The sequence below is a fragment of the Kogia breviceps genome, chromosome 4 (assembly GCF_026419965.1).
Source record: "Kogia breviceps isolate mKogBre1 chromosome 4, mKogBre1 haplotype 1, whole genome shotgun sequence".
In the NCBI taxonomy this organism is placed as follows: Eukaryota; Metazoa; Chordata; class Mammalia; order Artiodactyla; family Physeteridae; genus Kogia; species Kogia breviceps.
Window position 1 is genome coordinate 101,702,221 of NC_081313.1, and position 144,179 is coordinate 101,846,399.

General features: G+C 36.9%; 1 protein-coding gene and 1 pseudogene across 10 annotated transcripts; one reads left to right on the top strand and one right to left on the bottom strand.

The window, feature by feature from the left end:
• Positions 1-302: 302 nt before the first annotated feature.
• On the bottom strand, positions 303-85,794 carry CEP120 (centrosomal protein 120). Of its 10 annotated transcripts, none has more exons than XM_067031486.1 (21): positions 85,434-85,794; positions 84,877-84,957; positions 81,093-81,249; positions 78,855-78,969; positions 75,648-75,789; positions 65,338-65,486; positions 51,619-51,816; positions 49,750-49,977; positions 48,565-48,781; positions 46,947-47,112; positions 43,472-43,621; positions 42,544-42,726; positions 40,654-40,750; positions 40,397-40,549; positions 39,749-39,838; positions 36,238-36,330; positions 35,019-35,180; positions 31,006-31,128; positions 23,516-23,614; positions 6,193-6,338; positions 303-2,166 (listed from the first exon to the last, which is right to left on the bottom strand). In XM_067031486.1, exons 2-21 carry the CDS (start codon positions 84,923-84,925, stop codon positions 1,932-1,934), a joined length of 2,952 nt encoding a protein of 983 aa, XP_066887587.1. In that variant the 5' UTR covers positions 84,926-84,957; positions 85,434-85,794; the 3' UTR covers positions 303-1,931. The 10 variants fall into 10 exon arrangements, with proteins under 10 accessions (XP_066887587.1, XP_058919483.1, XP_066887588.1 ...); XM_059063500.2 differs by having other exon boundaries at positions 84,877-84,954; positions 85,434-85,786; XM_067031487.1 differs by having other exon boundaries at positions 84,877-84,954; positions 85,387-85,436.
• A 12,898-nt stretch (positions 85,795-98,692) lies between these two features.
• On the top strand, positions 98,693-99,610 carry LOC131755718 (tubulin alpha-1B chain-like; annotated as a pseudogene).
• The last annotated feature ends 44,569 nt before the right edge of the window (positions 99,611-144,179 follow it).

Below are 144,179 nucleotides of genomic sequence, written 5' to 3' on the forward strand. Positions count from 1 at the left end.
TCATTCACTCATCTCTCTACTATGATCATAACTCAACTCCCAGGCACCGATGATAATTTAGTAAGAGCAATCAGTATAAATACAGTAAATGCCACTTACAAATGAAATGTCTGTTGCTACAGGACCACAAAAAGATGTTAAAATTTCAGACTCTCCCAATCAATTTTAGAACATATAAAATTATCTATCTGCAATGTAAGCACTTAAAAACCAAAAATACAAAGTAACTTGATACAGGAAGTGCCAAGCACTTGCCCAATCCGTTTAACAAAAAAGTAACAGACTGCTCAGAAACTCAAAGATGCATACAAGTATCATTTTTATTTGATAAAATACATAGCCAAAAGATTACTTTAGAGAAGGCAAACCACACATCCATTTTAGAAACGTCCTTTTTGTTTCTTTAAATCTAAGGCCCCCTCTAGTGTTTGAAAACAGTCACATGCAGCACACAGTGCAATTGAAGGCACAGTCACAATATTTACCCAAGACCTTCTCAAATAAAAAGAATACTTCTGTTCCATTCATGTGGCACAAAAATCAATGAGAGAAAATGTGTAGCCATAATTAATACTTAACTTTCTTGCTTTAATTCACATATTCATTATTCTCTCAGTAATTTCTCTATTTACTCTTGGGTTGTTTTCAGATTAATACTAGTTAACAAGGGGGGAGGAAAAAACATATAAAGCATGTAGGGACTTTAATTTCCCAAACAAGAAATATACCACCTTGAAAACAACAGAAAATTTAGTGTCACCAAATAGCCTATTCTGCTTTTGTGGAAGTCATCAGTAAATAGTATATATTTCCTAAAGTATATACTTAAAATTTATTATATTTGGGAATAAGAAATTTTAAACTACATATATTTCATAGCTCACCTAATCTGTGAATTTGCTAATCAAACCTTTTTAGTACCCTGTAAAAGGAGGTGGAAAGTGTTGCTTTGAGGGCAAATGTTGGCTCTGAAGAATACAATGTAAAGGAATTCTTAAAAATTAATACTGACATGGCACTACATAAATCCAATGACTTAATCTCATGTTCTTTTGTAAAAGACTGATTAAACTCAGGGGGAGTCAAAAATAGTAGGTTTTCACTCTACTTTCTTAGCTGAAGCATTTCTGTGTCTGTTTCCATGTTTTATTACAGAGGGTTTACATTAACAACTAGTATTACTATTACTGGAAAATGAAATCTCTATTTTCAACAAAAGAAAACAATGCACTCTTGAGCAGGAGACTGACAGAGAAAACTTACTAAGCTATTACTTCATATTCTTAAAAGTTAAGAGTATACTAAAAATTTGAAAATTCAATAGCTGTTGAAACAAGTTTAATCTGTATTAACTTTATTTAAATAAATGACTAATTTGTCACTCAATAGATCACAAATGGCTTCTCTGCACTGATCCTGCTTTCTGTTTTTGAACTTGTCACCTGCAAATGTTACAAGTTAAAAAAGACAGCTCATCTAAAATGAATTAAATAAAACTAGTTGCATTTACAAGTGGTTTCAACTTTTAAGATACCTCTATTCAAATGAACAGGATAGCATTTTTAAAGTGCAGAATATACTCTTTTGGCTCAACATAAAAAATTATGTAACTGGAAATTACTACAGTCATTTCTCTGAGAACAAATTTAGTGAAAAGCTGTTCTGAAAGTTAGCCATGAAATTATAAATTATGAGAAACACTGAAAAGTCATTAAAAATGAGAATATAAAATGCAATTACAAATAAACCAGAGTGGGAGAGGCAGCATAAAGTAAATAAAATCGAATAAATACTATACAATAACATACAAAATTTTGCTTATAAAAAACTGAAAATTGTATTGTAAAACATCCATTTTCCCTTCTTTTGAGGGCTTTACTATTAAATTAAAATTTAGACCTGGAGTCTCTGTAAAGATTTTCCAAATGTTATTAATTACTGGCATTGTTTTTTGCCAAAATCTCTCCAATCTGTCGGTCAAGTTCACTTATTATTCGATCCTCATGATTATACACACCCGTCCTCATCAAAGTATCCCTTTCTTCTATGAGGCGAGTCAAATAATCATCCAAACCTTCTTCCAATGCACTGCCATGTGGGCCATCCATTTTTCCACTCGCAATCTCTCTGGAATCCTGGTACTGTTTTTGTTCTTGTTGCCTTAACCTGAGAAGTCAAGAACACTCTAGCAAGCAACAAACACTCTTTTGGTTTTCGGTTAACAACACCACTTAAAAACAAAATGATTTAGTGGTAAAATACACTTTTAGTAATATTTTCAGGAAGAAAACAAAAATCACTTGGTTGGCCAGAGTCCACACTTAAAAAGACAGTTTTAAAAACAATACTTGTTTTTCTAATTATAAAATACATGAAAACTGTAGAAATTTGGGGAATGTGTAGAAAAGAAAACCATCACAATCTTAACCAGAGATAACCAATCTGAGTGATAATTTTCTGCATTCTCAATTAAAAAAGGTATCACTTATTAATATAATGAATATCTTCCTATATCATTGATCTTTACAGGTTGTTATTAAACCTTTGTTTTTTGAACATAAAATTTTCTAAATTCATCCCACAAATATTTACTCTTACTAAACAGTGCTAGGTTTGGGGGATACTGCAGTTGAATCAAGAAGAAAAGTTCCTGTTATTATGGAACTTATATTACTAAATATTCATAGAAAGTGATATTCTATAGATGTGAATGCCTGGTTCAAAGGGCATGTACATTTTAAGAGTTTGTATGGATAGCTTCAAGTTATATTCATGATGATCTTATCTAAGAGATGAAGAAAGGGGAGCAGGTGCCAGCCTGGGATTTGGGTCTTTACAATGGAATATCATCAATCACTTTACCTTGAAAATGGGGAGTATACTTGGCATTACTATCACTTAGTAAGCATACTAAGTTTGGACACAGAGTAGGTTTTAATTTAATTTGGAATCTACAACTAAGACATAACTTTATACTCTATGTAACTGGCTACTAAAATATTTAATTTGCAACTACTCCTAACCTTTGTCTTTATAAATAAGATGATAAAAAAGCAGTTGAGTCTAAGCCCCAGCTTCTAGATGGTCTTCATAGTAAGTAAGCCAATGAGAACCAAATCCACTTCTCAAATTACACAAGGCGTGGCGGGGAGAGGGAGGAAGAGCCTGGGAGGAGAGTCCTGCCCTGACAGACAAGGAGCACTGGGCCCCGGAAAGGGTGCAGGATCACTGGGAGTGTACGGTTTTGTTTGTTCATATACCTCTCTGAAACCTGAACTGACTCCTAAGATCCCTCACAAAAGATCAAGAAACTCAGGTATACAATCAAAAAAGGACACCAAATACCTCTAACTGTTCTAAGAAAAAAACCCTAAATAGTGAGGGCCCTGTGCTTTGGGACTGGGGTGGAGATCAAGTGATTAATGGGACACTAGTAAAACTGAGCAACACATGGGGATGAGTAAGAGATTTCTGAATAGTTGTTTCCCCTACTCTACCTCTTACGGCTCTCTTGGAGGAAGAGGTCCTCTTGGGAGATTAATGACACACAGTGCCAAACTATGTACCAGGAAGTTCAACCATTTCCCTGTTCATCTGTTTATGCATGAAGGACAAATGAAATTTTTACACAACTGAGAGATTATCCCTATCAAGCCTTTACTAAAATGCAATCAACATTCATGATCACAACAGGATTTTAGAACCCTGTGGCTGAAGAAGTCCATAAAGTTATGAAAGGAAGCTTTACTTCCCTGACAAACACTACGTATGGACTCCACTCACCCAGCTTCGTATCACTAGGAACCTACTGCTTTTAGAATTGCTCTGTTAGAGAGTTCCTTCTTATATTGAACTCAGTATGCGCCTTTATACTTTCCAATAACTGGCTATGGTTCTGTTCAAGAGGAAATCCTACTGAATTATTTTTAACATGGTAGCCCTCCAGATATCTGAAGAGAGCTTTCTAATACTTTGCCCAAGACTTCTCTACAAATTAATATTCCTCACTCCCCTAACCACTTTTTGGTCACATTCCTTTGGCAGCTCTCTAGGTAGCTGATTTCCCTTAAAGTCTGTTGCACACTGGTAAGAACAACCCAGAGGTGGTTTCACCACAGTGTGTATTGAACACTCCTTCTATGAATGTCCCGAACTGCACTGGCTCTTTGGCAGCCAAGTCACATTGTTAGTAGTAGTCACTTAAAGCCTCCTAGGCTTCCTCACATCAACTGTTTTATTATGTCTTGCCCATCACTTGAGATTTTTCTTATAATTTATACAGAGAACTCTACTTTTGTTTCTAATGTAATCTTGTTGGTTTCAATTCTCCATAAATCTTAATTTATTAAGACATTAATAATAAGTTTTAATTTTATATGACCTATCGGCAAATAGCTATCTTCATTTAAACCACCAAAACAGTGCTTAGCAAACAGTAGGTGCTTAATATGTATTTGCTAAACTAAAACAAATTGTTATATATAATAGCAAAATTTTGCAAGGCAAAGGACATGTTAAAATTAATTTGTAACATCTTCCAAACCTATGACATAGTAGATACCAAATAAATATGTGCTGAATAAAAAGAGTAATAGTGTGAATTGAGCCCTGTAGCATGCATTATAGACCTTGACCTTTTCCAACTGATATTTATACATTAATATTCTAAATGCAGTGGTGTAATTCAGCTCCAAACCCACCTAATATAGTGACTGAATTTTCCCCATTTATATAGGGATATATCATGGGATATTCTGTCAAATGTATGTCCTATGTACACATTGTGTCCTCCCAAAATTCATATGTTAAAGCCGCAGCCCACAAAGGTATCTGGAGATGGAACCTTTGGGAGATGATTAGGCTTAGATGAGATCATGAGTGTGTGTGTGTGTGTGTGTGTGTGTGTGTGTGTGTGTGTGTGTGTGTGTGTTTGTGACGATGATGAGATTTATGCACTTATTAGAAGAGACAGTAGAGCTTGTGAGGACACAGCAGTAAGGCAGCTGTCTAACAAGTCAGGAAGAGTCCTCACCAGAAACTAACCATGCTGGCACTTTGATCTTGAACTTTTAGCCTCCAGAACTGTGAGAAAATAAATTTCTGTTGTTTAAGCCACCCAATCTATGGTATTTTGTTATGCCAGCCTGAGCTAAGACAGTATGCTTCGCTGCAACAAAAATACTAGTCTCTTGCTAAACTAAGTTAGAAAGTCTTCCTGTACACTCCCCTCAAAAAGAGTAATTTGTTCTAATACTGCTTCCTAATGATTACTTTTCTAACATGAAATACTTGAAATTGTAACTAAGATGAACATGACACTATAGAGATGCCCATTGTTGCAGAGCAAAAAATACAACCTCTGGGGGCTTCCCTGGTGGCGCAGTGGTTGAGAGTCCTGCTGCCAATGCAGGGTACACGGGTTCGTGCCCCAGTCCGGGAAGATCCCACATGCCGCGGAGCGGCTGGGCCCGTGAGCCATGGCTGCTGAGCCTGCGCGTCTGGAGCCTGTGCTCCGCCAACAGGAGAGGCCACAACAGTGAGAGGCCCACGTACCACAAAAAAAAAAAAAAAACCAAACAAAACCAAACAAAAAAACAACAACCTCTGGAATCAGATATGAACTCTGGCTCCCTGAGTTACTAGCTGTGTGACCTTGGAAAGGGTACTTAAATCTCTTTAATCCTTGGTTTCTTCATCTTGAAACGGGGATAATATCTTCCTCAAAAAGTTGCTTCGAGGATTAAAAAAAGTGGACATAGGCATATAAGGCATTTAAAATAGCTGCTGACACACAGGGCAATAATTAAGAGCTATATTCTGTATTACTTACATTAATAATATAACCATATTTGAAATTTCTTATACTTTATATAATTAAAAATTCAGTATAATCAATTACCTTGAAATAGTAGCAATAATCCTAAAATAATCACAGAGGAATAAAATTTAAAGTACTAATGCTATGAGTGGAAACAAAAAAGCTAAATACGGCTACGTTCATGGCAAAAAAATGTTAAAAGTAATGGTCTTTGGCAAAGATTTTCTATCGTATAACTCAGCTACATTTTATATATGATGTACTTTATTTTTGAAAGACCTGATGTACTTTCCCTAGACCAATGACTAAATAAAAAGTCCTATTTGAACTTTTGTTTCTGTGTGGAAAAAAAAGTAATTTTTTAGCTATTATACCTGTTCAGTTCATTTCTTATGTCCAACAATTCTTGTCTCTCAGTGTTTACTGTATCTTTTTCCTCAGCAGCCAAGTAACGTAGTCTCATCTGTTCCAACTCTTCTTGCTGTTTTTTAAGACGAGCCATTTGACTTTCTTGCTCCCGCTTGAAAGAAACAAGCCAGATTTCTAATGTTAGGAATAAATATATTTATATGACTTTGACTTATGATTATAATCCTCTTTGACAGCACCCATGATAGAGCCACACACTGCAGATTCTTTCTATTATCTAGAAAGCCCAGGTTCTCTTTACAAACTTTTCTGTGATTTCCCTTCTTGTTACAAGCCATAACCACCATGGCCGAATCAGTGATTGAGGTTAGCTAAATATCATAAGATCTAATAGTAGTTAGAGGCAAGAAAGAGTCTGCTGTTAATACAATGAGTTGCCACAGGACCAATGGTAAGAGTAGTATTTAAGAAATGGTTAATTATACAAAATTATCTAAGAAATTACAATTATATAAAGGAATGATAAACTATACAAATTAATTATACAGAGGTACCAAGAAAGATTCAATAACTGTCCCTGTACTAGTAACTCGGCTCCTACCTCAAGAAATAATATGCCTTTCCACTCTTTTCTCGAGGCTTACGTAGAAATGTATGCACATGATAAAATTTCTTTTATATAAATGTGTGACATTCCACACAATGGATATTCCATGATTTAGTCAACCACTCTCTCAATAACAGACATTTTGGAATGCTGCAGTAAGACATCCTGTCATCTAACATAGTTAGCTCATGAATCTTTCTACATATTTCCTTAGGGACCACAAGTGCTTTTCTTTCTTTAGGACAGAACCCCTAAATGGGAAAGCTTGGATCAAGGGTAACATCATCTCTTTTAAAAAAGAAGCATTTACTGAATAATAACAAAACTACCAAATCATAAAGGTGCACTTTGGTCAAATTTTACAAAGTGAACTACTCACATAACCACCATCCAGAACAAGAAACAGGAGATTATCATAACCCCAGAAGCCCCTCTGTGTTCCCGCCCAAGTCACTGACCACTCATTCTTCACCAAAGATAGGACTAATTTCTAACACCATGAGTAAGTTTTCACCGCTTTGAACTCTGTGTACATGGAACTGTATAGTGTAAGTTTATGTCTGGCTTCTTTCGCTCAACATTTTTTCAGATCCGTTCGTATTATGTGTAGTTGATGATTCACATTACTACATAGCATTCTATTGGATGAATATACAGTCTTTTCATTCCACTGCCGAGGGACATTTGCGTTAGTTTCCAGTTTTGTATTATAAAGCTGATGTGAACATTATTGTACATTCACGGACTTTTGTATGCATTTCTACTGAGTATATATATACCTGCGATTCAAACTGCTGGGTCCTTGGGTATAAGAATTTCAATATCAGTAAACATGGTCTGTTTTTTATTTTTTATTTATTTATTTTTTTTTTTTTGCTGTATGCGGGCCTCTCACTGCTGTGGCCTCTCCCGTTGCGGAGCACAGGCTCCGGACGCGCAGGCCCAGCGGCCATGGCTCACGGGCTTAGTTGCTCCGCGGCATGTGGGATCTTCCCGGACCAGGGCACGAACCCGTGACCCCTGCATCGGCAGGCGGATTCTCAACCACTGCGCCACCAGGGAAGCCCCATGGTCTGTTTTTTAAAGTAATAGTACTAATTTACACCCCATGTAAGCATTCCAGTGCTCTATATTCTTGCCAAAACTGGGTAATGTCAGTTTTTTCTTTTTTTTTTTCATTTAAACCATTCTGATAACTTATGTAGTGGTATCTTAATTTTATTTTGCATTTTTTCAAATACTAATGAGGTTGAACGTGTTTTAATATTTTTAAGGGCATTCTTATTCTGTAAAGTTCCTGTTCAACCATTTGGCCCTTTGCTCTACTTGGCAGTCCATCCTTCCTTATTGATATGTGTGTGGTTCTTTACATATACTGGATAAATCCTTTGTCAATTATTTAAATTGTAAATATTTTCCACTAGTCTTTGTGCCTTTTACTTTAATGGTGTTTTTTACTTAATTCTAATATGGTCCAAATTTATCTTTTTGTCTGCCTCAGTTTTTTGTTTTTAATTTTTATTTATTTATTTGGTTGCATGGGGTCTTAGTTGTGGCATGCATGTGGGATCTAGTTCCCTGACGTGGGATCTAGTTCCCTGACCAGGGATCGAACCCTGGCCCCCTGCAATGGTAGCGTGGGGTCTTATCCACTGTGCCACCAGGGAAGTCCCTACGTGCCTGTTTTGAAGACACTACTTCACATTACCCTCTTGAAGCTTCATTTATCAAAAATTCATATGCAATTGGTTTTGTGTATGGTGAGATCAAGTTTCTTCTTCTCCGCATATAGAGCTCCAATTGACTTAGCAACATTTACTGGAAAACAACTTTTTCCCCCACTGGTTGGCAGTGTCACCTGTTATACATCACCTCTGTCTTTTTATGTATGAGTTGTTTCTGGATTCTCTATCGTTCCATTAAACTTCACTGTCTTAATTACTGTAACTTTTGTAACAATAACTCTGGATATTTGATAGTATGTCTTCTGTCTTCAAAATTCTTTTAGTTATTCTTGACTTCTGTATTTTCATATAGATATCAATTTCTAGGGTTGAAAAAAAAAGGCCTGCTGGAACTGCTTATGATTATGCTGAATCTACAAATCAATTTGGCCAAAACCATTATCTTTACAATATTAATTCTTCAAACAGTGAACATAGTTTACCTCTCCAATTATTCAGGTCTTCTTTCATTTTGTTTAACAGTATTTTATACTTCTCTATATACTGAGTAGCATCTTTCTTTGAATGTGCAGCTAGGAGTTTCAAGCTTTTAAATGCTACTGCAAATGGCAGAGTTTTAAAATTTCTGTTCTCTGTCTCTGGTATAGAGAATTAAAATTGATATTTACATACTCATTTTGTTTCCAGCAAACTTGCTAATAAACTCATTTAGGTCATCTGTAGATACTTTCTGGTTTTCCATGTACATAACAACTGTCATCTGCAAATGACAACAGTTTTATTTTTTCCTTTCCAGATGACAGACCCTTTCTCTCGGCCTGTTAAACTGGATAGAACCTCTAGTACAATATTAAGAAATGATAATAGAGGGCATTTTTCTCTCATTCCTGATCTCAGAGGAAAACCTTTAAGAAATATTTTTTGGTAGGTTTTATTAGATTAAGAAATTTCCCCTACATTCTTAGTTTGCTAAGAATTGTTACTATGAATGGGTACTGATTTTTTCTGCATTTTTGATAGGAGCATTTAATTTCTTCTCCTTTTTTTTTTCTTTCATAAATTTATTTATTTTTGGCTGCGTGCAGGCTTTCTTTAGTTGTGGTGAGTGGGCTTCTCATTGCAGTAGCTTCTCTGAGTTTCATAGCTTGGGCTCTAGGCACACGGGCTTCAGTAGTTGCAGCACATGGGCTCAGTAGTTGTGGCACACGGGCTAAGCTGCTCTGCGGCATGTGGGATCTTCCCGGACCAGGGATCAAACCCACGTTCCCTGCATTGGCAGGCGGATTCTCAACCACTGCGCCACCAGGAAAGTCCTTCTTTATTTTTAAGGGGGTAAATAGTCAACTTCCCCTTTGTTTAATATATAAACTTAGTTGTGATGCTTACAAGTTTTATATCTATGTTCATGAGATTGGCCAATTAATTCTCTTATAATGTCCTTGTCAGATTTTAGGATCAAGATAATGCTGGTCTCATTGTTTTAAAAAGTGAGAAGTATTCTCTCTTCATAGTTTCTGGGACAGTTTGTGTAAGATTAGTGTTAGTTCTTTCTAAAATGTTTACTAAAATTGAAACGTGAAGCCATTTAGGTCTGGAGTCTTCTTTTGGTGAAGGTTTTTCATTATATATTAAATTTCTCTAATAGCTATATGACTACTTCTATTATCTGTTTCTTTCTGTATTGGTTTTGTGAGTTCTGTGTCTCATATTCACATAAAAATTTCATACCATTCTCTTATCTCCTTAAATGTCTGTGGATCTGTAGCCCTGTCCCATTTTTTTTTTAAACCTTGATATTGGGAGTTACTGCCTATTGTTTTGGTCCTTGAACACTCTTTGTCAACTTGTTGATGTTGCTGTACATTTTCCCCATATTTCATCAATTTTTACTCATTTTGATTATTTCCTTCCTAATTTCCTATTTGCTTATTGACTGTTAGAAAGGGATATTTAGAGAATAGATTTCATGCTTTTCTTACTGATATTTTTCAAGTGAACCCGAGGCTATAAATCTCCTTAAGCACAATTTTCATTAAAGCTCATGTCTTGACATGTTTTAATTATTTAGTTCAAAACATTTTCTAATTTCATTTGTGGTCTCCAATTTAGCCATGGGTTATAAGAAGTGTACTATTTCAATCATGGGGGATACTTATTATCTTATTACAAATTTCTAGCTTAATCACATTGTGCTCAGAGAACGTATTCTGAATTACAATCCTCTGAAATTTGTTTAGAATTGCTGTTCAATTCAGCATATGAGCAATTTAGCTAAATGTTCCAGTGCACTAGAAAATGATGTGTATCCTGGGACTTTTTTGATGAAGTATTCTACATATAACAATGGTTAGGTCATCTAAATCTTCTAAATCTTATTATCCATTGTTGGTTTGCCCTATCAGTTCCCAGGAGAGTTATGGTAAAATCTACCATTATTACGCATTTGTTCATTTCTCCTTTTAGTTCTATTAATTTTTGCTTTATATAAATTTGTGGCTGTTACCATGAACACTCAATGTAGAACTGTTGTCAACTTCTAGGTGACTGACACTTTTATGATTATGAAAACTCTTAATCTACAGGAATGCCTCTTGTTCTAGAGTCTAAGCTCTGTGGGTTATTAATGTAACATACAATTTCCCCTCTTTTAAAATTCAACCATTTTGTACTCTTATAGCTAAAGCGTCCCTGTATTTAAGTCACATACTGTTTTTTTTAAAATTCAGGTTTCAGTTGAATACATCTTTAATAATGGTGTTCAGTCCATTTATATTTAAAGAAATGGGTGATATATATGGGTTTAAATCTTTACATATTACTATTTTCTACTTCTTCCATCTATTTTAGGTTCTGCTTCTCTCCTTTTGTCCTTTTTTAGGTTAATCTAATATTTTATGTCATTCTATTTTTCCCTTCTATCAGCTTATTTTTACTCTTCCTTTACATAGAAATTAGGACCTTTACAACTTCACAGACAAAGCAACATACTTTAAACATTTTAACTCTATTTATCCCTTCATATCTTTTGTACTATTATTTGCCATGAATTTTAATTCTCTATATATTTTAAACTGACCAAATACTGTGATTATTGTTTTCTCCCAATTTTTGTTAGTCTGAAAGTCTTACGTCACTTTCAACAATGAAGTACATTTTCACTGGATACTGAATTTAGGTGGGCCATTACTTCCTTTCAGTACTTTAAGGATGTTACTCCACTGTTTTATGAATTTCTTTACTACTGCTGAAAGTTCATCTGTTAATCTCATTGTTGCTCCTGTGAAGGAAACATTTCCTTCTTCATCCATGGCTTTAAATATTTTCTTTGCTTTGGGGCTATTTTTTTAAAAATTAATATTTATTGGAGTACAGTTGATTTACAATGTTGTTAGTTTCTGCTCTACAGCAAAGTGAATCAGTTATACATATACATATATCCACTCTTTTTTAGATTCTTTTCCCATATAGGTCATTATAAAATACTGAGTAGACTTCCCTGTGCTATACAGTAGGTTCTTATTTGTTAACTGTTTTATATATAGTAGTGTGTATATGTCAATCCCAAACTTCTAACTTACCCCTCCTTCCCCCTTTCCCCTGGTAACCATAAGTTTGTTTTCTATAACTGTGACTCTATTTCTGTTTTGTAAATAAGTTCATTTATACCATTTTTTTAGATTCTGCATGGAAGTGATACCATATGATCTTTTTCTTTTTCTGACTTACTTCACTCAGTATGACAATCTCCAAGTCCATTCATGTTGCTGCAAATGGCATTATTTCATTCTTTTTTATGGCTGAGTAATATTCCACTGTACATATGTACCATATTCTTTTTTATCCTTTCCTCTCAACGGATATTTAGGTTGCTTCCATGTCCTGACTATTGTAAACAGTGCTGCAATGAACACTTGGTGCATGTATCTTTTTGAATTATGGTTTTCTCCGGATATATACCCAAGAGTGGGATTGCTGGATCACACGGTAGCTGTTTTTTTAAGTAACCTCCATACTGTTTTCCATAGTGGTTGTACCAATTTACATTGAAACCAACAGTGTAGGAGAGTTCCCTTTTCTCTACACCCTCTCCAGCATTTATCATTTGTAGACCTTTTTATGATGGCCACTCTGACCAGTGTGAGGTGATACCTCATTGTAGTTTTGCCTTGCATTTCTCTAATAACTAGTGATGTTGAGCCTCTTTTCATGTACTTTTTGGCCATGTGTATGTCTTCCTTGGAGAACTGTCTATTCAGATCTTCTGCCCAGTTTTTGATTGGGTTGTTTGTTTTTTTCATATTGAGCTGCATGAGCTGTTCGTATATCTTGGAGATTAATCCCTTGTCAGTAGCTTCGTTTGTAAATAGTTTCTCCCATTCTAAGGGCTGTCTTTTTGTCTTGTTTATGGTTTCCTTTGCTGTGCAAAAGCTTTTAAGTTTCATTAGGTCCCATTTGTTTATTTTTGTTTTCATTTTCATTACTCTGGGTGGTGGATCCAAAAAGATATTGCTGCGATTTATGTCAGAGAGTTTCTGCCTATGTTTTCCTCTAAGAGTTTTATAGTGTCCGGTCTTACATTAAGGTGTTTAATCCATTTTGAGTTTATTTTTGTGTAAGGTGTTAGAGAATGTTCTAATTTAATACTTTTATATGCAGCTGCCCAGTTTTCCCAGCACCTCTTACTGAAGTGGCTGTCTTTTCTCCATTATATATTCTTGCCTCCTTTGTAATAGATTGGGTGACCATGGGTGCATGGGTTTATCTCTGGACTTTCTATCCTGTTCCATTGATCTAGATTTCCATCTTTGTGCCAGTACCATATTGTTTTGATGACTGTAGCTTTGTAGTATAGTCTGAAGTCAGGGAATCTGATTCCCCCAGCTCCTTTTTTCTTTCTCAAGATTGCTTTGGCTATTTGGGGTCTTTTGTGTTTCTGCAGAAATTGTAAATTTTTTGGTTCTAATTTGGTGAAAAATGCTATCGGTAATTTGATAGGGGTTGCACTGAATCTGTAGATTGTCTTGGGTAGTACAGTCATTTTGACAATACTGATTCTTCCAATCCAAGAACGTGGTATATCTTTCCATCTCTTTGTGTCATCTTTGATTTCTTTCATCTGTATCTTATAGTTTTCTGAGTACAGGTCTTTTGCCTCCTTAGGTAGGTTTATTCCTGGGTATTTTATTCTTTTTGATGCAGTGGTAAATGGGATTGTTTCCTTAATTTCTCTTCTGATCTTTCGTTGTTAGTGTATAGGAATGCAAGAGATTTCTGTGTATTAATTTTGTATCCTGCAACTTTACCAAATTCATTAACAAGCTCTAGTAGTTTGATTATTTTAAATTATTTATAAAAGAGACCCAGTAGAGTTCTCTAGCTCTTCTATTATGTGAAGACAGTGTAAAGATGGCCATTTATGAACTGGGAAGTGGGCCCTCTCCAGACACAGGACTTGACCATGTGTACACTTTGATTTCAGACTTCCAGCCTTCAGAAATGTGAGAAACAAATTTCTTTTGTTTATAAGCCATCTAGTCTGCTATTTGGTTACAGCAGCCCAAACAGACTAAGACAGGGGTCTGTGGCTACACAAAAAGTAGTCAGTCTCATATACCCAATTCTGTATGTCACTTATGTTCTTTGTTGTATTTTCCATCCTTTTTTCTGTTCCAGTTTGGATACTTTTTAATTGGCTTATCTTAAGTTCACATATCCTTGGTTCTGCTGTTAATTCATCTACTGAATCTTACAACTCATTTGTGATACTTCTCAGCTCCAGAATGAATGTCTATATGACTGAAAAGGTTCCACCTCTCTAACACATTTCTCCATCATATCACCTATTTTCTACTAGTTATCTCTAACTTTGTGTCTGGTGATTCCAAAATCTGTTGATTTATTTATGTTGAGCAAAAGACAATAAGACATTCCATATGCAAGTCTAATAAACAAATGAAAAGATGCTCAAAGTCAATAATCAGGGAATTGAAAATTTAAGCCACACAGTGATATGATTTCAGACCCACCAAACTGGAAAAAATTAATACATCTGATAACAGCCAAGTGTTAGACATGGTGTGAAGAATAACAACAATTATACACCATTCTTGGGAACTGCAGATTCGTACAACCACTTTGGAAAGTAATTTCACAACATTTAGTGAAGCAGAGGAAATGAGTCAACCCTATGACCAGAAGTTCTACTTTTAGATATAAACACTAGAGAAAAATTTTAATGTATAAATGTATAAAATTTTTCACTGTTGTCTTATGAGAAAACTTAGAATATTCATGTTTAAGATTTGTAAAGCAATAAAATAAACTTTAGCTACTGCATCAAAATAGCTAAATTTTGAATCACACAAGGTAGTCACAGAAGAATGATTCAAAGAGAATATTTCCATGTATATAAAGTTTAAAAACATACAAAAGTAAACTGTTGTTCACCGATATTTTTAATACCTTATAAGTTTATAAAGAAAAGCAAAGGAATAGTAAATACCAAATTCAGCTAAGTAGTTTACCTGCGGAGAGGATGCAGGTTAGAAAAGGCTCAAGGAGCACTGATAGTGCTGTGTCTTACACTAGAAGGTGGGGGTTGAAGTGCATAACAATCTTCTTTTGCCCCCTCTTTGGAATGTATGATATATTTCATTTAAAGAGTAATTATTAAAAAATAAAGGAAGGAAAAGAAATCCAGACAAGGATACACCAAATTGTTATCTCTGGCTGAGGAGGTGATAAAGGTTACCAGTGACTATTATTTTTCTATGTTATGATGCTGCAAAATTTGGATTTCTTTTACACTAAGCAAATATAATTGCAAACAGGAAAAAAAATGGTCAATTATTTAATTTTAGGTTATTTTGTAAAACTGTAACTTTATAAAAATTGAAACATTTTAATTCTAAAACATAAGAAAAGCCTTTAAATGCCTTGAATTTTTAATCAAGTATACATCATTAATAATAATCACACATGCACACACAAAAATTAGAGGTTAGAGGAAGAAATCCTCTCTGCTGCCAGGTGCTCTGGGTTAAAGGCTCCTCAATCAAGTGAGTATAATCTTTATTTTGCCTTGGCTGCCTATAAATCCAGAGAGGAGATGTAAACATGCATACACTAGACTAAACAACGGCTAAAACGTGGCCACTACTTACTCTCCCACTCACACATACCATGTAAGTCTGTGGGAAAAAACTTACAGCTAAACTAAGGAACTCAAGTCAAGTTTTCTGAAAATAACCCAGAGCTGACAAGTCAGTAGGAGGGCCTGGATGGTTTCAAGACACAGTTTTTAACCAAGACTTGGACCTCCAACTGTTTTCTTAAACAAAGATTTACATCCCATCCTTGGCTAAATTACTTGTAAATTAATCAAATTAATTACTCTGAGTGGATAAGCAGGAGGCTGGACAAGATAGTGCTGATGTCAGCCAATGAAGTCTGTGTTGTTTTAACTAAATATATCAGCTTAGTTTTAAACAGATCTACTGTGCACAAATATGGTAAGGGACTCACATCCTACCCAAAATCTTAGTTCTGTTTCCTGTCCTGTGAACAAACATACCTAGTTTTAATGTATCAGACATGATAAAAATGTTAAATTTCCCAGAACAACAAATTCATACCTTTTAACAATGATTCATTTATTTTTAAAGAGTAGTGGCTGTTATTCTTCCTCCATAACTATATTCTAATGCGTCAAGAAATGTTTTAAAATAAATATGGTACTTAGAACACACTAAAGTAACAATCTTAACTTGGAGATGGGAAAAAAAGAAACTAAATTACCCCTTAAATGTCTAACAACCAAAACTCTTTAAAGTCAGTGTTATACATCATACCAAAGATAGCAAATCCAGACTGTATGGATATAGTTTCCTTGTCTTCTAAGTTAGGACCCATTTTATGTTACACTTATTTATATTTTACAGCTGTTGCCTACCCACTTACCCAAGAACAAAAAAGTTTACAACATGGAAACACAGGCTTTTATGCTTGTGAATCAGAAGAAAAGATTTTTTTCCAAATAATTGGAAGATTATGATTTTTTAAATTCACAAATTGAATACACTGGGTCACCTCTGAGTAATGGAAATCTCTGTTTAAACATTCTTTTGGCAATAGGCACAGAGCATTAGGTCTTATTTCCAAGCTTTACCAGCTGGGTTTTGTCATTAACATTTATTAACAATCTGAGATATGGCTTTCGCCGTCTAATCCGTACTACACAAATGTTTTGTATGGCCCTCCAGAGAATTTTGCTGTGACAAATTACTGGCAGAGATTATAGCCCCGTGGCTATTCACCAGAGGCAATGTAAAATTAACATGGTACTAATCCAATTTAAACAAGAAGTTGCACAAACAATCCTCTGAACAAAAGCAGATAGAGGATTCCAATTTTATATTCAAATACAATGTGTTTTTAATAAAAAGCTTTAGAAAAAAATTGAAGTAACTTTCACACATATAAATTGTGCCTACTTGATGAAGGTATTAATTTTAATCTTCCAAAAACAGTGGCAGAACACAATTCACTATGGTAATCGCAAGGTCTATTAAATTTCTTCTTAAAGTGTTGCATCTCAAATGTGGTCTGTAGAACATCAGTGATTCCTAGTGACCCTGAAATATGTTTACAGTGTTGTTTCTAAAGCAGAAAGTCTGTGGGATAAGGAATAGAAGTGGTCTGCAATGAAGATTACTGCACTCAAAGAATGAGACTATTTTCTTTCATGAAGTAGAAGTCTGGAGTTGAACCAGGAATTTAACACTATGTTTTCTTTTCTTCTTAATTCACTTACAGTAACTTAAAAGAGGCATCTGAACTTTTGTGATATCCTCTGTTATTAGGCACAAATAGTTAAAATTACTTTGCCAATGCTTTTTAGGCAAGAGGGTAGAAAACACTTAGGAAAAAAGGGTAAATAGAAAACAATGAATTAAGGGAAAAATCCAGAAGATAGCAAAAGTGTATGAGAATGCATATCTTAGGAAGGAGGGGTGCTTGGGTGGCAGCCTTTTAAACTGAAACTTTTTTAAAGAGTCTCAGTCCATGAACTGAGGTGTTTTTGTTCAGTAGAATATTTTCTTACATTTGAAAAACCACCTCAAACAGTGAAAACAATGTCATCTGTCAACATACACATATGAACATAACTTAAAAATCAATTTACTCCAAGTAATAAATTTTTGCATGGATATTTCTTAATAAGAAACATAACAATTATAATGAAATTATGCTCTGATAATTAATCACTCATTTCTCCAGAAGAAATGCGCTATCAACAGCTCACAGGCTTCCATCTTTTCATTACTAATTTTGATAATGCCTTGTAATTAATTACCATTGCATTAGTCTCTTATCCTTCATAAGCTGCATAAATTTCTTCAGTGGTAGGTACTGTCTTCCACTTCCTCCCAATCTACTCTCCATTTTAAAACTTGAAATGATTTCATATCTAATATTGATACTATTTTTTTAAATGTTTATCTTATATTGGAGTATAGTTGATTTACAATGTTGTGTTAGTTTCAGGTGTACAACTGATTCAGTTATACATATACATATGTCCATTCTTTTTCAAATTCTTTTCCCATTTAGGTTGTTACATAATATTGAGTAGAGTTCCCTGTGCTATACAATCCTGTGCTTATATTCTTGTTGATCATCTATTTTATATATAGTAGTGTGTATAAGTCAATCCCAAACTCCTACTTTATCCCTCCCCCCAACATTTCCCTTTTGGTAATCATAAGTTTGTTTTCTATGTCTGTGTCATCTGTTTCTGTTTTGTAAATAAGTGCATTTGTATCATTTTTTTTTAAGATTCCACATATAAGTGATATATGGTATCTGTCTTTCTCTGACTTACTTCACATAGTATGATAATCTTTAGGTCCATCCATGTTGCTGCAAATAGCATTGTTTCATTCTTTTTTTTGGCTGAGTAATATTCCATTGTACATATGTACCACATCTTCTTTACCCTTTCCTCTGTCAATGGACACTTAGGTTGCTTCCATGTCCTGGTTATTGTAAATAGTGCTGCAATGAACACTCGGTGCATGTATCTTTTTGAATTCTGGTTTTCTCCAGATATATGCCCAGGAGTGGGATTGCTGGATCATATGGTAGCTCCATTTTTAGTTTTTTTAAGGAATCTCCATACTGTTTTCCATAATGCCTGTGCCGATTTACATTCCCACCAACAGTGTAGGGTTCCCTTTTCTCCACACCCTCTCCAGCATTTACTATTTGTAGACTTTTTGATGATGGCCATTCTGACCAGTATGACGTGCTATCTCACTGTAGCTTTGATCTGCATTTCTCTAATAACTAGTGATGCTGAGCCTCTTTTCATGTACTTTTTGGCTAGCTGTATGTCTTCACTGGAGAACTATTTAGATCTTCTGCCCATTTTCTGATTGGGTTGTTTGTTTTTTTCATAGTGAGCTGCATGAGCTGTTTGTAAATTCTGGAGATTAATCCCCTGTCGGGTGCTTTGTTTGCAAATATTTTCTCTCATTCTGTAGGCTGTCTTTTCATTTTGTTTATGGCTTCCTTTGCTGTGCAAAAGCTTTAAAGTTTGATAAGGTCCCATTTGTTTATTTTTCTTTTCATTTTCATTACTCTAGGAGGTGGATCCAAAAAGATAGTGCTGTGATTTATGTCAGAGTGTTCTGCCTATGTTTTCCTCTAAGAGTTTTACAGTACCTGGTCTTACATTTAGGTGTTTAATCCATTTTGAGTTTATTTTTGTGTATGGTATTAAGGAGTGTTCTAATTTTATTCTTTTACATGTAGCTGTCCAGTTTTCCCAGCACCACTTATCGAAGAGACTGTCTTTTCTCCACTGTTATTCTTGCTTCCTCTGTCACAGATTAGGTGACCATGGGTGCCTGGGTTTACCTCTGGGCTTTCTATCCTGTTCCTTTGATCTATATTTCCGTCTTTGTGCCAATACAGTACTTTTTAAAAATTAATTTATTTTTGGCTGCACTGGGTCTTCGTTGCAGTGTACGGGCTTTTTATTGTGGGGGCTCCTCATTGCAGAGCATGGGCTCTAAGCACCTGGGGGCTCAGCAGTTGTGGCTCACAGGCTCTAGAGCACAGGCTCGGTAGTTCTGGTGCACAGGCTCAGTTGCTCCATGGCATGTGGGATCTTCCCAGACCAGGGCTCGAACCTGTGTCCCCTGCACTGGCAGGCGGACTCTTAACCACTGTGCCACCAGGGAAGCCCATACCATACTGTTTTGATGACTGTAGCTTTGTAGTATAGTCTGAAGTCAGGGAGCATGATTTCTCCAGGTCCATTTTTCTTCCTCAAGATTGCTTTGGCTATTTGGGGTCTTTTGTGTTTCCATAGAAATTTTTAAAAGTTTTGTTCTAGTTCCGTGAAAAATGCCATTACTAATTTGATAGGGATTGCAATGAATCTGTAGATTGCCTCGGGCAGTATAGTCATTTTCACAATATTGATTCTTCCAATTCAAGAACACGGTATATCTTTCCAACTGTTTATGTCATCTTCAATTTCTTTCATCAACGTCTTATACTTTTTAGAGTACAGATCTTTAGGTAGGTTTACTTCTAGTTATTTTATTCTTTTTATGTGATGGTAAACGGGATTCTTTCCTTAATTTCTCTGTCTGATCTTTTGGTGTTGATGTATAGAAATGCAAGAGATTTCTGTGCACTAATTTTGTATCCTGCAGTGTTACCAAATTCATTGATGAGCTCTAGTAGTTTTCTGGTAGCATCTTTAGGATTTTCTATGTATAGTATCATGTCATCTGCAAACAGTGACAGTTTTACTTCTTTTCCAGTTTGGATTCCTTTTTCTAATACTGATATTTGAAACACCATTTTTTAACCATTTCTCCCTCAGCTCTGAATGACAAAATACAATGATAACCCACTGTCCTCTTGTTTTTCTAATACTTATTTTTTATTATTTCTGCTAACTTCATTTGCACTTCTTACCACCCTGCCATGTTCTTGCTAAATATCAGCCCTCCCAGCTGAACTTTAAATTTCCTGTGGGGAGAGAACTGCTGTATCTAGAGCATCTACCACTGTTCAAGGTGCATAGTAGGCTCCTGATAAGTACTTGATGAATGAAAAATGAAGAAATAAAACAACTATAGATGTTTCTTCAGACTCAGTGCACTCTCATCTCTTTACACCTAACTTTGGGAAGTTCACCTACTGACTGACAGTATTGCATATCTGCACAATTAGCCCTAACACAGGTTTTTTCCCCTTATGTCAGTTTCTACAGAACATCTATATTAAATCTACCATCCAAATACAAAGTACTCTTATTACTGAAACTATATTGAACCTCACTTCCCCACTGCTACTATTATATAACAACATTCTCCTATCTTGTAGACTTAAAAATTTTCAATTTTTGGTTGGTGTCTGTCATTTTTCAGCTACTCAGTCATAAATCCTTCTAATATTTGTTCTATTCATCAATATTCCAAAGCTACCATCTGATTAGGTCCCCAATGACTGAAACCAAGAATACTACACAATAGCTTTATGGCTCATATCCTTTTAACAAGTTACCATTTATTGAAGATACACTATGTATGAAACACTGTGTTAAATGCTTTACAGACCACTCATTTAATTCTCAGAACAATCTGTGAGGAAAGATTTTTCCTTTTCCAAATGAGGAGACTAATCAGAGAAATTATATTCCCCAAGTCACAGATGTAGTTAAGAAGTATAGCCAAGATCAATACAGCTCTCTTGTCTCCAAGGCCATGTTCTAAACTGCTATGTATGCTGCCTCTGGTAGAATTTGTATCCTGTTATTTTTAATAGCCACTCTCACCACATTATTTCCTTGCTCCCAATTCCACAGGGACTCCTCCCTGTGATACTAAATGTAACTTAATTATCTTGCCATCATGACTTTATATTAGCTTATTCTCTTTCAAAGTCACTTTAATTCTCATTACCAGAGCTAGTCTGTCAGTGATGTCATTTTCCTTGCTTATGATAGGCCAAATCATGACTTCTGCTGCTTCAATACTCACTCTGTCAGAAATCCCTAATGTCTTCCACAGCTCACTTTGTTCTATTTGAAATTCTTTCATTATGTGGCTTCTATGGAATTAATTAAACCATAACATTATAAAGCAGGAAGAGCCTGAGACTGCACTCCGGTCAAATGAGTCTAATCCTTGCTCTATCACTTAGTACCTGTGTGACTGTGTGCAACTTGCTTAAGAATTCTAAGTTCTATCTGCCACATCTTCAATTATCACCTCTGCAAAAGGATTCCTTCATGTTATTAACCTCAATCATCCTCCCATCAGTCCATACTTCTAACTGCTTGCTGAATTTCTTTCTATAAAAATTAAAATGTTCAAATCTGCAAGTCCTATCTCCTTTCCATGCTTCAATCAGCTTCTTGTCTTAATAACCATCATTCCAATCCTGGAAAACTCTCTTTCCAGACACTTAGGCTTGAACCTTTGACATCATCTTTGACTTTCCACTCTGCATTCTGATTAGGTATAGTGTACTGTATAGAATCTACCAAAATCATGTCTTTTAAAATAATCTCCTTGTCATGTTCCCACTGCAACATAGACCTTATTTCCTGAAATGACCTCTAAAATGGGACCTCCTCTGTTCTCCATGGAGAGTCTATGCTTTCTGACTTTGTGCCTCCTTGCTATAATCATTCTATTCATTGTATATACAACATTTTCCCCACAGCTTTCCTAAATCACAACCAATTCTCCAGAGATCCATCTCAAATATCTCATCTTCTATGACACCTTTCCTAAGTTCTATTAAATAGATGTACTTCCCCTCCTGAGTACTCTGTACAGGTCTTTTCAGGTCTCTTACTATTTGGCAGTAAATGTTATATTTATAGTTTTCATCCCTATTACTAAACTGCAAGCTCCCTGAGGCAAACACCTATGTTTTACTTATATCTATAAATCTAGCACGGTGCCTTGAACACAGGAGGCCCTCAGTACTATATATGATTATTCATTCATCTATCCTTAGTCTTGCGAGCATCTATAAAACATATTCAGTGTGTGTAGTATTATTTTATACTTAGGCTTACAATCTCAACTCATCTAAAAGCTATGTTAAGGCAAACTGCACTATTTATTCTCAGGCAGTCTAGTACATACTCTTCTATGAAGGTGGTAAGCATTTAGTACAATACCACAAGATGTTTAATGACATTTGATGGTTTGGGAGACACATTAAAAAAAAATACAAATCTGAGAGACCCTAAGTACCAAATTTCATTCAGCATATAATGGACACATTTCAGAAAAGCAAAACTTAGAATAAACTAACCACTAATGATCCTTAAAAGTTAAGGTCAAATAGATGAGATTCAAAATAAAAGTCTTGCTCATATTTTATTTGATCTTAATAATTTGAAGAAATTATAGCCAAAATTAAGGTTCATTCCTCAGGAAGCTAACAGCATTTATTACCTGGTACCAGGAAGGAAAAAAAAAGTGAAGAATTTAGGAAACTACTCTCACTTTTAAATTCTTGTAAAATTATGCAAAAATCCCATGATCCCTTTTTTTAATGAATAAATTACTGTGTCTTCCTAGGAATGACTTTTAAAATATGTTCTTAAAATTCTCCCCAAAAGGCACTCTCAATAGAAGGAAATTAATACTAAGGAGAAAAAGATGGTAGTTTTATAAGTGAAAGTAAAAGGAGAAAAAGAATGGTAGTTTTTAAAGTGAAAGTAGAAATTATTCCCAACTTGCCGTGGGGAAGAGGATAGTTGGCTTAAAAAAGAAAAGAAAAAGGACCTAGAAGTTTTAGTTTTTATAAAGGAGGATCTTACATGTAACACATTAAAAAAAAAAGGGGGGGGTGGGGCCTAATCTCAAATACGGAACTGGACATTTAAATACAGACATCTGAACCTAACAGATATTGCCAAATATGCAAACTTGTAAAAAATCAAGGGAGAAAGACATAAAAAGAATAATCCATCATCAGCTATAAACTACATACCTGTTTAAGTCTGGCAAGTTCTTTCAAAGCTCGTCCCCACTGCTGCTTGTAATGCAGCTTAGACTTAGTTGCGGATTCCAACTTTCTTTCAAGTTCAACCTAACAGTGATTAAAATCATATCAAGTGAAACACTATACCACTGTGTACAATCACTGAAAGATAATATATACAAAGACTCTGGCTTAAGAAAAGAGTTTATATAGTGTAACATACGACATCATCTAAAACTGTTATATAATTTACTGTAAATATTATGGCACATGAACATTTTCTTGTTTAAAATATAGTTGTATTTTTACTGCCTAACAGCCTATACTAAAAGGAACTGAATCAGTCTTAACCTCCAGACAGTTACTATAAATGTATTTAAAACATATATATTACATAAAGATCATAGAGTGAAAAATACCTTTTTTTTTTAATATAACAAAAAGCAGTTGTTAGCATTCCATTTAGCTGACACGCTCAACCTTGAAACCAAATTACTCCTTTTGGAGACCTATCATTATGTAGAATTTTGTCTTACATTGAAGAGAGCTTGTAGAGATACTTCTATAACTCTTTTGGCAAAAATCATAAAATGCTGAAAACAGTGAACTGTTTTATCAGAAGGCAGTTTACTAAGAGTACAAAGTCAAAATATTTTAAGAATGTTAAAATAAACTTAAGAGTAAGAAAAATAATGCTCCTAAAAACACTCATCTAACTTCTATTTTCTATTTTTCCTCAAATATATAAAGAAAAACATGAAATAGATTTGATTTTTAAAATACGGTTATTTATACTTGCAGCAGGCAATCTGTTGTGTATGAACTGAAGCCAACTTGGCTAGGTTTTGGAATGTACTCTCTCAAAGTTTCAAACCAAGTACCAAACAAATTCATGTAGCCAACAGACAGTTTTACTATTTAAGTGATAAGGTAATAATATGGATGAATTACAGTAAAATACTGTTAATCTAAACTGGTCTAATTTTTTTATATCAAGTCTAGTTTTTCCCATACACACAACTCCTAATGTTTTGCAGAAAAATAAAATCAAAGACATTATCCAAAACTTCAAACTTCAGAAAGCTCAGAAGGAAATAAAATGAAAGGAAAAGCAGATTGCCAAAATCCCTTCACGAAAGACCAGAACGTTCTCTGCAGTAATATATGACTTCATGGAGTCAAGGTCTTTTCTGCTTTACAAATCCCTGGTACTTGGATTTAAATGTGTTGACATTTCACAACTATACTCATACATCTTAAGTTGAATAATACTCTGAGATTATCAAAGATGATCTCTTCCACTTATGCCCTAAAGACTTATACATATTAGTTGGTAATTTTAACAAGAGGACATATGTCAGAGGAAAAGCAAAAATCCATTTATAACTGTGTGATAAAACAATAGTATTAAACTATAAAAGTGATCATGTCCCTGGGTCTTGAAGAAGGTACAGTATCCTGGACGAGCCTCACAATGAGGGTTAGGACAACCTAGAGAGATCACTTATACCCACTGAACTGACTCCATCAGAAAAAGCTGGGGAGGTTTTATCAGTTTTGCCATGATTATCAAAATAACTCACATTTGCATTGATATTCACACAGCAGTTCACACTAATTTAAAATGCATATATAATCAAAACATATAATGTCTTTATTCTTAACAAACAAACAAAAAAAACTGTAGCTAACAAATCTGAGACGTTACACATCATTTTTCTAATTCACCCCAAACTACCAAATCAGTGATTCCTAACTTTTTTTAAGGACACAGGTGCCTCTGTGATTCTAAAAACATATATGGACCCAATTCCCAGAAAAAGGTACGCAACCAAAATTTTGACACAATTTCAGGGCATTCAAACATCTCGAGTTAAGAGCCCTTTTTGTGGGTAGATATGAGACTTCGGGAAGGCTCTTTTTACTTAAATCTTAAGCCAAGTTATAGACTCAAATTAAAACTTGGCTCAGGACCTAGAGTCAATTCAGAGGCTAGTGGAGACCAAGCACAGACTTTCACTGATTCTCAATGTCCCTGTTTCTATCCCTGATATACCCACAACTCTAATTCTCTACTGGAGGCATGGCATTGTCTTTGCCTCTAATCTCCTATTCCCTAGTTCCAATGTGTCACAAAAAACTATAGATTTCTCCCTTGAAATATTTTCCAGTTTTATTCTTTTATGTTCTACCATTTCCTAAGCTCAGGCTTATCTCATCTCTTGTCTGCTCAGCCTCAAACGTATTCTATCTACAAATCCTGCAATCACTATTACATCAATTTACTCTCTACTAAAAAATCTACAACAGGGCTTCCCTGGTGGTGCAGTGGTTGAGAGTCCGCCTGCCGATGCAGAGGATACAGGTTTGTGCCCCAGTCCGGGAGGATCCCGCATGCTGCGGAGCAGCTGGGCCTGTGGGCCATGGCTGCTGGGCCTGCGCGTCCGGAGCCTGTGCTCCGCAAGGGGAGAGGCTGCAGCAGTGAGAGGCCCGTGTACCGCAAAAAAAAAAAAAAATCTACAACAGCTGCTACTTGCCTACAGGACTGAGCCTAAACTCCTCCAAGATATTATTTCCATCCTACTTGTTCTACTACTTTCTTGGTATTCCTCAACAGGAAACCCTCTACTCCAACCACCGGGTTTGTCTCCCCTACATTCACCTTGTCCAAGTTACTTCCTGAGCCTGTCTATTCTTCTTCTTCGTTGCTTATTTAAAACTTCAGATTCAGCTCAAATCCTACCTCTCCATGGAGCTGTCTTAAAACTACTATATTCTGAACACCAAATGACTTCTTTCTGAACTGCAAAGAGTTCCTATCACATTCCCTGGTATTCGATTATATATGGTCATTTAAGGTTCTCGGAGTCATCTCCCCGATTATATTACAAACTCTTCTAGAAGTGAGGTCCCAGGGACTTCCCTGGCAGTCTAGTGGTTAAGACTTTGCCTTCCAATGCAGGGGGTGTGGGTTCGATCCCTGGTCAGGGAGCTAAGATCCCACATGCCTCGCAGCCCAAAAACCAAAACATAAAACAGAAGCAATATTGTAACAAATTCAATAAAGACTTTAAAAATGGTCCACATCAAAAAAAAACACGTGAGGTCCCAAAAGGATAACATACTTTTACTCTTTTCTCTCATTTTTCCCTTTGTCCTAAGACACAGTAGATACTCACCAAATGTTCTTAAATACACAAATTTAGTTTCTGTCTTAATCTTCTGTATGCATTACTAAATTATAATGCTTTCCCTATTTTATTTTTTAAAAGTTCCAATTGTTTTTAAGCTATCTAAAAGTCATTTCCTAGCTAAAAGCACATCAAACTACTATTCACTTAAGGGAATCAAGAATTGCATTTGGTAAAACTGTATCTTAATGAACTTATTTTTAGACCATTTCAGTGAAAACGGAAATATTTGTGTTATACTGAAGAGATGAGTAAACAGAAAAGAAAAAAGCTCTCAATCAGACATAACCAGAAGTTGTAGACTAAATCAGGTACTTTTTCACTTAAGTCTTCCTTTTCATGCTTTTATCTCTTTGTTACTTAAGAAATAAGATTCTGCCCTCTTCTGGCTCCAAAAAAACTTGCAAAGAATGTTCAAAAGAACTGAGAAGGCTTGCTTTGCTAGGCATTTAAAAACAGTGGATGAATTCATTAGGTCTGATATAAAGGCGCTTCCATTACTTTTTTTTTTTCCTCAACAAGTTCACGGTGCTGTTTATATTGTAATATGTTTGGTGATTTTTATCCTTTTGGTAGAAGTGTAATTGGAAGAAGAAATTTTTTTAAATCACTTACAATTATTTCTATGGTGATATTATCTAGTATATATTCAGAAAAGATGAATATGATAAGCCCTCTGTTCCAATTTTGAGATATTTGGCCCTGAATTTCCCCAAGATAAAATGGAAATACTCTTGACACCTACTTAAGGGAACTTGTGAGAATTGATGAGATATTGTCTGAATGCTTCAAATATCTCTGGCAGGCCACATAATTCATAATATAAAAACAGAAATACTTTAATATTTGGTTTAATCAAAAGGGGTGGGAAATGTCCAGTTTGATTCAAATTCAAGGTCATTGGTAGAGAAATGAGAAGGCCAAAAAAGGAGAATGAAGAGATTGTCCAGATATGTAAGAAGCAGAATCAACAAGACTTTGCAATTAAATAGATATTGGGGTAAGAAGAGGAACCAAAAATAGCATGGCATTTGACAAGCTGCATAAACATTTAATGAATTCAGAAACGCTAGAAGAAAGCAGTTAATACCCTTTTCAACTCAATTTTTTTTAACCACTCTTATTCTTGTCTCCAAATTTTCTATATGCACCCTTCTGACTCTTGAATAGTCATATCAAGGGCTAAATTTTATATCTATGCTCCAACCATCCCCTCCTCTCTTAAAGCTTCAATTTCTCCTTGCTGTTAATTTCTTGTCCTTAATCTAAAAATATTCTCTGATTTTCCTACCTCTAAATAAGCTTTTCTCGAGACCTTTAGGCCCTTGGGCTCCATTTTTTCTTGTCTTCTGCGGTTTTCTGAAATTTATTTTAAAAAATTTTTGGCTGCCTTGGGTCATCGTTGCTGTGCATGGGCTTTCTCTAGCTGCGGTGAGCGGGCGCTACTCTTCATTGCGGTGCGCAGGCTTCTCACTGCAGTGGCTTCTCTTGTTGTGGAGCACAGGCTCTAGGTGTGTAGGCTTCAGTAGTTGCAGCACACAGGCTCAGTAGTGGTGGTGCACGGGCTTAGCTGCTCCTCGGCATGTGGGATCTTCCAGGACCACGGCTCAAACCCGCATCCCCTGCATTGGCAGGTGGAGTCTTAACCACTGCACCACCAAGGAAGCCGTTTTCTTGTTTTCTTTTCAAAGCTAAACTTTCTGTAACCTTCTGCAATTTGGCTTCTTAAAAATCAGTGACCTCTTAACTGCCAGACACATGGTCTTTCCTCAACCACTCTTGACTTGCCCATCATGAGAGATTATTTTCACTTCCTCATTCTTTAAACTTCCCCTTACCTTTTGGGCACAGCACTAGACTGTTTTTATTACTTCTCTAAATCTCATTAGCCTCCTTCCCCAACTCTTGATTGTTCTCAAAGCTGAACGTCCCCATAAGTTTTATCATCAGTTAGCCTTCCTAAACACTCTTTAAGCAATTGCATATACCTGTAAGCTGTTACTTTATTCAAATGACCCTCAAATCTGTTTGTCTAGACCTTTTCTCTTCCTACTGTATTTTCTCATTTTTTAACCACTTAGTTAACTCCTTCACTTAGATTACTGCATTAGCATCTCAAATGTAGTATGTCTAAAATCTGAATTCTCTACAACTTCCATCTCTCCAAAAAAGTTCATCGAAAATCTTCATTTCTATTAATATTAACATCGATTAAGCCAATCTTATAAATTTGAGAGTAATCTTTTGACTTTTCTTATCAGATGAAATATGAATTCTTTAAGCAAACATCTAAGGTCTTCCCTCATATGGCTGAAAATTACCTTTATTTCCAGCATTCTCTTATCAGGCCTACCTTTATTTTAAAACTACAGCTGACATTTGCACAATGCAGGGGTATGCATGCTAATCCTCCATGCTGTCAAAAAAATGCCTATAACTTTACAGTTGGCCCTCTGAATATGTGGTACCGCATCTGAGGAATCAACCAACCACGGGTCATGTGGTACTGTAGAATGTATTTTCTGAAAAAAAATCTGTGTATAAGTGGACCCTCACAGTTCAAACTCATGTTGTTCAAGGGTAAACCATACTATAATGATTAGACTCTAGGTTCTAGTCAAGCAGTTATCCAAATATGCAATAGATTTTTAAATTTTTTATACTTTTGTTCAGTACTTCTTTTTAGAATAACCTCACCCACATATTTACCTATTTAAAGTTTCACCTATTCTTAGGCTCCACATATAATCTCATTCCTTCTTTATATTTAGTGTGTTGATTTCAGAAGTTGACTTTGTTTTCCCTTTGGACTCATGGCATTTAGTAAGAGAAAGTTAGACGATATCTGCTCTTTTGCCTTTTGCTATAATTATTTGGGCATGTTCCTTGTCTCCTTCTGTAACTTGTTATTTACTTGACGGTATCCTGAACATTTTTGAATCATTCATAATGGCATTTAGCATGGCATCATAAATAGCATACGTTTTTGCTGGATAATGAAAAACCAACCCTATCAGTCAGCATCCTGCCAGGAATCTAGAAATCATAAGTAATTTAATACAGGAAACTGGTTCAACAGATAAAGGAAGAGCAGAAAGGCCAAAGAGAATATGGTGAGGCAACCCAGTGATCATCAGCAGCAGCAAGAAGCCCCCACCTCTCCTAAGTAGGAGGGACTACAAAAAGTTACCAGGAAATAGTAGTTCTTAATACAAGGAACCCATAAACTGGGGATGTCCAGTGGGCTAGAACCACAGTGGAGACTGCCTAAAGGAAGCTGGAGAACGGATGCCTGGTGGGAGATAGAACCATAAAAAGATGTAACTACTGCCAGAGAAAATAAGTGAAGTAGAGAGGCAAAAAGAGAGAGAAGAAAGAACTACTCTGGCATCTTCCCAACTCCTATCTACCAATCTTCTGTTAGTGTCCCCTAGTGGCTGAATCTACAGAAGAGAAAGGGTAAGGAAGCCTTCAATACAATGCTGAGTGGGAACAGACAGGCAATGGCTGCCACGACAATTAAATCCTTAAGCTTCTAAAGCTTATTTTCCTGTTTATTATTAACTGTTATTTTCTTAAGTATGCTATATCTTTTTAATAATGCCTAAAATTTATCAAACTCTAAAATGCAAGAGCTCATATTGTCAAACTTAGATTGTCTGTTGGGTATTACACATTTTTTAATGCCTACAACTTGAACAATGTCTGTGGGGAATCCCAATATAAATGAGAGTCAGGAACTGGCTTCCAACCACAGAAAGCAAAATAGGATGACTATCCCTTCTTCCAAACTAAGAGTAGAGTACAGACCTGTGATTTAAATGTGTGCTCCTACCTGAGACAGTGAATCTAAAGGGCACTTAATATGGACAGAGGGTATTCACAGTGGCTACTGCAAAACTGAGAGTTCAACAGCCTAACACTAGAATCAGGGGAGACAGAATCCAGGGACATGGCAGTCATGGCACCAACAGTAGCATCCCGAGTAGACTCTGTTATGACAGGATGGGCCCATGACTTGCTTCCCCCAGGTTTTTTAGCTTTCCTGACAGGTTTGTGAATTCCTTTAGTCCAAGAGTTACTCAGTTCTGTTGTCTATAACCAAGGACTCTAGTATCGGCTATAACTGATAAAAGCTATGAAATTTAAGTACTGACAATGTCATGTGCCTCAAATTCTCTGATATGTTCTTATTTGATATCAGAATACTACAGTTAAATGTTATTACATTGTATATGCAAGTATCATTTTTTATCTTATAAATTTATCATTAAGGCTAGTTAAGTTGCCATAAATTGACATGGGTACCTTTTCCAAAGTGAGAAGATTTATTTCAGACTGTAGACGAATTTCTGGTTTGCTGCTTTGCTGATCCTTGAACTGATGGAACTCTTTTTCCAAAATCTTATACTTATTTTCAGCATCATTGAGCTGTATTAAAAAAAATAGCCACTTTAAAACAGCAGTATGTGAAGTTTAGTATTACAGAATTCAATAGTGTCATTCTTTTCTTACTTTAAGGCATGTTTATATTAGAAAATTTAGAAAATAAAGTATAATGAAGAAAATTCAGATCTCTAGTAATCTTAAAAATTCAGTAAATCAACTGATTAACAATATACAAAAACATTTTTTTTTTTTTTGCAGTACGCAGGCCTCTCATCGTTGTGGCCTCTCCCGTTGCGGAGCTCTCGGACGCGCGGGCTCAGCGGCCATGGCTCACGGGCAGAGCCGCTCTGCGGCATGTGGGATCCTCCCAGACTGGGGCACGAACCCGTGTCCCCTGCATCGGCAGGCAGATTCTCAACCACTGCGCCACCAGGGAAGCCTCCTACAGCAACTTTTTAGGAGCATGGAATTTCTTATAAAACCAGTATCTTGAGAACATTTTCATTAACCTTTGGATGGCAAATGGAAAAGTCAATTTATAAAAATACTGAAAATAATTTTTAAGATTTGAGCATTATAGATATACCTGATTGTCGAAAATAATTTTAATGCAGTATTATTTATTGTTCCTATAATTTGATACTGTATGAATTTCATAATTCCTATACTATTACAACTTACAGATTATTTGGCCCAGTCCCTTCATATTTATAGGTAAGAAAATTGAGGATCAAAGAGCTAAATTACTGAGGCAGTGCCAAAGAGCTAGTGAGCTGGTCACTAGGAGACACATGAAGAGAATTCAGATCTTTTCATCCACTAGAATGATGCTCTAATGAATAGTTCCTTAAATTTTTTTTTTTAAAAAGAGTCTGCCTTGATTAAACACTGTAATTTCCCTTAGAAGAGTTTCAAAACTACCAAGAAAAAGAAAAAAAAGATATAAAGGTATTCTTTTAAAATGTGGGATTTTTCTAATCAAATGCAAATAAGCACTGTTTAAAGATGCTTTCTGAAAACATACACCAATATGACTAGCCCTCTTTAGATAACCCAATTATCTCTTTAAGACTAAGACTTAACTCAATGCGAAATACTGAGAAAATTGGTGGCAAAAATGGAACTTAAATTACCAGTAATAAATTCTCGTTTTATGCTAATAATTATCAATAATTCTAATTAGGATTTATCTAGCATCTTTAGGTAATGAATATTCCACACATGGAAATTTTCCATATAACTGAAGTTTACCTCTTTGAACATGTAAATTTTATGTTTAAAGTTGAATAGAAACCTCTCTAAGGAATCTCTCTCACATTTTTGTTTTAAACCAAAACTAATCAACTAGGGATTCCCTGGTGGCGCAGTGGTTGAGAGTCTGTCTGCCGATGTAGGGGACACGTGTTCGTGCCCCGGTCCGAGAAGATCCCACATGCCGCAGAGCAGCTGGGCCCGTGAGTCATGGCCGCTGAGCCTGCACGTCCGGAGCCTGTGCTCCGCAACAGGAGAGGCCACAACAGTGAGAGGCCCACGTACCACAAAAAAACAAACAAACAAACAAAAAAAAACAAAACAAAACAAACAAAAACTAATCAACTTAATATTTGGCAGTTTTTTGACCATTCAGGACATTATCAGTCTGCTATTAAGAATTACTAATCAAGCTACTAGGCATACTGGGTTCTTTTTCCTTTGCTAAGTGGTCTATAAACTACATTGATTTTTTTTTTCAGTTCTGATAACTACCCTTACATATTTGAATATATATACTTTATTTTCTTCACCTTGCACTGATAGTGTATCTATCTGTCCCTTCTACCTGTCAAGTTAGAATTGTGTGTATAGTTCATGTAACCTGGTTCAGAGTAAGGGCCTAAAAAGTTTTCTTATATATAAAAGGGGAAATGTTTACAGTCATAGACTTAGCAATTTGGGCATCCCAGAAACTTCTGCTGCCCACCAGAGTTTTTTCCCCAGGTCTTAGTTTATGTTTTAGAAGTGCCCCGGGGAATCTTTCCGAAATACCAGTTCTTCCTGCCAAGGTTCTTCCCACAACATTGTAAGCTAATTATACCAGTCTGGGACAGGGTAGAGACATGGATTTTTTCATGAGCTCCCCCGGTGATTCTAATACATGTTAGAAGCCTTTGTTCTAGATGGCTGAATCTCCCTGATAAGTGGTAGAAGAGAAGCATTACTGGCGAATCCCATCACAATTGCCCACTTTTACAACTTTATCTTTCATAAATTTACATGAGGCCACCACAATAACAATCAAATTTATATTTACAGCCACCTAAATAATATGATCTTAACTGACCCTGAACTGCTATGGAAACTATTCTTCATGCCAGGATTTACTAAAGACTTCAGAGGCATTCATCATACATATCTAATCTACACTGAAATGTTTCAAGACAGATAAGCTTCATTTTTAACAGCCTGAGCCTTCCTTTTTCCAGCAAATATTTATTAAGCCCCTATTATGTGCTGAAGACTGGCTGGGCTCCAGGCATACAGACAGAAACCAAAACAGTTTTATGGAACTAATAATCTGACACTGATCAAATTATCACACTAATGAAAATAAAAACAAACTGCTATAACATATCATAAAGAAATAGAATAAGAGAATAATACCCCAAGAAAACATATAACAAAAACTTGACCTAGACTTGGACAGCAGGGCTCAGGGAAGATTTCTCTGGGAAAGTGATGCCTCAGCTGGAAACTGAGGGATTCATTTAGTTCACTAGGCCAAGAAAAAGCAGCACACACAAAGATCCTAAGGGTGAAGCATGCATGGTATGCCTGAGGACCTGAAGAGGACGAGTGTGGCTGGAGAGCACATAGAAAAGGTGAAAGAGTGGGAGATGAGGTGAGAGAGGTAGGCTGGGTCCAAACTATGCAAAGGCTGGTAGGGCAAGGTAATAATTCTGATCTTTATTCTATGAGCATTAAGACAACCCTGAACAGTTTTAGAGGAGGGTGTCATGATTCCGAATTTCAAAAATATCACTCAGGCTAGGACAGGAAGAACAGGTTACAGGGGTCCATTACTGACAAAGAATACTTACAGCAAGGTCAAGTATGGATAGGAGGATCATGGTGGGTTTTAAATGCCTTTAAGACACCCAAGTAGAGATGTCTAAAACGCAATGAGATAAATGGGTTGACAGTGCAAAGGAAAGGTTTGAGATATAAATGCACAGGTCTCAGAGATACAGATTGTCTCTGAAACCACAGGCATGAATAAGATTGTTTAGCACAGTGTAAGTCTGGAGCTTGGAGGAAGTCCAACATTTAATGGCTAGATAAAGGAAAATAAACCTGCAACAGACCTGAGGCATGGCCAGAAAAGAAAAACAAGAAGAGTGGTGTTATAGAAGTTGAGAGAAGAGAATATATAAAAACAAGAACAGTAGTGTTGATGCTGTCAATAAGTTTGAGTAAGATGAGAAATGAAAAACACCCACTGAACTTAGTGACTGAGCCACTGGTAGCTTCTCTGACAACTGGCTGGCTGGGGCAATGGGGATGGAAAGCTGAGGCGCATGGGGTGAGAAGATGCAAAGGAGCACAGACAATTCTCTCATGAAATTTGGTTCTTAACTGAACTTGGTCCAGTGATATATGAAGAATATCTACATTTGCTCAAAGGAGATTTATTGGAAAAAAGTTTTAAGATGAGAATTAACTAAAATATAGCACAATCTCATACAAATAATTATAAAGGAAGTAAGATTATTCCAATATAGTCCTCAGCTTTCAGAAAAAGAAGATCCAACTTACGTTTGAATCTCAGTGTAGTAAATGTGATTAATAATCCAAATTACTGGGAATTTTTATAACTCCTTAGTGAATGATTTCTATTATTTCTAGAATGCAAATAAACTCTAAGTTTAAAGAGATGACAGGTATTTTCATCCAACCTGTTGCTGAAGTCGGTGTTTATCCTCTTCTAGTTGCTTCATCTTCAACCTTTCTAGTTCTACTTGGTGAACACAATCTTCTTTGGCCCTACGGATAGAATCCTGGAGTTCTTGCAGGTTCCGTTCACGTTCTGATTTCAGTTCCCTTCTTTCTCTCTGAAGCTTAAAACAGGTACATCTTTAAGAGGCTGACCTATTACTAGCTGCATTATACTAGTCAATATTCTATTATCCTTATATATGGTCAAATGTTCAGAATGTTTTATGAAGTGATTTTTATATCATTTTCAGGTATTAGAGAGTTAATGTTTAAGAGTATTGAAATTATAAATTTTCATTTACTCCTAAAATACAAAGTATATCCCAAAATCCATATATGATGCATAAATTCAATTGAAAAGGCACTAAATGCTTAAAACCCCTATTTGAATAAACCCATTTTATTATGTAAGCAAATATGCCCAAGTTTCTTTACGTTTTCAGCAACTTCTTATTTTTAACCTAATTACATAAAAGATAACAAAGCCTTAGCATTAGGAACAAATACACATTATGTTTAGGTTTAACAATCTAAATCAATTTTGAAATTGCCAAAAATGTGTAAAGATAAGGCTAGGGTGATATGCTGAGAAAATTTTAAGAAACATTTGGGTAAGGAAGGGGCATATAAATTTCACAAAGAAGAAATTCTAATAATTTGAGGTGAACATTATAGTAATTTTAAAAAGTATTTAGGGTACAATTTAATAAGACCTAACAAAAATGCTAATGGCATGGTACTAACATAAGTTTATCCTTTCTTGGGATCTAATCTTTAATAGGCAAGAAGGAGGTATATTCCCTTCTTAGTTAAACACAAAATTATGATTCTAGGTCCCTGGGCCTACACTACATTTTCTCTTTTCTCTAGGTAGTGCAACTATCCATTCCTTCCACATAACTGCAAAGGTAACCAAAAATCTCCACTATTGCAGAAGTCAGCCAAAGCTGACTGAATAATAGTTAACCATTTCAAATAACAAACAGTTTTCTACCTAATCCCTCACCTTCTAACATCTAAAACATGCTTCACCTAGTTGAATAGCAGTGTTCTCCATAATGTCTGAAAGAGTATTTCCATGAAATATACTTTATACAATACAAAAGGAAAAACAAATGAATGATATGAATTTAATATATGGATTCTGTGAAATAAAGACATGATAGATGAATACAGTACTTCTGATTCTGCAATGGCCAGCTGCTGCTCTCGCTTCTCCAAGTCAACTAGGGTTTTTTGAAGTTTTCCTTCGAGAATAGTATATTCAGCAACCTAAAACATAATAAAAGTTACCTTATCTTTTCCCCAAATTCAAAAATGCATATATTATGATTTTACTGAAACAGAGGATCTGAGACTAGGAAAATCATGAATTACATATACCAATTCAAAGCAGAAATTCTTTCCACTACACTCTAAGGAAGGAAGCCAATCTAGCTTCTGCTTGGGTATCTCTAGTAATATTCAGTCTCCTGAGGAAGCCCTTCTCCCACTGGGTGGTAAGTTAGACTGCCAGTAAAATCTTGTGTTTCAGTAAAAACCTAGCTCCTTAAAAGTCTGCCTTGCTCAATATTCCAGTATTCTTCTGAAGCCCTCTTAGTCACTTATGCTCTTTCTCTGAAACTAATATTGGTGATAGGCCAGCTATCACCAACCAGTTTCTAGTCAGTCCTCCTATTGTTGAGATCCAGTCCTTTATTACAGTTTAAATAACTGAGTTCTTAATTGCTTCTGAAGCTACAGAAGCAATTGTACAAGCCTAAAGTCCTGCTCTGCTCTGTCTTTAAGGATGTGAGTCCCATTAAGGATAAGAGGTCTACCTGCTTGGCCTGTATAGGATCCTCTCTCATGGTTTTCTATCTTTTAGTTCAGATTGATCATATTTACTAGGACTTTCTGAACCAAACCTTCTGTCCTCCTCACCAATGAGTCTCCAGGTCCCAGGCCCCAACCTGATTTTCTCTTTACAAGCCTGGGTTTGATGCTCCTTAGAAGCCCACCCTTTAATCCTGTTTCTATCCTTTGGGAAGAAAAAAAAACAAGTATCTTCACATATTTGACTGCAGTGATAGCCATCATACATCCTCCTCGTCTTTTTTTCTCCAAGATAAGCACAAGCGTCAACTATTATTCACATGTTATTGTTTCCACATCCTCTAATATCTTGGATTTAATCTGGAGTCTACATTCTAAACTAAGTCCTTTCAAAAATATGGTACCCAGATGTGATCTCACTAGTTCAGAGACTAAAGAATGTGCACTGCCAAAGACAGGTCAACACATGTCTCCCAATTTTAACTCCATCTAAATTGCATTTGCTATCTGAGGATCCTAGTCACACTGTTCGTTATGTCAAAGAAAATCCCCAAGGTCTTTGTTTTTAAACTTGGAATAACTATACCCATTGTCCAAGTGAATGTTTCACTCTGACTACAGAATTTGACATTTTTCATTATTAAACTTTATTTTGATGATATAGCCCAACATACAATCAAGCAAGATCATTTATTATTAATTCTGTTAACTCTACCACTGACTTTTGGTTCATCTTTAAATTCTTAAACAGATCACTAATATAAGTGTGTCAAATTCTGAGTGCCACATGTAAAAAAGCCTTATAGAAAGACAGGTAAACAGGATGGGGAGGAAGTATTCAAACCATATGTTCGTCCTCTGGCAACCCAAACATCTTATCTATGTACCATCACAGATATGAAGAACTCCCAAATTTATATTGCAAAGTTAAACCCCCCTCCAGAGTTGCAGACCTGTAAATCCAAATACCTGCTGAACATGCCAATAGTCCCCATACATCTCACTCAAAACTGCATAAAACCTGAAATCATACATTATCCTGTTAATTTAAACAAGTATTTATTGTATACGTAGCAGATGTTGGGCAAATCAAAGTCACGTGGAATCTATACTCTGAGGGAAGACAAACTATAAACAAAGAAGTAGATATTTAATGTAATAGCAGGTAAATGCTATGAAGAAAATAAAGCAGAATGAGGGGACAGTTAGTGCCTGGGGGCAGGGGAAGAGCAGTATTTTGGATACAGTGGTCAGAGAAGGCCTCGCTCACATTACTCTGAGCAGAAACCAGACAGTATCTCTGAAAGAAAAGCAGTCTACAGATCCTGAGGACAGAGGTGGATTAGCATGTCTGAGGATATACACAGAGACCAAGATGGTTAGAATAGACTGTGGGAACAGAAGGCTGACAGAAGTTGAGGTCACAGAGGAAGTGAGGGGACAGATCACAAAAGGCCTTGTTGAGTTTCATTCTAAAGGTGATAAGGAGTATGATGTGTTTTAAGGAGGAGGAGTACATAATCTGACTTCCTCTTACTCTTGGCTGATATCGCAAGCTACAGGGGTCAGTAATGGAGGACAGGATACCAAGTTAAGAAGTAAATGCAGAGACTCTGCAGTCCCAATGCAGGGGGCACAAGTTTGATCCCTGGCGGGGAAGATACCACATGCCGCACAGTGCGGCTGAAAATAATAATAATAATAAAAATAAATAAAAATAAAATGAAGTAAATGCAGTTATCTAGGAAAGAGATTGTGATTGCTTAAACCAGTAAAATAGTATGAGAACTTTACAACAGCATTTGTCCACTTCCTCACTTCCATATTTTGTGTTATTTTCATCATATATTTTGTTTTTACATATGAGAATCAACATTGAAAAACTCATCAGTCACATTAAAAAATGGCTCAAAGATTAACTTGTCTTAAAAGCTAAATGTGCTGTATCAGCTGAAGGTTTACTGTGATAAGTTAAAGATGCATACTGTAAGTCCTACAGCAATCACTAAAAAAAAAATAGATATTGCTAATAAGGCAACTGTAGAAATAAAATGGAATCATAAAAAAAGAGAAAAATTCAATGAATGAAAAAGAAAGCAGGAAAAGAGAGAAAACAAAGAATGTATGGGACAAATTGAAAACCAAGACCAAGATAGTAGCTTTAAACCCAAGCACGTCAATAATTAAATATAAATGGCCGAAAGTCAGAGACCTGAAAAAACGTTAAAGAATTTTCTAGTCCATACCATCCTGTCTCTTGATCTAGTGTAGCAAACTACCCTGCTGTCTTCTCCCATTTATAGACATTTCATTAACCACTAATATGAGAGTATTTTTATAGACTTGAATTTGGAATATCTGAAACAAGGCTAATTTTCAGGGTTGTTTTACTCAGTAACGAGTATAAATAGATAAATATTAAATTTTGGCTTTCTGGAATAAGATCAGATGGTCTCACATTATCATTTTAAAAGATGTGATTTATAACATTTCATGATTCAATCTTTTAAAACAGCTTAAGAGTTTTTGGTCCTTTTTATTAACTAATAGATTATAATGTAATACTTATATATACTTAAATGTTCTATTTTCTTTTTAAATACAGAGATAGGCTTTTTCTCTAAAGTATTCACTTTCTATATTTATTCACTTTTTGAACAGGTAACACATCTGCAGGGTTCAAATTCTAAGGAGTAAAAAACAACTTACAGTGAAAACCCTTCTTCCTATCCCTGACCCATTCATTCACTTTATCCAGGCCAATATATAACCACTATAATTAGTTATTCCTTCCAGAGATTTTCTTTAATGTATATAGAAGATACTATCATTAATATTCTTTCTTTCCTTCTTCAATTTTTATAAAAGTCATTACCTTTTTCTTTACTAGTGATTCCCTCTCTCGGTCCCTTTTCTTCCATTCCTCTGCAAGAGCTTGCATATGAGCCAGTTCTTTCTGCTTTAGCTGCCAGAGGAAGAAAAATAAAGTAAAAAAGAGAAACCCTAAATATTTCAAATAAATAAACCAGCTGTTTTCAGTTAAATAATTAATACTGATCACTGATATATTTCTTTCAGACATTCCATTTTATTTAAAACAAAACAGAGGATGCCTGAGGTGAGTAATACCCATATGAGTATAATTCAGGACAGTATAAAGTTAATAGCTGTTTTCTACCTCTCTTGTTTAACAACTGATGATTCCAGCTTCCAGGAGGGTATGCTAAATGGGATCTTGAAATTAAAAGAAACCTTCAAGTCCTTAACCTCTGAATTCTAACATTCAGTGCTAATTTTGCCCATAAATCATGGAGAAAGTTTAGGAGAATCCTTTCTGAGTGGCTTCTGTGAAGCTGTCACATTTTGAATATTTTTTAATTCTTCATTTTTTTAAAGAGTAAGGCATTCTTGAATTCAAAGGGACTAGACAGAGTACCCATGGAAAAGAGAAAAGCCTACTATGGAGAAGGGAAAATATACTAAATAGACAAAAAAACTTTAAAAGTAACACTTAAAAAGTAACCTGATTTTCAAAAATGTCTTCCTGCATCTCTTTCCACATTTCTAGCTCAAGTGCTGCTTTGTACTCTAAGGTTTCACGAGGCTCTGTCTGGATTTCTGAAGGACAAGGTGCTGGAGGAACAGAAGATGGCTTTTGTTGTACAGCAGATAAACCCTAAGATATGAATGAAAGAAGCATACTGAAACAAACACACTCATGCATATATACACATTAGGTCTGTTTTAAAGAATAATTTCATAAGATACAATGACATATACCTGAGATGAATCAGACACAAAAATCTCACGCATTTTCACTAGTCCGTAATCTTCTAAAGTCACTGTGTAAGAAAGATCTACTATCCTGTTATTTGACCTACAAATGAAATCAGAAATATTTAAAAACTCATGGAAACACTTTTATATTATTTCCTTTTACTTCCCCAATGCCAGAGCACTAAGTACAAAGCATGTCTAGCACCTGACACTTGCTGCTCAAAGTGCAGCAGCTTCTGCAGACTTCAAGACCTTCTATATATGTGATATTATATGATCACAAACACAGTATTAAGTACATACCTACAATCACCTACAATCACAAAATGACCTACAACAGTTACAGATTTGAAAAAACTGAACAGTATAAAAGAGAAATTTTAAATCTCACTGCTAAACTTTCATTTCCTTCCTCTTTTTTAGATATGTAGATACACATGTACTCATGCACATTAAAATCAGTTTTGTCCTTTTTTCCCCATTTATCCTCCTGCATTTTCCTCCTGTGTAATGACAAACATTAATTAAAAAATATAATTTTTAATGCCTCTAAAACACACTAATGAATTTATGTAGTAAAACTTAACAATTCCCCTACTCAATTATATACAGATTATTCTGGACTCTTTTTCTACTTTTCCTGGAATGAACAGCCTTGTTCATAAATCTTTTACTGGATATGAGCACTGCTTCAGGATTAAATCCTAGAAGTGGCATAATTATGTTATTTTTATTGTAACGAATACCTTTCTGTATCACAGAACCTGAATGCAGCATTTACCATTAAATAAAAGGACAAAATGTTAGAGGAAAATAAAATTCTGGCAACAAAAAAAATGTGGCTTTGTTTAAGTCAAACAAATTTTTAATGAATGGATCCCACACAATTAGAACTCTTAATCAACTTTTACATTTTCTTCTTCTAATCTCAGATTTCAGAAGAAATGAACAAAATAAAATGAAGTGCTATATCATCTCTGAAGTTTTCACTCAGGTAAATCTCTTAAAACGTCTGTCTACAGAGCAGGGCAATAAAAGTTATTCTAAGCAATCAGCATTAAAATAACTTCCAACAAGTAATGATTATTTTCATTATATTCTACTTACAATAAGAGAAAAGAATGTTGATTTTTAAAAGAATTTTCAGTTAACCAGAATAACTGATTCTCTAAAATCCTGTTCCCAGGTCTCCAAGTGAATAAAGGTTTACTAAACCCTACACTCTCTGAAGTGGCATGGATGAGGAAAAGTAAGGGAAGTAATTCCAATAATACTTCTACATCTCAGTTTTACTGGGCCTGATTTTCTTCTACATTCTTTAAAAATAAAGGCATGTGATATGTAAAGTTAAAGTCAATTTAAATTTCTATTGTTAAATATAAAAAGATAACATATTTGTTGAATGATTTTGTGTAAAATACGTGAACTCAAGTTTTCACTGTGGCAGTGAATTTCAGCAAAAAAAGAATATTCATTTTTTTTAAGTGTTGAACACTTGCAACATTCTCCAACTATATTTGAGGCAAAAGTTTAAATATTTTTCAAGTAGAAAAATTCAAAATAATGTAAAAATACATTATAAATTTGACCCTGAGTTACTAAGCTAAAACAAAACAAAAAAACCAAACTGATCCTGAACTTAAAATTAGCAGTCTAAAGAGAGGAGAGAGAAATACTTACTCAACACTCTAAGTATTACAGTATTATGGTAGCACAGATTCACTCTGTGAGGATACAGTAGGTATCAGAAAGCTAAAGAGCAAACTGGGATATCACTCCCATAGGTCAAAGAAAAAAAGATCAGAAAAAAAAAAATGACATGAAAGGATAAGGTTGTAGCTAGCTAAACAGAATAAAAAGCAAAGCTAAGACCAGCTCTAGGAAATGTATTACCCTTGTGCTGCTATAATAGGCACGCTTTCACTGATAGTTTGTCGCCAACACTGTTCACCATTAGAACCTAAAAAGCGAGTTTTTTCTGAAGACAAGATGTTAGAAAGTTGGATTCTGGCAATTCCTAGAAGTAAATCTTTACTCATTTTATCCTTGTGCCATAATTCAACCAGCAATGGAATCCTAAAAGGAAAAGAGAGACATATGTTCATACCTATCAACTCTGAACTAAGGCTTTTCTGGACTAAAATTTTTGAATTCCTTAATGTAGCCAAAGATGTTTTTGCTACCTGGAATGTAAAGGCTCAATTCCACAGGTAACAAACAGAAAATACTATTACATTTTTTTACACCTCTTCCTGTGCAATAAAGAAAACCCTTCCGAACACTACTATTCCCACAAATGGTTACATAACTTTTAGTTACTCTTCTAAAATTCTTTTCAAATTTTGATACTCTGAGAAAGTAAAAAGACATTTCACAGATCTCGTTTTTCGTCACAAATCCACTTCAGATAGCTGGATCAACATTTCCTTTTTATATAGATGAAAAAAACAGAAAAAGCAAATAATGCATTATAGTCATTATGTGAATCAATAATAAAAACTAAACAGTTTATTTATTGTCACATATTAGGAAAAAGCAAGATTACTTTTCAGAGTTCCTTCATTATTCATATATTGTTTTAAGAAAGTTCTAATACCCCAACTCAGGCAAACAAGATATGAAAATCTGAAAAGAGCCTTCATAACCACATAAAACTTTATAGTGGAACCACAAGTGTCAGAGATTTTAAATTTGTTTCTAGATTTGCAAATGCATAAGCAGCTATGGATGTAAAAATATAGGCATTCCTCTTGTTAATACGATACAAATTTTCAAGAGTTGATTTGAGAAAATAATACCATATACACCATGTATACATTACCTTAGGAAGGTATCCTGCAGCTGATGAGGCATAGTTGCAAAATCAAATGCACAGTAAGATTGGGGAAGAAAAACTTCCATGTTTTTCCGAACTTCTATAGGAGGATTAGTCATAATAGGAGCTGCACTTCCGAAGAAAGGATATGAGTACCTAGAATTTAAGAAAAACAAAATCCTGTAGTTTACAAATGGGATTTATAGTCTGTTTAAAAAAAAAAAAGTAATATGAATATTAAAAATTTTTTCATAGATAAATAAATGGTACAAATACATTATGGTTTTACTCCTATCACCAACTTTAAAATTATACAAATATTTTCAGTGTTGATATAAAAATCACAGAAATTATAGAGAAAATGCATTATTTGCACAGCACTGGTTTCCAAAGTTCCTTTACAAGTAATCTTCCAATGATCCTCTGGGGAAGGAGTATACACTGGTATTTTGAAGGCAATACACCAAATAAGAAAGAGACAGTCACTTTGATACACTTCAAATAAGACAAAGATTCAGAAGTGAAAATGACTCCACTAAACAAAGACACAGCTGCCATCTGTTATGAGCTCTGAGGTATATAAATGTAGCAAATTAACATGTTGTACATATTACATTCATACAATGTTATATGTCACAAATATTTTTATAAAAAAATAAATATTAAAACTTAAATGTGGGGGGAAAAAAAGAGTTCCTGAGGGCACAAGTCTTATCTTTTTCATCTTTGCACTCCCAGAACAGTTTCTGTCATAAAGTAAACTGTCAAGAAATGCTTGCTAAATTTAATTTCTAAACCTATTTTTCTTTATATAATAATGTCCTGATTTTGTATGAGCTAAAAAAACCCTTAGACAACTCCAAAAGGATGCATTCATAGTATTTTGTCTCTGAACTGAGAATCAAGCATGAAAGCAACTCAAATATACTACAGATGAATCAAAGAGTGACATAACACTCTCTTTCTTTCATCATAAAAGTAACACCAGATTAAATAGAAGAATGTCTGACTATTGCTGAACTTATTTTGTACGTAAAACCAAATACAGAGATATTGTAATGCTCACTTAAATTTCATTTTATAATTTGTTATTCATTAATAAAACTGGACTCTAAACTCTAGTAGTAGAAATTGCTTTTCCTACAAGAAGAATCCTACTCATATACTCAATTCCTACACAATTACATAAACTGAATTTAGGTCATCTCAGAGAGCTCATCCCCTAGAAATTTAACCCCCTACTACAGATGTAGTGATTTAAAAGGAAAAAAAAAAGCAAACACGTTAAACTTTTTCTAATATCGGTTATCTCACAAACTCCATTAGACAATTGTACACTACAATTTCACATCAACGCAGAGCATGATAACATAAAATCTATCAAACATAAAATCCCCAACATTAAAAAAAAGCCTTAAAATGAATCAAAGACAGAAGCAGTAATCCTCAAGTGATTTCTATAGAGTATTAAGTGGATCATACCTATTTCCTAGGGGTAGTATATTCTTTCCCTTTTGTCAAGTGAACCTAGTAGCCTCGCTCATGTACTGAAATATTTCTGACTGTCTTCTTCACTAGATTGAGCTCTTTGTTTATACGCCCATGCCCTAATACCGGACAAACTGTTGGCATAATGTAGGCACTTAATGATTAAACAAATGGTTCTATGGCAAGCAGGAAACACAAAAACTAATAATATGTGCTTTCTAACTGGGCTTGTTCAATCAAGGCTCCTCCCTCACAGCATCCAATCTCAGATAATCCCTGTGCTTCTGGCCAATATCACCTCTAAGTGTCCTAAGATCAGTTTCTCCAGTAGCAGCAGGAGAGAAAAAGGAACAGTTTTATGTTATATAAACCCTGTGAGAAAAGCTATGTCTATAGCAGAAAACTTTTTTCTGGCTTTCAATTTTTAAAAGAACAACATTTTAGTCATGATTCTCAGCCTCTAACATGAGGTAAAATGCAGAAATTAAGCTGTGAGGACAGACTTCCATTCTATGACTTCACCGTGTGAACTCAGTGCTGGGTCCCTTTGATTCTGTCCATTATTCACACCAAAGCTCAGAGGACTTTGGAAACAACTTGATAAGGAATCAGACAACTGAAAAATTAGATACAAGTAGGAGTTGATTTATGCATTTGAAAGGCAGACATGCCTAAAATAAGAGCAGGAAGCAATGAGAAGTTGCTGACATTCCTGGGAATGGCAATCCAAGATGATGGAAAGATTTTCTGATTTTCTCATTTTAATCACATAAAGACCAAAAATTTTATTACAAATGCTAATGCTTGTTCCAAAGTAATTTATGAGGACCTAAAGACTCCAAACTAAAACACATAATTATATTATATTTAATATATATATTAGCCACAAAGTCTATGGAAATGTAATATTATTAAAAACAAGCCATTACGGGGACTTCCCTGGTCCTGGACTTCCCACCTGCCAATGTATGGGACATGGGTTCGATCCCTGGTCCAGGAAGATGCCACATGCCGGGGAGCAACTAAGCCCGTGTGCCACAACTACTGAGCCTGTGCTAGAGCCCGCGAGCCACAACTATTGGCCCCCACATGCCACAACTACTGAAGCCCACACACCTAGAGCCTGTGCTCCACAACAAGAGAAGCTAGCACTATGAGAAGCCCAGGCACTGCAACAAAGAGTAGCCCCTGCTCGCCACAACTACAGAAAGCCCAAGCTCAGCAACGAAGACCCAATGCAGCCAAAAATAAATAAATTAAAAAAAAAAAAAAACAAGCCATTATGTAAAAGCCATATTTAACTGACTGAAATATGTATTTCAATTCTCTAAATTGAACAGTCTGGACACATTCCACTCCCAGTTCATTAGGTATGGTTTTTAGATTCATAGGCAAAAAAGATAGATATTAAGGGGCTTCCCTGGTGGTGCAGTGGTTGAGAGTCCGCCTGCCAATGCAGGGGACATGGGTTCGTGCCCCGGTCCGGGAAGATCCCACATGCCACAGAGTGGCTAGGCCCGTGAGCCTGCGCGTCTGGAGCCTGTGCTCCGCAACGGGCGGGAGAGGCCACAACAGTGAGAGGCCCACGTAATGCAAAAAAAAAAAAAAAAAAGTAGATATTAAGACTATAACCTCCCATTATAACACAGTTTTATAGAAAAATCAGATACTATATATACTACCATTATTTTGACCTATGGCACCTTTTCTGGAAATAATACATTTTAAGTTCAAGAGTCACTATATTTTAAAAAGGAACATTAACAAATTATTATCAATACCTACAATTATTAGCAAGACTGTTACCTCTCATACCACCAATGCCACCTTTGATTAAGTTCAAAGTCATCAGGACATAATAGCCTTTCACCCTTTTAATCCACTGATTTAACAAATGTCATAACTTCTTTGGTGACATTTCTCCTCTGCAAACCCCAAAGAGAGGAAAGGCATTTCTTCTCAGAAAATATTCTGAAAGAAAATCAAATCATACCTTAATATACAGTTGACTGGAAAACCTACTTCCAAATCACGGATACTCCTTAAGTCTATTGAAAAGCAAAAATGATGTGATGTTGCAGGAACAGCAATTTTCTGTCCTGAAGCAATGGATGTAGTCACTGGCTGGGCCAGTAAAGCAGGTTCAGAAGAACTGACAGCTAAAATGAACATAAACATGTAAAAAAAAAAAATCCTATTTGCTAACAATTTCTCTTAAGTTATTCAGATAATTTAAAGATATCATCTCATTTACCTTCAAGCAAAGACTTGACTATCTGATTTTATAAACATATGAATTGAGGCATAAACTTCTTAAAGTGACTTGTCCAATATTATGTAGGCTTTAATTCCCATTACAGAACTGTGTAAAAAAGAGCTTACTCTCACTCTCAACATATACTGCAAAACATAAAAGCATACAGTACCGATGCAGTAATGTATGATAGCAGCCTGGCAGGCACTAATATTTCTAAGAGACAGGTGAATATAGCTTAGTATTTGAAGGGTTGTATTTGAGACTTACTGCAGATATAATTACATCACTTTTTAAAAAGTAGTTTGGTTAGGGTTTAAAAAGTAGTTTGTTAGACTATGTCTAACAAAAAACTAAAACTTGACAGAGAAAAACAAATATCATATGATATTGCTTATATGTGGAATCTAAAAAAATGGTACAAATGAACTTATTTACAAAACAGAAATAGAGTCACAGATGTAGAAATCAAACTTATGGTCACCAAGGGGGAAAGGGGAGGGGAAGGGATAAACTGGGAGATTGGGATTGACATAGACACACTACTATATATAAAATAGATAACTAATAAGGACCTACTGTATAGCGCAGGGAACTCTACTCAATACTCTGTAATGGCCTGTATGGGAAAAGAATCTAAAAAAGAGTGGATATATGTATATGTATAACTGATTCACTTTGCTGTACACCTGAAACTAACACACCTTTGTAAATCAACTATAGTCCAACAAAAATTAAAAACAAACAAAAACACTAAAACTTGAAAAGACGGAGGTATCTAGTCCAATCCTATTATACACCGGAGATGTTTAATGAATGGCCCAAGTCCTGCAGCTACTCAGTGACAGATGTATAACTTGCACCTGAACTTCTAACTCCTAATCCACCACTCTTACAACTTGTACTACTAAATTTAACTGTAGATTCTTACATAACAGATGGAAAAATTGTATATAACCAGATAAATATGCATGCTCAGACTGTCTCAACTAGGATCAAAAATGATTATTTTAAGTTTACTATTAGAGGCAGTTAGTATCTCTTTTTTCTAAAATTCCAGTGAAATTAAGATACTGCAGAGTTTGCTAACAATCTATTAGAAAGAACTATATTCTTTAATTTCTTTTGAATAAGCTACTATTTCTAGTATGAAAATAAATGAAAAATTCTCTTACCTTTTAGCAAATTCTACTATGAAGTTAAGTAAATTGCAATTACTTTAATCTGATTTTTTTTTACATTGGCTCTTTAAAAAACTCACAATTTTTACTTAGCACCCATGAAAACTCACACAGTCATTTATTTAGATGGCTGAAAAATCTATACCAAAGATAGATCTGTGAAAAGACTACCTTACCCTTTGGATTGGGTTTTGTGTCCTTATCATACTGTAAGCTTTCCACTTCACTTTCTGTTGCATCGTCTCTTGTTGGAGGTGATTGACAGTGAGGTGGAACAGGGGACACGTGTGGAGACTTGGGCCCAGTGTGTGTCTTCTCCTTTGTGGGGGTGAAAACTGTCTTCTTTGAATGGTGTGGCTCATGTTCATTCTGGGTCTTTAATTCAATTAAAGACTAAAAACAATTTTTAAATAAAGTATAATTTGCAAAGAACTTTCCTTCATAATTAAGCAAAAATCGTGATGTTGTTTTTAAAAAATATTAGCTTCCTTTCCCAGTTTGGATATTCCTAGTCTATTTCTCTTCATAATTTGCAAATTTTCTTATAGCATCTAGGACCAGAAAAAGGAAGATGAACAGGAAGGAAATATATCCAGAGCTCTGTATCAAAATGCATCCTAATGCATAAGAAGGTATATTCAATAAAACAAGTCAGGCATAGGTATCCTTGGGAATGGTTATTCCTACCAAAGCAATACAAAGGAGGTCTGTATTACTAAAAAACAAACAAAAAACCAAAAACCCAGAAGTCTAGTATGATTTTCTTTCTTTGCTCCACTATCCTCTAAAACTACATGCATATATGTTTTTTTAAACTCTCACTTCAGTTCACAGCCTACATAAAAATCAGTTCTTTAAAAGAAGATGACACTAAAGTTGATTCTGGGGCTATATATAATCAAAAAACACATATTCAAATACATGTCTCTATTGCCTAGATACAGTATGAGGACTATAAAACACTGAGCCAGAAACCTTATCTTAGCTAAGGCTGAGTCAACCAAAAAGGATCCATTAATGCAGATTACCAGAAACTGGGTCTAAAAATATTCTCTGCTACCATAGTCCCTCTTCTGCTACAGTCACTGACTACGAGCTGGGGGTGTGGGGAATGGTTTTCACTACATGAAAAGACTGGACTGAAGGGCTCTGGACAGTGTCACCTATGAAATGTGGCAGAAGCCACAGCATTTTTCAGAAGGGGTCTTCTTGGAGAGGAGGTTATCATATAATGAAGGCCACTACCTAAGAGTAGTAAATACTTTCTTATGCAGGGTAATGCTTCTAAAGCTCAGCTTTTGTGACTAATCATGAACTACAATCGAAGAAGCTGGAGGAGGGGAAGGAGGGTCACTACTTGCCTGGGCATCTATGCCTTCTCTCTGCAGAGCCACAGACACTCCCACAGTGGGGGCTAGATCCACAGGAACGGGTGCAAGCTTTTGTTTGGCTCGGTTTGGAGGGTCAAGAGTAAAAGCACCTTCAACTGTAACTGGGCGATGGTTGATTTCTGTACTACCCTTTTTCAGTAGTCCGGTTAAGGGTATTTCTGTACTTCCAAGTGACTGGTCTCCACAGCAGAGGTGGATCTAATACGACAGGGAAAATCAAAATCAGGCTTTATATTTTCTCCTTTATTCCTAAACACACAAACTTAACAAAAAGTTATAAAATGATCCATAGAAGGAAAACAGAATGCAGATTATCTTATTGACCTGTAGTGACTAAGATACTCACATATGATTGTTAAAACTGTTGCTAAAGCACAAAATTTACACAGAACTCAATAATAAAGTTATTAATTCTTTTCATTTTTCCTTTCAGTACTGTACACTCCTATGTTATCACATTCTCTTTTCTGTCTCTTTGGTGAGCTATGGTTACTTTAATATTTTACTATGCTATCTTACATATGCAAATTACATCATGAATATATGAATTTAAATGGAAAACAAATACATCAAGCATCTTTTCTATTTCCATTATAACATTAAACACAGTTCTTAAAAAATTAGTGAGTGGGTCCAGCCCTATTTGGAAATTAAAGAACTTCAAATAATTCTGTTTTGTTCACCCATAAAACACCATGAATGTTTCTCTTTTTTCTTGCTTTTCAAACTTTATATATAAATCAGAGTGCTTAACAGTGAAAGGTAAAAGAGAATACTTCTGGTGTGGTGGAATGTACCATTAATCACTGCTAGCTAATCAAAACTTCAACATTACCACCTTTTGCAACGACCAAAAAAAAAAAGAAAGGCTGCTCTAGATATGTCACATAACTATTCTTTTCCCTTACTACACTGAAGCCACAGCAAACCTAGTATTCATATGAACAATATGCAGTCATTAAATAAAAATACTTTTAATTCTACTATCAGCAATGACCTATAAGAGTCCTAATGTTAGTAGGTGTGATATTTTTAATGGGCTGGAGAGAAAGGATTTTTATGACTTAAATGTCCATGAGAATCAAACTAATAAATAAGTCAATAGTTTTGGTAAGGAATTTTATAAGATAAAATTCAAAGTGCTTTTTTCCTGCATTTCATCATTTTACATAACCTTCAACTTTCTAAATACCTTGGACTTAGCAGAACCACCTCTAAAATTTAGTTCCACTAAAATTTCCTAATGCCTCTTTTCACTATCCACTCAAAACGCAAAGTCTAATGAATGATCACTTTAATATAAAAAAAGACTACCCCACCCTACTTCACCACCCATTTCAGTCTGATTAAAATTAATCATAACAAACAGAAAAGTAATTTTGGACTAGATAAGGTTCACTTTTAAATAAAGTCCAAATTAAAATTGGTTTACAAAACTACCAAATTCAAGAACAGGTTTTAGAAAGTTGTTTTATCTCTTTGATTTTAATAGCAATAAGGTGTATAAATTCTGAAAACTAGAGTGTGATCTGTGTGGTGACAGCTAATCTCCACTAACAGTAATAAAACCTGCCTGGTGCCCGCAGCTTTAAGCTCCAGGTACAACTTTTTATTATAAATGACCGATAACTGATCTACCTCTTTCCACAGTAAGGCAGTATATCTCCTAAAATTCTGAAATAACTGTCATGCTGTGACTGTACAAGTCAGGATAATTCCTAAAAAATTAAAAGATGTGGCAGAAAGATGATATCCACTTCAGAAATAAGACAGAGTTTAGGTACCTCTTTAATGCTTAAAAAAATCATTTCATAAGAAACAATTTTCTGCCATACCTACCTGTAGTTTAGACTGAAGAGCCAGGTAAACACGAAGAATTTCTATACTGCTACGTATTCGAACAGATGCTCTCTCTGGCTCAAAGTCTGGGTTGATCAAATCATTGAAGGGTTCATTTGTAACATCATTTCCCAGTAAAGAATAGTAAAAGAAAAACTCAGGCTGTCTTTCTGGAAGTTTCATGGTACATGGAATTAACTGAATATTTAAGGAAAAAAAGGATTATTACTTTATAAACCACTAAACATCCTTAAAGATGTCTAACAAACTCCAAAAATATTTGCTAAAATGATTTATTTCAAGCCTTAAATTAATAACTCAAAATTTCTAAATCTCTGCCAAATTACTACCAAATCATTAGTTTAATTTTTAAAGGTTTATCTTACAAAAGCACAAAGAGACTATTTTTATACATTAATGTTGTTTCAAAGCTTATGTTTCATTCAACTAGTCGATGAAAACTCCATAAAAGTTCTTTTAGAAGAAAGTGGTCAAATATTTTACACTGAGCTTTCCTTATTTCCACATATCCTTACTCCACCATCCTCTCCGTAAATGAGAGGTTTTAAAAAAATCTTAATCCAAGCTATTTACTATAACTTCTTTTGATGGGGAAAAAAAAGCTTTGTAGCTACTCTTACAAAACTTGGAGACCTACAAATGAAGTTACAAAAGGCTGTCTTCCTCCCACTGTAAGGAGCTGCTGCAGGGGGAAAATGGAGCCCTTCACAAATGAAATGTTTACTGGGGGTGGAACAAGATGGTGGAGTAAGACATGAGCTCACCTCTTCTCAAGAAAACACCCCAAATCACAACTAACTGCTGAACAACCATCGACAAAAAAAAAAGATGGAACCTACCAAAAAAGATATCCTACATCCAAAGACAAACAAGAAGCCACAAGGAGATGGTAGGAGGGGCACAATCACGATAAAATCAAATCCCATACCCGCTAGGTGGGCAACCCACAAACTGCAAAATAATTGTATCTCAGAGGTTCTCCCACTGGAGTGAAAGCTTTGAGCCCCATATCACAATCCCCAGCCTGGGGGTCTGGAATTGGGAGGCAGAGCCCACAAGGCACCTGGCATTGAAGGCCAGAGGGATTTGATCGCAAGAAATCCACAGGACCAGGGGAAACAGAAACTCCTCTCTTGGAGAGTGTGCACCAGGAACCAGGGGAAAGAGCAATGACCTCATAAGAACCTGGGCCAGACCTAATTGCTGGTATTGGAGCATCTCCTGTAGAGGCAGGGGTTGGCTGTAGCTCACTACTGAGATAAAGACACTGGTGGTTGTATTTCTGGGGCGTACCCATTGGCATGAGCCCTCCTAGAAGCCACCATTTTCTCACCAAGACCTGGCCCCATCCAACAGCCTGTACACTCCAGTACTGGGATGTCTCAGGCCAAGCAAGCAACACAGCCCCACCCATCAGCAGACAGGCTGCTTAAAGCCTTCCTGAGCCCACAACTTCCCGATAAATACACCCCTTGACATGGCCCTGCCCACCAGAGGGACAAGACCCAAGGCCACCTACCAGTGGGTAGGAACCAGTCCTTCCCACCAGGAAGCCTGCACAAGCCACTAAGACCAGCCTCATCCACCAGGGGGCAGAGAGAAGCCATAAGAATTACAACCCTGCAGTCTGGAGAATGGAAACCACAATCACAGAAAGACAGACAAAATGACATGACAGAGGAATATGTCCCAGACAAAGGAACAAGATAAAACCCCAAAAGAACAAGTGAAGTGAAGTGGAGATAGGCAATCTACACGAAAAAGAATTCAGAGTTATGACAGGAAAGATGATCCAAGGTCTTGGAAAAAGAATGGAGCCACAGATTGAGAAGATACAAAAAATGTTTAACAAAGAGCTAGAAGATCTGAAGAACAAACTAACAGAGATGAACAATAAAATAACTGAAAAGAAAAATACACTAGTAGAAATCAGTAGCAGAATAAACAAGGCAGGAGAACAGATAAGTGACCTGGAAGAAAGAATGGTGAAAACCACAACCATGGAGCAGAATAAAGAAAAAAGAATGAAAAGAAGTGAGGACATTCTCAGAGGCCTCTGGGACAACATTAAGAGCACCAACATTCGCAATGCAATAAGTCCCTTACATACAAACTTTCAAGTTGCGAACTTTCAAAGATGCGAACATGCATCTGGTTCCAGCAAGGAACCAAAACCTGTGCCATCAACATCAGGCATGAGTGAAACTGCAGCTTACCCTCCATCTCCTATTGCTGACAATCCTGCAGCTCTACCATCTCCCACCTCCTCTCCCTCCTCCAGTCAGTAACTCTTCTTGCCTGTTCACTTGATGCCAGCCCCTGTATGCCAGCTGTTGTACTGTACTACTGTACTTTTCAAGGTACTGTACTGTAAGATTAAAAATGTTTTATTTTGTGTTTGTTTTTTATGTATTATATTGTGAAAAGTATTATAAACCTATTACAGTACAGTACTATACAGGTGACTGTGTTAATTGGGTACCTAGGCTAACTTCGTTGGACTTACGAACAAATAGGACTTACAAACACACTCTCAAAACAGAACTCATTCGTATGTAGGGGACTCACTGTAGAGGGGTCCCAGAAAAAGAGAGAAAGGACCTGAGAAAATATTTGAAGAGATAATAACTGAAAACTTCCCTAACATGGGAAAAGAAATAGTCACCCAAGTCCAGGATGTGCAGAGAGTCCCAGGCAGGACAAACTCAAGGAGGAACATGCAGAAAACACGTTAATCAAACTGACAATAACTGAAGACAAAGAGAAAATATTAAAAGCAACAAGGGAAAAGCAACAAATAACATATAAGGGAATCCCCATAAGGTTATCAGCTGATTTTTCAGCAGAAACTCTGCAGGCCAGAAGGGAGTGGCACATATCTTTCAAGTGATGAAAGGGCAAAACCTACAACCAAGAATACTCTACCCAGCAAGGCCCTTGTTCAGATTTGATAGAGAAATCAAAAGCTTTACAGACATGCAAAAGCTAAGAGAATTCAGCACCATCAAACCAGCTTTACAACAAATCCTAAAGGAACTTCTCTAGGTAGAAAAGAAAAGGAAACTAGAAACAAGAAAATTACAAATGGGAAGGCTCACCAGTAAAGGAAAACATAAAGTAAAGGTAGTAAATCATCCACACACAAATATGCTCAGAGGGGAACAGTAGGGAGTTTCCTTAAAAAACTAAAAATAGAGCCACCATATAATCCAGCAACCCCACTCCTGGGCATATATCCATAGAAAACCATGGTTTGAAAGGATACATGCAGCCCAATGTTCACTGCAGTGCTGTTTACAATAGCCAAGGGATGGAAACAACCTAAATGTCGATCGACAGATGAATGGATAAAGAAGATGTGGTACACATATACAATGGAATATTACTCAGCCATTAAAAAAATGAAACAATGCCATTTACAGCAACATGGATGGACCTAGATATTATCGTACTAAGTGAAATGAGTCAGAGAAATACAAATATCATATGATATCATTTATATGTGGGGAAAAATGATACAAATGAACTTATTTACAAAACAGAAACAGATTTGCAGACATGGAAAATAAACTTATGGTTAGCAAAGAGGAAAGGTGGAGGGGGATAAATTGGGAGTTTGGGATTGACATATACGCAGTACTATATTTAAAACAGATGGGGGAGCGAGAAGATGGCAGAAGAGTAAGACGCGAGGATCACCTTCCTCCTCACAGATACATCAGAAATACATCTACACGTGGAACTTCTCCTATAGAACACCCACCGAATGCTGGCAGAAGACCTCAGACCTCCCAAAAGCCGTGTGGATTAAAGGCTCTTGGCACTCCAGCCAGGTGTCAAGGCTGTGTCTCTGAGGTGGGAGAACCAACCTCAGGATACTGGTCCACAAGAGACCTCTCAGCTCCACGTAATATCAAATGGCGAAAATCTCCCAGAGATCTCCATCTCAACACCAAGACCCACCTTCACTCAAGGACCAGCAACGAACAGTGCTGGACACCCTTTACCCAACAAAGAGCAAGACAGATCTACAGCCCCATCCATTAGCAGAGAGGCTGCCTAAAATCATAATAAGGCTACCAACATCCCAATACACACCACCAGACGTGGACCTGCCCACCAGAAAGACAAGATCCAGCCTCATCCACCAGAACAGAGGCACTAGTCCCCCCAACCAGGAAACCTGCTCAACCCACTGAACCAACCTCAGCCACTGGGGACAGCCACCAAAAACAGAGGGAACTACAAACCTGCAGCCTGCAAAAAGGAGACCCCAAACACAGTAAGATAAGCAAAATGAGAAGACAGAAAAACACACAGCAGATGAAGGAGCAAGATAAAAACACACCAGACCTAACAAATGAAGAGGTAATAGTCAGTCTACCTGAAAGAGAATTCAGAATAATGATAGTAAAGATGATTCAAAATCTTGGAAATAGAATAGACAAATTGCAAGAAACAGTTAACAAGGACCTAGAAGAAATAAAGAGGAAGCAAGTAACGATGAGCAACACAATAAATGAAATGAAAAATACTCTTAACAAGGACCTAGAAGAAATAAAGAGGAAGCAAGTAACGATGAGCAACACAATAAATGAAATGAAAAATACTCTAGATGGGATCAATAGCAGAATAACTGAGGCAGAAGGACGGATAAGTGACCTGGAAGATAAAATAGTGGAAATAACTACTGCAGAGCAGAAGAAAGAAAAAAGAATGAAAAGAACTGAGGACAGTCTCAGAGACCTCTGGGACAACATTAAACGCACCAACATTCGAATTACAGGGGTCCCAGAAGAAGAAGAGAAAAAGAAAGGGACTGAGAAAATATTTGAAGAGATTATAGTTGAAAACTTCCCTAATATGGGAAAGGAAATAGTCAATCAAGTCCAGGAAGCACAGAGAGTCCCATATAGGATAAACACGCCAAGACACATAATAATCAAACTGTCAAAAATTAAATACAAAGAAAACATATTAAAAGCAGCAAGGGAAAAACAACAAATAACACACAAGGGAATCCCCATAAGGTTAACATCTGATCTTTCAGCAGAAACTCTACAAGCCAGAAGGGAGTGGCAGGACATATTTAAAGTGATGAAGGAAAAAAACCTACAACCAAGATTACTCTACCCAGCAAGGATCTCATTCAGATTTGATGGAGAAATTAAAACCTTTACAGACAAGCAAAAGCTGAGAGAGTTCAGCACCACCAAACCAGCTTTACAGCAAATGCTAAAGGAACTTCTCTAAGCAAGAAACATAAGAGAAGGAAAAGACCTACAAGAACAACCCGAAACAATTAAGTAAATGGTAATAGGAATGCACATATAAATAATTACCTTAAATGTAAATAGATTAAATGCTCCCACCAAAAGACACAGACTGGCTGAATGGATACAAAAACAGGACCCATATATATGCTGTCTACAAGAGACCCACTTCAGACCTAGGGACACTTACAGGCTGAAAGTGAGGGGATGGAAAAAGATATTCCATGCAAATGGAAATCAGAAGAAAGCTGGAGTAGCAATTCTCATATCAGACAAAATAGACTTTAAAATAAAAACTATTACAAGAGACAAAGAAGGACACTACATAATGATCAAGGGATCGATCCATGAAGAAGATATAACAATTGTAAATATTTATGCACCCAACATAGGAGCACCTCAATACATAAGGCAAATACTAACAGCCATAAAAGGGGAAATCGACAGTAACACAATCATAGAAGGGGACTTTAACACCCCACTGTCACCAATGGACAGATCATCCAAAATGAAAATAAATAAGGAAACACAAGCTTTAAATGATACATTATACAAGATGGATTTACTTGATATTTATAGGACATTCCATCCAAAAACAACAGAATACACATTTTTCTCAAGTGCCCATGTAACATTCTCCAGGATAGATCATATCTTGGGTCACAAATCTAGCCTTGGCAAATTTAAGAAAATTGAAAATGTATCAAGTATCTTTTCTGACCATAACGCTATGAGACTAGATATCAATTACAGGAAAAGATCTGTAAAAAATACAAACACGTGGAGGCTAAACAATACACTACTTAATAACGAAGTGATCACTGAAGAAATCAAAGAGGAAATCAAAAAGTACTTAGAAACAAATGACAATGGAGACACGATGACCCAAAACCTATGGGATACAGCAAAAGCAGTTCTAAGAGGGAAGTTTATAGCAATACAGTCATACCTTAAGAAACAGGAAGCATCTCGAATAAACAACCTAACTTTGTACCTAAAGCAATTAGAGAAGGAAGAACAAAAAAACCCCAAATTTAGCAGAAGGAAAGAAATCATAAAGATCAGATCAGAAATAAATGAAAAAGAAATGAAGGAAACAATAGCAAAGATCAATAAAAGTAAAAGCTGGTTATTTGAGGAGATAAATAAAATTGATAAACCATTAGCCAGACTCATCAAGAAAAAAAGGGAGAGGACTCAAATCAATAAAATTAGAAATGAAAAAGGAGATGTAACAACTGACTCTGCAGAAATACAAAAGATTATTAGAGATTACTATAAGCAACTCTATGCCAATAAAATGGACAACCTGGAAGAAATGGACAAATTCTTAGAAATGCACAAGCTGCCAAGACTGAACCAGGAAGAAATAGAAAATATGAACAGACCAATCACAAGCACTGAAATTGAAACTGTGATTCAAAATCTTCCAACAAACAAAAGCCCAGGACCAGATGGCTTCACAGGCAAATTCTATCAAACATTTAGAGAAGAGCTAACACCTATCCTTCTCAAACTCTTCCAAAAGATAGCAGAGGGAGGAACATTCCCAAACTCATTCTATGAGGCCACCATCACCCTGATACCAAAACCAGACAAAGACGTCACAAAGAAAGAAAACTACAGGCCAATATCACTGATGAACATAGATACAAAAATCCTCAACACAATACTAGCAAACAGAATCCAACAGCACATTAAAAGGATCATACACCATGATCAAGTGGGGTTTATTCTAGGAATGCAAGGATTCTTCAATATACGCAAATCAATCAACGTGATACACCGTATCAATAAACTGAAGGAGAAAAACCATATGATCATCTCAATAGATATAGAGAAAGCTTTTGACAAAATTCAATACCCATTTATGATAAAAACCCTGCAGAAAGTAGGCATAGAGGGAACTTTCCTCAATATAATAAAGGCCATATATGACAAACCCACAGCCAGCATTGTTCTCAATGGTGAAAAACTGAAACCATTTCCACTAAGATCAGGAACAAGACAAGGTTGCCCACTCTCACCACTCTTATTCAACCTAGTTTTGGAAGTTCTAGCCACAGCAATCAGAGAAAATAAAGAAATAAAAGGAATCCAAATAGGAAAAGAAGAAGTAAAGCTGTCACTGTTTGCAGATGACATGATACTATCCATAGAGAATCCTAAGGATGCTACCAGAAAACTACTAGAGCTAATCAATGAATTTAGTAAAGTAGCAGGATACAAAATTAATGCACAGAAATCTCTGGCATTCTTATACACTAATGATGAAAAATCTGAGCGGGAAATTAAGAAAACACTCCCATTTATCACTGCAACAAAAAGAATAAAATATCTAGGAATAAACCTACCTAAGGAGACAAAAGACTTGTATGCAGAAAACTATAAGACACTGATGAAAGAAATTAAAGATGATACAAATAGGTGGAGACATATACCATGTTCTTGGATTGGAAGAATCAACATTGTGAAAATGACTCTATTACCCAAAGCAATCTACAGATTCAATGCAATCCCTATCAAATTACCACTGGCATTTTTTTTACAGAACTAGAACAAAGAATTTCACAATTTGTATGGAAATGCAAAAGACCCCGAATAGCCAAAGCAATCTTGAGAACGAAAAATGGAGCTGGAGGAATCAGGCTCCCTGACTTCAGACTATACTACAAGGCCACAGTAATCAAGACAGTATGCTACTGGCACAAAAACAGAAATATAGATCAATGGAACAGGATAGAAAGCCCAGAGATAAACCCACACACATATGGTCACCTTATCTTTGATAAAGGAGGTAAGGATACACAGTTGAGAAAAGACAGCCTCTTCAATAAGTGGTGCTGGGAAAATTGGACAGCTATCTGTAGAAGTATGAAATTAGAACACTCCCTAACACCACACACAAAAATAAACTCAAAATGGGTTAAAGACCTAAATATAAGGCCAGAAACTATCAAACTCTTAGAGGAAAACATAGGTAGAACACTCTATGACATAAATCACAGCAAGATCCTTTTTGACCCATCTCCTAGAGAAATGGAAATAAAAACAAAATAAACAAATGGGATCTAATGAAACTTAAAAGCGTTTGCACAGCAAAGGAAACCATAAACAAGATGAAAAGACAACCCTCAGAATGGGAGAATATATTTGCAAATGAAGCAACTGACAAAGGATTAATATCCAAAATTTATAAGCAACTCAGGCAGCTCAATAACAAAAAAACAAACCACCCAATCCAAAAATGGGCAGAAGAACTAAATAGACATTTCTCCACAGAAGATATACAGATTGCCAACAAACACATGAAAGAATGCTCAACATCATTAATCATTAGAGAAATGCAAATCAAAACTACAATGAGATATCATCTCACACCAGTCAGATTGGCCATCATCAAAAACTCTAGAAACAATAAATGCTGGAGAGGGTGTGGAGAAAAGGGAACCCTCTTGCACTGCTGGTGGGAATGTAAAATGATACAGCCACTATGGAGAACAGTATGGAGGTTCCTTAAAAAACTACAAATAGAACTACCATATGACCCAGCAATCCCACTACTGGGCATATACCCTGAGAAAACCATAATTCAAAAAGACTCATGTACCAAAATGTTCATTGCAGCTCTATTTACGATAGCCAGGACATGGAAGCAACCTAAGTGTCCATCAACAGATGAATGGATAAAGAAGATGTGGCACATATATACAATGGAATATTACTCAGCCATAAAAAGAAATGAAACTGAGTTATTTGTAATGAGGTGGATAGACCTGGCGTCTGTCATACAGAGTGAAGTAAGTCAGAAGGAGAAAAACAAATACCGTATGCTAACACATATATATGGAATCTAAAAAAAAAAAAAAATGTCATGAAGAGATCAGTGGTAGGATGGGAATAAAACAGACCTACTAGAGCATGGACTTGAGGATATGGGGAGGGGGAAGGGTAAGCTGTGACGATGTGAGAGAGTGGCAGGGACATATACACACTACCAAATGTAAATTAGATAGCTAGTGGGAAGCTGCAGCATAGCACAGGGAGTTCACCTCTGTGCTTTGTGACCACCTAGAGGGGTGGGATAGGGAGGGTGGGAGGGAGGGTGACACAAGAGGGAAGAGATATGGGAACATATGTATATGTCTAACTGATTCACTTTGTTGTAAAGGAGAAACTAACACACTATTGTAAAACAGTTATACTCAAATAAAGATGTTAAAACAAACAAACAAACAAAAAAAAACCCAAAAAAACAAACAGATAACCAACAAGGACCTGCTGTAAAGCACAGGGAACTCTGCTCAATATTCTGTAGTAACTTAAGTAAAATATATATATATATGAAACTGAATCATTTTGCTGTACACCTGATACTAACACAACATTGTAAAGCAATTAAAAATAACAAACTATAAGTAATTGACATGTTCTGCAACAGGACATGGCTGAAATATATTATAGTTATCATACAATATGGCTCCTAAATAATGATATAGTGACATGAAAGTTACCTAAAATATTTTTAAGTCAAAAAAACTTACAAGGGGCTTCCCTGGTGGTGCAGTGGTTGAGAGTCTGCCTGCCAATGCAGGGGACATGGGTTCATGCCCCGGTCTGGGAAGATCCCACATGACACGGAGCGGCTGGGCCCGTGAGCCATGGCCGCTGAGCCTGCGTGTCCGGAGCCTGTGCTCCGCTATGGGAAAGGCCACAACAGTGAGGCCCGCATAACGCAAAAAAAAAAAAAAAAACCTTACAAGACAGTTTTAAGTCTGTAAGTTTGTGAAAATAAAAATACTAACCACTTAGATTAAAACAACCCAGTACTGAGCACACAGTAAAGAGTCAATAAAGTTATTTATTCTATATTAAATATATTTTATATATAAAGCAAGTTATTACTTTAATCCTATACTTTAAAATGTATTTGTTTGATTCGATTTTAATCATGTGGATTTTAATCATGTAGATTTATATTTATTGAGAGCCAGCACCTATACACTTTTAGTTGTTGAGAGCACAAATTCTGGAGTAAGCCCCAACCGTCAACTTTGGTTCCACCAATGGCTTGCTATGAGACTTTAGACAAGTACTTAATCACTCTGTACCTCCATTTCTCTTAGGGTTCTCAGAAGGATTAAAAGAGATAATACATGTCCACTTCTACAAGTCTGCCTAGCACATAGTCAGATATTATGTGAATGGGAAAATATCTGAGGAAAAGAATATACTGCCCTTATGGGTGATTATTTCTGAGGAGTTTAATTAAAAGAGACTTTCATTTTCTTTTACTTTCTTCCATAGTCAGAAAGCAATAAAAATTTTAAGAAATAAAGATAGCCCTTTTATATTAAATAGCACATTTAATTCTAAGTAATTCCCACTAAGAGAAGAGATGCTTTTAAAAATCCTTTATCATCCGTGGATTTAGAAACAGGTTTTTTGCCCTAATTTCAATATTTAAAAAGGAAGCAAGATTATCACAATCCAGTATTCTAATTTCATTCCTGCATTCTACTGCTTTACAGTATCAATGTTCTAAGTCACTTATTTGCATCTGAAAGGTATGTTTGTTTATAGCTAGATGCTTTCTCACACTACCTTTCACTAGCTTGAGAAGAAAAAAACTAAACTGCTATTTTTCTAAAATCCTTGGCTTGTCCATAAAGAGTGAAAAAAGCAAACAAGTAATACTAAGCAGTATCAAGGGATGAATAAATTATTGGGCTTAACTTTTTGTGTTTTAAAAAATTATTGTAAAATACACATAACAAAATTTATTTTAACCATTAAAAACTGTACAGTACAGTAACATTAAGTACATTCACAATGTTGTGCAACCATCACCACTACCTAGTTCCAGAACTTTTCCATCACCCCAAACAGAAACACCAGAACCACTGAGCCGCCACTCCCATTCTGCTCCCCCATAACTTCTTCCTCCCCTGGTGACCACAAATCTGCGTTTTGTCTTTATGGGTATGCCTATCTGGATATTTTATATAAATGGACTCATACAGTATGTGACCTTTTGTGTCTGGCTTATTTCACTCGGCATGTTTACAACATTCATCCTTGTTGTAGCATGTACCAGTACTTCATTTCTTTTATAGTTAAATAATACTCCAGTGTTTGTGTGTGTGTGTGTGTGTGTGTGTGTGTGTGTGTGTGTTTATTTATTTTGTTAATCTATTCATCCACAGATGGACATCTCGGTTATTTCTGTGACATTCTGGGATACTGTAAATAGTGCTGCTATGAACATTTATGTACAAGTTTTTATGTGAATACCTTGTTTTCAATTCTTTTGATATATACCCAGTAGTGAAACTGCTGGGTTCTATGGTAATTCTGTTTAATCTTCTCAGGAACCTACTTGGCTTAATTTTTATCAGAGATAGCAAATAGCTTGCCAGACATCAATCTGTTTTTTAATTTTTAACGAAACTGAGTGACTTGTCCTGAAAAGTTACTTTGTATTACCAAGAACTGTATTAGTTTTAGTTGTGGATTCAGTAGGTCAATTACCCACAAGCTTTCACTATATAAATATAGGTTCACACATACAAACTACATGTTAGGCACATTAGTTTTATCTCATTCCTCATGCACACCCACAAGGTTGGTATTACTGTCACCATACAACGGAGAAAATTCAAGCCTGAGAAAGGTTAAGTAAGTTGCCTAAGTTAAAGAAGCCAGTAAGTAGTGAGAATTAGATTCCAACTCAAATTGATCTTACTCCAAAACCCCTTCAGAGGCAAGAGAGCAAAATATGGGAACAAGAGAATGTGGAGAGTGACCATATGGCCAGAAATTCCTAGGATATTTACTAGCTAAAAAACTTTCTCAAAACTTATTTTCCTCATCTCAAAAGTGAAAATAATAATCCCCTAAAGTTGTGCTAGGATTAAATACAACATTAGCAAAGTAGTGAACACATACCTATTTCACAAAACATAACACAAGTAAAATTATGCCTTCCTAGGGAGTTGAAAAAATATTTAAAAAAATAAAGTAGCAATTTAAAATACTTTGCAGATATTTAATAACACAGTAAAAACACAGTAGACTCACTATCTAATGTGTGTTCTGATGTGGTTAATGAACAGACAGTGGACATCTAGCTTCCCCCCCCAACCAGCATGGCATATTAAGCCAGGGCAATCCACAAGCAGAGCTTTATGAAGAGAGGAAAAAAAGGAAATTGATAGAGAGAGACAAAATCACATATATAGTGTCAATAAGAAAATGACAGTACCAAATTGGGAGAGAAAGTAAAGCTCAAAGAATACATATATATATATATAAAAAGTACTTTTTGTAGTAGGCATGAATTCAGTGTGACAGAGCTAAACACACTTCCTGAGAAAAATCTTTACCTGATAGATCTTACTAAGATTTAGTGTGGTTACTAACTCATATTTCACTTATGAATGAGGATTAACCGGGAAATGTATACCTCTAAGAAAGTGAATAGTCTGATGAAAATTTTAAAGTCATAAGCCATATTCTCTATTTTTTAAAGTATTAATTTATTTCAGGTGCTATAGATCAACATAATGTCAAAAAAAACTTGACTCGATCCTGAAAAGGACAATGAAGTAAAAGATACTTTTGTGTTGAGCCATTGCTGGGAGGAAGCAATCGGCCAAAGGCCCTGAGCATACCTGCACATTCTTGCTGAGTCTAACAAGAATGCAAGGCCCTGACCACTCTTACCCAGGCCATCTCCCAGCGTTGTTTATGCAGCTCATAACTTTGATAAAGTAATGAGTCTTCCCAGACAAAGACCTAGACTACTTACAGTAAAAGTCGTACATTCCTTAAGTTCTGTGTTCCTCACCTGTGATACGCTCCCAATGAGTGTGGAGCAACCACCTGAGCCCCTCTATGTCACCTCCATGGGACTTGGGATAGGGGGAAAATATGCTGATATTCATGTTGCTTGCTGTGCTAAGAGCAGTACACTCCTTTCTCTCTGACCCAAGAATCTTCTGTCTTCTGGCAGCATTTAGGCTAATTTGTTACTGTGTAAATAAGGTAAAATCTAATCCCAGACCTGACAGCTATTAAGGTCTGACTGAGACAATGTTCCCAACATTGCATATTTCTCCAAGAAGTAAAGTATTTAACACTTAGAAAAAAATCATTTCATAACAGTCTTTATAATGTCACACAATACAATGTGAAACAATGTTCATTTATGGTCTTTCTTCTAAATTCTAAGAGATTTAATTTATTTTCTTACTATCAAGATCATCCCAATTTATTCTTTTCCTAAAACAAAAATGCTTTCTGATATGAAAGAAAACATTTTTAAAATTATTTTTGTAAGTCCACTTGCAAGTCTTCTTAATACCTAAAAGACAGATTTTAAAAATAAAACGTTTTCAAGTTCTTCATGAATCACTCATCTCACCTGCTCCAACTGGGTGGCAAATGCTATGGTCACAGACATCATGAAGAAGTCAGTACAACAGTCTGCTGGTCCGATCTGATGATAGCCTCCCTCCTCATTCAGCACCGCCACAATGTCCTTTGCGTCAAGTCCAGACAGGCTGGCAGGTACTTTATGGGAAAAAACACAATGAAACAACATTGTAGTTTGCCATAAACCATTATAAGACTTTGAAAGCTGGTTATACTTTTTAATTTACTTGGCAGTTTTCACAGATACAATTAATATCTCAGTAAGGTTTCCTTTGATTTCAATTTAATAAACCACATAGAAAAGGTATCACAGGTTGCCTGAAGGAAGTAAATCTAAACTGCGAACTGAAAGATAAGTAAAACTTGGCTAAAAAGAGCAAGGTGATTAGATAGAGAACGAGGGAGTGTCAAACGGTGTTCTAGGCAGAAGAAACAATATATACAAACACTCAGAAGCAAGAGAAAGCATGTGGTTAGAGAACTGAAATAGATGTGGCGTGATGGATCATAGAGTGAGGACTCAGGTAAAGAAAGTGGGGAGAGGCCGTATTATAAAGAGTCTCCTTGAACGCCATGCTGAAACATTTGGAGAGTTTTCTAAGAATAAGAGAAAACAATAAAACAATTTTGAGAAGAGATGAGATATAATCAAATATTCGTTATGAAGAGACTGGAGAGGGACAAGGTTTTTTCAAAAGTGATTAAGGAAAAAAACAAAACTACACAAAACTAAAATAATAGACAATATTCAGTGTCGGGGAGATTGCCAGCAGGTTGGCACTCTCCATGTTGGTAGGTACAGACTAGTACAACCTTTTGGAGGGTAATATATCAGCACTTATCAAAATTTTATATATGCATACCCTGTAAACCAGCAATCCTCGACTCCTTTAGGAGTTAAGCCAAAAGAAATGTGCTTACAGTAGCACTAGCTAAAAATAGTTTAATGGTTAAGAGTATAGACACTACATTCATATAGACCAAAGTTCCAACCCTAGTTCTGTCATTCAGTAGTTTTATGGGGAAATTATATGAGCTCCTTTAGTCTCCATTTTTCCTTCTGCAAAGCTTTTACAGTGTTGTTGAGAAGATCAAGTTAGATAACAAAAGCACTTAGCACTGTACCTGACAATTAAGTACTTTAATAAAGGTAGCCATTAAATAGTAAGGTCAGCAGAGCTTAAGAGGTCAAAATACTAACTATGACAGGACTTCCATTATCAGAAAGGGAGAACACTAGGATAAATCTTGTGGTATAGGATTAAAAGGATTGAATGTGTCAATGTGAATATATGTTGTTCAGTATATATATGGGCAAATTGATATATAAAGTATATATGTATATATACGAGTGTTTGTGTATATATATATATCCATGTGTCTCCATATATATGTGTGTATGTACACATACATGGGAACAACACCCCAACAGCACACCTAGCAGCTGGATCTTGACTTGTAAACATCATTCTTTTCTAAAAAGAACCAGAGCTCCTTAAAGTAATGGCTGAATCCAGGGCTGAGATAGGAAAAGTATAAGATGAACCTGGACCATCTTCTTGTATCAGGGGTAAAAAAAAAAAAAAAAAAAGCTCAAAGAGACTTCCCTGGTGGTCTAGTGGTTAAGAATCCGCCTTCCAATGCAGGGGACGCGGGTTGGATCTCTGATCAGGGAACTAAGATCCCACATGCTGCAGGGCAACTAAACCACCACACCTCAGCTACTGAGTCCGCACACTCTAGAGCTTGTGCATCACAACTAGAGAGCCCATGTGCTGCAACTACTGAGCCTGCACACTCTAGAGCCCGCACCACAACTAGAGAGAAGCCTGCGAGCCACAACGAAGATCCCACGTGCTGCAACTAAGACACAACACAGCCAAATAAATAAATATTTTTTTAAAAAAAAGCTCAAAAGATTATTGAGATAGTAAAAAGGAAACAGAAGAAGCTTGAAGGGGTTCTCAATGCTCAAATCTGGGACAAATAACGATGGTTAAAGATTATAACCCACTAAATAAACTGTCAAGTCCATACTTAGACAATACAAATAAGTGAATAAACTGAAGGTATAATGAAGAATAAGTATTTTTTCTAATTTTCTAATTCTTCCCGACAAAATATTTATTAAGTACAAAAGAAAACAAAAGTAAGTTTATACTTGAGAACACAGACACACACCACCACAATCAAGTAATCAAGTGAACATAATCAGTAAAGAGACTAAATCAAAATAGTGTGCCACCTGATAATATGCAATTAGAACAGAGCATCTTAATAGGCCTGCCAAAGATGCATAACCAAAATCTAGTAACAGACAAGCCCAAACAGTACAGGGGACACCGCCTCACCAAGACTGAAACCTAATCACAAGACTATAGAACGCTTCCCCTCCCCCTTACTGCTATATTACTAAAAGTCTATTTTCCTTTACCCAGTATATCATGTCCATCTTTCAATAAAAAATTATAAGGCACACTAAAAGGCCAAAAAAAAATCCATAATCTATGCTTCCATCTTAGGAAAACAGAAAAAGAGGAGCAAATTAAATCCAAAGTAAGCAAAAGAAGAGAAATAATAAAAACTAGAGCAAAAATCAATGAAATTGAAAACAGGAAATCAATGGAGAAAAAATTTAACAAAATCAAAACATGGTTCTTTGAAAAGATCAATAAAATCAATAAGTATCTAGCCAGCCTAAGAAAATAAAGAAGACATAAATTACTATTAACAGAAATGAAAAAGGGGACATCACTACAGATTCCCATGGACATTAAAAGTTTAATAAAGAAATGCTATGAACAACTCTATGCCACAAGTTTGATAACCTAGACGAAATGGACAATTCCTTTCAAAAACACAATCTGCTAAAACACACACAAGAAGAAACAATCTGAATAGGCCTATATCACTTAATGAAATTGAATCAATAACTTTAGAGAACAGAAAACACCAGATCCAGATGGATTCACTGGTGAATTCTACCTAACATTAAGGAAGAAATTATACCCATGTTCTACAATTTTTTTTTCCACAAGACAGAAGCAGAGGGAATACTTCCTAACTCATTATATGAGACTAGCATTATCCTAGTATGAAATCCAAGCAAAGACATTACAAGAGAAGAAAACAACAGACCAATATCTCATAAACATAGATGTAAAAATCCTCAACAAAGTATTAGCCAATAAAATCAACACAATGTATAAAAACAACTATACACCACAACCAAATGGATTTATTCAAGGTACACAAGACTGGTTCAACATTCAAAAAGCCATTAATGTAATCCATCATGTCAACAGGCTAAAGAAGAAAAACCACGTGATTGTATCAATACATGCAGAAAAAGCACTTGACAAAATCCAACACTCATTCATGATAAAACACTCTGCAAACTAGAGAGTAACCTCCTCACCTGATAAAGAACATCTACAAAAAATCTACAGCTAACATCATGCTTAATGGTGAGAAGCTTTCCCACTAAAATCAGGAGTACGGCAAGGATGTCCCCTTTCACCACTGCTTTTCAATAGCACACTGTAAGTCCTAGCTAATGGAGGAACACAAGAAAAGAAACAAAGTCATGCAGATTGGGAAGAAAGACACAAAACTGTCTTTGTTTGCAAGTAACTGTAAAATGACCATCCATGGAAAGACCAAAAACAAAAACAAAACAAAAAAACCCTACTATTAGAACTAATAATAAGCAATTATAACAAGGCTGCAGGAGACAAGGTTAATATGCAAAAGCCAATCGCTTCACTACTGACCACTACAGACCAATAATAAACAATTTGAAATTTAAAATACCATTTACAGAAAATTAACCATCACGGAGACAAGATGGCAGAGTAGGGGATGTAAGCTCACCTCTTCCCCCCAAAACACCAAAATCACAGCTAACTGATGAACAACAATCAACAAAAAAATGCTGGAACCTACCAAAAAAGATATCCTACAACCAAAGACAGAGAAGCCACAAGGACAGGGTAGGAGGGGCACAAACTCAGTAAAATCAAATCCCATTCCCACTGGGTGGGTGACCCACGAACTGGAAAATAATTATATCACAGAGGTTCTCCCACAGGAGTGAAAGTTCTGAGCCCCATGTCAGGCTCCCTGCTCTGGAGGTCTGGCATGGGAAGGAGGAGCCCCCAGAGCAAATTGGCTGTGAAGGCCTGTGGGGTTTGATCACAGGAAATCCACAGGACTGGAGGAAACAGAAACTCCACTCTTGGAGGGAGTGGAGACCCTGTGGAGACCACAGGGTCTCAGGGTCTCATGCACACCAGGACCCAGGTGAAAAAGCAGTGATCTCATAGAAGCCTGGGCCAGACCTACCTGCTGGTACTGGAGGGTCTCCGGGAAAGGCAGGGGGGCAGCTGTGGCTCAGTGCAGGGACAGAGACATTGGTGGCAATACTTCTGGGCAGGACAGTGTGAGCTGTCCTGGAGGCTGCAATTTTCTCCCCAAGATCTGGCCCCACACAACAGCCTGTAGGCTCCAGAGCTGGGACACCTGAGGCCAAACAACCAACAGGGCAGTAACACAGCCCCACCCATCAGGAGACAGGCTGAGTCTTTCTGAGCCCACAGCTTCCCGCTAAACTAATCCTTTGACAAAGTCCTGCCCACCAGAGGGTCAAGACCCAGGTCCACTCACAAGTGGGCAGGAAACAGTCATTCCCACCAGGAAGCCTGCACAAGCCTCTTAGTTGGGCCTCATCCACCAGTGGGCAGAAAGCAAAAGCAAGAACTACAACCCTGTAGTCTGTGGAACAGAAACCGCAATCACAGAAAGTTAGATAAAATGAGATGCCAGAGGAGTATGTCCCAGATGAAGGAACAAAATAAAACCCCAGAAGAACTACTAAGTGAAGTGGAGATATGCAATCCACATGAAGAAGAATTCAGAGTAATGACAGTAAAGATGATCCAAGATCTCAAAAAAGAATGAAGGCAGAGACCAAAAAGATATAAGAAACGTTTAATAAAGAGCTAGAAGATCTAAAGAACAAGCAAACAGATGAATGATACAAGAACTGCAGCAAAAAATCCACTAGAAGGAATCAATAACAAAATAAATGAGGCAGAAGAATGGATAAGTGAGTTGGAAGACAGATGGTGGATATATTGCTGCAGAACAGAATAAAGGAATAAAAATGCAAAGATATGAGGACATTCTAAGAGACCCGTAGAACAATATTAAAGGCAACAACATTCTCATTACATGGGGTCTCAGACGGAGAAGAGAGAGAGAAAGGGCCCCAAAAAAACATCTGAAGAGATCATAGGTGAAATCTTCCCTAACATGGGAAAGGAAAACACTCAAATCCAGGAAGCGCAGAGAGTCCAAGGCAGGATAAACCCACGGAGGAACACAGGCCAATATTACTGATGAACATAGATGCAAAAATTCTCAACAAAAAACTGGCAAACCAAATCCAACAATATATTAAAAGGATCATACACCACGATCAAGTGGGATTTACCCCAGGGATGCAAGGATTCTTCAATATCTGCAAATCAATCAGTGTGATACACCACATTAACAAACTAAAGAATAAAAACCATATGATCATCTCAAGAGATGCAGAAAAAGCTTTTCACAAAATTCAATACCCATTTATGATTAAAAACTCTCCAGAAAGTGGGCACAGAAGGAACTTACCTCAACATAATAAGGGCCATATATGACAAACCCACAGCTAACACCATTCACAATCATGAACAGCTGAAAGCATTCCATCTCACCACTTTTTTTTTTTTCCACCACTTTTATTCAACATAGTTTTGGAAGTCCTAGCCACGGCAATCAGAGAAGAAAAAGAAATAAAAGGAATCCAAATTGGAAGAGAAGAAGTAAAACTCTCACTGTTTGCAGATGACATGATACTATACATAGAACATCCTAAAGATGCTACCAGAAAACTACTAGAGCTCAACGATGAATTAGGTAAAGTTGCAGGATACAAAATTAATATACAGAAATCTCTTGCATTTCTATACACTAACAATGAAAGATCAGAAAGAGAAATTGAGGAAACAATCCCATTTACCATCACATCAAAAAGAATAAAATACCTAGGAATAAACCTACCTAAGAAGACAAATATCTGTACTCTGAAAACTATTAAGATGCTGATGAAACAAATCAAAGATGTCACAAACAGATGGAAAGACATACCATATTCTTGAATTGGAAGAATATTGTCAAAATGACTATACTACCCAAGGCAATCTACAGATTTAATGCAGTACCTATCAAATTACCAATGACATTTTTTGCAGATCTAGAACAAAAAATTTTTAAATTTGTACGGAGACACAAAAGATCCCAAAGAGCCAAAGCAATCCTAAGAAAGAAAAACAGAGCTGGAGGAATTAGGCTCCCCAACTTCAGACTATACTACAAAGTTACAGTAATCAAAACAGTATGGTACTGGCGCAAAAACAGAAATATAGATCAATGGAACAGGATAGAAAGCCCAGAAATAAACCCGCGCACCTATGGTCAATTAATCTTCGACAAAAGAGGCAAGAATATATAATGGAGAAAAGAGAGTCTCTTCAATAAGTGGTGCTGGGAAAACTGGACAGCTACATGTAAAAGAAAGAAATTAGAACATTCTCTAACACCATACACAAAAATAAACTCAAAATGGAGTAAAGACCTAAATGTAAGACCAGATACTATAAATCTGTTAGAGGAAATCATAGGAAAAACACTCTGACATAAATCACAGGAATATCTTTTTCAATCCGTCTCCTAGAGTAATGGAAATAAAAACAAAAATAGGGCCTCCCTGGTGGCACAGTGGTTGAGAGTCCGCCTGCCGATGCAGGGGACACGGGCTCGTGCCCTGGTCTGGGAAGATCCCACATGCCGCGGAGCGGCTAGGCCCGTGAACCATGGCCGCTGAGCCTGTGCGTCCGGAGCCTGTGCTCCGCAATGGGAGAGGCCACAACAGTGAGAGGCCCGTGTACTGCAAAACAAAACAAAACAAAACAAAACAAAAAAAACACAAAAATAAACCAATGGAGTAAAAACAGAGCAACCATATGATCCAGCAATCCCACTCCTGGGCATGTATCTGGAGAAAACCGTAACTTGAAAAGACACATGTACGCCAATGTTCACTGCAGCACTATTTACAATAGCCAGGACATGGAAGCAACCTAAATGTCCATCCACAGATGAATGGATAAAAAAGATGTGGTACATGTATACAATGGAATATTAGTCATTAAAAACAATGAAATAATGCCATTTGCAGCAATATAGATGGAGATTATCATACTAAGTGAAGTAAGTCAGACAGAGAAAGACTAATATATGATACCACTTATATGTAGAAATTTTAAAAATATGATACAAATAAACTTATTTACAAAACAGAGACTTACAAACTTAGAGAAGAGACTCATGGTTCCCAACGGGGAAAGGTGGGGAGGAGGGATAAATTGGGAGTATGGGACTGACATATACACACTACTATATTTAAAATAGATAACCAACAAGGACCTACTGTATAGCGCAGGGAACTCTACTCAATATTCTGTAATAACCTAAGTGGGAAAAGAATTTGAAAAAGAACAGATATACGTATATGTATAACTGAATCACTTTGCTCTACACCTGAAAGTAAAACATTGTAAATGAAATATATTCCAATATAAGATAAAAATTTCTTAAAAATGTACCATCAAAAAATAAAATAAAATATCATTTACATTAGCACCCAAAACAATTAAATACTTAGGAATAAGTCTAACAAAGCATGCAGAAGATCTACATTAGGTAAGCTATAAAACTGTGATAAATAAAATCAAAGAAGAACTAAATAAATGGAGAGATATTCTATGCTAACAGGACAATTCAATACTGTCAGGATGTCAGTCCTTCCCAACTTGATCTACACAATCAATGCAATCCTAATCAAAATCCCAGCAAATTATTTTGTGGACATGGACAAAATGATTCCAAAGTTTACATGGAGAAGCAAAAGACCCAGAACAGGCACCTCAACATTGAAAAACAACAGAGTCGGAAGACTGATACTACTCAACCTCAAGATTTAGTATAAAGCTATAGTAATCAAGACAGTGTGGTACCGGTAAAACAGACACAAATCAATGAAATAGAATAGAGACTAGAAATAGACCAACATAAATACAGTCAACTGATCTTTGACAAAGTAGCAAAGCAAATACAATGGAGCAAAGATACTCTTTCAAAAAGTGGTGCTGGAACAACTGGACATATACATGTAAAAAAGTGAGTACACACAGACCTTAAAACCTTCACAAAAATGAACTCGAAATGGATCATAACCAAAGTGTAAAGCACAAAACTTTATTAAATCCTAAAAAGACAATACAGGAAAAACCTGGATGACCTTGGGTATGATAATGACCTTTTAGATGTAACACTGTAGGTACAATGCATGAAAGAACTGATGAGGTGGATTTCATTAAAATCTTAAAAATTCTGCTAATAAACACAATGTCAAAAGAACGAGAAAACAAGTCACAGACTGGAAAAAGTATTTGCAAAAGAGACATCTGAAAAAGGACTGTTATCCAAAATATAAAAATAACTCTTAAAATGCAGCAAAACAAAACACACAACCAATTAAAAAATGGGCAAAAGACCTGAACAGACACCTCACTTAAGAAGATATACTGGGCTTCCCTGGTGGCGCAGTGGTTGAGAATCCACTTGCCGATGCAGGGGACGCAGGTTTGTGCCCTGATCTGGGAAGATCCCACATGCCACGGAGCGGCTGGGCCCAAAAGCCATGGCTGCTGAGCCTGCACGTCTGGAGCCTGTGCTCCGCAATGGGAGAGGCCACAACAGTGAGAGGCCCGCGTACCACAAAAAAAAAAAAAAAAAAAAAAGAAGATATACTGAAAAGATATTAACATCATTTATTACTAGAGAATCGCAAATTAAAACAATGAGGCACCACTACACATCTATTAGAATGCACAAAATCCAAAACAGTGACAACACCAAAGGCTGACAAGGACGTGGAGCAACAAGAACTCTTATTCATTGCTGGTGGGAATGCAAAATGGTACAGTCACTTTGGAAGACAGTTCGTTGGTTTTTTACAAAATTAAATATATTCTTACCATATACTCTTACAGTTCGGCAGTTTCTTATAAAGCTAGGCATGCTTTTACCATAGGATCCAGTAATCATGCTCCTTGGTATTTACCCAAATGAATTGAAAACTTAGGTCTGTTCAAAAGCCTGCAGAGATGTCTGTAACAGCTTTATTCCTAACTGCCCCAACTTGGAAGCAACCAAGATATCTTTCAGTAGCTGAGTGTTTAAATAAACAGTGGTACATCCAAACAATGGAATATTATTCAGCTCTAAAAAGAAATGACCTATCATGCCACAAAGAAACACAGAAGAAACTTAAATGCATATTAATAAGTGAAAAAATCCAATCTGAAAAGGCTCCATGCTACATGATTCCAACAATACAACATCCTGAAAAAAGCAAAACTATGGACATAGTAAAAAGATCAGTAGTTGCCAAGGGTTAGAGGGGTGGGAGGGATGAACAAGCAGAACACAGAGGATCTTCAGGGCAGTGAAACTTTTCCATAGGATACTCCAATCATGGATATGTGTCATTACACATTTATCAAAACCTATACAATGTACAATACCAAGGACAAACCCTAATATTAATTATGGATACTGGGTGATAATGATGTGTCAACGTGGGTTCATTGATTTCAACAAATGTACCACTCTGGAGGGAGATGTTGATAGTGGTGGGGAGGGCTGTGTGTGTATGTGGGTATCTGGGAACACTTAGTACTTCCCACTCAATTTTGCTGTGAACCTAAAAATGCTCTAAAAAAAAGATTTATTAATTAAAAAATAAAGGGAAAAAAAAAATGAAGGTTTTCTTAAACTACAGCTGAGTTAATAGAGACCAGCATAAGCATTTTTGGCTGTCCTGTACTCATTCTAGGAAGAAAATTTTCCTAAACAGCAATTTTTATAAACAATATAAAATTCTGCTTTGTTCTGTTATACATATCAAATAAAGAAAAGACAATCTTTCCCTATTTCTAATTTTTGTAAACAAGAGATAAGAGCAACAAGTGTTCATGTGTAACAATGTCCCAACATTTGTCTGCTGCTCTAGAGTAAGATCAGTTTACACTCCTGCATTTATCTTCCTATAATACCTCCTCCCCTCCCTTCCTCAAGTTCTAGTACACAGACATAATACTTCTCAGAGAATAACCTTAAAGATAATGCACAAACCTCTTCCATCTCGAGGAGGGGCTCCCTTTGCTTTAAAACTATCCACTGGTGCCTTTGTATCTGTTTCCAAAGCAATGCTTATCTGTATCTCAGACTTGAACTTGGTGTATTTATTACTCAGCAACTGGTACCATTTTGGTGCCTAGAGAGTAACAACAGAACAAAACAAAAGCAAAACTCCTTAATTGTTAATAGTAAATATACAGTAGTGGGAAATGTTTTATAAGGTTCTAAATATATTTCCTGTAGTTTCTCAGTACTTTCTCCTCTTTTAAAGTATGTCTTTCCCCACATTTTCCTCAAAAGAAATTAATCCTGCTTAGGAAACTAACTGAACTTCCTCATGAAAAAATTAAGTTTAGATTGCCTTCCTTGTTTCTACTCCTATGCTTCAACAGGTAATAATATATTAAAGAGGAGGAAACCCAGTACGTGTATTTCTATCTTCACTCATATCCTTAATCTCACTTCATCCCTTATAACAACAACAGACTATCAATTTTCCATTTCCTAACCCCTAATTTTTCACTCTTTCTGTTATACCTTTTCTGCCTGCCACATTTCTGCTTTGCTCTGTTTATATCAAATCAGAAAAAGAAAAGCTTAGTGTTAATAAAAATACTAACAAAATACTTAACTAAGGTCTAATGGTAGAGTTCTGGGTTATGAACCATGTATTGGACTGATACTTAAATAGATATGGTTTCTCACAGAATGAGGTATCTTAAATTACCTGAATAGCCACCTCCTCCCCCAAACCACAAGGTAACCTCAAGAATTCTAATACCGAAATCAAAATCTCATGGCCCAAGACCACGTGTATCATTAGTGAAGGGGCACCATTTCAATCCATGTAAACAGCATTCTTACTCTGACCACTGTAATATAAAGGCATAAGAACTGGTGCTTATAGTGATCAAAACCCAAAACTGCAGCTTTATATTCAAATTATGTTTGTAAGTAAAACAGAGTGAACCAGCCCACAGGTATTTAAAAAAATCCACAACCAAGTTTTTTTAAAGGCAAAAACTCAGTTTGTTGTTGTATTTCTTATGACAGATATTTTCTAATTTTAAGTGTAAGCCTGGAAAAAAAAGATTTTTAGCTGTTCACAGGATTTATGATATATTTTTGTTATTAACTCAGAAAAATAAATCTAGGCTCTTCTGTCTGTGTTTATTTATACAGAATCAATTTATCTTGAAATTCAAATATTCTACTATCCAACTTCAAATATTTCTTCTGCTGGCAAACAGAAGACATTAAACAAGACAATATGTGGTTTTCCCAAAACTAACATAATTTTAAAAAATTTCTCCTTAACTTTGTTCATCAATAGAATGACAAACTGCCCTAAAGGACTAGACAAGGGGAAAAGGAACACCAAAAGCATTTAGAGGCATAATCTCAGCTCAGATATCCTCCTCCTAAAAGGATTTACCTTCTCTTTAACCAAAGCAACTGCAGAAGTATTCAGGGTCTAAGCTTAAAGGAGGAAAACCTTTTTCAGGACTTGGGGGCAGAGAGGTGATGAGTACCTAAGGATGGAGGAGAAACAAGTCCTCTTTTAAAGCAGTTCAGTTTCTTTTGAATAATTCCAAATTTGGGCCAGGTTGACTGGCTCATTTGCAAATACACACATACCCTTGGAGATATTGTAAGTTCAGTTCCAGACCACCACAATAAAGTGACTACTGCAATAAAGTGAGTCACACAAATTTTTTGGTTTCCTGATGCATACAAAAGTTATGTTTACACTATCCTGTAGTCTATTAAGTGTGCAGTAGCATTATGCCTAAAAAAACAATGTACATACCTTATTTAAAAAGTACTTTATTGCTAAAAATGCTAACCATCATCTGAGCCTTCAGTGAGTCATAATCTTTTTACAATAGTAACATCAGAGATCACTGATCACAGATCACTGTAACAAATACAATAATGAAAATGTTTGAAACATTACAAGAATTACCAAAATGTGAGCAAATGCTGCTGGAAAATAGCCCCAACAGATTTGCTTGACATAGGGTTGCCACAAACCTTCAATTGGTTAAAAAAAAAAAAAAAAAAAAAAAAGTATCTGTGAAGCACAATAAAGTGAACTGCAATAAAACAAGGTATGCCTCTATCATTGCTATCAGTACCAAAAATGTTAGTTAACAGGTAAATTTTTCTTCACAGAATCCTAATTTAAGATTCAAATCAATTGAGGACTTTAAAATAGAAGAATTTTTTTTTTACTTTATTTTCTTAAGAAAGTTGAACCAAAAGTCATTAGGAAAAACTGAAAGTTAGAATTTCTAAAGTCAATAACATACAAAAAAGGTTGTAAAATATTTTAAAAGACATAAGAAGCATTTTCAGTAACAAAACGCACAGGAATCAAGATCCTGAGTTGTTCTTCCTTCCTGTAGTGGGAGTACTATTTACATAACAAGTGTTTTTCAAGAAATTCCCTTCCTCTAACTACTACATAAGGAACACAAGGAGCAAGAAGCACGGAAACCAATTAGAAGCCTACTATTAAGACAGCCAACCACCACCTAGAGGGGTGAGATAGGGAGATGGGAGGGAAGGGAGATGGGAGGGAAGAGATATGGGAACATATGTATATGTATAACTGATTCACTTTGTTGTAAAGCAGAAACACACCATTGTGAAACAGTTATACTACAATAAAGATGTTTAAAAAAAAAAAAAAGAAGACAGCCAAGGTAAGAAGGACAGATAGTGGCTTAAGTTGAGATGGCAGTGTGAAAATGCAGAACAGCAGATGGATCAGGAGGGAAAACCAACTGCAAAGGGTGGCCAAGGAGGCCAGCAAAGGGACGTGTCAACGAAGACTTCTGTATTTCTAGCTCGCCTGACTGGTAGGAGGGTGGTGACCATCCACTGAAGCAAGGAACTCTAAAAGAGCAACACCTTTGAAGGTGAAGTGCAGGAGCTGAACGTGTTAAAGGTAATAGCAACTTGAACACAGATTTGAACTCAGAAGTTTCTTTGAGAAAGATGGTTCTAGGCCAAATGAATGACCAAAAGGTCAGGATTTTCTAAATCAAATTCATCATAAGAACTAAGAACTACCATATTGGTTCAAGCCCATTATCTATTGGGTCCAATATTCCATGTCCTTTCCATCAATCTGTTATCTACTGAATATAACCAACTGTTTACATAATCAGTAACAAAACATCAAAAGGTCAGTACCTGCTTTGTTTCTTGAGCAGTTCTTAGGTCTAGAACAATGTAACCTATCGTTTCCCTGGCTGAAGATAAAGGATCCAAGGCAAAACAATGGAGTTTGATAGGAGTACGCTGTAGCCTGCAACATAACAATTTATGTGATAAATAAAATTGCTTTTGCTTAATACTGAACTTTCTATTAGCTTTGAAAAAGCAGCCTACTACTATCAAGACAATTATAATTTTGTTGGAAAACCTAACCTATATCTATTCTATACTTTCTGAAAAACTCTTCAACTGGCATGAACTATTAATTATGTCTACTTATCTATACACCAACTAAAGCAATATACAAAACGTCAAAAATTTTAGTCTCTCTCATCTAAGAAGCTAACATCTAGATCAATGTTTCTCAAGCTTCTGTAACATACAAAACTCTTTTAAAGTCAAAAATTACCATGACTTCTCAAGATTGATTTTATTTATTTATTTATTTATTTATTTATTTATTGCGTTACGTGGGCTTCTCACTGTTGTGGTCTCTTCCGCTGTGGAGCACAGGCTCCGGATGCGCAAGCTCAGCGGCCATGGCTCACGGGCCCAGCCGCTCTGCGGCATGTGGGATCTTCCCGGACTGGGGCACGAACCCGTGTCCCCTGCATCGGCAGGCGGGTTCTCAACCACTGCACCACCAGGGAAGCCCTCAAGATTGATTTTAAATTGTCTTTCTTAGACTGTCACACACACATAAAGCTTCAAATACACACGCATACATGCTTATAGCTCTTTTTGTTCCTAAAAAAACGAAATAAACTTAAGAATCAAATGCCCTAATATCACCAATTATTAAAATTAAGTTAACAATTCGATATACTACATGATAAGGTCATATAAGCATGACCTTCACTGGTATAACTTGGCTTCTTTTGAGTCTGGAACCCCTATACTGGCTCACTCGTATAGTAAGCTGATTGGATTTTGCCATCAGTCATCTAATGGAATGACTATGAAACCTGCACTTGGCACAAAAATCATCATTTCTATATTTATCTGTGTTATTTTCTCAGTCTACAAAATAGAGTGGTACCACTTTGCACTAACACAATTAGATACACAACCACCAAGGCAGGCACTAATATATCAAGTCTCTGAGCAGATAATCCAGAAGTCACTGAGATGAAATACAAAAATTCTAATATCCTCTAGGAATCTGATACCCTTTCAAATAAATCCATGGACTGATCTTACAATAGAAGAAATTAAATTTCTCCTTGCTTTCATTTTTTTAACTTGGTACTTTTATTTCATTTAGTACTAAGAAAGAACAAATATTAAAGAGATTCTATGTTCCCCAGAGGAAACATATTTTCAATTCTTTTTAAAATAAAAGTATTAGTGTTCTTGCCTGCTCTGGTCATCATAGTTCATGAAATAATAAGAAGCTATAACTTTAAATATGTTTTATATACCAATAAAGTATTTAAAGGTCTAAAATCAAGTGTAAAATTAGAAAGAATACCTTATATAATTACTACATATATATCTATATATCCTTGGCAAGCCAGGTAAAATATACAATAAATTTATTAATAAAAATTACAGTGAATTTCCAACCCACATTTAATAGTGGGTAGGCATCATGATGGCACTTCTAGAATATTTATTCTCTTAGACATTAGTAAAAAAAGAAAGAAAAAAAGCAAGCTAAGCTAAGTGTAGTGCTTAAAAGCTTAGCTCTGGAGTTGAACTGGCTACTGGGCTCTACCACTGTCCAGCTGACTGACTTAAGGCAACTTACTTAACCTCTTAGGCCTCAGTTTTCTCATCTGTAATACAGGGGAAATAATACCTACTTCATAGGGTTAGTCTGATGTTTAAGTTAATTACTGTTGCAAAGTACTTACAAATTTCCTGACACATTAAAAAACCACTCAACAGGGCTTCCCTGGTGGCGCAGTGGTTGAGAGTCTGCCTGCCGATGCAGGGGACACGGGTTCGTGCCCCGGTCCGGGAGGATCCCACATGCCGCGGAGCGGCTGGGCCCGTGAGCCATGGCCGCTGAGCCTGCGCATCCGGAGCCTGTGCTCCACAACGGGAGAGGCCACAACAGTGAGAGGCCCGCGTACCACAAAAAAAAAAAAAAAAAAAAAAACCAAACAAAAAAAACACTCAAGAAATATTACTATTATCTACTTAGAGATATATATATATTTATTTATAACAGACTGAAAAAGAGCCAAACAAATTGAAAACAACAGTCACCTGTGCTGATGAAGTGCCTTCCTGTCAATTTCCCAGGCTAACTCAGTAGCAAATTCTGGCTGGTCAGTATGGTCCACAGGATCAGTAGCCAACTGTTCTCCATCAAACTTTGCTTCTACTACAAGCATATGTTTTGGACGTTTGGGGAAATGGCGACCTAGAAAAAAAGACTGTACCGGTTAACCACAAGTGTACAAAAATCAAATATGATCATTTAGCATGTGTTTTAAAAACTGACATATGTTAATAGTGGTTGACTTGTATAGTCCATAAACTACCTCACTAGCACATACTCACAGATACACTCAAATTCATGATTCATAAAAAACACTTATCAAATTGAAAGCTATAATTAATAAATTAGTACTTCTCTAACACTAATGTGCAATGAATTACCCAGGAACCCTATTAAAATGTAGATTCTGGTTCAGTAGGTCTGGGGTGGGCCAGAGAGTCTGCATTTCTAACAAGATCCCAGGAGATGTCCATGGTGTTGTCCTTGGTTCACAACTATGAGCAGCAATGATCTTAATAACATTTAGAACTAAAGAGTTAAAAATGTGATTATACCAATTTTAGATATTACTATACCAGTACTTAATATAAAACAGTTAAATCATCTGCAGAGTTGAGAAATAAATTAGCAAAAACAAATTTACTTGCATCTTAATTTTAGATTAGCCAAAGGAAAATAAACACATTTATTCATTCATGTTATTTTCAAGGACAATGTTGTATATTATCAAGAAATATTAAAATATTCTATCTACACATTACTGTTCATCTGTACTGCCTGACCTCATTCCTTTACTGTTTGTTGAAGGCATATTCAAAGTCGGGTATTACGCCAGAAAATGGGATGCAAAAACAGTAAAACAGAGTACTTGTTCTTGAGGAATTGAGGGTCCAGTGGAAAGAGACAAACTTAAAACACTGAAAACAGAAAGCTAAAAAACTAAGAAAGAAGCACTAAGAATCTTACAGCCAACATGTTTACAGGTCTGGTGAGGGGATTTCAGTTAGGGGAGTTTTAACCACTGTTAAGTAAATACATCCCTGCTGCTACTCACCCTGCTACAGGCCACTTAGTAAGGAATTAAGCTGGCCAGAAAGAGCTTGATTGCAAACCGGTGAGTTTCAACCTAATGTTCTCATTTGAAACTCCCTATTAAGACTCTTACCACATATGGCATGGCTCTCCCAATTAGCACTAATTGGAGGCCTCTCACTGGACCTCATTTTCAGCTGCTCTGAAAGTTCACTAAGCTTCCCAAACGAATTTCATACATGTCAAAAAACCCTGTATTTTCAAACTATCCTAACTACAACCTCCAATAAGCCTGAAAAAGAGGATAAGCAATAGAACAAACACGTGCCTGCCTTGTCCCAAAGACAATGAATACCTTGAGAACAGAAATCCTGTCATTTTCGTCCTTGGAATCCAGTAAATAGCCCAAAGTTTGCTCACAGTAGAAACCCAATCATTTTATTTTGAATAAAGGGCATTTCTAGAAACGTAGTCAAGAAATTGCAAGCAGCTCAATATAGCTGAAGGACTGGGAACACATGAACATATGGCAGGAGGGGGGATGAGGCTGAAAAGATAGGCAACAGGTCTACCATAAAGGGCCATGTACGCCACTCTTAAGTACAGACCTTACCCCTCAGCACACGAAGGATTTTAAGAAAATTAGACTGGCACTTCAGAAAGGTTATCCCCAGACAGTAAGGTGGACAACTGTTTTCTAAAAAGAAAACATTCATGAAACAAACTACTGAGATTACTACAGTAGATTAGGTGGATATTGACGGCCCCAAAGCAAGACACCCACAATGGTAACTCATTCATTTAAAAGTTTATATGAAGCACCTACTATTATTTTAAAAATAAAATCAACACTCAGTGATCATTTATAAGTTGGGGATGGAGAGGGAATGCAGGAAGATGATGACTCCCAGGGTCTTGGCTTGACGCAACAGCATGGTTACAATGAATGAAAATACAAACACAAGAGGAGGAACAGTTTGGAGGACCGTGGGCCAGTTTTAGATGTGTTTGTAGCAACACCTAACTGACCTTCCTGACTCCAGGTTCTCTTCCCTGCATGCTGCTACTAAAGTACATCTGCAAAAAACCCTCTTTCCTGCTTAGGAATATACGCTGGCTCCCTATTTTTTAGAACATTAAATCTAAATTCCTTGGCTTTCAAGATCCTTCAAGGCCTATTCACTCTATCTGTACAAGCTTATTTCTTACCACAATATTCCTGAATATTCATCTTCCTTGGGTCTGGTCACCTTGCTGACCTCTTCACTGTTCCACCCACCATGCTCAATCCCACAGTGGCCTGGGTTGTCCAATCTCCCGGAATGACCTTCTTCTATCCTCGCTTATTTAAAGCTTACCTACCATTCAAGGCACTTCAGCCATCATCCTCTCCCACCTCCAAAACCTGGGTTTACAGCCCGTATCATTTATTTTTATTTTATTTATATTATATCCCAACATATGTCCTGCACATTAATTTGATCTCCTCAAGGAGACAGAACCCTACAACCTTGAAGGGAGAGAGCACTTTACATTTCTGTTACCTCATAGCATGGGCACAGTTCCAAGTCCAAAAGCTTATATTCACCAAATTACAATGGGATTTCAGTCCTGTGTCTTCAGTCAGTCAGTAACCAAACAGGTAAATCTGCCCCAACACTAAAGCTTCTGGTCAGTCTTCTCTTCCAAAACTCAAAATTTGGGTTTGTAATGTTTTCTTTCCTCTCACCACCCAAATGATGCCAGGCCTCCACAAGATACCTCCCACGGCAGGGCAGGGGTCCCCAGCCATTCCTCTCACCACTCAAGATGACTTCTTCGCGTCATGTTATTCAAAACCTATCCTCAATTTACCTGTCAACTCCTATACCCTCCACTTTCCTGCAACCTGCTCTCCAATCACACTGAATTCAAGCAATCAAAGAACATGCCTTGTTTTTCTATACCTTAAACACGCCACTGGCTCTTCCCTTTGCCTGGAATGCCCTTCCTTCCTTTTTTTTTTCGCCTGACAAATTTCTAATCATCCTTTAGGACCCAAATAAATGTCACTTCCTCTGGGAAACCTTTCCCAGCTTCCCCAGACAGAGGTGGGCATTCTCTCTTCCGCACCATGATGAATTATTTATTGTTCTCCATGCTACTCCCTTAGCTTTTAGAACCAGGACTATTTTACTCTTCCATTCCCAGCACAGTGCCTGACACTCAGTGAGTCTCCAAATAAACAAATGTCACTCATTCAACAAACCAAACTCCGAGGCATGTATAATAGACCCTCTCGACAACTGTAGTCCTCTACGTCCCCCGTCAAGAGCTGTAAAGGGAATAGCCACCGCAACACTTCTGAAAATGCAGGAAACGTGTATTTGAGTCAAAGTAAAGTTCTCACCAATGGTACTACCAGGAGACTGAACAGAACGTGCTTTCCAGAAGCACTTTCGGCTCATAATATAAGTCATTGACGTGCTGCCTGATGGAAATCGTTTTTCCAACATTCTCTGGGTCTACGGCTAGTCACGCTAAATATCACCTATCCCTAATAGCTCTCATACTCCCTTGGGGGATTTTTAAATCAACTAGCCAACAGACCTCATTGTGTACAACTTTGAAGAAGTCTCTGGGGACGGCACAAGCAAAGATGACAGGGTTTTTCAGGTTAACAAAACCTCGGTCCCATACTACTCTGTTAAAATTTAGGAAGCAGCAGTCGCAAACGCCAAGTCCCGGGCCACTCACCTTCTAGGATTGACACGACGATGAGCAGTTGGTCGGACTTGGAGACCATGGTCGCGGTCGGCGGCCCGCAGGCGGGGTCTGCTGGGTGGAAGAGGAGCCCGGGTAAGTGGCTGGCAGCCCGCGACCCCTGGCTGGACCCCCGCCGAGGCTCCCGCCACCCGCCTGCGGCCCGCCACACCCAGACCCCGCTCTGCGGTCCGCCTGCAGCGCGCCCAGCTCCCCGGCCCCGGGCCGCTAGTCCACCCGCAACCTGGCCCCGACTCAAAAGCCGCTCGGCCACCCGGCCCGGCCTGTTTCCAGAGAGATGCGAGTCCGCCGCCTGACGACCTTTTGCCGCCTGCGTAGCAGCTTTTTAAACGCCCGGGTAGCCGCCACGGCCCCCGCCGCGCCCCGCTTCCACCTAGCAACCAGGCCCACAGGCCCACAGCCCGGGCGACGCTGGAGGACAAAAGATCATAGAAACCAGGGCAGTCGAAGATAGAACGCCCCTCAGCCCGCTTCGCCTCCTACCGTTTTACGCAAAGTTCCAGAGCCCTGAGGAGAAGACTAGCCATTACCTCACAGCGCCCCCTATTAGCCGGACGAAGGAAAGCGGGCAATTTGATGGAGACCAACTGCGCAGGCGCACGACTGCAGTAAACGCTTCCGGAAGTTCCCCAGAAACGAAAGTAGATTTGTTTTCAGCTTTACGTCCCAGACAGAGCCTGGGAAATATATCAATAGAGATTACAAAAAAAAACAAAAAAACAAAAACCTAGCTCTGTTCACGCCCCCATTGTCAACACTGCTTAAAAGTTAAGTCACAGAAAAATAATGATTTAAGTCTGAACTCTAAAATCAACTAAAATTGTTCTCGCGCGGCTGCTCAAGTTTCCATGCTTTGTAAACAAGTAGCGTCAATACGGTAATTGCTGTAAACTGTTGGCGGTGACGTAGACTCTCTGAGAATTTCCTGTCCAGTAAAAATTACTCTAAAACAAAAACATTGTCACGTGGGTCGGGGAATTAAAGGTATACGTTTTTCTACCCCCTGACGACAAAGTAATGAGCAAAATCAAGACCAGAATAAACAAGGCATCAAAAAGCTGTAAACCGACATTTTCCCCTTTCTACCCCTTCTCCCCCACAAACTTCAGCCTTTATTTTAGGAAACATTAGAAATCTTTCGGAGGGCACCTAGTTTGAAACTGGATCTTGGGCGGGATAGGTGGGAGGGAGGAGGAAGAGAGAACAATTTCCACTCCTTCACCCCCTCCCAACCCCAACCTCCGCTTTGTGCCCCAAAGAAAAGGAGGATGTGGAGACCACACTACTTCTACGACACTTTCAGGCCCCTTCAGAGCCCTCCCTGATATAAAGCATTATGCAAAATAAAATCAAAGTAGTGATCTACTTTGAGTTCATCATTGAACAATACATTCCCTTGCAGAAAATGTCAAACAGACTCAAAAGTAGGTAGAATAATATAATGAACCAGCAGGTACTCAGAACGCAGCTTCAGAAATTGTCAACTAAAGACTAATCATCTTCATCTGTTGCAGAGGAGCAGGGATTTGAAGGAAATCCCTAAGGTCATATCAATTCATCTCTTTCAATATGTACCTCTAAAAGATAAAGATTTTTTAAAAATATCTTAAAATATTAGATACTTAACCACAATTGCATATTACACCTTAAAGTTAACAATAATTCCTTAATACAATTAAATATACACTGTTCAAATTTCCCTGATTGTCTCATAACTTTTTCAGTTGGTTTGCTCAAATCAGGACCCAGACAAGTTCCAAAACACAATGTATTTGGTTGATCTATCTCTTGCCACTTTTAATCTGTAAGTACTTGCCTCCACTTTTTTTTTTCCTTGAAACTCTTCGTTGAGGAAACTGGCTGCATAATTTTATAGAGTTTACCATTGTCAAAATTTTGTTGATGCAATACCAATGTTGTTATTTAACATATCCTCTGTTGAGCAGTCTAATAAATATGTCCACATTGACAATACTCAAAGAATATTAGCAAACAGATGAACAACAACAAGCAAAATACAAGGTTATCAGTGGTGTAAAACACTACTTAGCATTAAACTGTAGAAAAAGGGAGGTCAAAGCATGAGACTAAGGGTCTCCAGTGGAAAGAGATCAGAGTTTGGGACCTACTTCTGCCAATTTACAAGCTGGGTTACCTTAAGCAAGTCACTTTATCTGTTTTAGCCTCAGTTTCAGCTATACAGTGGTAGCATAGATGATGCCTTAGTTCAGGACTTGAATGTAGTAAATGCCATGTAGTTGTTACCTTTTTATATGAACAATCTCAGACCTTAAATAGTAGCTGTAAAAGAACTAGGAACTGCCATCAATATACCTCATTGTTTTGCTTTAGGATATCCACCAGGGCTGAACACCTGGATTGTAAACCATCGCTGAATGCCAGAGAATAATCTCAGGTGAGAAAAAAAATCTGACAAATCATCGACATAAACTAAGAAACTTTTTCACATGGTAAAATTTTCACATGGTTCTCTTTCTCTGGATTTTTCCCCAAAAACAACACTATTACTTCTAAAATCACCTCATCACAGCTAATGAAAAGTCATCGACTTAGTTGGCATGGTTTTTTTGTTTTTACAACTACAAAACTAATGGCATGAAATTTCTCATCTATCCCACCTAGAAATGGAATTATAATTCTATCAGCAGCTAGATCCTCCTTATCTGTTATTCTACAATCTAATTTCCTCTCATATGTGATATTTAGCAGTAATAACTTCAGTTCTTGCATTAATCATCATATTTTAGCTTAAATTCATGAGAGAAAATTTTGTTATAAGTTTATAAAGTATCAATACTGTTTCAAAATACATAAGTGCTAATAAGATATAAAATGTATGTCTATTACATAATGTGAGATTCATTACACTGTAAACATGCAAATTCAAACTAACAAGTTTGCTTAAATCCTTGATTCTGAAATCATGTTTGTCAACCTAAAAGCTTATCATATTAGGTAGCTTTGTATTTCTAGGGATTTCCCAGAACCAAAGCATTTTGACTCATTTCAAGCCTTTCTTTTTCTGGAGTTGTTTTCCATTCCAGCAAACGACTTTCCTAGTAGTATCTCTCTCTCTCTCTCTCTCTCTCTCTCTCTCTCTCTCTCTCTCTCTCTCTCTCTCTCTCTCTCTCTCTCCCTCCCTCCCTCCCTCCCTCCCTCCCTCCCTCCCTCCCTCTCTCTCTCTCTCTCTCCCTCCCTCCCTCCCTCCCTCCCTCCCTCCCTCCCTCCCTCCCTCCCTCCCTCTCTCTCTCTCTCTCTCTCTCTCTCTCTCTCTATATATATATATATATATATATATATATATATTTTTTTTTTTTTTTTTTTTTTTTTTCCCCCGGTACGCGGGCCTCTCACTGTTGTGGCCTCTCCCATTGCACAGTCTCCGGACCCACAGGCTCAGCGGCCATGGCTCACGGGCCCAACCGCTCCACGGCATGTGGGATCCTCCCGGACTAGGGCAGAAATCCGTGTACCCTGCATCGGCAGGCGGATTCTCAACCACTGCGCCACCAGGGAAGCCCAATATATTTCTTATCAACACTTCTGTGGCCACCACAGGAGGGATCATGAACAGTGTTCCCCTCCCTCAGTCCCTTGCCTCTTCTTGTCCCCTCCCCACATACTCACACGTTCACACTTAGTAAAATTTAAGGCAAGCTCCAAGGACTAATAAAACTAACGTATCTATTGAATAACTACTATTTGTAAAAGCATGGTGCCACCCTGACCTTCAAGAGGTGCTTAGAAAATAGCCTCCTTCTAGAAGAGGGAGCAGGAATAGACTTAGTAACTAGTACTCACTTAGTGTCAAGGTGACTTCCAATCTAGGGTCTGATCTCATTAAACTTGGTCATTAATTTCTGTGCCTTTAATCCCTTAAAGAAGGACCACTAATATCTATGGTAGTGGAGACAATGGAGCCCCATAGTAAAGAGTCATACAAACCTGCATTCCAAGTTTCTCAACCTATCAGCCTTGTGGCTTAGCCAAAATTACTTTTCTCTGAACCTCAGTTTTCCCATCAGTAAAGCAGGGTCAGTAGTCCTCACGTCACATGGTTTTTGTGAAGATTAAGTGGCATTGCCTCTTTTAAGGGCCTAGGATGTGATGAAATCTCTGAATATGGTAGCTATTTTTATTGTGAATGTGGAGAGATAATTTATTCTGCTATTATTTTGAGATTTGTTCCTTTTCTGGTTCTTCAGAAATAACCAGATCCTCTATCTCCCCCCACCTATGCCTATATTTATGTTCTAGGGGTAATATCCCCCCATACAGCCCCTCTCCTTGCCTTTTGTGAAAGACCACAGCAGAACCTTCCAAAGTCAGATACTCCTCATGTCAGGCAGGTGCTGTTAACTAGTGCAGTGGGCTGGGCCTGGCCTGAGCAGAAACAGGGACAGCCCTTATCTGCCCCAGCTGGGTATTGTCATGCAGTAAAAGTCAGATTTTCCAAATTTCCATAAGAAGCTAGCATTATAGATATTTATGTGAACCGATTCAATTTTTAAATGCTGGTAACTAATTTCAGTTTAAAGAAAAAGCAAAAAAAAACCCACTGCAGGAGCCAAACCAAAACTTCTGCCAACCACAGGTTAATTACCAATACCACACCTCATCCCCCACTCCCAACCTAAATTCATGAAGGTGGTTCTAATAGCTGTCCCTGACTGGCAGCAGAAAGAGAGTGGTAAGGAAAGGAGAAGAGGTTGCCTTCGGCTAGGAAGGAGAGGAGTGAAGAGGAACGTGGTGGGAACGCACATTCCACTTCTTGGCAAACCCCTCAGGAGGGGACGGAAATGGGGAGGGAAGTGAAGAGTTAGGCCCCAATTTATCATCCTTGGCACAGGTTCTTATGCCCCTAATTTCACATAGAATCAGCAAATTCACTAGACTTCAAGGGCTTGGATGAGAGACAGCTGAGCAGTGACCAGCGAGGGCAAAAATTTTCAAGGCCTCCTCAATATTTACTCGGTGTAAGAACCTTAGCACCTTTGCACAACATTTTGTGCGTGGATGAGGGGAGCTTCAATGATGACTGAAATGGAATTTCTGCTGTTGAAAGGAGCTCTGGATTGAAGTTAAGAGTCTAAAGAAAAGCAACATTTCTGGCACTCTCTCCTATGTGGAGTAAGCTTCATGGGGTTACTTTAGGCTGAGATGAGCTTTGAGCCACCCTGTCATGGTATGTTGTCACAGTGGCTCTCTCTGAGGCAAGGTGTAGAGTAGAGGGTGGGAGAATGTCCCCTACCCGAGACAGAAGAGCTGGAGACACTCCTGGAACTGTGGAAAGGGCTGCAGGCCAATAGAAAATGCTGCTCAGTTTTGCTTTGCAAAGGCTATGCCAGCAGTAGAGTGCCCACATCCTAGGGGCAGCAGACTTTCAGGGGTCCATTTTAGGGGTAGAGGATAGAACAGTTGGTAGACGCTGAGATGAAAGACCTGCCACAGTAACATTGACATTGAGAAACATTATGTGACATTGTGGGACTTTGCTTCACCTATTATGTAATGTCTGATGTGGTTTTTTTGGTTTGTTTTTGTTTGTTTTTCTCTAAAAAGCTCCCTTTTGAAAAACTGAAACCAATACTGGTGGAAGAGCTGGTGCCAGCCTACTCAGCTGTCTGGTGGAGCCATTCCCCAGGCTTCTGGGTGAGTGTTTGGCCCATAGAAGTCTGACCCCACTAAATGGTAACAGAGTCTTCTGTGCTAAAAGATATCCCTGGCACAAGAGTTCTATTTAATGCTGATGTTACAAGTACACCTGAAGCGTATAACACTATTCCCTACCTCACTGTGTTAGAGTGAACCAACCACAAAAAATTACATAAAAATAATTACAGCCCCCCCCCCGGCTTAAATTAAGAGAAAGGCTCTAAACATATGGCCTAGATTCATAGAAGACAGAAGCCTCCCTTAACTTCTCACCCACATCCCTAAGCTGTAGCACAAGCAGCTCCCCTAGTCAGCAGCTAGTAAGCTGCATCACACCATTTCATGAGTGGTACAACAAAACTGTTATCCCATGCGATTTTGCATAAATCACAATACTATACTTCCCAAATTTTTGCATGTGTTCCTGCTGCCAACATAATACTTTTTATTTGCATACATGTGTACTTTTCCAAGCAGGTTCTAGTAAGCATAATAAGAACACACACATGTGTCCCAGGAGAAACTCAGCATTGAGCCGGGAGCCACTCAGAGGGCATCAGGGATGGATGGATCTTGAACCAAGAAAGAGCAACAGAGAAGGGAGGACCACACCTGTACCTGCTGAGTTAGGGATACTTGCATCTTTGATCCCAATTCTTTGGAGAAAGAAAAGAGAGGAAGAAAGAGAGGAAAGTGAATAGAACAGTTGATCCCATTCCTTTCCCAACCTAAGTTACTTAAATGGAAACTTCACTGAAACAGGGAGGGCGGGAGGAGATGAGATTTCAAACAGATGTGAGGTAAAATTTTCAACTGGAAATAAATTGGACGGAACTGATATTTTACTAGCTGAAAGTGATCAGAAAGCTGTGGGGTCTGACTAAGCTGTCATAAAGGGATGGGAGAAGGAGACTCACTGCTGCATAGTTGAAAGCAGTAACTGGAGAAAAATGGAACCATTTCATATTTGTACCCTGACCTAAGTTCTGATTGTTGAACAAACCAGTCATTTGATGATGATGATGGTGATGATGATGATAATAATAATAATAATATTCTATTGACTCTTCTGATCTTTCCAGCAACATTATGGAGAATAAAGCAGGGTTTTTACTACTTTTCAACAGATAGGAAAATCTGAAGTTGGATAACTTGAACAATTTGACAACAATCAGAGGTCAGGTCCTCTGAGTGCTTCTGTTAAGCTACCCTAGTGATTCTCAAACTGGGGTACACATATGACCTGAGAACATGGAACTGTGCCAGAACTCTGGAGTAGAAATTTCTATTTCACATTGTGGGGCAACAATGTTAATCAGTGGTGAGAAAGGAAAACATCTTTTTTTATATTAAAACAAGCATGAAACTACATGGATACAATAAACATTATGCATGATTTTTTTTTTTTTTTTTTTTTTTTTTTTTGTGGTACGCGGGCCTCTCACTGTTGTGGCCTCTCCCGTTGCGGGGCACAGGCTCCGGACGCGCAGGCTCAGCGGCCATGGCTCACGGGCCCAGCCGCTCCGCGGCACGTGGGATCTTCCCGGACCGGGGCACGAACCCGTGTCCCCTGCATCGGCAGGCGGACTCTCAACCACTGCGCCACCAGGGAAGCCCTATGCATGATTTTTAAAGATAGAACATAACACTTCAAAGAAGTTTGTTTTGGACTACATGGTCAGCCTTTGACCCACCCAGACTCCTTCCATGTTAACCCTCCTCTCTAGTTTAGTGGGTAATTTAGTGGACCCTTTGAAAAGCCTCTCACTTACATTCTTGAGCTAGATTCATCTTTAAAGCTGTTTGCAATAGTGAAAGGAGGAAATACAATGTCCAAGGGGAAGTAATGTCCTACTTCCACATGACACTCCGTGGGGTCAGAGAAGATTAAAGTCATCCTAATTATATGTTGAAATCGTTGTTATTTCAATGCAGTGTATGAAGTTCTTAGGAAGGTTGACTTTGATATTCTAGTTACGCCAAATTTAAATGGTTGGACATTTTCAGCTGAGAGGTACTCTTAGGATAGTTGAGTGTGATAATGGAATATTAGTGCACTTTTTTAACTTTCACAATTGTGAATTGGTTTTTTATCATAAAAATAATTAATTTTTCCAGATGAGAGCTGACTACAAAGTAAAAAGCAGTGATTAAAAAAACTTTTGGCTAAAAACTGCAACATTAACATTGAGTGGCTTATCCTAACGTTAACCAGAAATATACCATCTTCCAAATCTCAGTAAATGTAAATTCCAGGAAGTTAGAAAACATGTCTATTTTGTTCATTGTCCTATTGCTATTGCCTGGAAGAGTGCTGAATAAATTTGTAGTAGAGGCTCAATAGACTCTTATTGAGTAAACAAGCCAAATTTACAACAATTATAGAATTATATATGCATCAGTTATAGAGAGTAATAGAGATGTAATTCATACATGTGCAGAGGACAGAGGTGAATACATAATTTGGTGCAGCTCAAGAAATGTAGCTGTGAAATTTTCTTGATCAGATTGTACCAACCATTCTCTGATACATTAAAAACACTGTGTAATCCATTTAGTTTCAGCAACTTTTTAACAATATGAAAAGAAATGATTTATTGGACTACAGGAGAGAAGAAAGACCTACAGTGGTGCTTTGGGAAAGGCTCAAAGGCTAAGATGACAATAAAGAGATGATTTTGCAAGGACGTCAAGGATGAGAGTGAGTGAGTTACCCTTGAAAAAGTGATTATTCTACACATGTTAAGAGGAGAAAGAGGAAAATTTGAAGAGAAGGAAAAAAAGATATAATATTAAATTCTATGTTTCATTAATGTTCTCAATAAGCCTGACAAGGAAAGAGGATTACTCCATTATGGAGTGAGAAGGATACTTAAAATAAGAAAAAAGAACTATTTTAAAATCTAGACTTCTGCAGAATTTATACCAATAGTTATAGACACAATGAGACGTATTTTCGAAATACATTTTTAAAAGTATGTGTTTATCAACCAGTTCTAATAATTCTTAGTTAAACAACATTTGCATTGTATCAAGATATGGAATATTATAGTTTTGGCCACCATTCAGCGGTGTTTACTAACAAACTGGTTTCTGTCATCTCTATCAGGGGATATGTACATGCCAAAATGATGTCTATTCAGCAGGGAGAAGTTAAAAAGATAATTTACTACTTGTTTGCTATTATTTTCTTGTCAGGAATGTTAACACTGTTTTGATACAGCACATCCCAAATCCCTGTTTAAATTAACAAGTCATTATATTAGTAGAACACATGCCAATGAAGTACAATCTATTAATTAAATTCCATGAGACAGGATCTTGTTTGTTCTACTTTCTATCCCCAGGGTCTAGAATAGTGCTTGGCACACAGTAGGCATTTAATAAATATTTGTTGAATGAATGGACAAAACTACAACGGATTTTAGCCAGTAGATGGACTCTAAACCTAACGTGACATGACCTATTTGACTAATATCCTCTATTATAAAATAAATTTATCAAAATGTTAAACATTTTCTTGGAATATTCATTTCTTCCAAATAAAATGCTATATTATTTTGTTATATTTAGCTAGTAGCTTACTTTTGTCAAACTTTTATAGTTCAATTTTTTTAATGTAGCAATCAGAAGTTTTCAAGGACTTTCTCCTGTTTCTTACCTTGACCAAAATAGAACCATAAGATTCCCAGGAGTTTCTTCAAATTTCAAATACCCAAACTCACATTGCCGTCTATCTTGGAAAATGTACCTCTGAACTTAATCAGAGGAATTGAAAAAATTTATCATATATCTATGTTCAGTCAAGTTCACTGGTGATTTTTTTTTAATTAAAGTAAGCTTCTAAGTTTTAGGAAAACAGAGCAGAGATTCCAGGGCTTGAATTTGTTTCCATTTAAAAAGTATTAAATGGTATAACAAATGCATTGCAGTGGACCCAATTATCAGCCCATCCAAATAGTTAACTTACCACTTCTCAGAGTAGAGCTTAGGGAGTGCTCATCTTACACAGGTGGCCAGGTTTCTTTTCTTCTTGTCCTTTCCCCTGAAGGGTTTCTGCCTAGATCAATTAGCTTTCTCCCTACCCAGCCTGGTTCTCATGAGTATGGGTGCCTAATGTTATCATTTTGATAAGAAAAGGTGGAACTTCATAGCAGTTCCTTGTATTCATTACTTTCACATCCATTTAAATCAAACAATTTAATCTGATACCTGGTAATGAGGCAATTATTCCATACATTTTTTTCTCTCCCTCCCCTCAAATCAACCATGGTTATATTCAAAGATAATAACATCCAGATACGTTATTTACTTTGGTCAAAATTTCACTCATTGGGACATTTTGTTTACAGGTCCTCCCCCCAAAACAAAATCTCATTGGATTAAAATGTTACAGGTTTTTGGAAACAGAAACTACAAATCTGCTTATATTAGTTGTTTGTACCTTATCAGATACTGCTTTCCATTCTAAAATCTCATACATGAACCACCAAACACAAAAAAAGAAGAGAGTTAATTTAATACATTTCCCTTAATTTGAGAACTTTCTCTTTTGATGAAGCTCTATCTTTTTCCTACTTTCTTATATCAGCAAAATAGAAATCAATTTAAATCTAGATGATCAGTATTTAGCTAGCTTGAATACTTTATTTCCTCTGTGGCCACATGCTATTATAATATGTAGGAATTATGAATCCAACAGATTAAGTATAAGTAAATAATGGAGGGTGGATGCCAAAGACCCTATGAATCTGTAGTCTGCAGAATAAATACTGCTGAGTTTAATGGAGAGAATGTAGAAACCCCAAAATAAGCATCTTTGAAGGGCAGAAGATTTTCTATCAAAATATAGCACAAGTTTTTCACAATTATTTTGGCACCTAAGTAATCTTCAAAGTATTTTGAAGTATTTTCAATGCAGTTACATTTCTGCTAGAAAACAATCATGTGGATTACCTTGCATCTGTTTTTTATCACCTCCCCCTCTCCTCATACCCTTAAAGATACTGATTTCCTAGACATCCGAGCTATGGAACAAAACATGAAATTTCACCAAAGAAGGAAAAAGTTAAGTTCATTTTTAAAGGTCACTTGCTTCTATTTTTGTATTTTTGATGTTATTTTTAAATATTTCAATGAAGTTAAAGGAATGAATGAATGATCTAAAAAGGGACCACTTTTTAAAAACATAAGGATTATTTTTGTAATACTATAAATAGTTATTGAAATCCCTCTTCAATGTAATTCTTCAACTTGATGATGTGGTACATAAATTATTCAGGAAGAGATGTATCTTAATCACTTCTTATCAGCATTGATATTTTAAGATTAGATCTCAAGGACATTATAGGTAAAACATAGTTTAAGCACAAATCCTATTACTGAGATTTGCTTTAAGATCTCTTGCATTCTGTGATTGCTAAAAGCCCTCGTCTCTTATAACCAGCCATATTATTATGCTGTATTTAGTGGAAACTTTTAGAATTAATATTTCAGATGCTATTTAAAGTGATTAACTTAAATCGATAATTACAGAGACTCAAGCAGCTTCTCTTTCCCTATCATTCCAGGCTCTAAAGTGAAACAGTTCACACTAAAATTATAAAACAATATGTTGAGGAATTCTTCAATATGCCATATGTTATATAAGTATCAGTATGCTTTCAGCTTCAAGAAGTGGAAAACTTGACCCCAACTGGTTTATAGCATAAGGAAATGTTTGTACTTGGTACTTTAGAAGTAGGGAGAGCTTCAGGGTTCATGCAATCCCTACTAGTCCATCACCTGTGCTCTTCATTTTGAGTTATTTCTTCCTCAGGTCAGTATCCCTCACTGGGGAGAGACTGTAACAACACAGAATGATTTCCAGAGAAACAGCATCTTTTGGGGGGGCCTTTCTCCCAACAGTAAGGACATTCCTTTTTAAGCAGCTGGAATCTCATGGGCTCACACTGTCCCTCGGGCTCATTTCTGAACAATCCTATGGCCAGGGGAATGCCACAGTTGACTTGTCTATAACCTATTCCTAAGGAGACACTTTTGCCAGAGTTTGAGATTAGCTTTAAACCAGCCAGGCCTAGCCCAGAGGCTGGAGATGAAGTCACCTTTCGTTGAAGCACATGGTTTGCAGAGACAGTACAGCAAGATAGGATACAGTTAGGAAGGGAGAATGGAGAATGGAGTAGCACTAACAATGTTTAGCAGAATAAAGCTTTTATTTTAATAGGTCATTGCCTGTGATGTTGAACTAAATATTCAGTTAAAGGCGACAAAACAATATAAAGCAGTAATCATCCAAGTAGGGGGATATTATAAGCATCTAAAACCATTTTTTATCGAAGTTAAATTCCCCTCCCTATTCTGATTTGCACCTGTATGAGGCTCTCTTCCTTGTCCCATTGAAAACTAGTTACTGTTGGGAGCCTTGTTGGATCTGATGGATGAAAACATTAAAATTATTGAGAACCATGGCTGTAGAAAAATCTTTTTAATGTGAGGGGCCAAAATAAATGGTTGTAAAGGAATAAAATAATGTAGCTGGTTATTCATATTTCATCCTGATGTCAGACTCTTTTCACTTGCTGTTTTGGTTTCAGAAATCCTGTGATAAAGGCTATTACTGGGTTTAAAAAAAAAATCTCTTCAAAAAAAAAGGCAAAAAACCAGATTTCACCTAACCTAGTGATAAGGAGAGCAGCCTAACTTGTTTTGTTTTGTTGACCCTGTATCTCACCTAAGACTGTGTCTCTTTGGTAGAGGATGGTTCAGGAGTAACTGAAGCATTGCCATCCCTTTCCCCCAAAAAAGGCAAAAATAATTTCTCAAAAAGCCCTGACCAGCAGTGGTCACCTTTTTACATTGTATAGACTTCATCTTGGAAACATTTGAATAGGAGAATTTTTTTATGTGAGCTAATTTAAAATTTAATGATTTCTTTTTCAAATTTTAAACAAAATAAAAATTCAATGCAGAAAATTGAGAACATATAAACTTCAAAGACTACTGGTAGGGATGGAAATTGGTGCAGCCACTGTGGAAAACAGTATGGAGGTTTCTCGAAAAACTAAAAATAGAACTACCATATGACCCAGCAATCCCACTCCTGGGTATATATCTGAAAAAAATGAGAACATTAATTTGAAAAGATACATGTACTCCAATGTTTATAGCAGCATTATTTACAATTGCCAACTGTCCATCAACAGATGAATGGATAAAGAATATGAGATATAAACCTACATCTCTATATAAATATAGATATACACACACACACACACACTATGGAATACTACTCAGCCATAAAAAAGAATGAAATTTTGCAATTTGCTACAACAAGGATGGACTTGGAGGGTATTAAGCTAAGTGAAATAAGTCAGACAGAGAATGACAAATACTGTATGATGTTACTTAGATGTGGAATCCAAAAAATAAAACCAGTGAATATAAAAAAAAAAAAAAAAAAAAACAGACTCACAGATTCAGAGAACAAACTAGTGGTTACCAGTGGGGAGAGGGAAGAAGGGAGGGGCAAGAGAGGGGTAGGGTATTAAGAGGTACAAACTACTATGTACAAAATAAATAAGCTACAGGGATATATTGTATAACATGGGGAACATAGCTGATATTTTATAATAACTATAAATGGAGTATAACCTTTAAAAATTGTGAATCACTATGTTATACACCTAAAACTTGCATACACCTAAAACTTGTGAGGAACAGCAAGGAGGCTAGAATTTGAGGCAGAACGTCAAAAGCAGGCAGCAGGACTTGAGAGCTGAGAGTCATGCTGGCCATCATAAGGACTCAGGCAGTTGTTCTGAGTGAGGTGGGCACCACCGGAGAGCACCGAGCAGAGGTGTGGCATGATCACGTGATGAAAGGAGACTGGTGCTGATTCTTGGCCAGCCATTCCTTAATGGTGCTGAGGTCAATGATTGCAGCAGGCTCGTTTGGAAAACCAGAGCAGAAACTCCTAAGTAGAACCTCCACAGGAGCCAGCACCACGGTAGGAAACTCTAAACTGTGATTGAGGAATTGTTGGAGCTTGTAGTATACAATTCTGTGTTAACTTCAAGAAAAGATAACTGTTATCTGACTAGCTCGATGTTTCCACAGCTGTAGTTGAGCCCTACAACTCCATCCTCACCACCCACACCACCCTGGAGCACTCTGATTGTGCCTTCATGGTAGACAATGAGGCCATCTATGACATCTGTCGTAGAAACCTTGATATTGAGCGCCCAACCTACACGAATCTTAACCGCCTTATTAGCCAGATTGTGTCCTCCATCACTGCTTCCCAGCGATTTGATGGAGCCCTGAATGTTGATCTGACAGAATTCCAGACCAACCTGGTGCCCTTTCCCCGCCTCCACTTCCCTCTGGCCACATATGCCCCTGTCATCTCTGCTGAGAAAGCCTACCATGAACAGCTTTCTATAGCAGAGATCACCAATGCTGCTTTGAGCCAGCCAACCAGATGGTGAAATGCGACCCTTGCCATGGTAAATACATGGCTTGCTGCCTGTTGTACCGTGGTGATGTGGTTCCCACAGATGTCAATGCTGCCATTGCCACCATCAAGACCAAGCGCAGCATCCAGTTTGTGGACTGGTGCCCCACTGGCTTCAAATTTGGCATTAATTACCAGCCTCCCACTGTGGTATCTGGTGGAGACCTGGCCAAAGTACAGCGAGCTGTGTGCACGCTGAGCAACAGCACAGCCATCGCTGAGGCCTGGGCTCGCCTGGACCACAAGTTTGACCTGATGTATGCCAAGCGTGCCTTTGTTCACTGGTACGTGGGTGAGGACATGGAGGAAGGAGAGTTTTCTGAGGCCCGTGAGGACATGGCTGCCCTTGAGAAGTATTATGAGGAGGTTGGTGTGGATTCTGTTGAAGGAGAGGGAGAGGAAGAAGAAGAGTACTAATTACCATTCCTTTCAGCCCTGTAGCATGTCATACACAGAACTTCAGCTTCAGCATTAGCTGACAGGAATAAAAGCTTTCTGACTAGATTGTCTTCACTTTCAACTGTGATCATGTATTGCTTTTCCATGTGTACCTGTAAGATTTTTCTGTCATGTCTGAAAAGTAAACGCTTTAAGAAAGAAAAAAAAAATAAGCTAATAAATAAATAAGCTACAGGGATATATTGTATAACATGGGGAACATGGCTGATATTTTATAATATAAAATATTATTATTTTATAATAACTATGTGAACTATATTCACATTTAAAAATTGTGAATCACTATGTTATACACCTAAAACTTGCATAATATTGTACATCAACTATTCCTCAATTTTTAAAATTGCAAAAAAAGTATAGTCTAAAAAAAAACAACTAAAAACATATAGAAACATATAAAGAACAAAATTTTAAATCCTCATAATCCCTCTAGCTAAAGAACCATTGATAACATTATGGCATAGTCTTCCGATTATAGATGAATAAATTGTACTATGTATATATAATGCTTTTTAAAAGTAGTACTTTACCAGAAATGCTGTTTTTGTAACCTGCTTTCTTTGTTTATTATACCATGAACACTTCCCCATGTATTAATAATTCTTCTAAAACCATCATATAGTTACACGATAGATCATTTAAGCAGTCTCTAGTGGGCAGATAGTTTACTCTTGCAAATAAAACATTTTACAAATGTTTACAAAGCTAGAATGTCCAACACAAACATAAGCCTAGCCTCCTATATGAACTACCTGAGTCTTAAAGTTAGTATTAAACCAGAAATCCAGATGGGAAGCTAGGAATGAAACTCCAAATTGTAAAACAAAAGTGTGACAGAGAAAACAAGCATGGGAAAGAATTATGAATCAGATATGTACTGGAATTTCCTGGAAGTTTTCAGATCCAAGTCAAAAATACTTTGTCTACATGTGTCTGCACTAAACTTCTGTTATTAGCTGCTCGTTAATTGAGATGAGGGCTTTACATCAAGTTTGGAACTAAAGTAAAAGGGAAAGGATCCAGAGAGTGAACCTCGGTCCTGTGGGTAGAGATTGATTAGATGCTAGATATGGAGGAGTTTCTAGGAGACAAAAAGAGGTAGGTAGCTCTGTCCTACCCTGTCTCCTCTTGGGTTCTGGTGGAGAAGTCATGTCACTTTGGAAAGTGGATCAGGCCCCTGGCAGCAAGAGTTGACCACAATACTGGCAGTGGTGGCTCAGGGTGGAGCTAGAAGTACCATGTTTCTAAGGAGTGTCCCTTAGTGAACAACTCAAGGGTCGGTAAGACCAATATCTCTGCTTATCTTACATGTTAGAGTCACATTTCTAAGACTTTAGTTCTCTTGTAGACCACCTTCATGGTTTTTTCATATCTGCTTACCACCTGTGCTATCATTAATATTTTTCTTTGAACTGACTCACTTTTTTTACTTAAATACTTTATGTTAAAACACATATCATGATTTTAAATGGAAAACAGAATCACTTGCCACAAATGCAATGGTGGGTGACCTCATGAATTCACTGAAAACAAATATGCAACAAAAACAGTATTTAGTTAGGGCTAGATACTGGTGCTTGCCAAAGGCTCTTGAGCCTGAGGCCTGATTTCTGTTTGTGTACGGAAAAGAAGGTGGGAAGTGGGTAGGGAGGAATTAGCAAGTGTTAAAAACATGACCAACAAACCCAGATTGCCCATGGACTTCTTCAGAAGTACTGCAAGGGAATGAAATCACTTTCACAAAGTGATTCAATGTTATTTATACCACCTAGCTTCCTGTCCAGTAGTGTACATGCCTCTCTAGCAAGCACTGTGCTAGGGGAAGCTGCCTTCTGTAAAGGGGTAGGGAGAGGATCCCAGTGTTGCTCTTAGGCCATACTTAGGAGCTATTAGGAGTTGAGGAGTTACCATAAACCCCTATACTCTGTAAGTGAATGGTAGACTGGACTGGGTTCACTCTCATTTCTTGTAAACTCTCCTGTTATGGGCTTTATTGTGCCCCCCTCCCCCTCCAGGTTCACATGTTGAAGTCCTAACTCCCAATACCTCAGAATGTGACTGTATTTGGAGATAGGGCCTTTAAAGAGGTAATTAAGTTAACATGAGGTCATTAGGGGTGGGCCCTAATCCAACATAACTGGTGTCTTTATAAGAAGAGAAAATTGGGACACATACACATGCACACACAGAAAACCATGTGAAGACACAGAGGCTTGACAGCCAGCAACAAGCCAGGAAAGAGGCCTCAGAAGAAACAAACTGTACTGACACCTTGATCTCAGATTTCTAGCCACCAGAACTGTAAGGAAACAAACTTCTGTCATACCCAGTCTGTGCTACTTTGCTAGGACTGCCCTAGCAAATTAATACACCTTCCTAGTGGTACAAAATTCAAGAGATGAATTGTGTACAACTGCTTTGACTTGTTTCCTGAAATATCACAAAGGTACTAAGGTCTAGAGCTCATGTGGAAGCCATTTGGATTTGCTTCCTTGGGTGGTAATGGGTATTTTTAAGGCTACTAATGAAACTTATGTATAAGGAGACTTCCAGTAATACATATATAAGGGACCCATTCAAGTCAAGTGAATTGGTCCTGTGTATTGGTATGTCATGAGGTATGTACTGCAAGTGAGGAAAGAGTCTCAGGTAAAAACGGAGACATGAGTCTGACTGACAGTGTTCTTAGAAGTGCCACAAGATGCAGGTGGAACTTATTCCAAAATGAGGCCTCCATAAAGTCATAAAATAAGCCATAAATGGGATAGTAATTGGGTTGTCTCCATCGAGTGATAGCCATCTGTCCTGGTGTACAATTTAAAACGTCTGACCCAGTCTACCAGGTGGATCTGAGACCCACTCTGGCCACGTGGAGGGGTAGCGTGACTCCTGAGGCTGGCAGCAAACTTCTGATGTAAAATGTGGGTCATCCATCCAGGCATATATTCCTCTAATTTCCCTTATAGTTGGAGAGATAGTGCCACTGATAGACTTGTGAGTAATACACATTAAAGACTCTTCTGTATTCTGTTACTTCAACCTCCTTGAGAATGGGGACAGTGCAGGACAGCAGAATATCAAAGAGTTGCTACTGCATAAACTAGATGTCCCAGATATGTTAGGGAGAACCATCTAACTCAGCATTACCTCATTCCCAGGAGATATATACCTGTGCTACAGCACTTCACACAAATGTAATTATTTTAGTCATTCATCTTTTAAATTTTTTGTTGTTTGTCTCTCCTGCTAAGCCCCATTGAGATCAGGAATTTTCTAGCTGACTACTTTATCCTCAGTATATGGTAGAGTGCCTGACACATAGTATATGCCCAAGAAGTATTTTCTGAAGTAATAAATAAGAGCTAAGGGCAGAGGCTATGAAGGTAGAGCAACTAGATTTGAATCTCAGGTGTCCCATTCACCAGCTCTGTGACCTTGGGCAAGTTATTTAACCTTCCTAAGCCTCTGTTTCTTCGCCTGTAAGGTAGTTATAGTAATACCTACTTTGTAGTGTTATTTTAAGGATTCAATGAGCTAGCATAGCACCTGGCACATAAGTGCCTAGTAAATACTAATATCATTATAATTATTCTAAGATAACAGAAACATGGAATCTGTTTGTTTAATTGACAGAGAATGGACTGTTTGGGCAAAAGCAGATCATACAAATCACTGATTATTACTACCTCTTTTTATTTCTGTGTGCCTTGTAGATTCCCATTAAAAAAAAATCCTGACCACCAAAACTTATGTTTGGAAATGCTCATATTATACTATACTAGTTATAAGAATCATAGTCTATTATTTTTATTTTAGAATATTGGTGTTCAAATCTAGTTGACATATTTTATGCAAAATTAACTCATAATTCATTATGTAGGCTAATGAAGACATATTGAAAGTCGTTATTACAGCATAAAAATGTATTAAAATATTAAAAAAATTATTATGTATTTAACAGAGCATTCCACATCTTTACCCATTATTAATTGTCCATATAGGATCCTGACATTAATGCAAATAATTGTGAAAACTTCAGATTATGACTGATTTATATAAGCATCTAAATGAAACACTTCTGTTTGAAAAGCGCATGCAGTAAAATGTCATTTAATCACCTGTTATCTAGTAGGGAGTGTAGGTGTGTGGGTGTGAATTTCAGGAACATAAACGCTCTTGGGTCCTCTGAATATAAAGGGTTGTAATTAAAGAGAGAGGCTAAGGAAACTTGAAATTCCAGTTTGGCTTTAGAGATATATCTAATGGCAGCCTTTTATGGCAAAACAAATAGCTGATAGTCAGTTTTCTATTTGATTGCTATTTTTGCAGGAAAAATAAAGGTTTTCAATAATGTATTTTTACCTAGGAATCAAACTTATAAAATGCTGTGTTTCTATCCTTAATTATTTATCATGTCTGGGATTAAAACTGATTTTACACCATGGTAGGGAATGCATGCAGACACACACATACGCAAAGAATGTATAATAGCCTACGTTCAGTGGAGATTCAATAAAGTCTATGAAAACTATTAAATATGTCCTTTTAAATTATTTTGAGGTACACTCTGTCTTGCAGAATTCTTTAATAGAGTTTATAATATCTTCTTCAAGATACTATTTTATCATGAATAAATTCTGTCACATAACTGTAGACATGTTTAGCTGATTTTCCCAAAGCCTTGTAAAGCAATCTATAAGCAAATGCTCATTGTATATGCTGTGAGAGAATACAAGAAAATTATAAGATAAAGTCGCTGCCCAAAAGGAGTTTGCAATCTAACTGGGAAATGAGATAGTCTCATAAAACCAAGAGTGAACATATGAATAAGACAGGCTTTTACACAAACACAAAAATCACTTCTTTTTTCTGATTTTATACAAACGTTTGGCACCTCCTCCACGCATCCTTTCTCTACAAGACAATTAGAGAAAGAAGAAATTCAGTTTCATTTTTCATTTTGTATTACTTGTGGCCTGACCAGGATGAATGATCCTATGCTTTTCAAGAGCAGAATGATCCTATGCATACGCATTGAGTAAACAGCTCATCTTTTCTACTGGAAAGGGATGAAAAACAGAGCCGGATTAAATAAAATGCTTCCTGTCTCCATGAGGTGTGTTCTTTCACAGTTAATAAAGGCTAAGAAATTTTGTTGTACATCTGTTTCTTGATAACCCAGAATATAAGCCTAAATCTCTACTCAATACTTCTATACAGACAGGAAATCTGCATATATTGTAGTACATCCTTGATAGGTTGAAAAACTAACCAAAAAATCCATCCAGTGGCAACAAACCCACATATCATATACTTCTGCTCTCTACTTTTTGACTCTTCTCTAGAGACCTCGGGGGATGGCACCTATACTTATTTTCTCGGCTCAGAGAGAATAAGAAAAGCTTTCATTTGCCTGTACATCACATTCTGTAGGGCCCCTGGAATAATGTGGAACCTGGAGACTTAGTTGAGTAGATGTTTGAATTTACCATGTTCCTCAGGAAACAATGTAGAAGCATTAATTTAGGGTGGATTGCTCTCCTGGGGGTGACGTGGAGTACCTAATTAAGCATAACTGGGGACACAGGTGGCTCTGTGATTTTCACAAAGGGAGCATGCTCTTGTGCTAATTTACTTCTTGAGTTCCCGTTCTTTTCTGTAAGTGATACAGAGAGTAGACATTACATGCTATCATTTTAGAGTGCAAAAAAGAATTCACAGGGACCATACACTGAAAGTGGTGTATATACATACATAAATTCGTTTTGTGTTCTTTGGTTTGCCTTGATTTTCACTGCTAGTGAATAACTGAATTTGTCAGAAAATGACTATTAGAAATTCTTTTTTACAACTGTCGTTTGAACTCTCTTTTAAGAGTAGAAAAGAAAGCCTTTTGAATCATTTTGTCGCAGCAATATGCATTTTTTTTTCTTAGCAGAATTTTAGTAATTTGCCTGTACTGTTAGGGATAAAATATAAAATTTGAGGCTTCCAAACTGAAATGTAAGAAAAGCAGCTCCTTTAAAAATTCAATAAACTCATTTTGCTTAGTTTAATATAGAGTGAGATCTGCATTCAATTAGAAAAACATTATCTAATAGAAATATGGGCAAAGGACAAAATTAAAACAAATGGTCAACAGACAAATGAAAATATGCTTCACTTCAAATTTAAATAAATGTAAGTAGGCATATCATTGAAATATAATTTTTCACCTATAAGTACTTTTTTAACCTATCAAATGCCCATGGTTGGTGAGTTGTTGAGAAAATGCCAGCTCTTTCATGTTGGTAAGAGGATGGTATAAATCTTTTGGAGGGCAGCTTGGCAAAATATAGCAACCTCAATACACCATACAAGTTTAACTTGATCATTATACTGCTAGTAATTAATCTGAAGAAGACAATAAAATAAATCATAAAAAATATTTTATAGGTATATAACATTTGCATATAAAACTAAGAAATTAGAATAAGCTAACTGTTAATCAATAAGAGATTTATAAAATAAATTATAATATAAACATGCAATGGAATACTATGCAACCATACAAAATGATGATGATTAATTATGTCTGTATTAACCATGGAAAGAATTATAAAACATAACACAGATTTTAAAAAACAAATTACTGAACAACTTATATAATATTATCCTTACTTTATAAGCCTATATGTTGAAAGACACCTGGAAGTATGTTACCCAAAATATTAATAGTGATTATTTCTCGATGTTGAAAACTGGAGTGGTTTTTATCACATTCTTAATATTTTTCCACATTCTTAAAATTATTACACTGAACATGCTTTACTTTTATAGTTTGAAGTAAAAGCAGTTGATCTCTCCTCAGTTTTGAATTAAATCTTCTTTTATTGATGACAATGGTATTTTAAAATAAAACTAGAAAACACCTCAGTTCCTTTACACTTTATAGAGGAACATGCATATTATAATTATGCAGTATTTTTAGTAAATCGGCGTGAGTCTTTTGTGTTGGAAGCTTTGTCTAAGAGTAACCAGTAAAACAGATGTGCTGGGTGGCGTAGACCATCTGTTTCTCTTTTTTTTTTTTCAATAGAACTTTATTGGAGTATAATTGCTTCACAATACTGTGTTAGTTTCTGTTGCACATCAAACAGAATCAGCCATATGTGTACACACGTCCCCATATCCCCTCCCTCTTGAGCCTCCCTCCCAGCCTCCCTATCCCACCACTCTAGGTCATTGCAAAGCACCGAGCATCTCCCTGTGCTATGCTGCTGCTTCCCACCAGCTAACTATTTTACATTCTGTAGTGTATATATGTCGATGCTACTCTCACTTTACCCCAGCTTCCCCCTCCTACCCTGTGCCCTCAAGTCCATTCTCTATGTCTACATCTTTATTCCTGCTCCGCAACTAGGTTAATCAGTACCATTTTTTTTTTTTAGATTCCATAGATATGTGTTAGAAAACGGTATTTGTTTTTCTCTTTCTGACTTCCTTCACTCTGTATTGACAGACTCTAGATCCATCCACCTCACTACAAATAACTCAATTTCGTTTCTTTTTATGGCCGAGAAATATTCCATTGTATATATGTGCCACATCTTCTTTGTCCATTCATCTGTCAATGGACATTTATGTTGCTTCCATGTCCTGGCTATTGTAAATAGTGCTGCAGTGAACATTGTGGTACAAGTTTCTTTTTGAATTATGGTTTTCTCAGGGTATATGCCCAGTAGTGGGATTGCTGGGTCACATGGTAGTTCTATTTTTAGCTTTTTAAGGAACCTCCATACTGTTCTCCATAGTGGCTGTATCAATTTATATTTCCACCAACAGTGCAAGAGGGTTCCCTTTTCTCCACACACTCTCCAGCATTTATTGTTTGTAGATTTTTTGATAATGCCCATTCTGACCAGCTTGAGGTGATACCTCATTGTAGTTTTGATTTTTATTTCTCTAATAATTAGTGATGTTGAGCAGCTTTTCATGTGCCTTTTGGCCAACTGTATGTCTTCCTTGGTGAAATGTCTATTTAGGTCTTCTGCCCATTTTTTTTTCTTTTTTTTTTTTTTTTTTTTTTTTGCGGTATGCGGGCCTCTCACTGTTGTGGCCTCTCCCATTGCGGAGCACAGGCTGCGGACGCGCAAGCTCAGCGGCCATGGCTCACAGGCCCAGCCGCTCCGCGGCATGTGGGATCTTCCCGGACCAGGGCACGAACCCATGTCTCCTGCATCGGCAGGCGGATTCTCAACCACTGCGCCACCAGGGAAGCCCTCTTCTGCCCATTTTTTAACTGGGTTGTTTGTTTTTTTGATATTGCACTCCATGAGCTGCTTGTATATTTTGGAAATTAATCCTTTGTCTATTGTTTCATTTGCAAATATTTTCTCCCATTCTGAGGGTTGTCTTTTTGTCTTGTTTATGGTTTCCTTTGTTGTGCAAAAGCTTTTAAGTTTAATTAAGTCCCATTTGTTTATTATTTTTTAAAATTTCCATTACTCTAGGAAGTGGGTCAAAAAAGATCTTGCTGTGGTTTATGTCAAAGAGTGTTTTTCCTATGTTTTCCTCTAAGAGTTTTATAGTGTCTGGTCTTACATTTAGGTCTTTAATCCATTTGGAGTTTATTTTTCTGTATGGTTTTAAGGAGTGTTCTAATTTCATTCTTTTACATGTAGCTGTCCAGTTTTCCCAGCATCACTTATTGAAGAGGCTGTCTTTTCGCCATTGTCTGTTCTTGCTTCCTTTGTTGTAATTTAGGTGCCTGTATGTGCATGGGTTTATCTCTGGGCATTCTACCTTGTACTATTGATCTACATTTCTGTTTTTGTACCATACTGTCTTGATTACTGTAGCTTTGTATTATAGTTTGATGTCAGAGAGCCTGATTCCTCCAACTCTGCTTTCTTTCTCAAGATTGCTTTGGCTATTTAGGGTCTTTTGTGTTTCATATGAATTGAAAAATTTTTTGTTCTAATTCTGTGAAGAATGCCATTGGTAGTTTGATAGGGATTGCACTGAATCTGTAGATTGCTTTGGATAATATCGTTATTTTCACAATATTGATTCTTCCAATCCAAGAACATGGTATATTTCTCCATCTGTTTATGTCATCTTTGATTTCTTTCATCAGTGTTTTATAGTTTTCTGAGTCTTTCACCTCCTTAGGCAGGTTTATTCCTAGGTATTTTATTCTTTTTGTTGCAATGTTAAATGGCAGTGTTTCTTTAATTTCTCTTTTTGATTTTTCATTGTTGGTGTATAAGAATGCCAGAGATTTCTGTGCATTAATTTTGTATCCTGCAACCTTACCAAATTCATTGATTAGTTCTAGTAGTTTTCTGGTGGCATCTTTAGGATTTTCTATGGATAGTATCATGTCATCGGCAAATAGTGACAGCTTTACTTCTTCCTTTCCAATTCGTATTCCTTTTCTTTCTTTTTCTTCTCTGATTGCTGTGGCTAGGACTTCCAAAACTATGTTGAATAAGAGTGGCAAAAGTGGACATCCTTGTCTTGTTCCTGATCTTAGTGGATATGCTTTCAGTTTTTCACCATTGAGTATGATGCTTGCTGTGGGTTTGTCATATATGACCTTTATTATGTTGAAGTAGGTTTTCTCTATGCCCATTTTCTGGAGAGTTTTTATCATAAATGTGTGTTGAATTTTGTCAAAAACTTTTTCTGCATCTATTGAGATGACCATATGGTTTTTATTCCTTAATTTGTTAATGTGGTGTATCACATTGATTGATTTGCGTATGTTGAAGAATTCTTTCATCCCTGGGATAAATCCCACTTGATCATGGTGTATGATCCTTTTCATGTGCTGTTGGATTCTGTTTGCTAGTATTGTGTTGAGGATTTTTGCATCTATGTTCTTCAGTGATATTGGTCTATAATTTTTTTTGTGATATCTTTTTCTGGTTTTTGTATCAGGGTGAGGGTGCCTTCGTAGAATGAATTTGAGAGTGTTTCTCCCTCTGCAATTTTTTGGAAGAGTTTGACAAGGATTGGGGTTAGCTCTTCTCTAAATGTCTGATAGAATTCCCCTGTGAAGCCATCTGGTCCTGGACATTTGTTTGTTGGAAGACTTTTAATTATGGTTTCAATTTCATTACTTGTGATAGGTCTGTTTATATTTTCTAATTCTTCCTGGTTCAGTCTTGGGAAATTGTACCTTCCCAAAACTTTGTCCATTTCTTCATGGTTGTCCATTTTATTGGCATATACTTGCTTGTAGTAGTCTCTTATAATCCTTTGTATTTCTGCAGTGTCAGTGTGATTTCCCCTTTTTCATTTCTAATTTTATAGATTTGACTCTTCTCCCTTTTTTTCTTGATGAGCCTGGCTAAGGGTTTATCCATTTTGTTTATCTTCTCAAGGAAGCAGCTTTTAGTTTTATTCATCTTTGCTATTGTTTTCTTTGTTTCTATTTCATTTATTTCTGCTCATTTATTTATTTATGATTTCTTTCCTCCATAGATTTTGGGTTTTCTTGTTCTTCTTTCTCTAGTTGTTTTTAGTATAGGGTTAGATTGTATATTTGAGATTTTTCTTGTTTCTTGAGGTAGGATTATATTGCTATAAACTTCACTCTTAGAACTGCTTTTGCTGTGTCCCATAGGTTTTGGGTCGTCATGTTTTCATTGTCATTTGTTTCTATGTATTTTTTGATTTCTTCTTTGATTTCATCAGTGATCTCTTGGTTATTCAGTAGTGCACTGTTTAGCCTCCATGTATTTGTGTTTTTTACATTTTATTTTCCTGTAATTGATTTCTAGTCTCATAGCATTGTGGTCGGAAAAGATGTTTGATACAATTTCAATTTTCTTAAATTTTCCGAGGCTTGATTTGTGACCCAAGATGTGATCTATCCTGGGGGATGTTCCATGTGCACTTGAGAAGAAAGTGTATTCTGCCAATTTTGGGTGGAATGTTCTATAAATATCAATTAGGTCTATCTGGTCTATGGTGTCATTTAAAGCTTGTGTTTCCTTATTTATTTTCTGTTTGGCTGATCTGTCCATTGGTGTAAGTGGGGTGCCAAATTCCCCTACTATTATTGTGTTGCTCTCGATTTCTCCTTTCACAGTTGTTAGCATTTGCCTTATGTATTGAGTTGCTCCTATGCTGGGTGCATAAACATTTATAATTGTTATATCTTCTTCTTGAATTGATCTTTTGATCACTATGTAGTGTCCCTCCTTATCTCTTGTAACAGTCTTTACTTTAAAGTCTATTTTATCTGATATGAGTTTTGCTACGCCAGCTTTCTTTTGATTTCCATTTGCATGGAATATCTTTTTCCATCCCTTCACTTTCAGTCTGTATGTGTCCCTAGGTCTGAAGTGGGTCTCTTGTAGACAGCATATATATGGGTCTTGTGTTTGTATCTATTCAGTCAGTCTGTGTCTTTTGGTTGGGGCATTTAACCCATTTACATTCAAGGTTATTATCGATATATATGTTCCTATTACCATTTTCTTAATTGTTTTGGGTTTGTTTTTGTGGGTCTTTTTCTTCTTTTGTGTTTCCCACTTAGAGAAGTTTCTTTAGCATTTGTTGTAAAGCTGGTTTGGTGGCACTGAATTCTGTTAGCTTTTGCTTGTCTGAAAAGCTTTTGACTTCATTGAATCTGAATGAGATCCTTGCTGGGTAGAGTAATCTTGGTTGTAGGTTTTTCTCTTTCATCACTTTAAGTATATCCTGCCACTCCCTTCTGGCCTGCAGAGTTTCTGTTGAATAATCAGCTGATAACCTCATAGGGATTCCTTTGTATGTTATTTTTTGTTTTTCCTTGCTGCTTTTAATATTTTTTCTTTAAATTTAATTTCTGTTAGTTTGATTAATATGTGTCTTGGTGTGTTTTTCCTAGGGTTTACCCTATATGGGACTATCTGTGCTTCCTGGATTTGGGTGATTATTTCCTTTCCCGTGTTAGGGATGTTTTCAACTATAATCTCTTCAAATATTTTCTCAGACACTTTCTTTTTCTCTTCTTCTTCTGGGACCCCTATGATTCAAATGTTGGTACATTCAGTGTTGTCCCAGATGTCTCTGAGATTGTCTTCAATTCTTTTCATTCTTTTTTTCTTTATTCTGCTCCTCGGCAGTTATTTCCACCATTTTGTCTTCTAGCTCACTTATTTGTTCTTCTGCCTCAGTTATTCTGTTATTGATTCCTTGTAGTGTATTTTTCATTTCAGTTATTGTGTTGTTCATCTCTGTTTGTTTGTTCTTTAGTTCTTCTAGATCTTTGTTAAACATTTCCTGTATTTTCCCAGTCTGTGCCTCCATGCTATTTCTGAGATTCTGGATCATCTTTACTATCATTACTCTGAATTCTTGTTCAGGTAGATTGCCTACTTCCTCTTCATTTATTTGGTCTTGTAAGTTTTTACCTTGTTCCTTCATCTGTGACATATTTTTTGCCATCTTATTATTTTTTTTTTTTTTTAATGAGTGGGATTGTGTTCCTGTCTTACTGATTGTTTGTCCTGAGGCTTCCAACACTGGGGTTTGTAGGCTATTGGTAGAGCTGGGTCTTGGTGCTGAACTCAGTGAGACCTCACTCTGATGGATATTCCCTGGGGTCTAAGGTTCTCTGTTATTCCAGTGGTTTGGACTCAGAGCTCCCACCGCAGGAGCTTTAGCCCAACCCCAGGCTTGTGAACCAAGATCCCGCAAGCTGCCAGTTCACTTTGGGGCTCCTCCCATCTCTTTGGGTGTCAGAGTCCCCCACCAGTGGTCAGCAGGCACCCTAGTTGCCAGGAGACGCTAACTCTGCATCTTCACACACCGCCATCTTGACTCTGCCTCCATCTGTTTCTCTTTGTAGAGATTTTTTTTAAGAGGATGGAAAAGGATTTAAAATCCATCCTCACTGACTGAAAAGTTAGGAGAAGAAAATTAATACCTTTCCTACAATGCAGCATCCTACAATAACAGCATTCTGCTGTTATTTTCTGTGAATATATATTTAGAAACTACCAACAATACTGTTCACAAAGTTTTGGAAATACAAGATTTGCCTCAGGTCAGAGTCTCAAAGTTTACTTGCCAGTAGGATGTTAATTAATAGCTGAGGTTAAGATGAAAACAGACATAAGCACTAAGTTCTTTTCAGAAATTCCCACTTATGATTAAAGCTTTGTTCTGTGCTAGAAAGGTTTGGGGGTGTCTTGAGCAGAGAACACCTCTACCTGTCTTCCCTGCTTTATTATTGCCTTCTACTACCTGAAGAGAAAATCAGATTTGCATCCCTAATAGGGAAGTTGGTAAGATTTCACAAAGGTATTATTTTGCTTTTTAAAGAGGCCACACAGCAATCTCTCCTATAAAAAAGTCATTAATGTGGTACAGCCACTTTGAAAGACAGTTTGGTAGTTTCGTACAAAACTAACGTACTCTTACTGTATGACTCAGCAACCACACTCCTTGGTATTTATCCAAATGAGTTAAAAACTTAAACTGAATGGTATTTGCCCAAATGAGTTAAAAATTGTCACATGAATATTTATAGTAGCTTTTTTCATAATCACCAAAACTTGGAAGCAACCAGATGTCCTTCAATTCTTCAATCATGAAAGAATTTCATTGGGTGCATACATACAAGCTATTATATTCATTATCACATGATACATTAGAACTTTCTGGTCTCAAACCAAATTTTCAAAAATCTTAGTACTAAATTCCTTTAAAAATATCTTAGTTGCCATTTATTGTATTCATTTCAACAATTTCCAAGTATGAGAAAGATGATTTGGAAGATCTGAAGTATGATACCACTATGTCTTGATAACTATGTAGTTTGAACAGAGTATATCATATTTTCATAATTATGCCTTTATGTTTTTGAAATCACTTGAAAACCCCAATAGCTATGAAAATGCACCACTCAGATCTCCTGCTACAGGGTGCATAGTTGATGGACAGCCCAGCCCCCTGGATTCACCTCAGGGTTTGGGCTGAGGACACACTTCCCCTGGGCTGCTCCCAGACAGTGACTAAGCACAGAGAACTTGCTAGTGCAGGCCTACTCTTGCCAGCAGAAGGGCACATCTACAAGGCAAATTTTGCTCAAGGACTCCCTTTGGAATGCAAAGCTTGCTTAGGTCCCTACAGAATGAGACTTCTTTCCAAACCTCTTTGCTTTCCCCTCACCTTTCACAGGTGTTAGACCTACACTGTGGTCTGATGGCTCTCCCCACCTACTCCTACCTCCTCTCCTTTATCCTCCATAAGCATTTCCCGTGTAAATTTTTTGCATGTCTAATCCTACTATGGTATCTGCTTCTGAGAGGACCTGAACTAATACAAAGACCAATCCCTAATGCATGGTCATTTTTATCCTTAGAAGCATGATCATGTCAATGAAAATCTATAAAGCTCACACATCAACTTTTATGAATTAAACTCTAATAGCCACAAAACTCTTTTTGTTAATATAATCACGTATTCTATGTCATTTTCAATTTTGAAGAATATCAATTTAATTGTTTATGGTTTGTCATGTGGTTCCCAAGTAGACATTGTATCTTTGGAGCTCATGTGTTTCTCTCTCTCTCGCTGGTATGAAGAACAAAAGTAAGAGCGGTTTCAATATAACACAGGCTGCTTAGTAAGCATCATTGTTTCCTCATATAAGTGCCACCAGAACATCTTATCTTTTCCATGTAAATACAACTCACAAAACTAGTCCTTTTTTTATCTGTAAATGTGTGACAGAGATGATGTGGAAACCATGAAGTCTGGCCAAGGTACAAAGGTCATACCTTCAATGAGATTAAATTACTAAAAAGTGATTGTGACACAGAGGTGAAATCTAGTCGGTTGAATTGTAATCTGTAGAAAGAAAAAAGCTATTCACAGAGAAGGAGTGGTCTATATAGACTCTGGAAGAGGAAATCCTTCAAGGTAAAATTTGTAGTTATTTGGCACTATCCAGAAGAGAGAACAATGTGACTAACTGGTATGAATATTCAACAACCTAAAGTGGCCATGCATGTATCAGACTTGATGACACTAACCATTGAGAACACTTAATTAACCCTTAGATTATAACAACTGACTTTCATATGGGAGAGAGATGCATTTACCTTTCTTTTCTGGCAAACTTCTGATCTGCTTTGAAATGTTTTTTTTAATATAAATAAACAAATCACTGCTATGGACTATATCTCGGTCTCATATAAGTTTTGTTAGTCCTCTGAGCTGTATCAACTCTAAGGACCCAGACAATATAGAATTTCTGCATCAGCAAGTACTGGTAACCTTAAGGGCTTATGAATTGGTCAGTCAGATTCTATACACACATCCATATCTCTATAGTACACATCCTGAAAAATAATTTTAAATATATGAAGTTTTTTCACTACTTACCAAAACTCCAGAGAAGAGACCACTATGTTTCCAAAGTAATTACCAATATAAGTATTGTCAAGAACTGTGAAGGTTCTGAGATTTTTTTACTCTACCTGCTAGCTCACAAGTTAGCCTGCCAGCAGTATCATGGATGCTGGCAGAAAACACAAGATCCCCAGATGAGAGATGAAGTACAAAAATAGCAGTAGCTAAAGTGCCAGCATTTTTGTGCTGTTTCCCTGACCCCTGCCTCCACAGGACAACAGGAAGAGGGCCAGGGGACGGCAGTAACCCACAGTTGGTGTGTTAAAGTAAAGGAACCCTGAGCCTAGAGAGCCAGAATCTTTTATAATAGGCAGTGATTATGCCTGTGCTTTGCTCTGCAGGGCGATGTTATCTTTGCTATACAAAATATTAAACATGCCTGTCCATTGCTCTGGAGGCTGATACTGTCCCTATCTTTCAAGGCTGTAAGTAAACCTGCCCTTTGCTCCAAAAGGCAACACTTTCTCCATTTTGCAAGTGTGTTCATTTTATAAATATTCTTGAGATTGTCCAGAACAAAGGGCAATCGGTGCCTCACTTACAATATGTGCAGAAATATGAAAGACTCCAAAGGATTGTCTCCCAACAAGTATATATTGCAAAACTTCTCAGGTCTGAAAACATTAACAAATAGGTTAATGGTTTACTTCTAGAAATCTTGTCCTTCCATAATCCTCTTCATATAAATTAGAGATAAAAGTTATTAGTCAGCCTAGTCTACTTTGAGATAAAGTGCAAATTTGTTATAATAAAGAATAAAAAATGGCATATATATATATATATATATATATATATATATATATACATAAAATGCTATGTCCTTTCAAATACTGACTCTTTTCCCCCTTGATATTTCTAATTATTTCCATCACTGTAAGTTTTCATAATGATTATATGGTTTCTGTTCTTTTCACCTTTAGAATTGTTAGAAAATGTTCAGATTCTGATTTTATCCAGCAAAACAACTCACCAGTTTAGAGTCATTCCCGAATCTTGTGTATTTTGAAAGGTTACCAAACTGTTATGTTGTTTCATTATTACTATGGTGGTTACAGTTTTCTTCTCCCTTCTGCTTTCAGAGCTTTTGTTTATGTCATGCTACAAAATACTTCTAATCCTTCCTTGATAATTTGTGCCAGACATAATGTCTCCTATCAGAGATCTGAGACTGCAGTAGAAAAGAAAATCTCTATTGTCTGTTTATGCTAATTGGAACATACTGTCTTGTTCTCTTTTTCTCCATGAGATGTAGAAAATGATCATTTTATCTCGTTTGATTTTTTAAAAAAGCATTTAGCATTTTACACAGAATAAGAGAGTGGTTATCTTTATAATACAGTGGATAACCTTGAAGATGTTCCCTGTCATAAATGGTTAAACTCTAAGGGACAATCATTTCTAATTTTGCAATGATAATTGTCTATGGCAGATTCATTTGATGTGGATATTAGATTTGTAGGCAGTGGAACACTCTTAACTTGGAGTCTGCTTTCCTTTTATTATAAGCAGGCTGCTCACTGAAAGAACAAAAACAATTTTGGCCTCTTCAAAAGCACATTATTTGGAGGGGCAAGCTTTGGCTTGATAGCAGAACCAACACTGGCTCTTGGCCAGCTTTGTCTCCTTCCACACACTCATACAGCAACTGACTAGAATCACAGACCTGTGGTTTGGAAGATGCATCTGGAATTATCTGGTTCCATTGGTTCTCAACACTGTATGTGGTACAAATCTACAAGCTCTAGGGTCCCACCGTAACAGGAAAAGCAAAAGCAAAAACCAAAGCCCAAAATACAAAATTTTCTCTGAAAAGTTTTATACTTTCTACCATTGATAACATCTTAGAATATGTTCAGAAGATTCAGGTGTGCCATCTATGCTACCTGTATTCTTTTCTTAGTTGAGAGCCACTGCTCATTTCAAGATGAAGGAACAGGCCTTGATCTGCCAATCTCACACAGCCAGCTTGTGGCAGAGTCAGGATTGGGGCCCACATCTCTTCCCTCTCGGATGTGTTTTTCAATATCCTGCCTCCTGGGGCACTGGGCAGGTGCCCACTTACCCCTGCAGCCACCTAACCCTGTTTCTCTTTATGAGCTGTTCTCTGGGCAGGGCTTCCCTTGATGAGTGAGTTAGCCTCAGGCATAAATCAGGCAGTTTTCATTAATGCTTAAAGGTAATTAGGGTACCATTAGCAAATGAGAGTTTTAGTTTAACTAAAAGGCACCCTGGTAGCCTCAAAGAATTTTTGTATCCTTAAATACATTAAGCCAGAGTTGAGGACATTTAATTTAGTAATTTAGCAAATAATCCAAAACTTCATCTTCTCAAAACTTATTTAAGAATCTACACTTTTCACTTGATGAAAATTTCTATCATATTTCCTTCACATGTTCTCCTTGGTGACAATTAATGAATCACTGATGGGTTGCATCTTCATTCATCTGCATCACATATTTTATTGAGTGACATGAACTTCAGAATAAAGATAAATCCAATACTCCCTGAACTCAAGTCACTGAAAAGAAAAGAATAGAAAAGAATAAAAAGTATATAAAGCAAAAGTCATTTGGCTTGAATAAGAGTGCAGCGTGCTGTGTTGTAAGACCTTTACTTTCTAAAATACATTGGAAAATCCCTGATTTTGCTACTAGTATAGAACCCTATTATATTAAGATAATCAAGACTATTAATGAAAATGATGGCAAGTAAATATAAAATCATACATTTCAATAACTGCTGACTAAAAACAAGATCTTCATAGTTTTCTAAGAATTCACATACACATCACCTTATTTAATTATCAAAAAACTCTGTAAGGGCTTCCCTGGTGGCTCAGTGGTTGAGAATCCGCCTGCCGATGCAGGGGACGCGGGTTCGTGCCCCGGTCCGGGAAGATCCCACGTGCCGCGGAGCGGCTGGGCCAGTGAGCCATGGCCGCTGAGCCTGCGCGTCCGGAGCGTGTGCTCCGCAACGGGAGAGGCCACAACAGTGAGGCCCGCATACCACAAAAAAAAAAAAAAAAAAAAAACTCTGTAAGTAGAATATATAATAATAATACAATATAGTAAGTAGAATATATAATGCTATTACCATTTTATAGGTGAGACACCAAGACTCAGAAGTTTGGCACCTCACATGGTAACCGATCAATACACTTGAGTCATTGGGATTTATCCCCCTACTGATCTGTGCCCTTGTCTAAGGTCCTGTGAGCTGGCACTCAAGCTTAAGGCAGCTTTTAGACCTGGGCAATGTTTTGGGGCCCTGAATCCCTTTCTGGCTTTCATGGGCAGTCAGAAAGAAAAGTAAATTCACTTTTGCGTCTGTTTCTTAAGCCTAGAATAAAACTTAAACAGAATGTAGCCCAGTGTGTGTTCTTGGCACCCTTGTCAAGGATCAGTTGACCATATATCTGTGGGTTCATTTCTGGGCTCTCTCATCTGTTCTGTTGGTCTATATGTCTGATCTATGCTGGTAGCATATGTTTTTTTGACAGATAAACGGATAAAGAAAATGTGATATATACGTACAATGGAATATGATTTGGCCTTCAGAAAAATGGAGGGAATCCTGCCATTTGTGACAATGTGGACAAACCTGGAGGAAATTAAGTGAAATATAAGGCAGTCACAGAAGGACAAATACTGCCTGATTCCACTTACATGAGTTATCTAAAGCAGTCAAACTCATGGAAGCAGAAACTATAATAGTGGTTGCTAGAGGCTGGAGCGTTGGGGAAATGAGGAGCCATTATTTAATGGGCATAAAGTTTCATTTATACTAGATAAATAAATTCTAGAGATCGGCTGTACAACATAGTCCTTACGGTTAACAATATGGTATTGTGCACTTCAAAATTTGTTAAGAGAATGGATCTCAGGTTAAGTGTTCTTACCACACACATACACACAGAAGTGGCCCAGATAAGACTGAATAAAAAAAGTCTTAACCCCTAGTCTAAATTCTCAAAATGAGAACTTAAAGAAAATAAAATACTACATCCAAAAAACATCTCTAGCACTTTTAATGATCAAGCAGAAATTTCTCTCATCAGATGCAGATACCACAGTCAAGTTGTAATGCATCTACTTTGCGAAGGTAGAATAATTGAGAGGAAGGCTGCCCTTCCTATTTCCCAGAGTTTGGTATTATTCTACTTTCTCACCATCATTCCTTAACTAGCTTACTACTATGAAATAGTGTTTGCATGTTTCTGATGTCTTTTTAAAAATTTTTATTGGAGTAGAGTTGATTTACAATGTTGTGTTAGTTTCAGGTGTAGAGCAAAGTGAATCAGTTATACATATACATATACCCACTCTTTTTTATATTCTTTTCTCATATGGGCCATTACAGAATACTGAGTGCCTGTGCTATAAATTGACATTTCTGGAGGTTTTTGAAGTTCTTTCCTTTCTTGTCATCTACCGGAACTTCTCATATAGGAAATTTCAAGTGATTAAGGTAAAAAGTGTGGCCAAAGGAATCAACATGGAACTTGTCTTCTCTCCCTTCATGTCCATTCCATACATCAAGTTACCTCAATGACCTCTTTGTATTTTTAATTTTGCTTCACTTATTTGATAGTTATTCATGAGTATTTAGCTAGAGGGCTCAAATTAAGAAATAAACAATTCCAGCGTTTTTGTTTCTTGTTTTTTTTTGGTACGCGGGCCTCTCACTGTTGCGGCCTCTCCCACCGCGGAGCACAGGCTCCGGACGCGCAGGCTCAGCGGCCATGGCTCACGGGCCCAGCCGCTCGGCGGCATGTGGGATCTTCCCGGACCGGGGCACGAACCCGCGTCCTCTGCATCAGCAGGCGGGCTCTCAACCACTGCGCCACCAGGGAAGCCCGATTCCAGTGTTTTTATATACTGATTAGCCAACCCTAAGTTAAAGAGCCATTTATCTTTCAAATCAAACTATACTTAGAAATATTTCAATATTAACTCATTTATAGTAATATACGCAGTCTTTAATTTTTAATTAGAGTTACAAGGGCTAGATGATGTTCCTAAAATAAAATAGAACATCACATACGTAAGCTGATTGTTGTTAGACCCGTGGGATGACCTATGACAAGACAGTGTAATACAGGGGTAAATAGTGGGTTCTGGAGTCAGACTGCCTAGGTGGGTCTGATTTGGGGTTCTACCATTAATTCACCGTGATCTTAGGCAAATTATTTAATTTCTTTGTGCCTCAGTTTTCTCATGTTAAAAAAATGGGGGTTGGGGCTTCCCTGGTGGCACAGTGGTTGAGAGTCAGCCTGCTGATGCAGGGGACACGTGTTCGTGCCCCGGTCCCAGAAGATCTCACATGCGACGGAGTGGCTGGGCCCGTGAGCCATGGCCGCTGAGCCTGCGCGTCCAGAGCCTGTGCTCCGCGGTGGGAGAGGCCACAATAGTGAGAGGCCTGCGTACCGCAAATAAATAAATAAATAAATAAATAAATAAAAATAAAGGGGGTAATAATAGCTTGATGATTTTGGACATGTAGGCTGCTGAAAAGAAATGCTATCTATGGTCATTATTACACATGAGCTAATATTCATGGGAGAACACTGATTCATTCCTCTGCCTATTATTGCAGGAATTCAGCCTCTATTTAAAGTTTCACCAATTTACTTCTAGGATTTTCCAATTATGGTTCTCATGAGTTCACAAAAAACTCATATCCTTCTGCTTTGGCCTAAGCCACCCAAGGGCATCTTTTGACTCCCCTGCTTCTGGCCCTGTAGCAAGGCTAATGTCCCACCATACCAAAGGTGCCATCTCTAGATGCTTTCAGATTCCCATAGCACCAAAGCCAAAGTCTGTTCCACCTGGAAGGGAAAGGAATATAACTCCTCTTATCTTCTGATGTCAAGTTTTACCCTTTGTGTGCCTAGGAAATTGACTTCTGTCCCTCATGCCCTTCTGCCTTCCATTTTCCCATAAGCTCCACACTTGAAGCCCTGGGTAGGGGAACAGTGATATCTGAGGACAAAAACCCCTTGTCCTTGCTACTCTCTCTCTACTCTTCCATGAGTAATTCTCCTGAAAACTGGCTCAGGAAAGTCCTGCGCAGCAGCTCCTCAGACATGCTTGGGTGGGCTCGAATCTTATCCCAGCTTCAAGCCAGGACTCTGATTCTCCGTATTTGGTTATTCAAAGATGCTAGTGAAATCCTGACACCTTCTTTAAGCAACCAGTGGAGAGAGACTCCTTTCAGTGCTCCCTTTGGGCAATTGTACATTCCTGTACTATTTCCAGTAAATATATTTTCTAAGCAAAGTAAAGCTTTCCATATGCTTTTGTGATTTTCAGCATGCCACTATGTGAGTACCATAAAAGCCTGAACTATTTGCTGCTGGAAAGATAGTGCCACATCTGTCTACTTCCTTAAAAAACTTTCCATCAGGAGTACTAAATTTCTCCATAATATCAACTATTAACAGTGTTCTCAGTTCAATGTTATATCAGTTGAGGCAATCAACTGATTTAATGTTACCTACAAGGCATTTTCTTTGAGGTTCAGAATGGCAGATAGAGAAGGAAATTAATATGCATAAAGCTCCGGGGAAAATATAAAGTTTTTCATGGTAGTGGAGAGTGGCAAACTATATTTTTCGGCAGGGTTTTCCTGATGGATAATGTTTATATGCACAAGTATATATACCTACTGTTTCTATAAGCTTAGCAGAAGTACAGTTGGCTACAGGTTGTACACAAGAATCTAAAGGCTACCTGAAAGCCTCACTCCTCATTTCCCACTAATCTGCCACACACTCGTGATTAGGAATCCCTGGTTCCACCATTAATCCTTTCTATTATGAACATACTGCCATATAATTTGTGATTGCAGTTGCTAATGTATCTTGAAGTATATCTAACCTCCAAGTGATTTCCCATCTGACGGTGTTTCCAGTTTTGTGAGTTTTATCTCTGAATCACCTTTAATAGAAAATGCCAATTTCTTGAAGCATTTCTAATAACTTGGTTCTGGAACCCTATTTACCTGTGTATTTCAAGAATGTACAGTTTTATTTGACTCTAGTGACCTTGGAATGTTGAAAGAATGCCTTACATAGAGATTGTCTAAAATATGCTTTATAGCAGCCTTTTGGTGCCATTCAATTGTACTATAAGACAAGAGGTTGGATTAGTCTGCTATGGAGCAATGAAGACTAGGCAGGTTCCATGAAGCAAAGGCTAAGGAAAGATATTAAGAGTAGACACAGCTGCTTACCATGAAGACCATGCTCTACAGGTAACAGTGGAAGCCTGAAATACTGATATGTACAACTGCAAAGGACCATTGTTCATGCACAAACTTTTCAAAACCACTATGACTGCGCTATCATCATCACTAATATCACCTTACAAACATTTATGTTTAAAGAGTAATCTGCATAGAAAAATCAGGATGCTTGTTTTAACGTAAAACTAGATTTTATAATGTAATAAAGTATATATTACTTATAAATTTGAAAAGAAAGGATAAAGCCCATAAAGGAACTACCCAAGTCATTCAGAGAATGCAAATGTTCCTGTTTTGCCCATCTATCCTTTCTAATCCAGCTCACAGGGAGTACTGAAAGATTCAAGTAGCCTTTCTATTGCTACAAACTAGAGCACATAAACCAACATTCACTTAGCCTCTTCAGAATGACAGAGTTAACAAACAACTGGAAGTTTCACAGTTTTAGAAGAGACAGTCATCACTCTAGAATACCATACTGCATCGGAATATAGGCAAAGGTTGCAGATTATAATCATTTTTCAATCTTGTGCAGTTAGAAGAGAGATGCTGGACCAGACCTGCAAACTTCATTAAGGTGCCACTAGGCTGTCCACCACTGTTAAATTCCTATTGGCATTTCCATTAAAGAGAGAGAAGTGGGAGGGGAGGGAAAGGGAAATTAAAGGAGGACAAAAACTTAGCCCTTAAAAGTAGGCTCACTTACTTGCTGTTAATATTATCAACGCTTTGATGATTTGGCAGGTGCAGTGGAAAAGACAAATGCCCAACTTCATTCAGCATTTCTCTCAGCTTATCATCTGTCCCTAGACACAAACTCAACTGGAAGCACCGTGCAATCACATCATGATGTAAGCACCTTAAATCAAACAGACTATTTTGTATATGAAGATGTCCCATCAGATGAATAATTTATTATTTATTGAGGGTTTTTTTCCCTCTAAAGGAATAATAGACTTTCACCTAACCATTTATATACACTCATTCAGTTCCTGCTGGTGACGAAGTCCAATCTTTTACCAGGTGATTACCTGGAGCATGGAGTACAATGTATGATCACATGCACAGAGATTATTCCCCATGGAGTGGGAGGAGACCCACATAGAGAGTGAACCCTTGACCTATGACTCATAAATACAATGCACTGCCAACTGAACCCACTGGCCAAAGAGAAAGAAAGCATTTCCAATTAGGAAACAAATCTGGTTTCCCAGTACTTTCTTTTGAATATTAAGTGATCCTCAGCACTTTCGTTCCAGGCTAAATAATTCTATCACTTTTATTCTTCACTGAAAAAGCTCTCATTTTCGGAGAACTAACAATCAATGACATCATGAAACCCAATTGGATCCTGATTTGAAAAAAAAATATAAAAGACATTTTGGGATAATTGGAGAAATTTGAAAATGACTATATTAGGGTATTAACATTAATTTTCTTAGGGACAATAATGCTATCATAGTTTTACAGGAAACTATCCTTATTCTTAGAAGTTGCAGCTGAAATACTTCAGGGTGAGGTGTGATGTCTGTAACTTTAAAATGATATACACATATATAAATACAGGAAATAGTGCAAATAATTAACAAGGTGGGGGTATTTGGTTATTTATTGCAATATTCTTTCAACTTTTCTATATTTTTGCAAATTATCATAATAAAAATTTGAGAAAATAACTTCTTTTTCACAGTTAGGACAGTTTGATTAAAACAAACACTCCAGGGAGCACCAACGTTAAAAATGGTGGGAAAAGCCTGTTTTCCAGACCTGTACGAGTCAAATAAAATGTAATTAGCAGAGACAAATATGTGGGAGAAAAAAATTCGATATAATAAACAGAGGTGAAAACTCCTCTCCCAAGTTAGGTTTAAAAGGAAAATAAATTTGGTTGAATTTGTTTCATTCATTCATTTATTCTGCAAATATTTATTGAGTATTTATTCTGTGCTACCTAATGTAGGATCAAACAATAATCAGAAATTCCTCTAGGAATTTGTAATTTGAGAAAAATCAACGCTAAATATTGTCAGTTCTGCCTCCACCAACTTTCCATCCCCTTCAACAACTCCATTTACCCATCATCTGATACAACTACAACTATTCTCAAGCTCGTCGTCATCCTGTGCTGGATCACTGCAACTGCTCCAGACTTGATCATGCCATTCCCCTGCTTAAACTCTCCTGCCTGTCCATTGACCTTAGACCTCTATGATTAATTAGATCTCTGCTTATCTCTCCAGGCTTACCTATCACCACTTCATACCTCAAAAATACCTCAAAATCTACACTCAGTATAGATGAAATTGCTTTCCGTTTTCCAGATTGTCGTGCTCCCTCTCTTTTCAGATTTGCACGTGATAATCCCTCTGTTTGAATCACGTTCTCCATCTCACTCCTCCTCTATCTTTGCCTGTCTACCTCTTATGAGTTCTTTAGGTCTCATAATATAGGTCACTTCCTTCAGGAAACTTTCCTTGTCTTCCAAAGTCACCACCTTGAAAATACCATCGTCTACTTTCCCTACCATTCCACTTAACACACCATATTGTAATTGCAGTTTAATAGCCTAGTCAGTGCTTAAAGATTATGATGGTGCACTTTTCATGATGAACTCTGGCATCACTGATAAGGTAATACATTGACTGGAAACATCAAATGGATATTAGAAGAGTTTTCAGTTCTTCATATATAGGTGACTGAAAGTCATGGTTATTATCACACATCGCCATAGGGAAATTGTCTAGCTAAGAATTTCCAGCAGAGACTAGATAGCAATATATTAGCTCTTTTTTCGTGTGGAATTATTATATCCTTTGGAACAGATAGGAAGTTGAAACTCAATCTCACTACGCCTACCTGATATAGTGCCATCTGCCCTTAAAGGGCTCACACACACATACACAGAGTTAAAATGAAATGAAATAAGTGAAAAACTCATATTCTGACAAAATGGTTATCAACCCCCCTAATTATCTGTTGAACTATTTACTAGACTTTCCTGGGTCCTACGGCAATATAAATTATTCTAATTATAGGATAGTATGCTTTACTTGTTACTGAGCCCTCTCTCCTACCTTTCTCTCCTCCTTTCTTTCTCTTTTCCCTTGTGTCATGGATTATTAATGATGATTGGCTGTGATTTATTAGCATTCTTGCACAGTGTTTCTTAAGTGTGTCATTGACATTAGCTAATTGCCAATGCCATCACACTGCCATAGTCCCTGTCACACTGTTTTCCACTTAAACACTTGCCGTTTTGCCCGACCTTCACTGATCACTGATATCCTTCTAAAGATCTAATAAATACAATTCTATTATGCTCTATTTATAGTAGTGCCCTAATTCAGCACATTTAAAGTTTGAAGTTTGGCTTAAAGGAAGCTCAAAATGTAACATCATATATGCATGTATCTTTAAATATTCCCTTTTTAGTTTTTAAAACCAACTAGTTCACATAATACAACAGTTTCCAAGCTAAAGTGGTAATTTACTCTTATTTGAAAAATGAGGAGTCACCTTGATTTATAGTTTGTACCATACATTTAGAGTGTAAGTATCACAAAAGCATGTCTACCCAGCATTCTATCCTCTGGCACTTCCAAATATCTACAGTAAATGATGTCTATAATGATGAACTCAAAGAGCTTACAAGATCCCAAATATTATATTATGTCTGGTGTATTTTTAGTGTTGAGTGCATGTAATTGCTAATCCCTTTTGAAAGGTAATGCATGTGTTTATAGATGTTCTAACCTAGTCTGTATTTTTAACTGTTAATTGTCATTAGTCTCTTCTTAGAGTGCCTGCCCTGCATGCACGAAGTTGTCATTGTCCACTCTAGGTATTTGCCCTGTTCTCATTTAAATTTTATTTTTTTGTCTGAGAAAGTTGAGTAAGTTATTTTGGAATCCAGATAAAAACGTTATAGTACATAGTTGTGAAAGTTATTTCTCTCCAATTATCACCAGAGACCATCTGATACTGAATTTTCTACTAACTACCTTTTAGTTGTGTTGTTTGATGACAATAAATGTGATCATAGATTGCAGTGCCTTTAAATAAAATTCCCAACCTACTTACACGCTCTGGTGGTCAGTCTCAGTCTCTGCTTTCTTCCTTTGGAGGAACTGAGGCACAAAGTATTCATGATTCTATGTAAGCAGAGCATGAAACTTGGCCTTGAATCTTTGGGTTTCTTAATTAGTGCTTATTTTGCTAGATTTACCACAAATCTATTCTTTAATCCAAATGCTATTAGGATGTCCAGGATTGGATAAAAGTCAACAACTCTAGCTGACTAATCCAGGAAAAGAATATGTAACGTGTCTTAGTTTACATTTTAGTGTTTTAAAATAAGCTTTAAATTTCTGAAGTTGTTGATTACAATTGCAAGAGAAGATGCAGAGCCAAAATTGCCTTGCTTGACGTTTTTCATCCAATGAACATTATGTCTTCTCTAGTAATAAATGTTTTATTCTAAACAGAAAGTATGGAAAATAAAAAAAGAACAAGGGAAAAAGCATAAAATCACTTGCAATCTTTTTGATTTTCAGAAGTAACATCTACTAACATTTTGGGCTGTCTTTCCAATCCCATATTACACATGCCCATAGTACCAGGTATTTCCCCCTTTATATTAGTCCTCATAATTATAATATTAGTTTAATGTTTGCTTTTTCCTAAAGACTGCATTCTTCTGGAAGCAGAACTGTCTCTGCCTTCCTTAGGCAATGTCATAACCAGAGATCCTAGTGCAGTATGTGGCTCATAGCAGGCACTCAACAAATATTGGCAATGGAAAGATAACTGTTTTCTATGCATTTTATAGATATATTTTTTGCTTCCAAAAAACACTACTCTACAGTGCATATAGCATGTGTTTTCAAATAAAAATCTTTATTACACACAATTTGAAATATTATCTCAGGTGATAAATGATTGACACCTTGCTCCACTTCTAGTTTGAAAAAATGCACATACTTCTTAAATCTTAGAGTAAATATTTCACAACATAGTACATGTTCCAAGCCAGATCACACTCACACAGCAAAAAAAATCAATAGAGTGAAGTGTAGATATCCAGCAAAAGACATCTATCTAAATATTGATAATGCTGTAGTAGATTTTCCAAATTTATAGTACCCTATCTTTTAAATTTGAGACTATTTCTCAATGGGAAAGCAGTTGAATGGCAATGCTCTCATAAGAATAACCTAAGCTTTTAAAAAGGGGGGACAGTGACTAGGACAGAACAAATCAGTAGCCTATACAGAGGAGATGGAGTCTTCTAAGAAATTTGAAAAGCAGTGCATAATTATAAGGATGACAGGTGCTTTAATGTGAAAAAAAAGACCTCTCTTCCAATGCCTAATAACTGAATATTTCTCAGAAGATCTGAAAGAAGCGTAAAATTTAGATATTGGACTTGATGCCTTATATTTACACTACAACTACCAATAAGCAGGAAGAACATGTTGATCCCCAATTATAATCATCTCTTTTAAACCCTCTTATTCACTGACCGTTTTTTTCAGTTTTAATATATGCAAGGCTCTGTTCTAGGCACACTTCAATTGCTGTCACTTTCTTTATTTTCAATACTTTACAGTGGTTTTCCTCTTCCCTATCTGGTCATGATTTCCCATCCTTTTAATGTACCTGATGTTCTTTCCTTGCTCTGTAAATATTGACCTTTCATTTTCTTGTGCTCTGAGCTCTCCTTTGAGCAATCTTATATACTTTCATAGTTTCAACTACTGCAACTTCCAGAACCATATTTCCTACATCCTGGTTATTTCCCTTCCCATTCTCTGAAATTTTTGGCACCTTGCTCACTCACCCTCTCCACCCCAAGCTAGACTTTAATTCTGGGTGATTCAGTATCCTGGTGGTACAACACCTGCCTCACACATCCTCCAAGACCTTTGCCATCCCACTTCGGCCACACACCCCCATGGCCGCTCCTTGGAACTTATAATCAACTGAAAATATTCTACTGTCAGAAGGACTAATTCAAGTATTCTATGCTCTGACAAAGCTTCTCTTTTTCCAGTTTCTTCCTGAACTATTTTCTCAGTACAGTTTTTCAAAAGCCATGGTGGATCTCCAGTTCTTCGACCCTTTATCTTTCTCCTGACAATCAACACTACAACTTTCTTTCTTACACACTTTAGCTACTATAATCCAACACTTCAATATTTTCTTCCCAATATCCTAAACTCCTTGGCCCAGTTGTTCTTCCATCCTACCTCAACACCAAGCTCACTCAGGTTCCAACACTCTGCTGGAGAAAATTCTACACTAGGCAGGTTAATATTGCCATATATTCATGAGTATTAACCTGAATCCTCACACTGCTAAAAAATATATTTATGTTACTTAGCCAAGTCTCCAATTCTTCACTGTAATTATTACAAAACGTTTCTAATTATCCTCAAAACTCTGATACTCTCTCTTCCACCTTCACATAGTCATGCCCAGATTTTCTCATCTCCTACTTTACTGAGAAGAGGATAACCACAAATGAGAATTTCCTCAATTTGTCATTTTAAGACCTACAAGCTTACCTATACCTTCATCCACTCTTTCCTTCTTCCATCTTAACAAATATTTACTGCGTATCTGCTGTGTGCCAGGCACTGTGCTGGGTGCTGGGAATACAAAGAAGCATATGACAGATACAGTCTCTTACCTCGTGGAGCTAATAGTTTGGTGGAGAAGAGATCCATTACAGAACTATACTAAAAATTAATTATATTTGTGATAAGCGCTATCATGAAAACAGGATGCTACAAGATCATAGGACAGGGGACCTGACCTATATTTAAAGTAAGACTTAAAACCAAGTCGAGCTGTTCAGGCAAAGGTGTATATATATAGAAGGAGTTTCAGCCAAGAACATAGATAAAAGCACAACATGTCCAAGGAAGTGACAAATGGTTGATGAGTCAGGAGCTCAGAGAAACAAGTATGCGATGAGATTGAAGGCTAAGGATTTCAGCATTTTTCTAACAACAGAGGGACATTTAAGCAGGGGAATATGATTGGTTTGTCTCTGCTTTGTTTTGTTTTTTTTTTTAAAAAAAAAAAACCCTAAATCTGACATTGAAAAAAGATTGTTCAAAATTGGGTGGGGGGCAGTTGAAGTAGGTACAGCAGAAGCCGGATTGAATTGTACTGAGGAGTGAGTGTGAGAACAAGGAAATGGATTAGCAAGAGCATATTTATCTTTCTAATTTGGCTACAAAGGAAGAGGTGGTTACTTCAGGAGGATGTGAAATCATAGGGGGGTTTGCTTTCATTTGTGACACATTTGAGTACAGATATTACAGAGAGGGCAAGAGTGAAGGTGTTGCATTTGCAAAGATTCAGAGGAACCTAAAAAACTGGACTTCTGCAGGGAGCTTGTACTATAATTAGATACATGCATGCTTGAAAAGATCCCTCCTTATACTGGGAAGAACACTTCACAATATGGCACATATAATAAGTTGTATAGTTTAGTGTGAGAGAGATTAGGTGGGGGGATTAGGGAGGATGTGTTATATACACTGAGCCTTGAAAAATGGGTAGAATAAAGATGTCCTGAACTATAGTGATGGCGAGTTAGATGCAAGAGGCACTTGAAGAGAAGAGTCTGTTTCACTTTGTGATTAGGCCAATACTGTATAGACAATTAAAACTAAAGGAAACCTAGATGTGTGTGAGTTGGTGGTATTAATTTTGAAAATGAAAGAGCTCGTGCTCTGCTTCAGTCTCAGAGATGATCTTCTTCATCCCTCTAATGAAGCAGGGAGTGAGAATCAGGAAATGTAGAGCAAGGGGTAAAAGGGAGAAATTGACCAGCAACCAGAAGCTACCAAACTCAGTCTCCATTTTGTGGCTTATTTTCTCTTAAAATTTCCCCAAATGGCAAATCTACACACGTTCAAGCATAGGTTCAAATTATTATCCGTTTTTGTCTGCGAGTTGGCAGAAAGAAAGGAGAATAACAAGGCCTCATAATGAGGAGGGTGTGGGAAAATCAGCCTTCTCATATTTTTGTAGTCAGAGAGTGAATCAGAATAAACTTTGTACAGTCTGACAATAAGTAGTGAAATTATTTCCTTGGGATAAATTCCATTTCTAGAAATTTATTCCAAAGAAAGAACTTCAAAAAGTATAGGTATGAGGATGTTCATGGCAGAGTTATTTATAAAGGTGAACAATTTGGAAACAAGCCATGTGTCCATTTTTTGAGTAATAATTAAAATATGATATATCTGTACAAAGAAATACCATGGATATTTTTTTAAAAAAACAAACCCAGAGATACCAATCTATATGTATCAACATAGAAAGATGTTCACAATATGGCAAAATATAATGAGTTATTGGATATATTTGGTATATACGATCACATTTATGAAAAACTACTTATACATAATAGAAGACTTAAAAGAGACACAGGCAAACAAATTATTTTGGAAAAATCTGAGATTATGGTTGCTGTCAAGTTTACTTTTGCTTGCTTATACTCTCTTGTGTTTTTTAATTATTTGGTAATTGATAAAGATTGTTATAAAGAAAATGGTTTTTAGCTTAAAAATCTAAATACAAATAATTTGGGATAATACATACTTTTCAACATTCCAATCCATCAGCGTGTTTAATGGCCTATCCACAATAAAATGGAAAATAAACAGAAAATTTAGATCTGGAATAAGTAAATGAAAAGCCATTTCATGCTTATGACATCACAGACTTTTTTCTTCTTAATGTGATACTATGCTAAAAGGTCCTCTAGAGACTTTAAAGCATTAATGCACCTCTCTAATTACCCAACAAAAAGTAAGATGCAGCAAATAAAAATGGTCTTTCAAAACTGGATGGATGCCCTAGCAAAATCCAATTAGTGACAGCCTTCTCCAGAGTTGAGACTAAGAACCCATTTCCATTAGGTCCTTGGTCCAGATTAGGGATCATTCTTTTAGAAATTTCAGTCTCTCCATGATGAACACAGCTTAGTTTAGGATTCTTGAGATCTTAATGCATAATGCACCTATGAAAATGCCTTTCATTTAGAAACCTCTCTGAAATGAATGAATTAATGAAAGAATAATTAAATATATAGTTACATGGCCAACAGGACAGTCTGTGCATCAGAAATTTTGAGAAGCTGAATGTGACAAAATAATAATATAAATAATAACAATAATAGTAGTAAAAAAATAATAGTTGCTATAAGGGAAGGCAAATTCATCACTGCTAAAAGTGACACCAATGAATGATATCAGAAAATGCTGTCTCCGTCAGTTTCGGCTGTTATAACAAACACCATAAACGTGAGGCTTAAATGACAAATGTTTATTTTTCACAGTTCTGGAGCCCAGAAATCTGAAATCAGGGTGCTAGTATGGTCAGGTTCTTGGTGAGGGCCCTCTTTTTGGTTATGTCCTCCCATGGCTGTTCCTTGGTACATGCATGCAGACAGAGGGAGATCTTGTGTCTCCCTCTTTATGTAAGGGCATTAATCACATCATGGGAGCTCCACCCTGATGATCTCATCTAGACCTAATTACCTCCCAAAGGCCCCACCTCCAAACACCATTACAATGGGGACTAGAACTACAACATATAAATTTGGGGGCCGAGTGGGGGTACACACAAACATTCAGTCCATGGCAAATGCCAACACATCTTATGGAGGCAGAATATCTCCTTAATCATATTATTATTGGTTACATATTAATGATTGCCATTGTTTATATAAAGAAAAAACAATGAAAGTTGGGTAGTCAGCATGACTCCTTAGAAAAAAGGTGACGCCAGAGAGAAAACTTCACAATACCAACTCGGTATCTCCAGTGGAGGGTGGATGCTCTAGTCTACAACCCCTCTACCTTGTCCCTGTGGTAGGTGACCCTAGTTTAGAGGCCGATAAATCAGATCATTACAGGGTGATGCCACTAGGCATTTAAATATTACAATTGTCCTTGCTCCCCTCTCAACCACTGCCACTCTCTCTGATTCCATGTTCACTAAATAGCTTCTGATTGTAATGTGCTTTCCCACACAGATTTCCTACAGGGAGGGAATGTGCTGCTCTTGCAGACTCTAAAAGTCCATGGGATAGCTACATTTCTCTTCTCAGCTGCCTGTCATGCTCATTTACACAAGCCATCTTCTATGAGCTTATCGGCTCTATGCTGGAGAGTTCGAGATTAAATACAGTCTAGGGATGCTGATCAAACACGATGAAATCTCTTAACTCTTTTACTCATTCATAGAATTTGACCCCTTGCTCACAGTTTTCCTCTTTATCCCAGACTCTGCCATCCCCATGGGTGATTTCAACATCCGTATGGATGTCCCAGCTAACATTCTGGCCTGCTCGTCCTTTCACATGCACATTTTCTACTAACTTTTCCTTTGCTCCACCTCTGCCCACTGCTCCCATGGCCATATCCTAGATCTTGTCACCACCATCTGAAATTGTTTTACGTTCCAAATCATTTACTAATATTTCTTGTTCTCTGACTACAACCTTTCCCTTCTTAGCTCACTAGTGCCCTCCTCTCATGTCAATTGCTTTTTTAAAAAATTAATTAATTAATTAATTTGGCTGCGTTGGGTCTTAGTTGCAGCATGTGGGATCTTTTTTAGTTGTGGCATGTGGGATCTAGTTCTGACCAGGGATCTAACCTGACCCCCTGCATCGGGAGCGTGGAGTCTTAACCACTGGATCACCAGGGAAGTCCCTCAACTGCTTCTCAAGTTCCTTAAAGGAATCAGAGCAATTCAGAATTTTCTCACAGACTTTTGTAGTCATTTCCTAAAGATTTTTAGTTATTTGACTTTCTTTTTTATGTTGTATAACATAAAACTGACCGTCTTCATCACTTTGACGTGTACAATTCAGTGGCGTTATGTATACTACATTACTGTGCAACCACCCATCTCCAGAACTCTTTTCATCTTGCAAAACTGAAACTCTGTACTTATGAAACCCTAACTCCCTGTTGCCTTGGCCTTCCCCACCTCCAGCCTCTGGCAACCACCATTCTACTTTCTGTCTCTGTGAATTTGATTATTCCAGATACTTAATATAGGTAGAATCATACAGTAGTCGTCTTTTTGTGACTGACTTATTTCACTTAGCATAATGTCCTCAAGGTTCATCCATGTTGTGGGATGTGTCCGAATTTCCTTCCTTTATAAGGCTGAATAATATCCCATTGTATGTATAGACCACATCTTGTTTGTCCATTCACCTGCTGATGGAGCTTGGGTTGCTTCCACCTTTCAGCTACTGTGAATGATGCTGCTATAAACATGGGTGTACTTACATTTCTTGTTGCTGCCAGCCTTTGAAAGGCTTTATAACTTACTCCTTTACAAACCAAACTAGCACTACAATAATTCCTCAAATATTTGCCATTTATCTTCTGTCTTTGTTTTTTCTAAAAATGGTAATGGTAACTCAGATCCACCTTTGTGATGGTGCTTCATGACTAAGCTGTTTTATGCTTGTAAAATGCTATTCATTGACTCTGCTGTCAACGGATATGAGTACTCTATAAATTCTAGCTAGCTAACATATGTTTATTAAATATGCAAAGGTATGTGGAGGACTTTCCTAAGGGGGTTCACACTAATAATATGGCTTTCAAATAAGGTTTTTTGAAGGATTTCTAATTAATTACAAGGCTAGCTCTCCTACCCTTCAGGCACGTGGGACAATTTTTACTTCCCTACTATCCTTGCAGTTAGGAGAGGCCATAGGACTAGTTCTGATGAATGGTTGCAAGTTGAATGTGTGTTTCTTTCAGGCTGAAGCAATGTAGGTTTACTTCTGGGCAAAAGCTCTCCCATCTTCTGCTGCATCAACTAAGGAGGCCACTTGTTCCAGATGGTACAGCTTTAGGATGGTGGAACTGTTAACTAATGATCATTGAGTAGCCATATGGAAGGCATTTGCCCTGGACAGCTGCCCAGACATTTTGTAAGCAAGAAATAAACCACTGAGACTTGTGGGTTTATTTGTTTCTGTAACATAACCTAGTCTATCCTGACTAATACAGTAGGGAACTATTTAATCAAATTGTGAGTGGTGATACATCCATTAATCACACAGCTATTTTAAAAAATGAGGCTATTATGTGTTGATATAGAAAGATCCTCCAAATATATTAATGTTAAAAAGCAAGATACCGAATGCAGTGTATAGTATGTTATCATTTGTATAAAATACTAATAAACACTTACATAGGCATTGAATATCTGTCCAGATACAAAAAAAATTGGTAAGAGTCGTTGCCTCTGAGAAAAGGAAGGGAGGACAAACAAGTGTGGGAGAGAGATATTTTTCACTGTTTGAATATTTTTAAGTATTTAGTATTTAATAATATTTAAAAATAATAAATGTCCATGGATTAACTGGTTACAAGTAAATAAGCATTAAAAGCAGTAATGAAAGTCTAAATTAGCCCAGTGGTTAACGGATCTGAAAGAAAACAATAAATTTGAGAAATCATGCAGAAATTAGATTGACAATATTTGATAGCTTGTAAGAAGTATTAAGCATATGGGGAAGGAAGATGTCAGAGATGGCCATAATATAAGTTCCATAATATAAGAGGGAAAGAATTTTTGCATCTTTATTTTCATTGATAGAAAGTATGGACTGACTGACTATATAAGATATCAGTTATGGTTATGTTGAAAAAAATATTTTTGTCCTTTGCAATTTATATTACGTTTGGAAGTAGGTGATGTCTTTCATTTTGTATGTAATGAAATTTCAGTAAATGAGTCCTTTATTTTTATTTTGGCCTACTTGTTACCTTCAACTCCACATAACTATTTAACAAGAATATGTCAGCAAAAGATAAAAATCAGCCCATGGAAATATGGAATCAAACATAATATTTTCAAATTTATCAAATATTAAATGGTTGAGACTCAAAGGTCTAGAAGAACAGAAGCCGTTTGAGAATTCAGCAATCACTTTATAGAAAATAACTTGGCTTTAAGGTATGATAGCATTTATATACATCTATTTCTGCATTTTGTTTAAATTCTTTTGTTTAGAAGCTTCCAAACAACAACACTCAATTGTTTCAAGTTATTATATATTTGCTTAACAGATCTAAGGTTTGGTTCCTTTTTCTTCTCTTCTGATTTGTTGGAATTTTGCACTGATACACTGTAAACATCATTGCTCACAAGAACTATTACCCTTCTTCTTCTTGAGATTTTTGAAGATATTGCAACCATGTAAAGCCAATGATAGTCTATCATGTGTCATAGAGCAATTTCTAATCTCTCAAACATGGAAGAGGAGGACAAGTTGCTTGGTTTTTGAGGAACCCCTTTACACGTAAGCAGCGCAGTTCTTGCTCCAAATAAAAGGTGCAGAGAATCCTCTCGTAACTCGATGAGGCAGAGGGTATCACCTTTCCTTTTCACAGGCAAAGGTAGCCCAGTGACCCAGAAAGAGAAATGGGAGTCATCCCCCAGTTGCAGAGCTCTGCCTCCTAGCAACTATGCTATGGGCATAGGTGCAGGCGAAAGCCTGCCTGATTATAGGGATGACTAGGTTTGATAATCAGTGACTCCTGGGCAGAAATCAAGAGGCTTTCACATGCTAAGCAGCTACCTGTAACTCAGCCTCCTTCCTCTGACCCAGAAGATTTCTGACTGGTGCCTGGTCTTGCATGGCCTCAACATTTTCTGGGCTGTTCACATACCACACAGCTGGTACTTTGGCATCTTGTGGGAACTCTACACAGAAAGCTTTTCCCCTGACCCTTCCACTTGCAGATTTATTCCTGCTTTCTCAACGTCTGACCTCATTCATAACTTTTTCTTTGTTGTTGGTATCCCTCCTCCATCATGATTTATACTCACCTCCTTGATGCTGCTGCTTCTGGCTGCTCAGGGAAACACTTCACCTTGTCCTGCTTGGCCTTTACCCCCTTTCAGGCTTCTGCAGACAACACCTTGCAGTGTACCCTTCCTGATCCTTCCAACGGAGCCTAGACAAGTAAATAGGAGATTTCAGGAGGCTGTATCCAAGAAATTATATCCTTAGTCACCTCTAGTATCTCAAGGAAATATGACAAACTGTCATTGTCATTTGTCAGCATCATAGGATATTCTGCCCGCAAAGTTAAATACCATTTCGCTAAATTGTAAGGGGTTATCAAAATTCTTTTGCAATATTGGAATTGTGTTGTCTTGAAACAAGGCTTTCAAAGAATTGTTTCAAACAATTGCATTCATAGAATCATAGATTTTTTTGAAAAGATCTTCCTGTTTATTTTACTTGTAGATTGACTTAATTATTTTTATAAATATACCACATAGTAATTACAGTGATATAAGATAGTTGACTTTTTTATTGCCTTTTTGTGGCAGTGGGGGAGGGGTTCTAGCATCTCAGTCCCCTTTTTATTTGTGCAGAATCCCCAATTTGCAATATCACCTGTTACAGAAGCCACAGTAGTCAAATATTCCATCTTCATGCTCCTGGAGGCTTACACTCAGGCATGAACAAGACTCTGTTCATCAAAAATTTTTCTTGAGAAATGTGGGGACATCTGAAAGTCATTTATGGTGATTTATCTGAGGGGTTTATCTGAAAGGAGGAAGGCAATTTTCCTCCTGTGCCATCCTCTTTAAACTTATTTCTCCAGACTTGTGAAGAGATTCAATTTTTAGAATGCTTTGGAGAGATTATAAGGGTGTACACAGAAGGAAAAGTCCAATACAACAAAAGATTTGCATGACTAGAAAGCATCCCAGCTATCTCCTTTGTGCATCTAAACACTTCTTTACCCTCCTGCATGGTAGCAACTACATTTGCTTTTGATAGATTCAATTTGCCTACACATCACTGTAACCTGGGACTTCTATAGTCTATGTGGTGCCTTTGTGGATATTAGGAAAAGACACTCCTTCTTCAAGACACTTCACTGACATCTATGAGAAAATTGTTACAATTTACTGATTTTATTAGAACAAGACACTTTAATACTTTAAGCCCCCCAAATTGACATAATTTATATACAAGATCCCATAATGTAAACAACATATCTTTTATGTCACAGACATGACTATACTCCCCTCTTAGCTTGTTTTCCAGTGGCATGAGGACCACCAAATGGCTAAATCAAGGTTGTTGCTTCCAGTTCACTGAAACCATAATTGTTAATCTGGTGAAGGAAATCTTTGAGTACTAAGAATGCTAAATTAGCAGAACCCCAACAAGGAAGGACGAATAAGTCATTAGGTTTAATAGTGAGATGTGCCCCTCCCAATACCACCCATTGGTTCTTGGACCCACATATTATTGTTGTAGTGGAAAAGCACCAAATATTTGTCTTTGCTTCAGAGTACATACTTCATCTACAGAATAGCACACCAGACCAGGTTCCCTAAGCTACAAAACTGAATATTTAATCGACAAATTCAACAGGCTACTCTATAAGGCAAACTACTTTCAAGTGATGGCACATATGAGACCTGTGATCCCACGGGCATCAGGCTATTGCCTTATTTCACTAAAAAGTAAACTTATTAAAAGTAACAATTTGAAAGAGAAGTTGCTAACAAATAAAGTGTTCATTAAATCCATAGATTGTGCTGCTTGTGGAGGTATATTTGTCAGGAAAGGCAAATTCAAATCCAAAATAAATATCCATTCCAATGAAGACAAAAACTGCCCCTTCATGAAGAAATGTACTCTTCCTGACACCAAGTGCCTGTCTGGTCTGCCTGGAGTTGGGGACCACATTGGAGGCTCATGTCTATAATTACTACAAATATCAAGTTGGACTTTCAGTGGTGGCAATAGTCAGGCCAGCCTTGGTGAGGGCAAGTCCATGCATAGGTTCTATTTGTCTCAGTGTGACCACTTTGTTTACATGCTCATCAAGAAAGAACAGAGTGTCTCAGGGAATGTCCAATTTTATTGCAAATATCTTATTTATGGGGTAAGTTTGTGAATGGAATACTAAAGACAGGTGTTCAATGTCTACTAGGACCCAATAGCTAGTCAAAGCTAGATAGGAGAATTATTACTTGGCCAAGAGAATGTGTTCACACTCAAACACCCTACAGGCCTCTGTTGTGATTGTACATTAAAGTTTTCATAGAGTTTAGAGAGAATTCTAATCCGCTACAGAAATTTTGAGCCCTGTGGGATTCACTAGGTCTTAATGCCAAGTAGCAGAGCAGCCTGCAGTGAAGCGTGAACTGTCTAGCCTTCACAGGTCCCAAGTCCCACTCAAAGCTTGGAGCTTTGAATCAAAGAAGCACACCTCTTCTCTACGTTACTTCCAAAATCCAATGGGGCCTATCAAGTGCTGTGCTTCTCTCTGTAGAGGTATCAGATGCAAAGTGTATTAACTTGTCCTTCATATTTACAAGGATATTCCTATGTGCTTCAAACAAGTGGGAGGCCCATCTAAAGTCACCACTACCTTCTATTCTGGGTATTTTCAGCATGAAGCAATACTGTATTAGACTAGCATGAGGCCCTACAAAATGGTGAGACAATCAGGTACGCTATGGTCCAAACTGTGACACAGAGTTCAAGAGCTGTTGCAATCCTGAGACAAGATAAGTATACTACTGCTCCTGCCAAGTGAAAATAAATTTCTGAGATTCTCTGTTTATTGAAAAAGCATTTGCCACATCAATAGATGCAAACCAAAATCTGCTTTTATTTGCTCCAGTAAAGAAACTAAGTCTGGCCACTATGATTTGAAAAACAGATTAGGTTTATGATAATCAACTGGATGAGAATGTTTATGAAATATTTTGGAGTCCTAGGTGATTTCTGCATAGGCCAAACAAGCTATTTCTGAACCTTTAAAGTCTTTGAAGGTAGCATTTAACTTTGTATCTCCGCTCCCACCTCTCCCAGCCTCCTCCCAAGGATATGGTATGGCTTTTGATTTACATTCTGACAGGGATGGGGAGTTCTAAGAGTTTTCTCTGATCCTCCATACCATGATAGCTAGAGTGACCATATAATTGACCATCAAAACCAGTTTACTTTTGATAATGAAAAGGAGTATTACTAATAATTATGCCAGAAAAACAGATACAAACTGATACTTCAGGGACCAGGAATCCAGTGTGGGGGATTTGGCCATTTGCTGAGGTTATCTATACTGATACTGCATTTTAAAAACCAGAAAAATGACCATCAAATAGATTCAGGAACCCACTGGGCCTCCACGATCTGGATTTTTTTTACAACTATATTCATTACCTGAACTCTTTTGGTCTTCATTCCAACTAGTGAATCACATTGAGAGTCAACGCCATTTCTTGGAATTAGTGTTAGCTCAGAGCCAATGTCCAAATATCCCTGAAAGGTCTGGGTAGTTCCCTTTTCCCAGTGCAGAGTTACAATGGTAAGTGAATAATTTCCTTTGTGGAAATCTAGGAAGAAAATCCCAGAACATATTTACGAAGTATTACAAGGTCCTTTCTTAAATGCATCCTGCATCATCTCAAAGATCTAGGGATGGCTGTGTAGGGGCTCAGGTCTGAGAATTAGGTGAAAAGCTGTGATTCTGTTGTGGTAGCTGAGGGCAGGCCTCTTCAAGTCTAGAGAGGTCTTGTTGTTGTTCTAAAAATCAAACAGGACCTCTGGTGGCTCTTCTCTAGGGACTCTAATTATAGGCCTGGAAACAATTGGGGTCAGTGGAGGTCAGACACATGGACTTGGATTTCCCTTGTTTGATAACTTCCTCAAGTAAGATTATTACAGGGTCTTCAAGCAAGGCAGTTATAGCCCTATCCCCAAAGGGAGAAGAGACTACCCTTTGAGACATTCTATTCCTTCCAAATATCCCTATTCCTATCCTTACAGATCAACTCTTTTTCAATAACTGCTTCAATTTTCATATACGAGACTGGGAAATGCCGTGGATTTTATTGACAGTATTCAACAACACTTTGGGTCAAATTGTGAAGTTTCTTTTTTCACCATTTTAGCTCAGTAACTTCAAGGATAACAGGTTTTGTATGTTTACTTGCTTATTTTTTTTTAAAGCACTGCTATAGAAGTCTGTTATCATTTATAAACTTCAACTCTCTGGAACCAACCAAAGCAACTACTCCATCCAACTTTCTTTGATATTTTCATCTTAGGGTGAACCTAGGGTTCATCATCCACACCAGGACTGTTTGGAGAGTGAAAGGGGATGGTATGCTAATGAAAATTATTCTAGGACTAATAGCCAAGACATGGAAACAACCTAAATGTCCATCAACAGATGAATGGATAAAGAAGATGTTGTACATATATACAATGGAATATAACTCAGCCATAAAAAAGAACAAAATAATGCCATTGCAGCAACATGGATGGACTGAGAGATTATCATACTAAGTGAAGTAAGTCATAAAGGGAAAGACAAATACCATGTGACATCACTTATATGTGGAATCTAAAATATGACACAAATGAACTTATCTACAAAACAGACTCACAGACATAGAGAACAGACTTGTGGTTGCCAAGGGGGATGGGGAGTGAAGGAGGGATGGATAGGGAGTTTGGGATTAGCAGATGCAAACAATTATATATACAGTGCATAAACAACAAGGTCCTACTGTATAGCACAGGGAACTATATTCATTAGTTGTAATAAATCATAATGGAAAATAATATGGGAAAGAATGTGTATGTATGTACAACTGAATCACTTTGCTGTATAGCAGAAATTAATACAACGTTGTAAATTAACTATACTTCAACAAAATAAATTTTAAAAAAAGAAAACTGTGCTGGGACAATAGACATCAAATACCCAGGAAAAACTGGACATATAATCACTCTAGTCATTCTCTTTAGATTGTTTTATGGCATTAGCCATGAGGTTGCTCAAAGTCCTTTCTTTAGTAGATATTTCATTCTAGATGATAATTTGATTAAATCCGAATGAATAGGCTGACAGAGTAGCATGCCTTAATATTAGTTTAATTTTATTGTCTTTAAGTCCAAGCATACCAGATAACCAATCCCAGATTCTTTGCATTTCCATCAGGGTCTGTTCTCAAAGTTTCCCTATACTCACTCATCTTACCAATTTCTTATCAGTCAAGGTTCTTAGTATCAATTGACACCTAACAGAGAGTGTTGAGCCATCTGGATTCCCACTAGGTAACTGTTTGCTTCTAGGATGGCATGTTCTGGAGCATCTGGAAGATCTGATGTATGCTCAGTAGAATCTGATACCAACATCAGATCACCACAAAGACAGCATAACAGCTCTCCTCCAGTTATATTTTGGACATCTAATTAATCATGTGTTCTAATGGGCTATGGCCTATTCAAAAAAATTTACACTAAGCGTTTGCTTTCTACATTAATGAGCACATATTACTCAGTCCTTTAAATGGGTGTTTTAGTCAAGGCAGCGTATTTGTGTATTTTGCAGAGCTAATACACAAAAGTCTTTCATCACCCAGAATAAATGAGTGATTCCAATGTGTGGAACAAGAGAGTAAAGAACAATCCCAATGGAATGGCAACTGTGGCAAAAAGTGATCATTTTCATGATTTGGAGAGGGGAATTAGGACGAATCCTCTGGCACTAGGACAGAATTTTGTCTCATCAATAAATTGAGAATTGGATTGGGTGAACCATATAGGAGCTTCCAGTTCATTATTCTATAAGTTTATAGAACGCCAGCTTGGAAAAATACCTGAATAATTATATATCACTCAGGGACAGAAAAGGATAGGTATAGGAATTCATGAAAATGTGTATGCTTACAAAGTTTAGAGTGTTTTTTTCTGTTTTTGTTCTTCCTGCTCGCACGAGTGGTGAGCTGAAGGGAGAAGAGCTGCTCCAAGCTTATTCCAAGCTTCAGCAGAAGGGAATCACTAGGCCACCAGTCTAGAAGATCCTGAAAAGAGGCGCTTGACAAGAGTGTGAGCATGCTGGGATAAAGAGAACCACCCACACGGACACTGTAGATTTCAGTTTGGCTGTGGTGCTGTTGACTCTCTCCTTTTTGACACAGATTACACCCCTTACATGCCAAGTTGTATTTCACGCCTTTCCCACTATGGGATTCTCTACAATTTGCAATGAAGTATACATTTCCTATGTGGCTACAAGAAGTTTTGCTTTGTGAAAATAAATGTGACTCATGTCCCAAATATTGCAATCCTGAAAATTAAATGATCCTTCATATTGCTATTTTGAAAAGTCTTTTGACAGTTATTCATATGACCTGTCTTTCTACCTTTGATGCCAAATAATTGTTACCTTCTTTTGGATGTAAGTTTTGTTAGATAGTAAATATTCCCCAAAAATATAATTTAAAAAAGAAGCTGAAGAAAATAAATATTTAGAAGCAGGTGTCTTACAACTACTCTTGTGATTTAGAGGCAGGCACAGTTCATCTTGTACCATGTTTGTTTGTTTTGTGTGTGTGACTCTTAGATTTGATTAATGATGATGAAAAAACAATACTGTAAGATCAGGAAAGCATAGATTTGTTCTTTGAAAGTCATTTTTATCGAATCCCTCAAAACTACTGGAATTATACTTATCAAGTAAAACTCTGTGATTTGATGTTCCTTTATTTTGAATCCAGTTTTCCCAGTTAAAACTTTGGGCTTCGATCTTTATCTGTAAATTACTCAACATCGGGCCTCAACATGTTCAATTTTGTAAGAAATTATTGTGCTCCACTTCTGGAATGAATTTCCCCAGGGCTTCGTTAATGGTTTGTGCTTTAATGCACGATAATTGAAAATTTTCTCCAATTTGATCAATTCCTTTTAAATTTAAATGAGATTCTGCTTCTCCTCGTGTACTCAGATAGTGCTATTGACTGGCAGTCAGTAGGGCATACACTTTGAATAGATTTTGTAGTTGTGGGGACGTGAATCCATCCAGACTTGGAGACTCTCAGCCATTTCTCCTCTGACTGAAGATTCTGACTGGTTATGATACTGGTGTAACCTCTAGCTGTGGAACAGAGTGAAACCTGGAAGTACTCATCAGGCCCACTCTCAGCCTGGGGCACCTTGTCACCATCTTCTAACCAGCAGAATCAAGTGTCATCCAGCAGTTACTTTCATCTCTGAAGTGTATCTAGGCTTTTGCTGTCTTGTTTTCTCTTTCCATTTCCTTAGGTTGGAACTGCCTTATTTGCTACTACTTCCTAGCTTAGGTTGAGTTTCAAGCCAAGGACATTACTGCAAGAGTTGCAAGAATAGAAAATCAATACTAGATTTATTGCCAGTGAAAATGATTATGAATAACTTCAATTACCTCTTCGTATTTAAGCCTCATTGTTCTATCTTCCCTATTCATGGCTTTATGAGTTTTTATAATGAAAATGTTGTGATTGAAACAAAGACTTAGAAAAGAAAGTATCATATCTCTACAAGTTTGTAAATTCTTAAATGGTGTGCTTTTCTTTTTAAATCTTTCATCATGGACATAAAAAAGATGATTTTTTTTCTTCTTAGGGTTTTTAATTAGAAAAGTGTCATTTTCTTGGTCACATTTATAATAAAATGGTCATGTTTAGCCTGATATAATTTAAGCTAAAGACATTGACCTGTCCAAAATAATTTTGACTCAGTTTCAGTACATTGAAAAATATATCATTTGTATGATGATGTATTTATTTTAGATCAAACATGTCTTTCAAACTTTGAGCATGACAGAAAAAATTTAGCAAACCTATTAACTTAAAAATGTTTTACATTTTAGGGAAATCACAGAGAACTAGGTCAAGGTTTAAGCATTTTGGGGCTTAGGAAAATGTATTCACTAGCTGACAGAAAATGGGGTGGGAGGAAGTTAAGATGGAGGAGTCTGCGTGGCTTGGTAGGCTCCTGGAGAAACCTGACTCTGCAGATAGAGGACAGCTCTTCAGGGCTCTCCAAACTGCAGACTCAGGGACATTGATCCTGACTTTACCTTTGGGAAAGTTGATTCAGAAAAGAGCCCGGAAT

Bases quoted from the DNA above. Each gene is read 5' to 3' on its own strand.
- CEP120 (XM_067031486.1), bottom strand. From the start codon at position 84,925: ATGGTCTCCAAGTCCGACCAACTGCTCATCGTCGTGTCAATCCTAGAA. The intron at 51,817-65,337 runs GTGAGATGAGTG...TTAAATATTCAG, and splicing joins TTGCCACCCAGTTGGAGCAG to TTAATTCCATGTACCATGAA. The intron at 47,113-48,564 runs GTAAGGTAGTCT...TGTTCATTTTAG, and splicing joins CACAAAACCCAATCCAAAGG to CTGTCAGTTCTTCTGAACCT.